Here is a 126,929-nt window from a genome sequence, read left to right as displayed (position 1 = left end):
GCAGCGTTTCCACATAATAAATTCGGCTGTGGAGCTTCTTGTGATTGTTCTTCCTTTCGTCGTCCTCCCTCCTCATTCATTTCAACTGGAAACTTCCCTTGTTGTGAAGGCGATGGAGAAACTGCAATCTTCTTCAATGATCCTAACTTCAGCCACTGATCTATGTTAGAAGTAATAAACTAGTCAAAAATCGACTTATGACATACGTAGTGCACTGACAAAGCAGGTTTAACATTTAATGATGCCTGGGGCCGCATACATGCCAGCAAGCGCTGTGACTGGTCGACAAAGCTCACTCCACGCATGCATAAAAGGTTTCAGCGCGTCTAGAGCCATGAGCAGGAGCACAAACGACCCCCGTATTGTTGCGAAACAGGCAATCAGAGAAGCCACATTCTCCAGCACTAAACTGTGCATGTGTCCTCACTTAGGAACTGCAAAGGCTGCTTGGGAATACAACCTTAAGTAAAAGTACTCGCGTTTTTCATATGAAAAAATAATAGTGATGAATTTGATTTTCACATTTTTATTCAATGATTTTATACAACTTGGTTAAAGGTGGCCGTAGACCCCCCAGAAAAAGCCGGTGGACCCCACGTTGGGAAGCCCTGCCCCAAATCATCAGATCATCTGCGAACACCATAGCTTTCATCTTCCTTTCACCAGTTACTTGTGCTACTGTACTCATTACATCATTCATCACTACAATGAAAAGTATTGGTGAATGTGCACTTCCCTGCCTCAAGCCATTCTTCTGTTCAATTCAAGCTGATCTCTCTCCTCCCACTTTCACACAGCTCACGCTCCCAGGGTACATTTCCCTTATCCTCCAAATAATCTGTTTTGCTACTCCTCTGTTCTCCGGGACTTTCCACACTTAGCTTCTACTCACCATATCATATGTTTTTTCAATGTCCAGGAAGGTCATCAGTAGATCTATTCCATTTTCATAGTGCTGTTCCTGCAGTTGTCTTACAGCAAAAATTAGATCCACCATGGACCTTCCTGTTCTGAAGCCATGTTGCTCTTCTCTCATGCTTCCCTCTAATTTTGCCCGAATTCTTGCTTCCAAAATTTTCTCAAAAATCTTTCCACAATGACCCATCCATGTTATACCCTGATAGTTCTTGCACTCTTTTCTATTTGCCTTCTTAAAGATCGGGACAATTATTCCCTTCTTCCAGTCTTCTGGGATCATCATCTGTCTCCACACAATTTTCATTACTCGATATAGCCATTGTACCCCCACCTCTCCTGCTGCTCTCACCATCTCTAAGCTTAGCTCATCGAATCCTGGTGACTTCCATCCCTTCATCTTGCCTGATGCCTCTTCCACTTCTCCCCATGTAAGGTCTTTTTCTATTTGTTATTTCTCCTCTTTTTTCTCTCCTTGGCTTGTTCCTCCTCATCCAGGTCTCCATTCAGGTTCAGGTGTTCTTCAGAATACGCCTTCCACATATTCTTGAGTTCCTCCTTATTCTCTATATTTTGTCCACTTTTGTTCACCATTCGACCATAATCTGTCATATCGTTCTTCCCCTTACTTTTAATCATCCCATATAACACCTTTTTTTGAATCTTCACTATCCTCCTCCATCATTCTGGTCCACTGTTCCAGCCACTTTCTTCTTTCATGGGCCACCACTCGTTTTGCTTCTTTCTTGCTTGCCTGATACTCTTCTCTTGTCTCTACTGTTCTCTTCTGGAACCATACCCTAAAGGCTCTATTCTTCTTCTGTACTATATCCTTTGTTTTATCATTCCACCAAGGTGTTTCTTTCCATCTCTTTTCGTTGCTTGTCCTCCCACATATTGCCTCCGCCCCACCTAACGAATGTTCCCTTGAATCTACCCCACTCCTCTTCTACTATTTTTGGTTCACCCTTTAGGATGCTTTCCTTTACTACTTGTAGGTACTGTAGCCGGCTTTCTTCCTCCTTCAACTTCCTACCCTTATATGTCTTTCCTGGTTTTCTGTCCCTTTATTATGCTTAGTCCCTCTCAGGTTCATTGCCAGCAAACAGTGGTCACTATCCAAGGCCTCTGAGGGTATTACCTTAATGTCAGTGATGTTCCTGTTCATCTCACTATTGTACAGGAAGTAGTCAACTATTTAAGTCTTGACTGTACCAGGTAATCTTATGGCTCTCTCATTTCAGTCCCAACACTCTGGTCCAAGCACACTTTCGCAGCCTTGTCTTTCTCTTCCAACATGTGCGTTAAAATCTCCCATTACTATGATACTCTTCCTTCCCATCTGCTTCTGCATTTCCTCTTCAAACTCTTGCTTCTCCTCAGAAGTGTAACCCACCTGCGGTGCATATATTTGTATTACCTCTATGGTGGTCCCCTTAAGTGATATTTTGGTCTTCATCATCCTATCACTTATTCTCTTAACTTCCTCTTTTAATCCATCTCTTACTACTATTCCGACTCCATTTCTCCTTCCCTCGTCATTTCTACTCCAGTAGTCGGTAGCCTTTCCTCAGTTCTCTCCTTCCTTCTCCTTTCCACCTAGTTTCAACTAACCCCAATAGATCTAACTTACTTCCTTCCATCATGTCTACCATCTCCTCCACCTTTCCAGTCATTTGTATATTTAATGTTCCAAATCTTAGTCCTTGTTTATAGCCAGTTCGCTGTTGATTAAATCTGTCCTTTCCGAGGCCCATTCTATTTTATAAAGCAGAAATCATAATCCACTACTTGCTTGCCGTCACTTTTCAGGGTTCCTGTAGGCCCTTCACAGCTACTGCAGCGGTCCTGGGGCATACATAGTCCCCACTGTACCTCACTCCTACAGGTAATCCCCTACTTCATGCCACTGCCCGTCTACCACAACTTGGGCGTGCCACAGCTCGTATTATCTACTAATGATGTCCTGTACATGTTTACTTGAAGTAAACACTTTTTCGTAACTTCCTTTTCTGTGTAATTCCCTGAAACTGTCTAAGCAGGTTGAAAAAGCCTGGAAATCAGTGTCGTTCATCTCAATTGCAATTCAGATCAAAGTCTCGTAAATCTCCTTCTGTAATGGTGCACCAACTTCTGAGCACTTCTAAATCCTTCAAATAGTTTTTCTTTCCCCACTTTTGCAGGTTTCATTTTGACACATCTTTTAATTTGTGTAAATCTTTCTTCCATTTATACAATTCATGATCAGATTTTATGAAATGATCCAGCTTTGCACACTGCTAAGGCATAAGCATTTTCTCTCTCCTTTGTTTAACTAAAAAAGTGATGGCCTTTTCTTTCCCATTGAAGGCCATTACTGCACATCTTTTTTGGGGTTGGAAGGTAATTGTTTTTTCTGGATTTTAATTATCACAACAGTCCTCATTCAAACCACATTTCAGGGAATTTTCTGAGTTGTTTCCAGATCGCTCATAATGTTTCCACGATTTCTAACTAAATGTCAACATAATTCAAATGAATGCCCAAGAAATTAACTAATAAATAACACATATGCAGGACTTCAGGAGAAGTATGTGATTTTGACTGTACACCACATTCTTCAAATTTCGTCTGTGAAAGATGGGAAACATTAACTGGATTTCACATTACTGTGAAACTCTGGAAACTGCACAAAGACAGATGCTATGGCAGCATATACAAAGATATCATAATGTAAATAATTCAGTTTTATCTCCACCGTTAAAACTTAAGTAATACCACAAAGGCAACTGCTAATTATTATGAATATTAAATGAGTCCCCCCCATGAACTGTGGGCCATGCCATTGGTGGAGAGGCTTCTATGCCTCAGCGACACAGACAGCCGTGCTGCAGGTGCAACCACAATGGAGGGGTATCTGCTGAGAGGCCATACAACGTTTGGTTCCTGAAGAAGGGCAGCAGCCTTTTCAGTAGTTGCAGGGGCAACAATCTGGATGATTGACTGATCTGGCCTTGTAACATCAACCAAAATGGCCTCGCTGTGCTGGTACTACGAATGGCTGAAAGCAAGGGGAAACTACAGCCACAATTTTTCCCAAGGGCATGCCGCTTTATTGTATGGTTAAATGATGATGGCATTCTCTTGGGTAAAATATTCTGGAAGTAAAATTGTCCCCAATTCAGATGGCCGGGCGGGGACTATTCCGGAAGAAATCGCAGAAACACAACTGGCGTTCTAGGGATTGGAGCATGGAATGTCAGATCTCTTAATTGGGAAGGTTATGTAGGTTAGAAAATTTAAAAAGGGAAATGGATAGGTTAAAGTTAGATATAGTGTGAATTAGTGAAGCTCGGAGGTAGGAGGCATGAGACTTCTGGTCAGGTGAGTACAGGGTTATAAATACAAAATCAAGTAACAGAATAATGCAGGAATAAGCTTTATAGTGAATAAAAGAAAATAGAAACACGGATAAGCTGCTATGAACAGCATAGTGAATGCATTATTGTAGCCAAGATAGACATGAAGCCCACGCCTACCACAGTAGTACAAGTTTACATACCAACTAGCGGCGCAGATGAAGAAGAAATTGAAGAATTGTACGACGTGATAAAAGAAATTATTCCGATAGTTAAGAGAGACGAAAATTTAATAGTCATGGGGGACTGGAATTCAATTGTGGGATTTCCCACAAAGCACAACTTAATCATAGCTAACACTTGGTGTAGGAATCATGACAGAGGGTTCAATACGTGGAAGAGGCCTGGAGACACTGAAAGGTTTCAGATCGATTATATACTGGTAAGACAGAGATTTAGGAACCAGGTTTCAAATTGTAAGACATCTCCATGGGCAGATGTGAACTCTGATCGCAATTTGTTGGTTATGAACTGTAGACTAAAACTGAAGAAACTGCAAAAAGGTAGGAATTTAAGGAGATGGGACCTGGATAAACTGAAAGAACAAGAGTTTCAAAGAGCATCAGGGAACTGCTGACAAGAACAGGGGAAAGAAATCAGTAGAAGAAGAATGGGTAGCTTTGAGAGATGAAATAGTGAAGGCAGCAGAGGATCAAGTCGGTAAAAAGATGAAGGCAGTAGAAATCCTTGGGTAACAGGAGAGATACTGAATTTAAGAAGAAAATATAAAAATGCAGTAAATGAAGCTGGTGAAAAGGAATACAAACTTCTCAAAAATGAGATCGACAGGAAGTACAAAATGGCTAAGCAGGGATGGCTAGTGGACAAATGTAAGGATGTAGAAGCATATATCACTAGGGGTAAGATAATGCCGCCCACAGGAAAATTAAGGAGACCTTTGGAGAAAAGAGAACCAACTGTATGAATATCAAATGCTCAGATGGGAAACCAGTCATAAACGAAGAAGGAAAGGTGGCAGTAGTACATGGAGGGTCTATACAAGGGCGATGTACTTGAGGCCAATATTATGGAAATGGAAGAGGACGTGGATGAAGATGAAATGGGAGATGTGATACTGCGTGGAGAATTTGACAGAGCACTGAAAGACCCAAGTCGAAACAAGGCCCTGGGAGTACACAACATTCCATTAGAACTACTGATAGCTTTGGCAGAGCCAGCCATTACAAAACTCTTCCATCTGGTGAGCAAGATATATGAGACAGGTGAAATACATTCAGAATTGAAGAAGAATATAATAATCTCAAAGAACGCAGGTGTTGACAGGTGTGAAAATTACCGAACTGTCAGTTTAATAAGTCATGGTTGCAAGATACTAACATGATTTTTTACAAATAAAAGGAAAAACTGATAGAAGCTGACCTCGTGGAACATCAGCTTGGATTCCGTAGAAATATAGGAACATTCGGGCAATACTGACCTTATGATTTATCTTAGAAGCTAGGATAGGGAAAGGCAATCCTACGCATCTGGAATTTGTAGACTTAGAGAAAGCTTTTGACAATGTCAACTGGAATACTCTCTTTCAAATTCTGAAGGTGGCAGGTGTACAATACAGGGAGCAGAAGGCTATTTAAAATTTGTACAGAAACAAGATGGCGGTTATAAGAGTCGAGGAGCATGAAAGGGGAGCAGTGGTTGAGAATGGAGTGAGACAGGCTTGTAGCCTATCCCTGATCTTATTCAATCTGTATATTGAGCAAGCAATAAAGGAAACAAAAGAAAATTTTGGAGTGGGAATTAAAATCCAGGGAAAACAAATAAAAAGCTTGAAGTTTCCTGATGAGTTTGTAATTCTGTCAGAGACAGCAAAGACCTGGAAGAGAGCTGAATGGAATGGACAGTGTCTTGAAAGGAGGGTATAAGATGAACATCAACAAAAGCAAAACAAGGATAATGGAATATAGTCTAATTAAATCAGGAGATGCTGAGGGAATTAGATGAGGAAATGAGACACTGAAAGTAGCAGATGAGTTTTGCTATTTGGGGAGCTAAATAACTGATGATGGTCAAGTTGAGAGGATATAAAATGTAGACTGGCTATAGCAAGGAAAGCGTTTCTGAAGAAGAGAAATTTGTTAACATTGAGTATAGATTTAAGTGTCAGGAAGACTCTTCTGAAAGTATTTGTATGGAGTGTAGCCATGTATGGATATGAAACCTGGACGATAACTTGTCTAGACAAGAAGAGAATAGAAGATTTCGAAATGTGGTGCTACAGAAGAATGCTGAAGATTAGATGGGTAGATCATGTAAGTAAAGATGCAGTACTGAATAAAATTGGAGAGAAGAGGATTCTGTTGCACAACTAGACTAGGAGGGAGGATTGGTTGGTAGGACACATTGTGAGGCATCAAGAGACCACCAATTTAGTATTGGAGGGAAGCGTGGAGGGTAAAAATCGTAGAGGCAGACCAAGAGATGAATACACTCAGCAGATTCAGAAGGATGTAGACTGCAGTACTTCTTCAGAGACGAAGAAGCTTGCACATGATAGAGTAGCATGGAGAGCTGCATCAAACCAGTTTCTGGACTGAAGACCACAACATTATTAAATTAGTAGCAAATTCCAGTAATAGCAAGTCTGGACAATTGCGTCAGAGAAACTGTCAATGGAAACTGAAATTTGCTTTACAAGTTGCGATAGCTTTGTGCCTCGTTATCTGTTTCCTGATGTACTGTCAACCAAGGATTTGTGCCCACCATGTTGCACATGCACTGTCAGCTACAGCAGGGGTGTGCTTTCTCCAGCTCCCTGATGGGCTGCAAATTTCTACCCTTTTTTTAAAAAAATACTTGCAGTGTATCTTAGCAGCTAGAATTCTGATATTGTATTTCTCTAGATTTATTCTTCCTGTACAAAAATTTTAAGAGCAGGTTTTGACATGCTGGATTCGATAGCTCCCTTGTTACTTTTTCTGAATTTGGTAGGTAGCTGGTACCTCTTTACATCAATGGGCAACAGTTACGTTTTCGGGAGCGCTTCATCCAGGGCATGGTGTGGGCTTCTTCCCATAGTGTCCTTTCAGTCTTCTGCAGTGACACATTTCAATAAAATCTTCTCGGTTTACGCGCCACATCACTTTGAAACACATACGAGGTGTGATTGGAAAGTTTGAAGAATGGATCCGCTACTACTTACTGGTTCGGCGGGCAGGTACACGGGTGGTGGGTAGTGAGTCAATGTCTTGTCCTTGAACGCCCTTTGACAGGGAACTGTGTTTACTTTATTCAGTTCGTTGTGGCAGCTGGTTGAGTGCGCGTCTTTTAGGGCTTGTTGCTGGATTCTGCCTGCATGAAAACTGACATAAGAACGGAGCAACAAGTTTGTGTGAAATTTTGTTTTAAAACCAGAAAATCAGCTTCTGAGACTTATGAACTATTAAAAACAGCTATTGAAGATAATTGTATGACCCAGTCATATGTTTTTGTCTGGTTCAACAGATTTAAAAATGTCCCCGAATCATTTGAAGATGAACCATAGTCCAGCTGTCCTTCCACGTCAAAAACGAAAGAAAATATTGTGAAAGTTCGTATCTTAGTGTGCTCTTATCATAGACTTAACAACCGGGGAGATGGCTGATGAACTAAATTTAAGCTTCTATGAAGTTCAGTCAATTTTAAATGAAGATCTGAACATGCGTCAAGTGTCTGCAAAATTCATTCCAGAAGTGTTGTCAAGTGACCAGAGACAATACTGACTTGAAGTGTGCCAAGAACTGATTAAGCAGACTAAAAATGACCCAGATTTGTTAAATAGGGTAATTAGAGGTGACAAATCATGAGTACATGGATATGATCCTGAAACCAAAGTGCAATCTTCGCAACGGAAGACTCCAGGATCACCATGACTGAAAAAAGCACGGCAAAGTCGGTCGAAGGAGAAGACAATGTTGGGGATTTTTTTCAATTCTACCGTTATTGTACATCATGAATTTACCCCTGGGGGACAAACAATCAACCAAGAATACTACAAATGTGTCCTTGAGCGTTTGTGCTAAAGGGTGTGGAAGAAAAGGCCTGGATTGCGGAAAGACAGGAGTTGGGTGCTACACCATGAAAATGCTCCAGCTCATCGTGCCTTCTCCATTGTTGAATTTTTGACCAAATTAAAATTCCTGTTCTTCTACAACTGCCATATTCCCCACATTTGGCCCCTGCGGACTTCTACCAGTTTCCTAAACACAAATTTTCACTGAAAGGGAAACGATTTGACTCAATTGAAGGCATCCAGGCAAATACGGAAAGCGTCCTTAACACACTTCAGGGTGTCCCAAGTTGACTCCATATTTCTAAATATCCAGAAGGCTTTTTATGCTGTTTTTCACAAGCAGCTTCTAAGCAAATTGCTCACCTATGGAGTCTCATCTCAGTTATGCAACTTTATTCGTAATTTCTAGTCTGCGAGGTTTATAGTAACTGACATGAAGTCATCAAACAGAAATGATATCTCTGTTTTCAAAGAAGTGTTACAGGCCCTCTACTGTTTATAATCTACACAAATTATGTATTACATGTATTATACAAAAGTGGCAATTGCTCTTAAGGAATGGGAAGTGTGAGGTCATCCATATGACAAGCACCAAAAGGAATCCCTTAAATTTCAGTTACATGACAAATTAGCAATCTAAAGTCTGTCAATTCAACTAAGTACCTAGGGATAAAATTTATGAGCAATCTAAACTGCAACCATGACATAGATAATGTTGTGGGAAAGGCGAACTCAAGACTGCATTTTGGTTGCAGAACTCTTATAAAATGCAACAAATCCATTAAAGAGACAGCCAACACTATGCTCGACCTTGCTCTGCTAGAGTATTGCAGTGATGTATGGGATATTTGCCAGATAGGCTTGATGGAGGTTACTGAAAAAGTTCAGAGAAGGCCAGCCCATTTTGTATCATCTCGAAATAGGGAAGAGAAGGCTTCATTTCTGTACTGCCGCTCCCAATGTATCACATAATCGCTGTCACCATGTGCAAGGATTTCACTTTGTTGAGGCACGCTTTTACCTTCAGCTAGCAGAAGTCCCCACTTCTTCCAGAAGTTATTCCTGAAAATTGCTTTCTACAACAAAGAGACAGGTGCTTTACGAACTCCCAAATTAATTGTTGCTCATTTCATGATAAGAAAGTTGGGCTTTGTTTTAAAACCAAACGTATCGAGCTCCCTCACTTTATGGTATCCACTCATGTGAAAATTTTTCTGAGTCCTCATCTACAGTTTTTACAAATTATTCTATTTTACTCCTATTTTTTTCCTATTTCGTAAATGATACGTTGCTGATATCAAAAGCTTTAGAGATGGAAGTTGAAGGTTCAACATGGTCATAGCTTTTAATAAGTTCCTATTTATCAGTAAGAGTTAACGTTTTATGCTTATGTTTAGCATTTCCACTTGTGCTTGTAATCACACAACTCTTTTCAACACAAAAATTAAAACAGGACAATTAAGCCACATAGCAGAATTTAAATTCACTAACAACATGAAAGGAGCACTCTCAATAGCACATTTGTATTGGTGTGAGGCATGAGGCAGATGGGAGGAGCTGACTGTCGTGATAAATGTGTGCCTGTCTGTGTTTGGAGCAAGCGCAGTGCCCAGCTCCAACGTAGCATTGGACTACCGAGCACATCAAACTGTCAAATGTCAGATTATTGCAAGCCTACTGTATTTTGTTTTGTCCTGACTTAAAATATCAGTCATTATGTAATTTATAATCAATATATATGATGATGATAATTTTAATAACAATAATAATAATAATAATAATAATGCAGCTGGTAGGTACTTCATTATTTTGCACCATGTGAAAGTTTTATTTATCAAATGAAAATGTGTCAAGTGATATAAAACAGAGTTAAAAACATTGCATGTAATAAATAATTATTACTTTCTACTTGAAAACATTTTGTAAACTAAGATAAGAAAGAAATAACAAACAGTATGTATATAATATGAAAATGATTGCACATTAGTTTTGCAAATAAATTTTGTAAAATAATTATAAGTCAGTGAATTTAATAAACATAATTGAATCTCTAGTCTTATATAATGACTGTAAATTTAAAATTTACAACAGCATAAGATTCATTGTCATTAAACTCATATTTAAAGATTATAAATAGGATGGCAGCTGTAACCACACAGCTTATTATCTCTGTCTCAGTTTTGACTCAGTCATGATATATTACTATCGCAGGGGGTTCGGTGGTTGTATAGCAAAATATATTCAGTTTTCAGTATTTTTACGTGACTTTCTAATAAACTCCAGAATTCACGTGAAGCAGGAATGTTTTTATTTGCATCTTTACTCATGTACAAAAAGCCCTACACAAGTGCTCAAGCTTAATATGAAAATTTAATTAGGGCAGAGAATCATTGTATATCTTTTGACTGAGCCAAGTGTAGGATCATAGACATCTGTGTGTGTGTGTGTGTGTGTGTGTGTGTGTGTGTGTGTCTGGGCACGCACGTGCACATATACATATGTATATATTTCTGTAAGATATAATAAAAAATATATTTTAATAGCCTTTAAATGTAAGTCTCCTTTGTGTCACCTACAATGGTTTAACTAGAAAATTGCTTCACTAGCATTTGGCATTTTTCTTAGTGTTTCTTATCTCTGTGACGTTTGAATTGATTTCGGACACACACCAAGAATCCTTGTATATCATTTGACTGAGCCAAATGTTCTTGTAATTTCTTTTCTATTGGCAGATGTGTGTTCATAGAAACCACTGTGGACAAAAAAAATACATAACATTTAAAAATCACAAACTGATGTGTATATATTTACGTAAAGTATAATATAAATTTTATGTATTGCACGAACATATTTTAATAGCATTTAACTAATTAAGTTTCATTTGTGTTAACTATAATGGTTTAACCACAAAATAATTTTCACACAACATTTTCCATTTTTACATGTCAAAAGTTAATACAAAGTAGTGAAACTCTGCACCATTAAATTCTGTTGTACGTAAATAATAGTTGCATTACAGGACAACAACCTTCAAGTATAATCTCCCTCTGTTTTAGTATGACAGTATGATCTTGAGATGGAGTCCATGTTCCAAACCTGAAAGGGTGAGTGCTCATAGGAGCAATTATCCATTTTGGATTTTAACTGGGGCAATAATTACATGCTTATCTGAGTCTGATCTGATTAACATAGCTATCAGAGAAACAAAAGATAACATCTGTCAGAGTTACCAGGAGGAATGTTTTTGGGCCCTATAAATTACCTGTTCAATTTTACTGGAAACCAAGAAATGATAGGTTGGATTTCCATAATCCACAAGCTTTCGAGCTTTATAGCATCTAATATGAGCACTGATGATGTACAAGGGTTGCCCAGACAGTAATGCACCACATTTTTTTTCCTTCAACAATTCTTTATTGAACATAACGGGAATTACGCACATCAAAGAATGGTGTTTTATCTACACATAAATCATTTTTCCACATAATCTCAATCCCATTCTACGGCCTTCCTCCAGTGCGAAAAAGGGCCGTGTACGCCCTGTCGGTACCAATCCTTGTCTTGGTGGTGGAGCCAGTGCTTCACTGTGTGAATCGCCTCCTCAGCGTCCTGAAAATGTCTTCCATGAATTGTATCCTTTAATGGCCCACACGTGTGGAAGTCCGAGGGGGCTGGGTCAGGTGTGACAGCTGTGGACGGTCTCCCCGACAGCTGCAAATCGGGCAGCTCCGCCGAACCGCCTTCTGATGACCTCACCCTAGATGCCCAGCAACTAACTGTACTTCTGTCAACGGCAGATGCTCCAATAGACTTTGCACAAGGGTTTGTGGAGGGAGAGAGAGAGAGAGAGAGAGAGAGAGAGAGAGAGAGAGAGAGAGAGAGAGAGAGAGAGAGAGAGAGAGTGTGTGTGTGTGTGTGTGTGTGTGTGTGTGTGTGTGTGTGTGTGTGTGTGTGGGCGCGCGCGCGTAGATCTGTCCAATGGCGAGGTCATTACGAAAAACAAATGTGGAGATGAACTAAAAGATTTGTACATGCATGCACTCGAAATGACCACACAGTCACTCTGTATCACATGCACTAAACCCAATTAGGAGGGAAGAGAGCTAATCAAGAAATTAAAACACAGAAGAACTAAAAGAAAAGTACAGGGACATGCGACTGGCTGACCACTTACAAAAAAAACGAGGGTGAGCCAGCCACCCTTTGACGCATTAAGAACATCTCCCTAAAATCTTGTTTAACACATTGGACATTTCACAAAAGTTAAAAACTCTAACCACATTAGTTTAATCATTACATAAAATAGACAGCAGATCCGCAAGCAAATCCACCGCAGTCCACTTGTCAGTAAATAAAATGCAGTCCAATAAAATGCCATGCACCGTGACCTGCACACCATAAGCACCACACATTGGAGGGTCCTCTCACCGGAGAAAGAATCCACGTGTCATAGGGCTGTAGCCTATGCAAAGACAAGTAAGAAGGACCTTGTCTCACCGGCATGGCTGGAAGGAAGTACTCCACAGCCGAGTTAAGGGCTTGATGACACGGAGCTTGTTATCTATCACTGTCAGCCACTTGTCTTTCCATCAACACACGACTTTGTTCCTCAACAGCAAGGTGATAGCATGAGGGGGATAGCACACTGAAATACCAGAGGATCGGACATGCCTTCTTGGCTGCTCGACCCGCCCTTTCATTCCCCGCAATTCCAATGTGCCCAGGTACCCAGCAGAAAGACACCTTCTCCACTCATCGTAGCTGTAGGAGGACATCCTGTATATTAGGGATTACCGTATCTGCTGGGTACAAACGTTGGAGAGTGTACAGTGCGCTCAGAGAATCTGAGCAGACGAGAAATCTAACACTGGGAGAATGTCTCATCAGCTCCAGTGCTCACGAGATCGCATATAATTCTGCTCGAAGACGGTAAATTCTGGAGGCAGTCTGACCTTGAGGACATGATCCGGGAAAACAACAGAGCAACCACTAGGGTCCCCCTGCTTAGACCCACCCGTAAAAAGAGCTACATGGTCGTGGTACTCAGATAAAACATCAGAGAATATCGCATTAAAAACAGAAGCAGGAATGCTATCTCTCCTACACAATACCAAATCTAAAACCACTCTGCATCTCTCCAGCAACCAGGGCAGCAGATAGTTAAAACCCTGGATTTGGGGTTGTACTGGCTCCACAATGAGTGACTTCAGCACACACACTACGCAGATCCCAAATGGCATCGTGGCTCATGGACAGTTGGAAAAAAGGCATTCCAGAGGTTGACGAGCAACAGCACCAGGTGTACTGGTATGAAATGAGTGTTTTTTGTTTTTGTTTTTTGTTTTTTCTTTTTTTTCTTTTTTTTTTTTTTTTTGTGAAAATGAAACACTAATTTTGAATTGAAAAGTAAAAACATTTTATTCAAAGCACTGACCATGGCTTTCTATACATTTTGACCACCTTTCTGGCAATTTGTGGACACCACGCCAATAGAAATGTTCATCTTTTGAAGCAAACCAATCGGACACCCAATTTTCGACTTCTTCGTAGGAATCAAAGTGTTCCTCAGCCAATACATGTCCCACTGATGAAAACAAATGGTAGCCGGAAGGGGCTAAGTCTGGTGAATACGGTGGGTGGGGTAGCAGCTTTATTGATGAGACAGACAATCTAACATCTCTGCTCTGCCCATTCTTGTATATTCGAAGAATTTGTATGGTGATCTCTGTAGTTGATGATACAAATATGAAATTCTCCATGAAGATACCTCCCCTCATGAACTTCATGCACAGCGTTCCTATACCATTTCATTTTCGTAAGTAAAGCTAATTTTGCTGCCTTACTCTTGGGCTACAGCATTCTGCAGTTTAAGGACACTGTTTTATAGTAACAGCTGGTCAGCTCTAGTGGCCACATTGTAGCTGGAGATTGTCGCTTGCACACAGGGCTCCCAAGCATATTGCCCAAAGCTGCTACTTGCTGCTAGAGTGTCACTTATCTAGATATCATTCACTGTCAGTTGGTTTTGATGCTTCTGTAGAATGCGGCCTTAAAAAAATAGACTCCGATTCCCTCGAACATGTACTACAAACCACAATTTTAATTCACGAGCTGTTCATACAATACATCTTAAATACTGTGAACTGGAGAACACTTTCCAAAATATCACCACAGATGATGAAGATTTGGATGTACAGTCATTAATCAGTGCTTCTGGCTTGCTTAGCATTCTCAATAAAACTCAATTCCTTTTCCTGCTTTGCCTTTACAAAGAAATCTTTACCTATATTAACCATCTCTGTGCACTGCTTCAATACAAAACTGCAAATGTGACATGCGGCAAAGTCTTACACACCCCAGTGCAATGCATGCAGCAACTGGAGTTTCCAAGGATGCAACACTGGATAGATGACCACTCAACAACTTTGCTCGTCTGTGGCAAGCATGAGGACCTCCTGGACAACTAGGAAGCAATCCCCTAGCAGAAAAGATGTACACCACACAGAATCTGCTACCGAAGGAGTGCACTCGGGCCAACATGTCTGGACAGTGGAAATGGTTTTCTGAAAAAGTGAGTCGGCAGCAGTGGCAGCTACAACCTCCAGCACAATCAAAGGAAAAACCAAGCAATGTTTGCTGAAAGGTACCATCCAAACCAAGAACTAGAGCCCTCTGTCAATTTAACTCCGAATGGGGGCAACCCACAACTGTAGTAGTGCATTTGCATTAGCATGCTGGGCAGTGGACAGGCAACAAATGTCCTAACAGTAATTGCAACCTACCTCTGCGACCAGTGGGCAGTCCAATCCAGTAACCCACAGCGATAGCTGAATAAGGAAACTAGGGTATTGTGGTCGTTGATGAATAACAACTACACTCCATGCTAGCACCTCCTTTTCCATTTGTGAGTAGTTATGTTCCACCGCAAGAAGTATCTCAAATGCTTGAGTGATGGGCTGCTTGGTGCCACCTGACTTCCGAAGGGACAGAACCACATCAACACCAGACTGTGATTCATCAACAGTTTATCTGGCATAAAGGAAGCCAAACAGAAAGCAGAACACAAACAGCTTGAGAGAGTGAAATTCCTGTTGCCAATCCAGACCACACGAACTTTGTGGAAGGGCATCAAGCACATGATCCAAACAATGCACCAGCTTGCAACAAAGGCCATTTTCCAGAAGGTATTGGAAAACTGCCTGAAGATTTCGTAAATGCTCCTCTCGTGTATAGACTGATGCTCAGATGATGTGGTAGTTTACACAACAGGGATCGTCCTGAATCAACTCCTCGAAGTATTGTTGATAAATTCCCAGCACAGATGAGATTCCGAAAGACAAGAATTTGAGTGGTAAAGCTCAAAGCAAGTGTTGTGCACAAAGAAATTCCAAGAAGATGCTTCAAACAGCAGCCACAGATATGCATCGCGCAAGTTGATGTGTGAACAATACTGACCTCCTTACAACTTTGCTAGCAACTCCTCTGGCCACAGAACTTGATATGAATCTGCAACACAATGTGAGCTCGCTGGCTGACTGTTTAAAATCATCAAAAAATTGCACGATGCTGTCTGGTTTCTGGATCACCATTAAACGGGTGGCCCACCAATTCGACAAAATAGGAGAAGCCCACTGACTCGATAAAATAGGAGAAACAACGCTGAGGGCCTGCCAATGTTGAGACTCAGTCTTGACTGTCATACACGGCAAAGGGTATAGGGTAGGGACTACAAAAGTTAGGTATCAACAATTACTTAAAAGTGAGATGTCTGTCTCGAAATTTTCTGCCCGAGCCACGGCATTCACAAATAGCAGGTCTTATGACAATACCATGGAACCCAAATCTGGAAAGGGGACCACGGAGACTTTTATCAACTACCCTGAAGCCAAAATGGAAAAAGAGTCTAACTGAAAAACATTTTGCACAAACTGTGAATTTACTGCTAACAATATAAGTTGCCATTCCACATTTTTATAACAAGCAAGGATGCAGAACCGCTACCTCAAAGGAATTCACTGTTCACTGTAAGACACAACTTGATGTAGTGGCTGTCGCAGCACAGGGCAGCCCAAGAGTGTGTAGGTATCTACGTTAATAAGGCTGACCTTTGCTGCTGTGTTAACCTGCCAAACAGTCGACTATCCTCTACCAATGACAGCATAATATGCTGGAGCGATGCTTAGGGGGATCTGAGACGGCCTCCGAGTCCAGGGGAAACACTGGAGACTTTGACATCTGTCCCACAGCTTGCTGTCACAAAATGACATATTTTGCAGCAGACCTCAGAAAAAGTCGGCATTCCTGGCGAAAATGCGCTAAATGACAATCAGGACACAAACACCGGTGTGCCCATTGAGTGGGAATAGGTACAAAAGGAAAGTGGCAAAGAACCTGACAAATGTTCTCAGTGCGAATCATGACATTTTGATTAACAGGTACTCACCAAGCTTGGCATAGGCAACGACAGGCAGTGCTGTGAAACCTCTGCACTCTAATCGTCAATGGCATCAACACACAGCATTCAAGTGGAAGGCAAGGACACTGAGCTCACCAAATGGTGCACTATTAGATCACTACAAAGCACATCTAACTTTGCCATCTGCCAACTGCAAAAAGTATGTCCCACACCACACCCATAAGTTCATGTGATTCAGCACTCTTAGTGACTTTGGCTATAGAAGGATCGAAAAAGGCAATCTCAGGGGGAGGAGAGGGACTGGTCTGAGATAGCTGAAATCAGCATAAGAACTGCCGGGAAAGACTTATCACCGCCAACAACTAAACACCTAAGTCAGTGCCTCTCCCCATGCCATGCTTCACGTGCTCCCTCTGTAACAGCATTCTGTACTGTTCCGTTTTGACAACTACGCCTGCTGATCTGAATGCATCTCTACATCCACTGACAGGCATACTAAAAGAAGCCCATACGCTACCCAGTGAGGAATCTGTTTGGAAAGTATAAGAATTTTTTGAAGTTCAGATTCATGCAGCTGTTGTATGTTTCAAACTTTTTGAAACACATCGTCATAGTAATCAGTCTTACAAAGAAATGGATCGCTGAACCCCAGGGCATGACTAGAAACAGTACATTCAACTGCACTTGTGGAGCTTCTTTTCAAGATGAAATGCTTCATGATGCCGTTATTCAGAATCTTGTAGACCACAGAATACGTGTTGAGATTCTAAAGTGTCACAATCCTTGTCCCAATGATGTAACCAAAGGTAGGAAGTACAATAGGCTGCAGAATTTGTGCCTGTTGGCAAAACACTCACTGCAACTAGTTCTACACAGTCACCCCCCACATAGCTCATGCTGACGACAGCTGCAAGCCAATTAACCAAGTCTCCTCGCATGCACAAAAAGCGAAAGGCTCTGTCTCTCACACAATAGATTCTTCTGAAAGTCATGAATGACAGCCATATTCACAGAACAAACCATAAACTATTCATATCTTTACAGATCTGCAATCAAACTGTACCATTTCAGTTATATAGTGGTGCTTCAATCACACTGATTAATCACACTGCTTACAGGCAACTGGAACACACTCAGCTCATGTGTGCACCTCACAGCCTACAACAGACACAGTAATTTTTCTTGGAACATGCATTTTGCAAGGAAAACAATGAGATAATAAAACTACATCAGTGCCATTCACAGTAGTTCAATCATGCTCGAGTCCCAATATTTCAGGCAGGGATGCAGTTGATTTGTTTGGATTAGATATTCAGTACTACATGCACGCTATTGATGTACACGTTTCCCATGCAAGCATTCATTAATGTGGACATTTGTTCAGTGGCACATTGGGGCATGCAAAGGATAATTTTCAAGCAGACATTGCACTCAAATACTTGACCCAAGTTCTACCAGCACATCTGGTGCCTCCCGCCATTTACAATCAAGCTGCTTCCGAACTCAAAAGGTTGGAACAAATTTGTGTGTTTGAACATATTCCTGCTCGTCAATGGGCACCTCATCTGGTTATCACCAAAACACCTCTGGTGTAAAAATCCCCCTTTCTAATCGACAGGAGAATGCAAACAATCATTTCATAAGTTGAAAAATGCATTGCCTAGTCACCCATGGATTATTCGTTTCAACCTGCAACAGCCACTAGTGCTTGCAGTTGATGCAATAGGGGTGGTTTTATCTCAAAAGATTGGAAACAGTGAATGATCCACAAAATTTGCATCGAAGTTGTTGACCATGGCCCAAGTCAACTACAGTCAGCTGGAAAAGGAAATCTTAGCATGGTGCGGACGTCTGGTGGAGACATGGGGCTGTTTCACATCACCTCCATGTTAACAAATTAAGCAAATCGCATAGTGGTGGCATGGCAGGAATGCACCTCATCGTGGTCTGCGCCATGTCTGTTTGTCACCACATGTAGTATACCAAAGGGACATGTGGCGGAGATGTTCAAGTGGTGCACTGCTGTTCTCATTATCCCTCTCATGCACGAATTATCAACCCAACATTGAAAATAATTTCTAATACATTATTTGGTTCCTTAAGATCCACCTTACACAGACTTCATCATAATTTATCTAATAAATAAATAAATAAATAATAATAATGCCATAGACCAACAGCAAGGCGTCCTCAAATGAGGACAAAGAGCACAAAAACTACAATGTTTTACACAGAACATTTATTAGTAATATCAAAGAATACATGAACAGTGTGCACTATTTTGTATTTTGTCGATAATGAAATTGTTTGATGCTCCCAGGGCACACAGCAACTTTACACTTTTCACAAATGTAATGGGTTTTCCAACGGCAGTCCCGATCGTGACACCTGTTGGTATTGAAACCACCTGACTTCGCTGGCCAGTGTGATCCACCATCGAAGCGTAATTCGTTGGGTACTGCATTACAGGCTCTCTATTTTGATTGTACAGACAGCAATGGGCTTTCATCTGAAGGCCTGCCTCTACTCTTTCTTGTAATCTCTGCTTTCACTTTGTATATTAGCCCAGAGGCGACTACTTTTGAATGCTAACAAATCCGTATTTTCTTTTTCACTCATACTTCACAGTATCCATGCATTTAGTACAGTCACATTTAGCATGTGATAGAAAATCCTCACACACCACCTAAGATTTCTGGTGTCATTTCTATAGAGGGCCACCAAAGAATCCATTAGGTCAACTCCTCCAATGCAGTTGGGTCTTTTGATCTCTATAAACTTCTTTTCCTTTCGAGAAAATCGGGTTGCAACACCTTCAGGTTCTCTTCCAGCATATGACGATACAACAGTTACAGGTGAATTGTCAATCCATCTCGTGACAGTAACGCCTTCTGTTGATGTCACTACTGAGGAACTGCCACGTCCCTTCTTCTGTAATTCTTTTGCCAACTTCAGTTTTTTATCTGCTCCCTCCAGTCTGTTATCGCGAATGGTACCAACATACCATATGTTTAGCTCTTTCAGTTTTAGCACCAAGGGAATGCTACTGAAAAGAGTGTCAGGATAGACTGTCGTTCTTTTCATGAATGTCATGACACATGGAGCACAAAATCTCCTGCTGCCCCAAATTCTGAGATATTACTGCGTCCTCCTCCAGTGCACTGAAACAGTTCGAAGCAATAAACATAACCAGACACACCTGCACGCACCCACATTTTGTAGCCCCATTTCTTCAGCTTTTTGGGAAAGTACTGCTTCAATGATGATGTCCCTATGAACAAAATCACCATCTCAACAACACTGTGAAATTCTTCAGGTTTGAGAGCCCTGTGATAGTTATCATGCAGGGCTTCCAAAATTGATTATAATCAGATAGCTTTGTCAGGATTGTCAGGAGGAATTGTAGAAACATCTTTGAAATGTAGGAAACGGCACAGTTCTTCGTATCTCCAGCGCGGCATAGCATCAGCAATCAAGTTCATGCGTAAGCCAGTTTCCTCAGACCAATACTGTCGTATTCTTGGATATCTCAAGTAAGTCATTACGAGTGTTATTCCAAAATATATCTTCAGTTGCGAAATAGAAGTAGAGAAAAATTCTTTTCCTTTCAGATGCACATATAAGTCGGTCTGCTCAACTACTGCAGCTATGAGTTTCTCTGGAAATAGCTCCATAAAGAAATCAAGGGGACTTTCTCCAGTAATGCACACTTTTGCTTTTCCAGTAAATGGAGGCACAATAACTGACTTGTCCAATTCACTGAACCAAATCACATGCCTTTTAGGACATTTTGTTGATATTCCTGGTTCAGAAGGATCTCTTCAAATTTAACTTTCAACCTCAGTATAATTTGTTGCACTTGTTTCATTGTTGGGAAAATTTTCATTGTCAGTGTCACTTGTTTCTGAAGATAAATTACAAGTATCAGTGATGAGGTCCACTTCAAATAATGGGTCGATGTCAGAGTCATCACTACAACCCAAATCATCTTCTGAGTCAGCTTCCAAAACTTGAAGAATTTCCGCATCACTTATAATCTGGCGAAAGTTCTTACTTTGTTCTTTATTTGAACGAATTCTATCGTCCTCAAATAATCTGGCGAAAGTTCTTACTTTCTTCTTTATTTGAACGAATTCTATCGTCCTCAAATATCTTGGCTGATGAATGCAGCCTGTCTGTCATCCTAAAGGAATAATATAGATTTACTCACTTTTTGGAAAATAACTACAAAATCATGTACGCATATCGAACTAATTTTCTGATGTTTGGCTACAGCCACTATCTATGTTAGTATATATCAAAACTGACTACGTGACAGAGAGCTACATACAGTAAAATAAGGTACTACAAAACAGAGGAGAAAAAAGACAATATTCTGTATGTACTGAAGACAGTAGTGTAAAGTCATCTTGGCAGATAAAGTCCTCAAATGCGGACACAAGTAATTTTTATGAAAAACATTTATACGATTCAGATATCTGCAAAAAGTGTCAAATAATTTGTAATAAGTATTGCCAAACTTATTATAACACACAGCTTTCTAGAGAGAGCAGTACTTTTCTCACAGAACAACGTCAAACTTTCACAACACAGCTCCGTGATTATACCAAAAATGGAGTGACAAATCTAAGGTTTCCACGTGCCAACCACCAACACTGCCGTCTAGGAGACATTCTTGCAACTATTGTAAGTCCTCATATGAGGTGCCTGTGCTTTTACGATCACCTCAGATGTGAATGATGACAGAAATGACCCGAACTGTAAGTGTCCTCATTTGAGGACACGACGCACAAGATGGTTAATTTGGAGTCATCCTATGTGCCTCAAAAATAAATAAATAAGAAACTATGTACATGAAGCAAAGCTACGTCGACTTGTGTACATTGTTTCTCAGTAAAATTTTTATCACATAAAAATTTAAAAACCACCGTTTTGGGATTTGTTCATGTTCTCTACAATGCAGTCTCTCTCATTCAATTTTGAAGAAACTATTCAAAAAGTTTTTTTGACATCATAGAGTCTGACATCACAACTTGATAGTGCACTGGATTTATTTTCATTATTGTCAGTCATTATTTTGTAACTTCCCGAATATGTAAACTATTGGGCAGATTTGGAAAAGTTTGCGGTGAAGAACATAGTCGCTGGCCAGTTTATGTTTGGTGGGTCTTAGAACATAGCAATCAACATATTAAAATTGTTTTTAAGTGGAGACGAAGAGTGATACCACTATCCAGTCCTGAGTAAAAAAGTGGCTTTTTGACATTTGGCCGCTACATGGTACAACGTACAACACTTGATGTTATGACCACACACTATGCGGATTTGTGGCTCGTCTACCTTTCATGTTCAGTTTGTGAAGGCACTTACAACCACATTTCAAGTTAACATTGCATTAAGAGTTATTTTCATTTTAAAACTAGAGGTAGACAATCATAAATCCAGCAGCAGAGCTGGCTATATACTGTATACGCAACTTTTTCTTGCCTATGCTACCAGTTTCATCCACGAAACATTCAATAACTATTTTTGCTCACATACTGTCGAAAAAAAGGCATGTGTTCCAGCAAGCAATGAATGAAAAATGGTTTTTGCTACTGATATATCTTATTGACGTATCTAAAGCATTCTGTGTTCTACTATTTCATGCATACCTTTTTGGGCCTTCTTAATGCAGGCAGTGCACACGAGATAAAATGCCATTTTACGTATTTTTGTAACAGTTATTGCACAATTACTTATGTTATCTAAAAAAAAAAAAAAAGCACTATATTTTATTTTCCCGAACAAATGATGCCGAATCTGTGCAGTTACAATATTGTGCAGCTCAAACACTTAAGTTTTTCTGTGCTACTTATCGCAGATATAGAATCCTTATTTCGAGAAAGTACAGCAACACTGGTCAAAATACATAATATTTATTTGAATACACATCTGCACAAACAGCAACAGAAGATAAGGAAAAATTTAAGACTATTCCTGTTGCAGCTGCACTAAATACGTACAGTCAGCATTACTTTTTCTGTCCTCAACCACTGGGTTCCGACAGATGTGCAAATCTACTATTCACTTTTTACTTGCTCATTGAAAATTCATTTTATCAACTGGGGTATGCTGGCACTTCTCAAGTATGGCTTTCTTCTCACGACTTTTTACTGGCAGAATAGGGTATTTTGACTGTTTTCTGGAAATTGTCTTAAATGATTAATTACGTCATTTTATGCTCCTACCACACTTTTTCCCCCTCTCAAATTTGAATATTCTTTTATAAAAATGGAAATGAAATTCAAATAATTTTAAAGCCCACTAAAACACTCCAATCAACTCGTGTCTGTGATGTCACTGGCAAGCTCACTGCTCCTGCTGCCATAATGCTAATTCAGTGATGTCTTGTTTTGTGATTTACGTTTCAGAAAATGGGTTACAAATGGTGTGTGGTACCATACTGTACAAATACATTTTTAAAAACTTCTAAAAAGTTGTTTTTTGAGTGTTCCAGATAATAAGATGCGTAAAATGTGGTTGCACTGTACCAGCAAATTGCCACCACGATGACACACAAGTCCAGTTAGTGAACTAAAAATATGTTGCACAATGAAGTTAACATTAACTTGCCTCCGATATATGCTCTCCCACTGTTACAATGAAAGATTGCGTGATTCAACGAAATGAAACACATAGTGAAAATTGTCATTTTACCCAACTACTTTTAATAACTTTACTTATGCCTTGACCACACTTATTTTTCAACACAAGTTAAGTGTGTTCAAGACACGAGTAAAGTTATTAAAAGTGCATCCAGATGGCCACGTCGTCTCATAGAATTTTCACGCAGATTGCACCTGTTATCCAACGACACGTCAGCTGTTCAGTAGTTCAGTTGTTAGAGGAGTAGACCATCAAATTTTATAGGACATTGTCCATAGATTGCAGGAGTGAATCTAACCTGAAAGAATATTCTTAACTTACTTGTGAAACGACGCGACAGTCCTCTGATATGAAAACCAAATCACACGTACAAAACATCACACTGATCAGAAACAGAACAGTGTTGTGTTTTCTTTGCTGTTTACATGCACTTACATTTGCAATTGCCATTAACGCACATCACTTTCAAAAAGATATTTTCTAGCTAATGTGATCACACACTCTATGCTTTATTAGAAACAACGTTTTTTATCTTCGAACTGTCCAGTTAGGATCCTTATTGTTTAAACTTTTGCAGTGTCATCATCTTACACAACGATGAAGTAAGTCTGCTTCAGATGTTAACATCAGTTTACACTCACTAACATCACACCCCTTATGTTTGTGTCATCTGCATGTTGTATACACTTTACATCTCTCATGTTGTAAACACTTTACATCTCTCATGTTGTAAACACTTTACATCTCTCATGTTGTAAACACTTTATATTTCTCCGTATAACCTCATCGTTCTACATCTATATGTACTCTGGGAGTGTGGTTATATCTTCAGTATTGGAAATGTTTTCCAAAACCATCAACTGTCTGTTTGCAAAGTAAATGCATATATCTTCTTTTGTCCATTTCTCAGACTGAAACTAATGTCAAATTATATATTTAAAAAATCGCACAATCGAAACAATTGCTACATTTGCTTTTGCTAATGCTATTTTCATATTTCATGTAAAACTTTTAAAAATGTATAACGCTTCCAGGATTTGATCATATGACCTATTTAGCTGCAGTCTGATGCACAATTCGTTACACCACCGAACACCTGCTATAGGTTGTCTCGCTGCTGAGTTTCTTCAACATAGGAATTCAGCAATACGTTTTGCTAAGAATAATTTTATTGTGCTTTGGGTCATAGATCATGACTGACAGTTGACAATCTAGTTACAATACACCCATTTGCCAAAGTTCTACAATTCTTTTGTTATGAGCAAGTTTAATGATGCAGGGAGCAGAGAACATAATGTCTGTCACTGCACATTTCGCCACTCAAAATGGGTGGGGCATAAATACACAAAGTTTCGCTAGGCTTCCATTATCAGCGTTCATAGAATTCCTTTCCATTGTTACTTAAAAATTATAATTGCACTTTCCATCACTAAACAGTTAAACTGTTCGCAGAAACATTACGTAAAACCATAGCAACTTCGGCTAACACTCCTTAACAAACGTATAGCTTCGTCTTACTCATAGCCTGTGACGCCACCAGAACATCAGGTAATAACAGAGCATTTTCGATCATGTAACCAGATCTTGATATTTAATGATTTTTGAGCTTTAATAACGCAAAAATAACAAGATATTTTGTGAGAATATTGACTATAAATGCTATTTATATGTTATTATCAATTAGAAGAACAACAATCAGAACCATATTTTTGACACAGGAAAATAGCCTGTTTTATCACATAAGATGTAGAAAACTTAATATTATTTTTGCTGGACATTATGAGTTTCCTATCTCCTTAGTGTAGCAGGTCTATCATATGAAAAGTGTAGCCAGACATACTCTGTTAGTTTGAATGAGGCTGTGTACCACCCTTGGTCTAGTGCACTAAGATACATGAAATTCTCTGGTTCTATCTCGCATGGGAGGGATTTGTTGTCCTTGACACTGACTGGAATCTAGTTGTCTGGCAAAGGGACACTTTGTTACTCACTATAAGGGCTAAATCTCTATAATGTGGTAGGAAACTACACCCTGTAACGAAGATTTCTGGTCTACTGCTGTGAGATATTTATGAGCGATCAGATTTTGGGAAAGACTCCTAATACTCTGAATATCTCACAAAATATTCAAGTGAACATTCAAATGAAAATCACACAAAAAAAACATTCTAATTTCATTACTCTTCTCTGTATGCTGTGATCACTTTTTTCAATACAATACACTTTTGGGACATTCTGTAAAAGTGATGGAAATGTTCAGAATACATGTTCAGTTTTTTCATTATGTTGAATGTGCCATACTTCTTTTCCTTTCTTGAACCATTATCAATGCACCGAAGATGATCTTCGTTGCTCAACATTTACGAGTTACGGAAGATCTCGTGCATCAATAGCTTTGCGTTATGAAGACTGCATATTCTGATCTACTCTTAGCACAATGGTCCCTTCTGTCTGACAGTGTCTCTTCAATGTTGAGTGCTCACGTCCCGTCTGTGTCACATCCCTGACTTACCACTACCAAGCCTCTGTGTCCCACCATTTCTGTGTGAATTGAGGCTTGGCCATCATCTGCGGCGTCAAGAAACTTCGTCAGTATCTGCACGGTAGAAAATTTTTTCTCGTGATGGGTCACAAGCCGCTGGCTGCTCTTTTTCACATGACAAAAGATGTGCCTGACTGTTCAGCACAGAAGCTACATCATATAAATTACCAGTATAAAATTCTGTATCACTCTATGGCACAGATTTCAAATGCAGACAACCTGCCATGCAACAGGCACTGCTGCATCAGGAATTTTTTAATTGGTCTCAAACTAACAGTCCTTGGCAATGCATCCACACCAGTTTTGCTCGTCCCTTCTGGAAGGCATTGTGGCCGATTATCACTGATGCGTGCTGTAGGTACCCATTCATAATTCACTGAATTCGACAACTAGGACTAGCACTATAAAAGCTCTTTCATTTAGAATGTGTTTTGTTTAGAATGTTTGGCACGAACAAGAGTTTCGGGCACTGGTCATCAGTTTTCTTTATAGAAATTTCAACATTTTTGCCAACAAAAAGGGATGGAAAACACTTTGTTGTTGCTGTTTCTCAGCATCTAGTGCACTCTGCCATTTCACAATGCTTCACCGGCAGAATTATCACATGTTCGTTATCTCTGCTGCATCTATTTTGCCCTCAACAGCATGCTTCAGATGCCAACTTCGCAACAAAGTTCCACACAAAGGACTAAGTTTTCTATCATGTCATTATCAAACTTCAAAACTGGGAATCCGTCATAGTCACTTCGTTATACCACTCGTGGCTAAACAGGCACCCACTGATGGCATCAAAATCAACTATGTTTTTGTGATTACTGTGATCCAGTTGTAGATTTTCATTTTCAGACACGCTCTCTGCAACCCAGCCTGCTGTGCCCAAGCAGCTCTCGCCGGTTCTGACATTTGGGTGCATAGGCCATCAGACGATACTGCCATGGAAGTTAATCACTCCCTGCCCACACAGCCACTACTGCAGTATTGGCAATCACAGTTCACAGCGACGACATCAGTGACGAATATTGAGTCTGTATCAGCAATACAAACTTTGGTGTCCACAACAGTAACCCTACTGCACCCACCTGCACCACTGGTTGGACATCCTACCTTCAGCTTCTTGACAGACGTTCTCGGTGGTTCAGGAAGGTTGAAATATGGGTTGGTTGGCACCATCTGCCATCACACCACAACCAACTCCATCAATAGCACCATTGCACAGCCCTCCTCCACACCTTCACCCATACCCACACTATGGAACAATGGTACATTATTCTGGGAGGGAACCAGGGTAGGGGGCGAGTGGGTGGTAATGATATTTACGATGTCCTTGTCGACTGAAATATGTCTTGATGAGTCTTGATGAAATACACCCCTTTTTTGAAGTTTTTTTGAGTTATTCAGACTTTATCTCACTTCCTAGTCATCAAGACTTTTGATATCTTCCCAAAGGAATAATGAACAATTGTAAAACATAATAAACTGTGTCAGATTTGAGTACCAGCATAATATGGGCCCCATTTTCAATGCACATCCATCTTGTCAATCTTTTTTTAGGGCCCTATAGGCTCGCATTGCAAAACCAAAACTAGTTTTTAGGTGGTTTGGAACATGGTTTTTCTAATGTAAAAAGTTTAAAAGAATTTGCAGAAGACTTGTAAAAGTCAGTGAAATAGCCAGTTCTGGTGTTTTTATACTAATCGCCAACTTTTCCCTCAATTACTGGAAAGTAATAAGGAAATAAATTATTGATCATGAAAGCATACCAATGTTCTTTGAAAACATGTGCAATTGTTCATACAAAATTACATCAAAATCCATGATGCCCATTTGGGGACTTCCACAACCTTGTTGTGGTGCAATATGTCACCAGCCAATAAGAAGTCACCAGACAGAAATGGCCGATGTTTCCTTGATTCTGACCGAACATTTTCTTTGAGACTCAGTGTCTGAAATAAAAATGTTGACAGTTGGTATTGTTGCTGAAATACATCAGAAATATATGCAAAAAGATGAGACTGAGTTATAAGTTGGACATGAAAAGGTGGCTTAGTCCAGAAAACTTCGGATTGACTGTCCTATTTTTTTCCATTGCTGCCACAACCCAGCTGCAGCTGTATCAAAACTTTGCAGTGAAGCTAAATCTTGCAAGTTTTGTTGGCATCACCGATCGTGGATTACGTCAGTATTTCTCTCACGTCTCCCCTCTCTCCACAATGGCCTGAAATATTCCCTTAATTCTGCCACCACCCTTGATGCAAACTGACTGTCTTTTGTGCCACTTACAACTTGTTCAGACACATCAAATGTCAATAGGAAGAAAACGGGCTGAAGTCAAGCGAGATTTCGAGTAAAAATGTAGAATCGAAGTAAACGTTACTAGCAAGAAACAAAAGCTGGGAAACTTTTAGCACCGATTGTATGTGTATCTCACAAGGGGCTACGAATTTACAGTGTAGAATCACAAAAAACGTAAAATCAAAGTTCCTCTGTAATGATATAGGCTTCAGAGAAGTATCTGTCCGAACTCACTTTTCAAAGGGATCACCGCATAAGAGTATCAGTGGATTTTAAATGCGGTATTGATGGGTAACTGTCACTAAGGACAAGCCAATGTATCATAGGTGTGAGAGTAGAACTGCAGAGCATTGAGTTGATTGCAGGAAAGATGGCACGAGTAGCACTAAAAGGAAACGGGGATTCATGTATTCCTCAGGTGCTGAAATCTGGGAGAAGTCATTCGAGTCATTGACCTTTAGAATTTGTAATCTTGTGTCCAATAGATGACTGCGAGTGCTGAAAACACTCGGCAATGTAAAGGGGAGGAGTGATAAATGAAATAGTTCTCCCATCTCCTGAAAAAATATGCCTCTACTGGAGGAAGGTATAAGCTGCAAACCATTACACAGGCATACTGCTGGATTCTAAAGGCAACTTCCTTGAGTACGGTATCGGGTACTACAAGCTCGCTAAAAGTGGACGACTGTACTAACACCTACATCTATATCCATACTCCGCAAGCCACCCAACATTGCGTGGCGGAGAGTACCCTGAGTACCTCAATTGGTTCTCCCTTCTATTCCAGTCTTGTATTGTTCGTGGAAAGTGTGGTGTCACCGCCAGACACCACACTTGCTAGGTGGTAGCCTTTAAATCGGCCGCGGTCCGGTAGTATACGTCGGACCCGCGTGTCGCCACTATCAGTGATTGCAGACCGAGCGCCGCCACACGGCAGGTCTAGACAAACGTCCTAGCACTCGCCCCAGTTGGACAGCCGACTCTGCTAGCGATGGTTCACTGACAAAATACGCTCTCATTTGCCGAGACGATAGTTAGCATAGCCTTCAGCTACGTCATTTGCTACAACCTAGCAAGGCGCCATTATCAATTGCTACACTCCTGGAAATTGAAATAAGAACACCGTGAATTCATTGTCCCAGGAAGGGGAAACTTTATTGACACATTCCTGGGGTCAGATACATCACATGATCACACTGACAGAACCTCAGGCACAAAGACACAGGCAACAGAGCATGCACAATGTCGGCACTAGTACAGTGTATATCCACCTTTCGCAGCAATGCAGGCTGCTATTCTCCCATGGAGACGATCGTAGAGATGCTGGATGTAGTCCTGTGGAACGGCTTGCCATGCCATTTCCACCTGGCGCCTCAGTTGGACCAGCGTTCGTGCTGGACGTGCAGACCGCGTGAGACGACGCTTCATCCAGTCCCAAACATGCTCAATGGGGGACAGATCCGGAGATCTTGCTGGCCAGGGTAGTTGACTTACACCTTCTAGAGCATGTTGGGTGGCACGGGATACATGCGGACGTGCATTGTCCTGTTGGAACAGCAAGTTCCCTTGCCGGTCTAGGAATGGTAGAACGATGGGTTCGATGACGGTTTGGATGTACCGTGCACTATTCAGTGTCCCCTCGACGATCACCAGTGGTGTACGGCCAGTGTAGGAGATCGCTCCCCACACCATGATGCCGGGTGTTGGCCCTGTGTGCCTCGGTCGTATGCAGTCCTGATTGTGGCGCTCACCTGCACGGCGCCAAACACGCATACGACCATCATTGGCACCAAGGCAGAAGCGACTCTCATCGCTGAAGACGACACGTCTCCATTCGTCCCTCCATTCACGCCTGTCGCGACACCACTGGAAGCGGGCTGCACGATGTTGGGGCGTGAGCGGAAGACGGCCTAACGGTGTGCGGGACCGTAGCCCAGCTTCATGGAGACGGTTGCGAATGGTCCTCGCCGATACCCCAGGAGCAACAGTGTCCCTAATTTGCTGGGAAGTGGCGGTGCGGTCCCCTACGGCACTGCGTAGGATCCTACGGTCTTGACGTGCATCCGTGCGTCGCTGCGGTCCGGTCCCAGGTCGACGGGCACGTGCACCTTCCGCCGACCACTGGCGACAACATCGATGTACTGTGGAGACCTCACGCCCCACGTGTTGAGCAATTCGGCGGTACGTCCACCCGGCCTCCCGCATGCCCACTATACGCCCTCGCTCAAAGTCCGTCAACTGCACATACGGTTCACGTCCACGCTGTCGCGGCATGCTACCAGTGTTAAAGACTGCGATGGAGCTCCGTATGCCACGGCAAACTGGCTGACACTGACGGCGGCGGTGCACAAATGCTGCGCAGCTAGCGCCATTCAACGGCCGACACCGCGGTTCCTGGTGTGTCCGCTGTGCCGTGCGTGTGATCATTGCTTGTACAGCCCTCTCGCAGTGTCCGGAGCAAGTATGGTGGGTCTGACACACCGGTGTCAATGTGTTCTTTTTTCCATTTCCAGGAGTGTATTTATCTTGTGATGCATGTACCGTCAGACCGATGTTCACCAATTATGGATTAAAGTTAAGTATTCCAGAAGCTACGTACTATTTTTGCTACTATAAATTGTTTTTTCTATCCCTCTGTCATCTATTTCAATATCTGCCATTTTGTCACCTGTGCGACAATCTAGGGAAGGAACTACAGTGCAGTTTTCCTCTGTGAAACAGCTTTGGAAAAAGACATTTAGTATTTTGGCCTTTAGTCTGCCATCCTCTGTCTCAGTACCATTTTGGTCACAGAGTGTCTGGACATTTTGTTTTGATCCACCTACCGCTTTGACACAAGACCAAAATTTCTTAGGATTTTCTGCCAAGTCAGTACATAGAAGTTTACTTTCGAATTCACTGAACGCCTCTCGCATAGCCCTCCTCACACTACATTTCGCTTCATGTAATTTTTGTTTGTCTGCAAGGCTTTGGCTATGTTTATGTTTGCTGTAAAGTTCCCTTTGCTTCCGTAGCAGTTTTCCAACTCGGTTGTACCATGGTGACTCTTTTCCTTCTATTACAATCTTGCTTGATACATACTCATCTAATGCATATTGTACCCTGGTTTTGAACTTTGTCCACTGATCCTCAACACTATCTGTACTTGAGATAAAACTTTTGTGTTGAGCCGTCAAGTACTCTGAAATCTGCTTTTTGTCATTTTTGCCAAACAGAAAAATCTTCCTACCTTTTTTAATATTTCTATTTATGGCCGGAATCATCGATGCTGTAACTGCTTTATGATCACTGATTCCCTGTTCTGCGTTAACTGTTTCAAATAGTCCAGGTCTGTTTGTCACCAGAAGGTCTAATATGTTATCGCCACGAGTCGGTTCTCTGTTCAGCTGCTCAAGATAGTTTTCGGATAATGCACTTAAAAAAAAAATTTCACTGGATTCTTTGTCCCTGCCAACCATTATAAACGTTTGAGTCTCCCAGTCTATATCTGGTAAATTAAAATCTCCACCCAGAACTATAACATTTGTTGGGAAATCCACTCAACATATTTTCCAAATTTTCCTTCAGGTGTTCTGCCACAACAGCTGCTGAGCCAGGGGGCCTATAGAGACATCCAATTACCATGTTTGAGCCTGCTTTAACCATGATCTTCACCCAAATTATTTCACATTTCGGATCTCCGTCAATTTCCTTCGATACTATTGCACTTCTTATCGCTATAAACACACCTCCCCCTTCACTGTCCAGCCTGTCTCTGTGGTATACATTCCAATCTGAGTTTAGGATTTCATTACTGTTTATGTCTGGTTTCAGCCAACTTTCCGTCCCTAGTACTATGTGGGTATTGTGACGGTTTATTAATGAAAGCAGTTCTGGAACCTATCTATAGACGCTCCTGCAGTTTACTATTACCACAGTAATATTGTCATTCCCTGTTGTGTTTTGCCTACTGCTACCTTGTCGCGTCTCAGGAGGCGTCTTGTCGGGCCTAGGGAGGGAATTCTCTAACCTAAAAAACCCACATGTGCACTCCACACATACTCTGCTACCCTTGTAGCCGCTTCCTGTGTGTAGTGCACACCTGACCTATGCAGGGGGACCCTACATTTCGCCACCCGATAGCAGAGGTTGAGAAATTTGCACCCCAGATATCCACAGAATCGTCTGAGCCTCTGGTTTAAGCCTTCCACTTGGCTCCAAACCAGAGGACCGCAATTGGTTCTGGGAACAACACTACAAATAGTTAGCTCAAATTCCACCCCACGAGCAAGGCTTTCTGCCTTCACCAACTCCGCTAACTGCCTGTATGAACTAGGGATGACCTCTGAACCCAGACGGGAGGAGTCATTGGTGCTGACATGAGCAACAATTTGCAGTCGGGTGCACCCAGTGCTATCGACACCGGCAGGGCCTCTTCCACATCTCGGATGAGACCCCCGGCAAACATACAGAGTGAACACTGGCCTTCTTCCCCGACCTTTCCACTACTTCCCTAAAGGGCTCCATCACCCGCCTAACATTGGAGCTCCCAATCACTAAAAATTTGTCTTCGTGTAAACTTATCACAGACATGCAAAAGTCACAACGTTGGGATCACGGATTTACTTCAAATGCCGTACACCTGCCATTAAAGCAACATAATGTACAAGTAGTAAGGAACAGTAACCTGGCAATTCCGAGAAAATCACAAGAGAAGTTTTACATGTTTATTATGTAACTGATTTATCTGTACGAAGGTACTGGCCATGAGAAGTCATTGTGGTCAAGTGGTTAGCATTCGCATGTTGCAAGACGGTCATAGCTGAGGCAGTGGTTCGAGTCCTGCTAACGCTTATTTTTAATCTATTTTTTTTTTCATCACTGGTTACATTATTTAATTTATATGACATGTAAGATGTAATAAAGTGGAAAAAAACCACGTGCATTTTCATGAAGTTGTAGTGAATTTCATATGTTGTTTGGCTATTTACTCTTTGTAATTAAATTTTCAAGGACAAGGGACAGGCTTGGGTAGCCCAAGTCAAATCTTGATAAATAATTATGCAAATGATGTTATTCACAATCAGTAAGTCACAATGTGAAAGATCACAAGAGTAATGTACAATTACTCATCACATGTGCTTGCGATATCACATGTGGTAGGATGGTATTTGTCATGCAGACATGGGAAACATAAATTGAAACTCCATGCAAATACGCATGGGCTTTTTTTCATCACATTACCTCTCAAACGTTATATAGATTAAATATGAAAAGTGATGAAAAAATAGATTAATAATTAAATTTGAGCCGGAGTTGAAGCGTCGCCTCATACATGTTTGCCTTATAAAGCTCGACCGCTAATTACCTGATCACAATGAGCTCTAACATAAGGCACCTACACACATACATAAGCCACATAACAGACGCGCCCAACTTCTCTTGCAGTTTTCTCGGAACTGCCATAGTGCATCTTACCACTTGGACATTATGTTGTTTTAATGGCCTACTAAAGATGTACAAAGTAAATCTGTGATCCCAACATCGTGGCCTCCCCTTGTGAGTAAATTGTTTGGATTCTCATTGCCTAGCCTGTTCATCGTCCAAATGGTGGGTGACTATGGAAGGTCCAAAGTCGGAGGGGATTATGGGTTTCTACACAGCTGTCATTGCTGCAAGTTTAATTCTTTTCATTTGCATGGTGCCTAGTCCATTTGAGAGCTGTCCCCATGGATGCCACAAGGGCAAAGTCGTGTCCATCTGGCTTGACAGTCACTGCTCAGAATTCTGATGCTCCAAAAGGGCATGCGTTTACCCTCTGGCGTATGTGGTAAGGTAGCAGCTCATGTATCAACCATGCAAGCTGTGGGCTGTAAATGGGAAACAGTTGAGAGTGTAGGTGGTGATGACCCCTATCACTTTGATTTTTTGGCAATAGTACTAATTCACATTGTGAGAATGTGCAGATGACCATCGACTGCCATAGTTTGCATGTGATCTGAGGAGTCTTTTCTTATATGCTCCAGATAAGTTAAAATTTCAGAAAAAAGGATAAAAAGACAAGTCACATTTGAAAAGAGGGTCAATAGTTTATTTTGCCAAAAGGGTGAAAGAAGAAAGCAAGCAGAGTAGTCCGAGTCAGAACCAAAGGAACAGCCACACTGGCATTGAGGCAACAGTGTCCAAGGAGAATCTGAGAATGGTGGAATTTCAGCATAGGATGGGGAAAGAAATATGCTGCAATGGCATATAGCCTCAAGCCAACCATGCACATACCCACAAAAAAGCCATGGACCCTACTAACAGTAGGAAGGAGGGGCCTTGGGGTGTAACAATAAAAAAATCTTATCATTTTGCCTGTTCTTTCAGACATACATGTTTACTGATATGAACTTAATGAGAGATGTGTAAACATAGCTGGCATAGCAACAACATTTCACAGGATTTACATCACAGTTGCAGTGGAAATGAAATATGGGTAATAAGTATTTTAACTACACGAGGTCTGTGGGATATTCTGCAGTAAGAGCACATTTATTCAAAGAGTCTTATGAAGGAGTATTTGGGCTGTCTAAAGATCAGTTGGATACAGTTGACATTTCTACATTCCAGCAGCAACATGTTAACCTTGTCTGCTACTGACAAATCTTTTACAAATACTATAGTCTGTAGTAAGTAAGGATAAATAATTTATCGTTTTTCAAAAGTGATTAAGTAGAGACACCTTTGACAAGTCAGGGCTTTTTACAACATAGCTCTAAACATCACTTCTGCCAGAGATAGGAGTAAGTGACTATGCTGGTAACGTCCAATTACCGTTAATAGTCATATCTAAGAAATACAACTAAATACTAACAGAGAATTACTGAAACAAAATATCTAATGACAGGACATAAACTGAGCAGATTCAGGTTTGAACCACTACAGTGAAAGAAATCTTATACTTAACTGAACAGCACTAAACTATGTAGGTTTTAGCTGGATAAGAATCAAAAATTGGTAACTATACCAACTAAAGAAGATGCTTTGTTTGACTTGTTTTTGATATGCATTGATTTCTTTTTAATATTTTTGCTTCCCTTTTTGGGCAATGCAGATACAGTAAAAGTAGTATGGTCTCGCCCAAGCAAGCACTACAAATACTGGGTTAAGTAGTCAACTGAACAACCTGCAGAGGTCCTTTCAGACATCTTAAATTTTTTACATTTATCTTAGAATACATTTACTCCTAAATAGTATTTGATTGGTTAAAAAAAAAAAAGTTTAGCTGAATTGTGATTCACACAATTGGAGTACATTATAGGAAAATAATATCTGCACAGAATTTCCGATAAACAGTAACATAAGCCTCTTAAAGCCTATTGCTTTTACTGTATTTGGCATAGGAACAATATACATTTTACATGGGAGCAACAGACTGCACAGTTTTAGGGTCCATATATAGGCTAGTGGAGTTGGAAATGGAGATGAATGCAACTGTCTGGTTGTCAACTCTGGCAAAAAATGAAGACTAAATAGAAGTGAAATCACTATGCTTTTTCATAGAGGAACAGAGCAAGGATATAGTGCAGGTGTACACTCCATAGGAAAAAAGATTGTGAGTATTGAAGACATCTCAGACAAAACAGTAAGATATGTTTGAAAACTAAATAACATAATATTTCATGGATTCATTCAAGGCCAAGAGTCTGATAAATAACAGCATTACAGAGAAATTTTATAGCCAAAGCAGAACAAAAAATCCATCAACAATCCTTCAATAGGAAACTTTGTGTATGATGAGAAATAACAGATCACATATTAGAAGAACTGGCTAAAAGCCAACATGTTCGTGCTAACTATTTTCTAATGGAAAAGAATAGAACAAAATTGATAGAAAGCAAAATCACTTGGCAAGGACCCTTCATCAAAAATAAAATGAACTGTACATGGTATGACAGCCCTAAATCATTAGACTCATGAAGAGCAAAAATATGTTCAAAGCTGGAAAGAAACAGACTTATTTGGCATGATGTCTGACATACAGATTGAGAATTTATGTAAGAGAAGGAAGGTACATCAGATTACATATGACAACAAATTCAGATACTTTGAAACAATATTGAGAATACACTACAACATGAAACAAGGCACTAGCTGTCAAGGCTGGGGATGTGAGATAAGTGGAATAGATGTGGTTTTATAAATACTAAAAATTTCTATTTCAGTAAGATTTCTTCTGAATTATGCTTTGCTTATCTTTATACTCTCCTTATCGGTACAGAAGATGTGTATACTTACTTTCCCAAAGATCCTCTTTTCGTTGTAATTTAACACTGTACTCACTGCCAGATTCTTTGTCAGTTTTAAAAAAGTATACCGTAAAAATTTTGCTGTCCTCATCATTGATGTCAATATATATGTTCAGATTTTTCTTGTAGCGGTGCATAGCCTGGCAATGTGCTTCCCATACTTCTTTCATCTCACTAACTTTTTTGTCCCTTTCTACAAAAAAAGAAATATGTCAGTGTGGGTGTAAATAGATGTATGCAACAGTAGTTTCAAATGTTATATTGTTTCCATTATTTCAGTCAAGTAAGGTTCTTATTCCAGTAAATCATACATGCTATTCAATTCTTGAAGCTCCTATACTGAGAATTCACGTATAGGAACTATTCTCTTTAAAGTTATAAAGATACTTATGACATTTGAAAATGGGACTGGAATTCTCAAGTCTGCTAATGACCTAAACAAATGGTATAATGGTGCTGGGATAAAATTTATTCTATTTTGCAAATCAATAAGAGGCTGGATGTATTTACAAAGTAGTTTATGAAAGAAATAATAAAATTATGAACTTCATTAACATATAACAAAGTTTCATTTACTCCTCTCATTGCTACAAGAAACCTGTATATTTGTACAAACCAGCAGATAATAGAATGTCAGTATCCTCTGAATATATATTTGGTTATTCTATGTGAACTGCCCAATTTTAGAAATCACCCTCACTTCATATTATGTTCATACATGGTATCAAGATGCCTATATATGTTATAAGCAATTCCACAAATTATATTTGCAGTACTTGCCTTCAGGAGCCGTCGAAGTCAAGGCTGCTGAAACTTCATGATGAGGATATAAAAGTTTTAAAATGATCTCTTTCATTGCAGAGTTAAGCTACACCAATCAGCTGGAACGTTATGTCCACCGACGTACTATCAATATAAACCTGTCCAGACGATAGTAGCCTCATATGGCACATGCACGGTGCATGTAGTATCAGTGAGAATGGGGAAGGCTTGCGATCTGAGTTCCACCAAGGGCAGATTGTGATGGCCCAGAGTCTCGGCACGAGCACTTCGGAAACTGTACAACTTGTCAGGCATTCGGCGAGCGTTGTGGTGAGTGTCTTCAACACATGGTGAAACCAAAGTTAAACTATGTCCAGATGTCGTGAGGTTGGGTGGCCACCCCTCATTACAGATGTCAGATATCGTAGGTTAGTCAGACTGGTATAACAGGACAGGCAGCGAACTACGGCAGAATTAACATCAGACTAACACTGGACGGAGTTCACACATGAACACACAGTGTGCCAAACACTCTTAACGAAGGGCCCACAGCCGACGACTCACGTGTGTGTCAATGCCAACATCCTGACATCGGCAACTACGAATGAAATGGGCACATGCCCATCAGCACTGGACATTGGTGCACAGGCAGAGCACTGCATAGTATGAGGAATCCCGATATCTTCTTTATCAAGTTGATGGAAGGGTGCGAATCCATCGTCTTCTAGGGAAGCAGCTCTTTTACACCTGTTCTGCAGGACGAGGACAAGCTGGCAGCGGCTCAAACTATGCTCTGGGTAACATTTACATGGGCATCCATGGGTGCAGAGAAGCTCGTGCAAGGCATCATGATGGCCAAGGAGCATCAAACACTGGTTGCAGACCATGTACAACCCTTCATGAAAATCATGGTTTTTGACAGCAGTGACATTTTTAAACAAGATAATGCCATGCCACAAAGCCACAAATGTGATGAAGGGGTTCAAGGGACACAGTGGCGAGTTCCAATTGATGTGGTGCCCCCCCCCCCCCCCCAACTCTCTTGATCTGAACCAAATCTAACACATCTGGGATATGATTGCATGTGCAAATATCCAGCTCCCTCTAGCAACCTAACAAGGCCTCATTGCCCCCCCCCTTCCCTGAATTTACAGGAATTAGGTGACTTGCAAGTGCAAATATCCAACTCCCTCTAGCAACCTAACAAGGCCTCATTGCTACCATGCCACAATGTGTCACCAGTATTATCCGTGCCAAAGGTGGACATATCGGCTATAAGGCAGGTGGTCATACTGTTCTGGTTGATCAGTGTACATACTGTTATTTGGCACACTAGTTCAATAGTTTGGATAGTATTAGACAAACTTCAGGGAGAAGAAATAAAAACTTTGAGGTTTGTTGCTGACATTGTAATTCTGTCAGAGACAACAAATGATTTTGACAAGCAGCAGAATGTCTTGAAAAGAAATTATATGTTGGACAAAAAAGTAAAGCAATGACAATAAAGTTGATCAAATCATTTGATTAGGAAATGAGGTATTGAAAGTAGTACACGAGTTTCGCTATTTGGCCAGCAAAGTAACGGATGACGGCCGAAGTAGCGAGGATATAAAAAGCAGAGTGGCTATGGTACGAAAAGCATTTCTGAGAAACAGGATTTTTTTTTAACATCTAACACACATTTAGGTTTTAGAATGTGTTTCCTGAAGATATTTGCAGTGTAGCATTGTACTGAAGCAAAACATGGACGATAATCAGTCCAGACCGAAAGAGAATAGAAGCTTTTGAAATGTGATGTTACAGAAGAATGCTGAAGATTAGGTGTATAATTTTCATACCTAATGAGGCGGAACTGCCTTTAATCAGGGAAACTAGAAATTTATGGCACAATTTGAGTAAAAGTAGAGATCACTTGATAAGATACATCCGGAAGCATAAAGGACCCATTAATTTGGTAATGGAGGGAAAATTGGAATTGAACAGAGAATTTAAAAGTCAAATACAGTAAGCAGGATCAAATGGATGTGGTTGTAGCAGTTATTCATAGACAAACAGGCACTTGCAGCACACAGTAGTGTAAATAGCTGCAATAAATCAGTTGTCAGACTAAAGACAACAACAATAAGTTAGACAAGTTTTAAGAGCTTTGACATAGTATTCATCACACCAGGGGCTCTCAAAATTGTAAATAAATATCATAGCAACTAAAAATGTTCAATGTCTAGCATAATTATTTCATGAAAAAGAGAAACCTGTCATAGAAAGCTCTGCTTTTGGGTGTTTGTTATCGTGAGCCACTCCATGGGATCTACAAAATTTAGCTTATGTAAGTGGATGGTTATTGGGGTAAACAGGTAGCAAAATTTAATCCAAACCAATTCTTCTTTGGTATTTGGGCATTTTTAAATCCATTTCGGAAACAGCACCTCCAATGTAATTTGATCAGTATTCATGTGAAACAGCAATTTTTTTTTCCTCTACAAAACACCTTATTTTAATTTTGATATTTTTTAGATATGCCCAAAACTATCCTATTATAGCCTGATGAGCAATAGTTGCAAAGCACTCTTTCCATTACTTATCTTAAAGACTTATTAGCTCATTTTGAATTAACATGTAAATTAATCAAAGTCAATTGTAAGCAAGGGTTAGTTGCTTATCCTAGAGATCCTTATCACCAAGAAATCACACCCGATATTCAGGCAAATGTAGTCACAGGTAATGTACTTTCTCCAGGTTCCCAAGCCTGTAAGCGGATTAATTGAAAGAAGTTGTCAAGACTCACAGTAGGGTGTTTAGCTAATATTCTCTAGCTTGAGGTGGTTGCCTAACAAATTCCAAAGTGGAATCCTGTCAACAAAATCACCTACACACATGCCCAGTCACCTATATGCTGATGTAAGCTAAGGTCCCAGGTATCACACCCTGCAACCATTCACCCTGGTGGACCCTCCTTTCCAAGTAATGGAGGAAAAAAAAAAAAAAAATCAGAATTTCACATTATGCTCTACAGCAATGGTCTCCACACCACAGCCCGTGGACAGACACCGGCCTGAGAACACCAGCAATCCGGACCACAGTAACGGGTAAGACATGCATGGTGTCTATTTTTTTTTTTACTTTTTTTATTTTTTTATTACAGTCAAACCTTGCTCATCGATCACCTCCCATAACGAGTGATTTGCACAACTAGTAGGTGAAAATGCAAGAAACTGTCTCGCTAAACGAACGATGTTTTGCATAAAGAGTGTGGTCATTGTTATTTTTTCAGTCTTTAATAAACAACATTTCAAAAACCACCTCCTGGTGTGGGTCAGTCTGTTTGACCAATAAAGCATGCATTCTCCTATCAACTACAACTCTGTAAAGTAGAAGCTCCGACAATGCTCTCTTCAGTCAGCTGTACTGGTCGCAATGCACCTCGTGCTGCAATTGTTGTCACCCGTACCACTGCTTGGGGCCCTGCAACAATGTTGCTGATTCTCTGTAACAATGACGCAATATCTTTCCCGGTCCCCTGATCTTTTTATACAGCTTGTGACAAGATTTGGATCCACAACCTTCTGCATCTGAGGACCTTATAGATGGTTTCAAGAGTTCAATGCCACTGCTGGGGACCTCTCCCTGTCCCTGTGGAACACATGTTAAGGTTTCTTTCTGTTCCACTGGCTTTTGGAGTACAGGAAGAATGACTACTGAAGTATCTCTGTGCTGTACTTAATGTAATCTTATCTTTGTGGTCAAGATGGGACCAATAAGTACAGAGCTGAAGTATCTCTAGATTCTTAATACTGGTTCTTGAAACTTTAAAAGTATGTTTTCATTGGATAGTTTGCATCTGCCTTCAAGTGTCTGCCAATTTAGGACTTCCACATTTCTTCAACACTCTCTCATTAGCCAAACAGACCCGCAGCCATTCATTTCAACCTTCTTTGTATACAGTCAAAACCCCCATCAGTCCTAATTGATACGGGTCCCACACACTTAAGCAAATTCTAAGCTAGAACAACCAAGTGATTTGTACGCATATTCCTTTGTAGACGTTGCATTTTGCTCAGCATGGTGTCAATGAACCAAAGTCTGCCATCTGTCTTATCCACAACCTTGCGTATGTAATACTTCCACTTCGTATTCCCATCAGTTGTTACAATCAGATATCTGAACAAGAGAACCTTTTCCAATGGTGACTCATTGATGATGTAATCCTAGGATAACACTTGCACTCAGTTTGTGAAGGTCACACTTTCATATTTCTGAACACTTCCAACAAGCTACCAATCTTTGCACCAATTTGGCAGCTAATCGAGGTTAGACCGGCTGTTTGTGCAACTTTATTCAGCTATTATTGCAAATGTTAAAAACGGAAAAACTTCCTAATGTTCTGCAAAATTATACTTATTTGGTCACGAATTGGCTTTCGGCTTCTCGGGCCATCTTCAGATGACAACTGAATGTTGCAAACAGAGATAAACATGGTGTGTGATTTGCACAGATATTATTTGTACACAAGACACAAAAATAATCAAGTGTTTAAACAGCAAAATATTACAATGATTACATTAACTAATAAAGATGTAAACAAAATTTTTATTTAGACATACATATAGCAAATGATGAGAAATAAAATGAATTTACAGTTCGGATCTAGTATTCGTAATGAAAACTTTAGTTAGCAAGGGGGAAAATGAAAACAGTCTGATCATTTAATGCCAATCTGGCATTCTGTACCATGTGTTTGTTGATATCCATTATTTGCAGTAGAAAACCATTCATATGATGTAGAATGTGACAATTTACATTTGGTCAAAAAAAGCAGAAAGATACCACTACTGGAAGTAGCAGAAATCAAGAAACAAACAGCACAGGATGCCAGCCAATGAGACTCAATTTCCATATTCCTCCTTCCTAAATTAAGTTCTCATTACAAATACTAGATGCAAACTGTAAATTCATGTTGTTTCTCATCTTTTGCTGTATTTAACTCCACATAAAAACTCTGTTTACCCCTTTATTAGTTAATGTAATTGAAATATTTTCCTGTGTAAACACTGTCATTTTTGTATCTTTTGTACAAATAATATCTGTAAGTTGCACATCACGCTTATCTCTGTTTGAAACATTCAGTTGTCACCTGAAGATGGCCTGAAAAGCCGAAAGCCTGTTCATGACCACATAAATATAATTTTTCATAATACTAGGAAGCGTTTTCCTTTTTAATATTATTATCATGTTCTGCCAAGCATCAACGGAAAATTCAGTTAATGTTTAGTCTATTATTTCATTACAGGTAACTGCACCTTCTACACAAAGTCTGGTTATTATTGTCAATGCATTACCATACAATCAATAGGTGACCCAACACACTTCCCTGGGGTATGCCTGAAATTACTTTCACTTCACCTGACAAATCTCCATCCACGACAAAATGCTGTGATCTACCTAGCAAGAAATTCTAAATTTAATCACAAATTTCACTTGATATCCCAAGGAATTGTATTTCTGTTAATAGTTGTTGGTGTCTTGCTAAGTCAAATGCTTTTTTGGAGTCAAGAAACATTGCATCTATTTGAGTGCCTTGATCCATGGCTTTCAGGACGTCATGTAACGAAAATGCAATTGGGTTTCACAGGACCAAGGTTTTTTTGGACTTCGTATTGGTTGACCTGGCAAAGGCCTTGGTTCAAGACAGCTCATAATGTGTGAGCTGGGAAAATGTTTTAGGATTCCACAACAGATGGCGTCAGTGAGATCAGGTGGTAGTCTGGCTGATCACTTCTGCTACCCATCTTGTAGACGAGTGGACCCATGCTTTTTCCTGTCAACAGACATAGTTCTTTGTTCATGGAATCTACGGTTATTATGTTTAAAGATCTACCTCAGTTGACAATTCTGTGTATAGTCTGACAAATTCCTCTGTGTCTTTGAGCCTTGTTTAATTTTACTGATTTTAACTATTTCTCAGTCCCAGAAAGTCATATTACTATATACAAAACTAGGTCTACTTGAGTTCTTAGGATCTATTCCAGAATGCCAAGTCTTGTAGGCGATGATATTTCGATCAACGAAGGATTCAAGTCCAGGAAGGGAAGCATTTTCACAGTGGACTACAGCAAGTGAAAACCACCCACTGCCAGCTGCTCCCGTGGCGACGTCCAGTGAGAAATTTATTCGACAACCACGAAAGAACATAGGTCCATTCAGAATAACAGACTGTGCAGTGCCATTGGTGTCAAGTTTATTTTCTAGACTAATTATGTGTTTGTAGACAGGCATGCGATGGCATAGTGCTTCAATGCTGTTGCAGATAGAGCTCACAGTGGAATGGTTCCACTGGTGTGCACTGCCCGCTTGTAAAGAGAACGCGTGACCTTGGTTACATAACGTGACTGATAACGGACTTAGACTCTGCACGCACCAGCGAGAGAGCGTTCTAGCGTATGCGCGCTGTAGTCTCACTGACAGCGCACTACTGCTGGTGCGCAGGCCTGGCGCCGAGCCAGACGGGTTGCATCACCGGCTGGCTAGGCGCTCAGCGGGCAGTGCGGCACTATGTTTTAGACTTTTTTCAAACTTTTGCATCCCCGATTACCAGATGTACATGTAGCGGTTCTCGGCTGACGCCCCCAGTTTCTCAGTCCCACTTTACAGCATTCACTTGTGAAGTGGAGCGAGACGTAAAAGGCTAGTACTTCTCTACCTTCCTTAGTAAAGGAACAGTTGCTAATGAAGTTCAGCATTTGCGTTTTGCTTTGCTACCCTATATTTCAGCATGTGTGTCATCCAGGAGTGTTTGGAAACTAACCTTTATGCCAGTGACAAGCTTTACAGATGATCACAATTTCTTTGGGTTTCGTGAGAGGTAATTTGGTAAGAGTGGTAAATTGGTAAGAGTCTGCTGTGGTAGTTACTGAAGGCTTCATGCAATGCTCTCTTGATAGCCAAACACATTTCATTCAGCAGTCTTAGGCTTTCTTTCCTATCTATTATGCAGTAGTCTGTTTCTTCAGAAGTACCTTTACATTGACTATATACCACACAGCATAATTTCCCTTGATGAACTGTCCTACTAGATATGTGCATCCAGTGAACAAGTTCACGGTCACTGACATCAATTTATCAAATCAAATCAAATTTTTATTGTCATTAAACAACTTAGTGTTGTAATAGACAGTGTCAAAAATTACAAGGAAAGGTATCAAAACACAATACAATACATACAGTTTTCTTTTAAGGTACCAATTAGTTTTTAAAAAATATACAGAAAAGAAAAGTATTTACAGTTATACATTTCCTTGGATCAAATTTGTCACAGAATATGATACCGCCTTTATTTTCACTACATGCTATAACCATCATTCATTCTGCAGGCGTCTCAAGTTTTCTTCGAATTCCAGAATGCTGAAGGTTGTATTCAGAATCAGCCAATTTTTTAGTTTCTTCCCTAGTTGCTGTACAGGCATTTCCCTCAGTGTTATAGGCAGTTTGTTGAATAGCTTAATCCCCATGTAGTTATGGCAGTCTTGGGTTTTCTTTGGCCTTTGGTCTTACCTGGGGCGTGTCAATGTAATGTTTCATTTCTTGTGTTGTGTGAATGTAACTCCCGCTTACTGTGAAGTTACTCTGGTTTTCTTTGATGTGTATCAGACAGTGGTATATGAATATTGCAGAGAGAGTCATTATTTCCAGCTCCCTGAATACTGATCTGCACGATTCATTGTCGGGTAAGCACTTTATACCCCTAACTGCCCTCTTCTGCCACTTAAAAACTTCCTGAGCCCCAGAAGAGTTCCCCCCAACGTATTACGCCACACACCAGGTGCAAGTGGAAAAAGGCATAGTATACCTCTAACTTTTGGCTCCTACTGACACAAGTCCTAAGTTTGTGCAATTAAAAAACTACTCTGGACTGTTTCTTGCATAGTTGTTGCGTATGTTCGCCCCAGTTCAAATTCGGGTCTAAATAAATTCCTAGCAGTTTGACAGATGTGTTTACCGACCCTTCTGGTTTCAACTTACTCAAATGAAAATATATTGTCTCTGTTTTATTGCCATTTAAACCAATTTATTGCTTTGGAACCATGTGGTGGAGTTTTCTACCATGTCTGTATTTTTGTCCTGTAAAGTTTCCAGATTTCTGTCTGATGTTATTAAGGTGGTGATGTCAGCATATAGAGTCTGGCAAGTTATGTGGGAGGTCATTGACATACACTAGAAAGAGAAATGAGCCAATTACTGATCCTTGAATAACTCCGGTTTCAATTTTGAGTATGTCTGATTGTTGGTTCTCAATTACGACCATTTGTTGTCTGTTATCAAGGTATGATTCTATTAGCGATAACTGGGAGCCCTTTATTCCACATATTTTCTAAGTTAAAACTAAGATCTCATGGGAAATAGTGTCGCAAGCCTTACTGAGGTCTAAGAGTGTAATACAAGTAATTAAATGTGGCTCGAAATTGGTAACAATCTCGTTGATGATATTGTCTACGGCTTTAATGGTTGATTTACCTGTCCTAAATCCAAACTGAGCATTGTTAAATAAATTGTTCGTTTCAAAGTACTTCAATAGTTGTGTTTTCATGCAATATTCAATGACTTTTGATAAAATAGGAGCAATCGAAACTGGTCTGTAGTTATTTGGACAGTCTCTGCCCCTTTCTTGTAGACTGGAACCATGATAGTCATTTTTAAACAATCTGGAAAGATTCCCTTCTCAAGGATGCAATTTATGAGATAAATTAACGTTAACAATATTGTGTCTGAGATTTGTTTCAATATTGCATTAGAGAAACAGTAATAATCCTCAGCTTTGGAGTTACTCGATTTTGCAATTATTTTAGACACTTCCCTAGGGGTGAATTGTTTCCAACTAAAATTTAATGGTCTTGTTCTATCTGCAGTATAGTTGCTCACTCTATGTTTACATGTTAACTCGTGACTGTCAGTGGGAGTAATATTTTTAACGCTATTTACAAAGAACTCATTAAGTATGTTTGGTGCAATAGGCACTGATTCCTTTCTTACTTTTCTTCCTAATTCTTTATTTATAACTGTCCAGGCAGCTTTCCACTTATTTTTAGAATTATTGATAAAATTTTCATTGGCTCTTATCTTGGCTGCTTTTATTTCCCTTCTATAGACTTGTTTTGCCCTGGTATACCTACCTTTATCTGTCTGGTGTCCCTGTTTGGCTTCTTTATGAAGGATGATTGTAACCTTCCCAAGGGCTGCAAGTTCTGGAGTGAATCATTTGCACCTCTGTTTCCTTTTCAAGTTATTTTGGTTATTTAGTACCTTTGTTATCTTTGGACAGTATTTATTAATATTAAGTGTTGACAAAAAGTTTGTAAAGGCCTCATTTACATTCTCACAGTTTAAAACTTTATTCTCGCAGTCCATCTCCCTTAAAATGAATCTCAGTTTTTCTATGTTCCTTTCCCCTAAAATTCTGAACGTATTCTGTTCCCTTTTATAATGCTCGGTTCTTGTCATTGGAAATCCAGATCACACTGTGGTCAGAGATGAGTGGATCTTCAACTCTGTAAGAAAATGAATTTCTATCCATGTTGGTGAGAACATTATCTAGGTAAGACTTCTTTCTTGTTGGATGGTCATTAATCAGATAGAAGTTGTATGATCTTAAAATATTACATAATTGGGTCCTAGCATTTGACTGGGTTAAGACATCAATATTAATGTCCCCTAGATAAATTCTATTGAAATTCTTGTATTTCTGTAGATGCTGTGACAGTTGTTGCCAGTGGGTTATAAATATATTTATGTCTGCGTCTGGGGTTCGGTGGAGTGAGATCAGTATCAGCTTAATTCCTGAGAAAAGGACACCTGCTACTTCAAATGACTGTTCTAAGCAGAAAGTTCCTAGATTCAATAGCTGATGATCTAGATGATTATTACTTCTTAGAAAAATTGAGACACCTCCATGACCAAGTCTGTGTCTGTAAAAACCTGTTTTTAATCCAAACCCTGATGGAACATAGCGTGTTCCTTCAACCCCTGAGAGCCAGTGCTCATTAATACATAGAATATCACATGTATTTTGTTTCTCAGACACTGTACATTGATATGAAAAACACGTAAAATATCCTTCTCAATAGAAAAGTTCCCTAATTTTTGCTTGTATTCCTGAGTATTATGTGCTAGGTGCCTTGCTTTACAATTACTTTGTAAGGCATTCTCAGCGCAGTTGTTATGGGTACATATTTCTAACCTAAAAAAGTGTTACTTTCCTGACTGGCTGAGCTTGAATAATATTCTAATGGAAACATATTACTAATACAATAGATAGTGCAATTTTACAAATTTCATCACTCAATAATCTTTTTCCTGGCTGATTTAAATGAAGTCGATGTCTGGTGTGCATTCCCCTTTCAAGATTAGAAATATCTACAACTTGAACATTTTTGAAGTGCTTAATGACCTTTAATATATTGGAGTTTGTTGTTTTCACTGCTGAATTTACGAAAGAATTTTCCATCAAGTCGTGGCGATGTGGTATATTTACGACAATTACATTAGTGTGAGTGAGTGAGTGATGACAATGAATCTTTCAATGAGTTTTTCACTTTTTCCCCTTCGTTTCTATAAACGTCATTTGCACCACCGGTAATAATCACAAAATCGTTTGATGATAGTTGTGCACATTCACGTTTCAAGTCCTTTGTAACTTCAGCTATATGGGCGCCTGGCTTGACCACCGACGAAACTTCTATTTTCGAGTTTCTGCTGTGAATCTCCGCCGCTACCCCTCGTCCAGGACTGTCTGCATAAATAAGCGCTTTCCCTAGTTTGATCTTCTTTCTCCTTTTTTCCACTAACTTCCTTCTGTTGCATGGGTGTACGGTAGTCTGTAGTTTCTACGTTTTCCTCGAGAACTTTGAAGGAATTTGAAAGCGGAATTTCCGCTGTTATGTTTCTCAATGCTACTTTAGGCCTAGTATTTCGCTTACTGGAATCTTTCACAACACTTGCCCCAAGATATTTCTTCTCCTAAATATCAGCATCAAAGAAGTCAGGTCTATTAGCTGCCATTAAGTCATATTCGTACTATAGTCAATGTAACCATCACTGGACAGAAATTTAAGATAATTCTCATTTATTGTTCCATCTCAGTTGCACATTTTTAATTAGATTAAATGTTTTGATCACTCTCGATCATCTTCATATCTAAAACAAAGTAAAACTAAATATCTACCAGCTAATGTTCTGCAATAAGTAGAAAAGAAATGAGTTATACACTAAGCGGCATTTTACCTAAGTAGTTTTGCCAACAGCCTGTCTTGTCTACTCAGAACCGCATACCAGAATTCTTTGTTTTGCAACTGCGGTCAATATTTTAAATCTAGCAGAGATGCTGATTCACATGTGGGTGCAACAAAAATACTGTCAGAAAATGAGGTTTCGGCCAACCAGGCCTTCATTGGAGATACAATAAATACATACATACATACATATACACGGAACTTACATACACGACTGCAGTTTCTGGCTGCCTATCCCACACTGCAAGCAGCTGCACATGATAGGAGATGCAACCAGGTGGTAGGGATAAGGACGAGGCTGCGGCAGCGAGGGGAAGGGATAGCAGGGTATGGGTGGGCGACAGTAAAATGCTGCTTGCAAGAGCATACAGGGATGAGGCTGAGAGAGGGTAGGGCACCTAGGTGTAGTCGGGAGGATACACAGAGGCTGGGGGAGGAGAGGGATTGGCAGAAAAGGAGAGGTAAAAAGATTGTGGGTCAGTTGGTGGAATGAGAACTGTGTAGCACTGGAATGAAAACAGGGAAGAGACTAGAAGGTAATGACAAAAACTAATGAAGGTTGAGGCCAGGAGGGTTATGGAAACGTAGGATACACTGCTGCGAGAGTTCCCACCTGCGCATTTCAGAAAAGCTGGAGTTGGTGGGAAGGATCCAGATGGAACAGGCTGTGAAGCAGTCACTGAAGTGACTGGTCCTACTCAACCCAACAAGTCACATCCCCCGATGTTGACCTCCATCTCAAAGATGGCTAAATCACTACGTCTGTCCATATCAAACCCACCAAATAACAGCAATACTCCACTACTCAACCCAACACCTCACATCCCTCGATGTTGACCTCCATCTCAAAGATGGCTAAATCACTACCCCTGCCCATATCAAACCCACCAAATAAAAGCAATAATCCACTTTGACAGTTACCACAAATTCCATACCAGGAAGACACTTCCATACAACCTAGCCACCTGTGGCCATCCCATCACAGTGAGAAACAGTTCCTCTCAAAATACACCGAGGGTCCCACTGAGGCCTTCACAGACTATAATTACTCTTCAAACCTTGTACAAAAACATATCTGCTAGGCCTTATCTCCCCACCCACCACCTCCGAAGTCCCACCGTCCAGCTACATAGGAGCATTCCCCTTGTGACTCAGTATCACCAAGGACTGGAACAACTGAATCACATTCTCTGACAGGGTTATGACTAGCTTTAGCTATGTCCTGAAATGAGGAATTACCTACCCATTATCCTTCCCACCCTTCCCACAGTAGTATTACGCAGCCCATCAAACCTACACAGCATCCTCGTCCATCCCTACACAACTCCTGTTCCCAACCCCTTGCCTCATACCCTGTAATAGACCTAGACACAAAACCTGTCCCATACATCCTACCACCACCACACCACCACCACCACCACCACCAATCCCATTGAAGGCAGCCTGCCTATGAAACCTGTGATGTGATTTACAATCTTAGCTGCAGCCACTGTGCTGTATCCTACATGAGCATGACAACCAACATGCTGTCTGTCCGCATGAATGGCCACTGACAAACTATGGCCAAAAAACAACTGGACCACCCTGATGCTGAGCACACCACCCAACATGACATTCTTCATTTCAAAGACTGCTTGACAGCTTGTGCCACATGGAACCTTCACACTAACACCAGCTTTTCTAAATTGTGCAGGTGTGAACTCTCCCTGCAGTATCCTAAGTCCCCGTAACCCTCCTGGCCTCAACCTTCATTAGTCATTGTCCTTACCCAGCTAGCCCTTTCTCTGTTCCCATTCCAGTACTACACAGCCCTCTATTCCACCAAATCACACAGAGTCTTTCTACACCTCTCCTTTCCTGCTACCTACTCACCCCCCCCCCCCCCCACCTCCGCCTAACCTCCCGACTGCACCTAGCTGCCCTACCCTCTCTCCACCTCATTCCCATATGCTCCTGCAAGCAGCACTTTACCGTCCCCACACCTACCCTGCTACCCCTCCCTGCCCCAGCCTTCTTACCCCCATCACCCAGTTGCACCTCCCAACACGTGCGGCTCCCGCAGTGTAGCCTCAGCAGCCAGCGACTGTAGTCATGCGCATATGAGTTGTGTTTGCGCGTGTGTGTTCAATCTCCAATGAAGGCCTGGTTGGCCGAAAGCTCATTTCTTTTTGTTGTGCCTATCCGCGACTCAGCATCTACGCAATACGTTCAGTAGCAACTATCCTTTTCATAATACTGTTACATTCCATCCTGCATTTCCCATTATTAACTATTTTAAATAAGTGTACACTGTAGGTATGGCGGCAGCAGTGGTGGTGGTGGTTGTTGGGTGGGTGGAGGGAAGGTGAGAGAGTGAGGCTGATTTACATATTGTAAATAACTAGATGATACATACTTAGTTTTATTTTGTTTCAGACCTGGAGATAATCCAGAGTGATCTAAACATGTAATCTAATTTAAAATTTGCAACAGAGACGAAACAATAAATGAGAATTGTGTCTAATATCTATATTTATCATAAGTTGCCTTCTGAACACTCTGGTTTAGGTAGTTCTCACAGAAGTCATTTAGTAATGTTTGGCAGGATGTTTTGTAATGCCCACTAATTTCAAACCTAATGTTTTCAATTGGTTGTAGGATGATTAAGTCTCATCCAAAGATGACAAATTGATAGGGGATCATTCATACTAACAAATTAAGTTTTCCTCTAAGGTTACATCAGGGACATGTCTGGTGGTCAACAGAAAGGTTTAAATCTCACGTTGACAACTACCTCCGACATTGAGCTATGCCCAAAAAATTTCACAAGCAGCTTCAATTTCCATCTCAATGGAGCTGACTTGTGCACGGCGATGAATACACCACCTCTATTTTCCATTAATCTACGATTTTAATATTAACTCTGATAATTTCATTGGTCTCAATTTCAAGTTTCGGCTACCTTTCTTCATACTCTGGAATCTTGTTGCAAATGCTTTGGAAATTTATCACTGGGATGTCGACCATTTCGTGTGGGGATGCAAACTAGAGCTAAGTATTCCTTCATCAGAAGATGCTAAATCTTAATCAAATGCCAAATTATTAATCAATTCAATTTGACATGACCTGTATACTTTTTGAGCAAGTAAAAAAAAAAGCACCTCTCAGTTTACTTCTTACAAGCTGCACTGTCAGGTGCAAACTTTCCCAATCATCATGATCATTTCTTAAAAAAAGAAAAAGTAGTTTTCCAGCTATTGGCTCCAAAAATCACACCCACAGACATTTACAACAGATCCTTCCCCAACACATTGTCATCTATTTTGTGATAAGGCACATAAACTTACAGCAACATACAATAGCTGTTGATTGGACAAATTTCTTATATCTCTAAATAAACAGGATAGTACTACAGGATTTCCTTACAATAATAATTCATACATAACAGAAAGCTTAATTTTGGTGGGTAAAAAAATTAGTAACATACAACAAATTTACATCAGTGTGCCCGTTAGGACAAAGTTAATTCTAAATTCATTTACACGTACCTCTAATGGAGGAGTATTTAGGTACCATGACAGCTTTCCACACAGACAGCTAAAGCTGTACTGAATAAACAGCTAATTAAACATAAAAGTAGATTGTAAGAGTGCTATTGCAATTCATGAAAACTGGCATGAATATATCTTTGAAAATTTTGGGCGTATCTGATAACATACCAAAACAAATACAAGGTAATTTGTATAAGACAAACCAAATTTCATTTGGGAGGCTTCCTGAGACCCAATAATGCCCAAATATCAGTAAAGAACTTTCTGGATCAAATTTTGCTACCAGTTACCTCAAGAACCATCCAGTCCAGAAAATTAAATTTTACAGATCCCACGGAGTAGCTAAGGGGAACAAACTTCCACCAGCAGAACTTTCTTTGAACATTGTTCATGATAATGAAATTTCCTTGACAACCTCAGAGAAACAAGTTGCAGGGAATGGGCCTAATAAACAAAATTTGTAAACATACTACCCACACTATGTGACATTGACAATTACAATTACTAATCTTACAAACTGTACTCCAAAAGTTCGGGCAGTTTCATCTAAACCTCAACCTGTATGTGTTTCCATGGAAATTCATGCTCTTACTACAATCACTATTACCACATTGTTTTAAATAAGCTTTTTCGTGTATGCAATGATGTCAGCTGTAAAATAATTGAATGCTGGTCACCACACAGCCCTGTAGTATGTTGAACACGCAAATAAAAGAAAAAAATCTTTTCATGACAGCAGTTTGACAATACTGTAGCCAAGCAATAAGCAACACCATGCCCCACTTAAGTCTTCGCTAAGTTAACGAAACTGGCCTGTAGCACAGTGCGAGATCTACGTCTAAGAGAAAGAGTAAACTGCAGTTTAGAACCTGTTATCGAGGCGAGATATATTACGAGACGATCTCACTCCGACGACATAATAAAAATGGAAATTCCTTACCTTCTTGCCACAATTGGTGTTCTGTTGTTAAATCGGCCACTTCACTTTCAAGTTTTTCGATGGCTTCTTTGAGTACGGATATTGTTTTCGTAAAAGCGGCTTTCTGCTTTTGAACAACATTGTTTTTCTTAGATTTTATCTCAAGTAGTGCACTTTCTGCGTCTCTTGCACCACTATCAAACAGCAGTTCCTGAGCACGTAGCTTGTCTAAAATAATAACACACCTTTACACAAAAATAGTCATGCATATAAAAAGACTACTATTTACACACACGAAACTTGTACCTTGAAGTTTCTTCACACCATTTTCCCACTTATTAAAAGCGGAGCATATGTCGTATAAAGCTAAATTCTTGACATTATGTAGTTCATCGAAGATACCCCGAGAAGGGGTAATCGATCTCATAATTGAAAGTTCCTCTTCCCGTTAATATACACAGGGAATCTGCTGTCATAATAAACAGTTGAAAATTAAAATTGGCGGGAAGATTTTTCAGAGACATTACGTTCATTCGTTCGCATCACACGCTAGTATAGTGTAGGAAGATCTGTGGAGTGAGCATTAACCCCGGTCCACACACAACGATCTGTCTGCGCAGACATCGGCACGTACATGCAAAAGATTGCTGCAAATGTGGTGTGTTCACACGACACAAACCCCAATCTACTACTCGCCCGCCATCTGTCGGTGTAGAAAAGAAATATCAGTGGCAAGCGACTACGCTCTCCGTAAACGTCAAAAATTTAATTCAGTTATTTTGAAATATAGAAATGGAGGAAGTTTGGTTGTGGTCTGTGTTCGCAACTTGTGTTGCAAAAAACATTCAGACCAACCGCAGGAAACAGAGAAAGCGGTAAAAATGGTGTAGACAGTGGCTGCTAAAGCGAAAGGAGTTTTCTCACGTAAATTTACTGCGAGAGTTGCAGGGCGAACCTAACGACTGTCGAAATTATTTGCGAATGAATGTCGAAACTTATAATTATCTCTTAAAGCTTGTAACACCTCATATTATGAGAAAAAATACTTCATGAGAATGGCAATTTCTCCTCATGAACGGCTGGCAGTAACGTTAAGATTTCTAGCAACAGGAAGGAGCTACAAGGATTTGGAATTTTCAACTGCAATATCGAAACAAGCGTTTAGTGAAATAATACCCAACACACGTGAAGCTATTTACGCTGTCCTGTAGGATGAGTTCATGAAGGCAAGTCAAGTAAATTAAGTCTGCCAAGTTACAGATAATATTTTTGATGTTGTAGACGTGTTTGAAACACAGTAGGCCTATATTACTAGAGATTATATACCTACATGACTAATGAGCTATGGTTTACTTTGTTTCTGAGTAGGTATTTTCAGTTCGCTACTGTGTAGAAGCAACCTGTTACAAACTTTTGTTACAGGATGCAAAACTTCACTCTGAATTCTAGACAGAGTTCGCAACGAATTTTGTTATTTTTTTATTACTGTTTCTCTGTTTGCTGAGGCGTCAACTGCCGGCAATTTTTCAATTACAGAATTGTATGCTGCTGTCTTTTTGTCTCCGTCACTATATTCTTTACTTTTAATCTTCCACAAACATGGGTGGTTTATATATATTTCAATGAATTCACTTACAAACTCTCGAGAACACTGGCGAGTAACGGCCATTTTAATGCCCTGTGCGCACAAAGACAAACACTAGACTGAGCAAACAGCTGTTTCGCGCCAGATTTGCGGCGATCTGCTGTCCACACACTCCAACTTGTCTGCGCAGATGTGGTTTGAACCCACAGATTTGAGAGGTTTTGCTCAAACCTCCAACTCCAACTTCCAGGTTTGCACACACCTCAGGTTGGTGCAAAACTCCTGTCCACACGCAACGATCTGTCTGCGCAGATGTGATGTGCGAAGACATTTGCGCAGACATATCGTTACGTGTGGACGGGCCTTTAGGATGCGCAGGACATGATCAAGCGATGCCGTAGATTTGCACTACAAGCGCCTTGGACGTTTAGAATGCATTACATCACTAGGACCAACAGATTCTCTTCGTAGGTACCGTGGATTAGATATAGACACTTCATAAATATCATAACAATTTGCACTGAATACCTGGAATAAACTGGTCTCTATGTCTTTCAAAATGAAAATAAAGAGGCATTGCTTGTTTGAGAGAAGTTCAGAGCCCAGATGCAACTAATTTCTTGATATCCTGGACAGCAGCCACTATATTTGGGCTATATATGGAACTTATCGTATTGCCGAATCTGTTGTAAAGTTTTGCTATGATAGCGTTCCAAACAGCTTAATAACAGCAAACCAGTGCCCTTGAAAGTGTCGCCGCGTGGGGTGGTCGCCTGGTTTAAGGCGCCATGCCAAGGATTGCGCGGCCCCTCCCACAGGAGGTTCGAGACCTCCCTCGGGTATGGTCGTGTGTGTTGTTCTTAGCATAAGTTAGTTTAAATTAGTTTAAGTAGTGTAGTAGTCTAGTAAGGTCATCCGGAGACCAGTATCAGTTGCAAAGCGATTTAAAAAAGATTGCTGTATGGTGTGGCAGGTGGCAGTTGACGCTAAATAACGAAAAGTGTGAGGTGATCCACATGAGTTCCAAAAGAAATCCGTTGGAATTCGATTACTCGATAAATAGTACAATTCTCAAGGCTGTCAATTCAACTAAGTACCTGGGTGTAAAAATTACGAACAACTTCAGTTGGAAAGACCACATAGATAATATTGTGGGGAAGGCGAGCCAAAGGTTGCGTTTCATTGGCAGGACACTTAGAAGATGCAACAAGTCCACTAAAGAGACAGCTTACACTACACTCGTTCGTCCTCTGTTAGAATATTGCTGCGCGGTGTGGGATCCTTACCAGGTGGGATTGACGGAGGACATCGAAAAGATGCAAAAAAGGGCAGCGCGTTTTGTATTATCACGTAGTAGGGGAGAGAGTGTGGCAGATATGATACACGAGTTGGGATGGAAGTCATTAAAGCAAAGACGTTTTTCGCCGTGGCGAGATCTATTTACGAAATTTCAGTCACCAACTTTCTCTGCCGAATGCGAAAATATTTTGTTGAGCCCAGCCTACATAGGTAGGAATGATCATCAAAATAAAATAAGAGAAATCAGAGCTCGAACAGAAAGGTTTAGGTGTTCGTTTTTCCCGTGTGCTGTTCGGGATTGGAATGGTAGAGAGATAGTATGATTGTGGTTCGATGGACCCTCTGCCAAGCACTTAAATGTGAATTGCAGAGTAATCATGTAAATGTAAATGTAAGTCTAGAGATCGATGACCTCAGTAGTTTGGTCCATTAGGAATTCACACACATTTGAACATGTAAAAGTGTCACAAAAAGTACTGAATTTGCCGCACATTAGCGGTTATATTGCCTGCATGTTCGTGGTTTTTCTCCAGTTTTCGTGTATTTATTTTTCTCCACAACACAATTTTGCTTAGTGATGCATTGCGAATGATGCATTTATTTAGCGCATTTAATGTACATTCTCGCAACACATTACAAATTAGAAGTGAAAAAAAACCGATCGCTGGCTAAGTGTACTACGAAGCCAAATGTATCCCAAATAGTAAAAATATATATGGCACAGTTCACTCTACTCTCGCTGCCCCCCACCACCGCCACCACCACCGAAGAGGTGTAGACCATGTAACACCCTGAAGGGAAGATGTATAAAAAGGAAAAAAGCCTAACTTTTACCAGTCTTTTTTCAGATTCACCACTGTCTAAAGGAAATACCATTTCTTACACTGGGGTTTCTTACCATTTGTGTGTGCGAATACAAACAAATGACTGCTGCAGATGACTGAAGGCTTTGTTCAACAATCCTATACATGTTGCACATATAATAATAAATTGAAGACATTTATTCGAAATGCAACCAAAAAGCACACTAAGGTGTCGGTAAGTGAAAGTATTCATACTACACCAAGTTTTTCTCCTTTCACATATTTTTCTTTGTAACTGTAGCAAGTACATTAATTCTCTATTGCTATTATGAATAAACAAACGGCGATATAATATTAGATGCTCCGGAAATCAGATGCAAGTCCAAACAAATTGCGTCGTCCCTAGATCACGTAACACTCGTCGTTTTGTGTTGACAATATGTGCAGAATGCAATACTCACACCAGAGATATTTCTACTCTATGCATAACAGTCGCGACAGTGAGCTCAATACGAAACTGGAGAGACTACTCCACGAAGCAAACCCATGAAGAGGCCCACGGAAAAGTCTGGCAGCAGCATGTATGTCACAGCACTTTGACACGAGGCCCACGAGAAAGACAGGCCTCGGCGCGTACGTCACGAAGGTAGTCCTGAACTCGCTCGCTCGCTCAGCTCAGCATACAGAATGCGTTTCTAAACCTGTTAACTCACAGCTGGGTGTGTAAGTACTGACGAGAATTGCATCTTCTACTGGAATCTGCTATTATGAGGCCTACTGATTAACAGTACTACAACAAAATTTAATTTAAGAGCAATACACAATATAAATGGTATAACGACTTGTTTACAGCATTTAGTCTTTTTTACTTAACAGTACTCATTACACGCTGGAAGTGGTGCCTCATGCAACTGATAATCATTTTAGGATTATTTTATTTTATTGTACGCCAGTACTGCCATAACAAATCATAAGTCGACCCATGGACTTCCCATCATTATAGGACTAATGACAATAAGATTCCATAATAGCGGATTCCAGTAGAAGATTTAGTTTTCATTTGTACGGACACACCTAGTTACGAGTTAACAGGTGTAGAAACGTAGTCTGTCTGCTGATTTGAGCGAGCAAGCAAGCGCAGGACTACCTTCGTGACGAACGCGCCTCGGCCTGTCTTTCTCGTAGATCTTGGCTTGACACTGCAGATCTTACGAGTGCCAGCAGCCATCTCTGGAGTGGAGCAAGTAACTACTTCAGTCGAGTTTAAAAATTCTCGATTGCCTATTTAACGGCATGGAAGTTGTCGATATCACATGACAAAACTAAGACCTCCAGTGGATACGGTTTCAATTAAATATTTATCTCCTGTAGGGCTTGCATGAAGGCAAGCATTCATGAAGTGCGGCGGACAGGCCGGCTAGTGTGACGTCACAAGGTCGTTACACGAGGCCCATGAGAAAGACACGCCGCGGTGCGTACGTCGCGAAGGTGGGGCTGCACTCGCTCACTCAGCTCAGCAGAGAAACTATGTTTATACACGTGTTTACTCGAAGCTAGGTGTGTATGTGCAAACGAGAATTGCATCTTCTACTGGAATCCGCTATTATGGAGTCTTACTGTTATTAGTCTTACAATGAGCAGAACTCCATGGGCCTATTTATAATTTCTTATGGCTGTACTGGGGTACAATAAAATTAAAATCATGCCAAAACGATTATCAGTTGCATAAGGCACCACTTCTTGTATGAAAGGAGGACTGTTAAGCAGAAGAAACTTAATGATATAGACAAACCGTTATACCATTTATATCGAGTATTGACCTTAAATTAAATTTTGTTGTGGTACTGTTAATCAGCAAGACTTCATAATAGCAGATACCAGTAGAAGATGCCGTTCTCGTTAGTATGTACACGCACAGCTGCGAGTTAACAGGTTTAGAAACGCATTTTGTCTGCTTAGCTGAGCGAGCGAGAGAGTTCAGGCCTACCTCATGACGTACCCGCCGCGGCCTGTCTTCTCATGGGCCTCAGTCGTTTCAGGTCCCGTATATCTCGTTGTCACCGAGCGACGCTTGACGTCGCAGTCGCCATGTTGAATTTGAGTAAGGTGTGAAATTATTCTGCTACATAGAAAAAATATAACTACCATTTATGTACGCTATATGACGCTGTGTGTGGTTAGTTTCTAGTTCTCTGTTAGCTGTTGCCTTGTACCTTCTAAATCTTCCCTGCAAGATCAGTTTCACAGTTATTCTGCTGTGTTTACATACGTAATTTCCATATAGCTGCTAAGGCTGCTCACAAATTATGCTTCTCAAAAATCTTACCCCTGTGCAACAAATTTTTCTCTTTCACTTTTCGCAATTTATTTCCTGAATAACGAAACGATATAGCGATACAAAATGATCAAAACTTTGACATGAAAAATGTATTAATATAGTTACCTCAACAGATATGTGGCAAAATTACACACCGTAACATATTTGATGCAAAGTGCATCTCTCTCTTCACCTAACGAGAATAGTTCTATACACATTGTTAGGCAATAAAACTGCTGAAGACTTGCTCTGTTCCTAATTTCTGCTGCTAAAAGGAGAAAAATCTTTAATGTTAATATGAATCACTTTACAGGATGCCCTGTTAACAGTTTACAGGTAAGAATTATGGGAAAGGAAGGAGATGGTTAAATTATTAACACATAAACATCCAATTTTTATCTGTTATTTTGCTCCATTCAATATGTATTCACATGTCATACATTGGCAAATTTAAATAGCTTCCCCAACTTTTCCCTCATGACATAATAGTTACCCTATTCAGCAACTGTTGCTTTTTTGTGTGTGCTTTTAATCTAATCTGAAGGTACACAGTAGCAATAAGTAGTATTACTTTGACTCATGCATGTCTTTACAGTCAATGGCAGAGACTAGCATATGCACTTTGCCAAACATATTGGCTGTCACCAAAGAAACAACAAACAGAATTAATATGCCTGTCATAAAAATGGTTTGAGTTTAAACTAAATCTTACTAGAGCAAAACTAAATCATTTTTCTGTACGCTGCACTATAGATATGTGAAACGAACAAGCTCTGTCAACCTTCAAACTATACCGAGCGAGGTGGCGCAGTGGTTAGCACACTGGTCTCACATTTTGGTTGATGACGGTTCAAACCAAATCCTTATTTCAGGTTTCAATGATTTCCCTAAATCGCTTCAGGCAAATGCTGGGATGGTTCCTCTGAAAGGGCATGGCTGATTTCCTTCCCTAATCTGATGGAACCAATGGCCTTGCTGTTTGTTCCCTCCCCCAAATCAACAAACCAGCGAATCTTCATAGTAAAGGCAGTTGGATTTGCTACAGGGGCCATGCTGTGAAGCTGCCCTCACACTTTCAATAATATTGTCAAACTATCAATAGGACACATATTGTCAATACTAGAAATACTGATGAGCAGTATTGATGGATATCGTAATATTCTCAGTATAGTCAATACGTAATGAATGTGTGAGGTCAAGTATTGACAGTTTCACAACATTCTCTGTTCAGATGTTGGCAAAGCTTCAGGAACAAGCCATATAGCGTTAGTGTATATTGCTCTATTTTTCAATACGCTGTCATGTCTTTCAGACCTCAGATTCAATTTTTAAGGAGTATTTTAACCTAAAACAATTTTAATAGGACAATACAAGGATAATCATTGTACATACAACTTTAGTGTGGTTAACAGAGAATTCCCTATGATCCTGCTTACTTCATTAATTTGAAAATATAGTATAGATTGGAGTATTATATAGCAGTCTAGAAAAACGCTCCCATTTCGGAAAAAGTGTGTCATATATCCACAGTGGCTAGTAAGAGATCTGTAGAATATACGCCAGTTTCACCAAATTATCGCAAAGCTTAAAAAACCGTTTTGCGTTAGTTGTCTAACCAGGTCCTTGCCAGGCAGATATAATTGCTGCAAAGGTTTCCACAAAATTTTACTAATTGTGCTAGCTGATATTACAGGACTAAACTTCGAGCATTAGATTGACCTGCAGGTCGCCAGAAATCTCTTTAAGTTACTTTTAATCTCTTGCCGACTGCGAATGCCTTCTAACGTATTCTGATTCTCTATTTTATCTCTTATCAATACTGATAATTTCGTATATGATGCAGGGCTCATGAGAAAATAATTTATGAAATCTTTCAAGTTAACGAGTGACCAGCCGCTCATCGTTTTCAACCATTCTTGGACCCATTTTGTCTTTTCTGCTTTTTTCCATTGCTTGCAAGCTGCAGCTAATACATCTTCAGCACACGCTTTCTTTTGGGTATCTGAAATCTTAACCTTGTAAAATCACATTGTGAACTTACAATTTTATCAATGTTATTGTCAGTGCGAGGTCGCTTCAACATATCGAAGGTTTGAAAAACTAGAATTGTCAATAAATATTGAACGTGTCTGGGTCCCTTATGTATGATCATTTGGGCACATGTAGAGAACAGTAATAAGTTCTTTGCTCTCAGCACATCTTAACATTTTCATGACCTATCTCACAACATATCACAATATTCCTGATATATAATGAATAATATTCTCCTGGTTTTAACTGAGTAACGTTGAATCAAGAGCCTCAAAGTAATTAGTATCTTCACTGTCATCAGTAACCTTATCACTTTGCTTCTTATGACACACGAATTCACATGCACTGAAAGAGCTCATGTACTCAATGTCATCTACATTACTCTTGTCACTTGCAGTAACATTATTCTTGAGCAACATTGTTCTCAGAGTAGATTGAAGCTGTAATGTGGTGGGATTATTGTTCCAACCAAACCCTGACCTGATGCAATAAAAAGAAAAGAGTTCTAGATGATCTTGTGAGAGTTTGTATATTAAAAATACTCTAGAGGATCAGCAACCCAAAACAGAAACTCCTGGGAGAGGCCTGTAACACCATTTATGCACATCAAAAATCCCACTGCAAATGCTTTTCATGGATGAACTAATGCATACACACCATCTATCCTTAATGTCTGAAGGATGTTCTCTGCATGACAAAGAAATTCAGATCAATAATTTACATTTTCAATTCTGCCATTATTTCCACCTTGTTTTTCATGCCACTTCAGTTTCATCTGCAATTGTCTCACTTTTTTGCTAAGGGCCACAATTCTGAGAGACACATCAGTCTGAACACTTGCATCACTTGCTATCAGATTCACCCAATGCACTTGTCGTTTGGATCTCATTCATTTCTTGAAACAAAATTAAAACGATCCATCAGCAACAGTTACTAGCTACTAGAAATTCAGAAATATACATTTACAGCAAAGTGTATTATTGTTGCTAGTTAAATAGAAGGTTTTACCTCGTAAACGTACGGTTTATTCTGAACAAGTTGCCTTCTCCAATTCATTTTCACTCGCAAATGGCTGGGAAAACTGAAGAAACTTGGTATAGCGTCAACCTTCAGCAGCTGTCTATGAGAGCCTAGTCGAAATAAGTAGCAGTCTTTTATAAAATGAGAGCTACAAATGATGCTATATTTCAATAGAGTCCAGTATTCCCTTTGTACTGCATGCAGCCATTTCTTTAAACGTTCTGGGCACAAATGAGGAAAACTGAAAGAATTTTAGGTATCTTTTTACAGTATCTGAATTTCTTGAACACTATTTCCTATACCATATATCAAAGCATATGTAACTTACAGGTGGAATTGAATACCATAGTTGTCCATGGATTAATACATCCGCTTGCAACACAACTCTTGACCATGTTTGTTAAAGAAAGAAACAGAATCTCTTTAAAGTCAAAAGCAGTAGAACGACAAGTAGTACTACCAGTGATCTCTATACTAACTAGTATGGAGATCACTGAGTACTACTGAGCCATTACAATTTGGGGAATCCACCAAAGAGTGTCATAGTTTTATAGGCATAGACACCTTTGAGTAGTCTCTCCAAATTTAGTACTGAGCTCGCTGGTCCCACCACTCAGTGTCGTTTTTGTTACCATAGAAATGGCAGCGCCCCAAGCAGCCAGCAAGCGACACTAATGACTACGATATGAGATGAGCGAGACCACTAAAGTTTACAATGATTTGTAACGTCGTTTCTACAATGAGGAGTGTATGTAGCGCCATAAAAATGGGCAATAACTAAAAATTACACCACATTTGTGATTGTTTAGATCCCTAACGATCCTGGGAGATACGAATAGTACATAACATGACAGATTATTTACGATTTTCTTGTAACGTACATACATATACTGAAAAATGTCGTTTCCCACTAATGACAAAAAATTGCTACCTAACACCAGCAGACCTGACCTTTTATAAAAGACGTCGTATATCTATCCAAGAAAGTGGAGTTTTGTTGGCTACACTTTCAGGTAAATAAGTGAATGTGGAACGTAGGAAACCCATACGGAACGTAATACCTACATTATTTAACGTATCAAATAAGCCATCACAACCGTAGCTTAACGAAAAACCACACAGATGTGATAATAAATCGTCAATAGCAATAAAACTGGTTCCCTACACAGGAAAGCCAATTTGACAATTGGGGCTAAATCCGAGTCACAAGCGGCAAGAATCTTCAACACATTCGCTTTTGAAGCAGAAGTTATTAAATTTATAGAAATATACATGTATTAGAAAGTCGGGTGATGTGTAAGAAATGGCGAATCAATGGTCTTCATAAAATTGTGTAAGTGTCAAGGAAAGTGTGTATGATGATAATAACAACAGACACCAGAAACATATGCTTGTCATGCAAATTCTTTAAGCAGAATAAGCTGCAAATACAGTAATATTTGAAACTATTTCTGCATGAATGAGTTGCAGCTTATGTCACTGAATCAGTACGATAATTTATGTCTCTTGGTAACTTACTACCGCAAGGAAAGCGAAAATATAATTATTTAAATAATTAAGTAGAAAATAATTAAAACCAAACATTGTCCTTACAACGCATGTGACTGACTGCTTTCTCAGCACGTGGAGCGCTAGTGTCTCTCCATCTGTCTAACAACTTTTGCACGAGGGGGTGTCAAGACTGTATTTACGTAATTTGTCTTTGCTGTATTTCGAATACCCAAGAAATGGAGGATGTGATGTGAAAAGGATGCTTTCGTAATGCATTTATTCCACGTTAAGTAAATTTGTGTCGATAGAAAATGAAGTTGGAACTGCGAAACCAATACTTATTTGGTTACTGGCACTACTTTTGTTCGTCACATTTTCAGTTTTCGACTCATTGCACAACATTTTCAGTGTTCAGATTTGCAAAAAACTTACCTACATGTTCTTTGTTAGCTCATAAACCTGTGCAATGAGGAAGAAGCAAGGCATGCTATCGTATCTTGTGTAAGTCAACAAAGTGATCGAGTATTGGAGTATTGGAATATCGAAGCATTAGAACTGCATAGAGGGTATACCTCCGAGTGGTATACGGTTGTTGTTTTATTATGCATTAGACTCACAACAGTTTACATATCTTCTCACTTTAAAATCTTACCTATGATGTGTCATTCATTGTTTGGACAATAATAGCAGTTTACAGGATAAAAAACATAATTTTTCTAATATCTTCAACATTGTAGATTGTCATAAATGTGATCAAAGGAATGGTCTCAAATGCTTAGATTGTAGATAAACGCTATATACTGACTAGCAATCTTTCCTTTTCATTATATTTTCTTTATTATCTGAAGTTTCAAGTGCTTTTATGTCATATGTTATCTGTCCACTTTTTAATGAAATAATAAAAAAAAATATAAAATTAAAATGTGAATTGATTTGAAAATGTTGGGGGAATTGGAAATGTTGCTTTATATACTGTTTTTGTTATTTGCTCTTTCAGTACGAACTTTGTTGTAGAACCCTTTATTTACGTGTGGTAGTAAAAATTCATTTAGACAGAGTTAAGCACATTTAAAATTACGTGAACTTAGTTAACCCTCTCATGCTGATAAATTCATATTAACTGATTAAGAACATTTAGTTGAAAATTGTATAAATTAAATTTGTTAGGTATTTCGGCCTTGGCACACATTTTCTAAATGCAGTGGATTTTTTAAATAGTTACTGAATTCTTTCCTGGCATTAGCTATGGAACACAAGACTGTCTCTGTTAGCAGAAAATGGTTAAATATTGCCAAGCCGACCTGAACGTTTAATTATCATTGATAAAACACACTTCACTATACATTTAAGTTATTTGCTTTAGAAATTGAAAGAACCAACAGATTGTTAAACTTCAACGTTAATTATCCGCCTATGAATGCACAAATGTGAAACCAGCAATAAATTCCGTCAGTCTCAGGATTGCTGTAAAAGAAAAATATTTTCTTAATTCACTGCTAATTTTATCTGCTCCCGATTTACGGGTTTGGTTAATTTTTCTTAGCGGAACAATTTTTTAAATGTGCCGCCGCTGCAAATCGTTCGGTCGCGGCACAGCCCAGCAACACCACCGATAATTGCTAAAAATGCTGAAAATTCTTTAAAGAAATATTATAGATGACATGGGCAAGCTAATTTACATTAGTAATACACAATTTTGATAAATTATAATGTATTTAGACCACAACAATAATTCAACTTACATTAGTTTGTAATTTCTCCTCTAATGGTGGCTAAATATAGATATAGACAAAAGAAGTCTACTCATTCATAAAATGCTACGTCACAGGTTCCTCTCTCTCTCAGCTCTCGAGGAAGACGACAAAGAATGCACATTATGTATTCCTATTTATACTACTGCTGATTGTCAATGTCTCTCTGCAATCTTACAACACTACTTTCCTCTGTGGCTGTATTTTACATTTTTTTATCGCAGACACCAACATATTTCGCAATTACATTATGAGTATTGAAATATTACAATCATAAATACATCGAGAATATTATTACAGAAAATATTACAATAATAACGAATGTCCTTTATACAAAATTAAATAATTTTTTTTGTTAAACAATTACAGTACATACGAATTGCTTCATAGTGGCGTACATAGCACAATTAAATGTCATTTCATTTTATTAATACTGTGTGTGTTGCCAGGGAACGTTACAACTTCTAGAATCAAGAGCAGGCACACTAACTTCCTGAGTACTGTTATTCACATCCATTCCCATTCACTTCATCTCCGACATGTATATATCATCCTCTATGACAACCACATCAGCATCACTTTAATCCTCATTTTCACAAAATTGATTTGCTATCATTATCACTCTTAATATATATCTGCTGAAGCCTGCTCATATATCACCATCCATTGTGAATGAATTATAATAGCATGTGTTACTCCAAGAAAACACAATGTGTAACTCTGAATTTGTTGCGACAATGCATATCAATGTATTTTCCACAAATCGGTTATGACAGAATGTGTATTGTTACAAAGTCTTAATTTTACTAATGAATTTGAAATACAGTGTATATGAAAAATGATCATCAGATAAAAAAAAATACGAGGGTTGTTCTATAAATAATGCCCACATTTATTTTCTCAGAATATATTTACTGTTAAGAGTCACAATTTGGTGACAGTATACATCAACATGTCATGTCCGTGTCATAAATTTGTACGTAGTCTCCATCACGTTCAATGGTTGTATGCAAATGTTGTGAAAGAGAATGTATTCCCTGCTGGTAAGAGCTCTTGTCCTGTAGGCGTAGCCATGTTTTCACTGCATTACTGGCACTCTCGTCATCTTCAAAGTGTGTTCCCCATAGAGAATCTTTAAGTGGTCCAAAGAGATGGAAGCCCGAGTGTGCCAGGTCTGAATTGTAGGGTTGATGGGGCAATGATGTCCAACCCAATTTGGCAATGTCGTCCCAGGTTCCCAGACTTGTGTGTGGGCGTGCATTATCGTGTTAGAGCAACATTTCTTCTGGATTCTTGTCCGATCGAACACGTCGGAAAGGGTTCTTGAGTTTGTTCAGAGTCTTCAAGTTTGCCTCTGAATTGATGGCTGACCCTCTTGGCATCACATCCAAGAGAATGGCGCCATCACAGTTCCAAGAGACTGTCACCATGACTTTTCTGGCAGGGGATTTGTCTTTAATTTATTCTTTTGTAGTGAATGATGATGATGCCAATCCATGGACTGCCCTTTTGCTGTGGGCGCAAAGTGGTGCACCTGGCTTTCGTCCCCCATAATGATCCGTGACTGAAAATTCAGATGAAATGGCCTTTCTTTAAATCTTGTGGTCTGCTGCGAGCTTTCGTGGAATCCATCATGAGCACCTCTTTGAATATCCGAGAATCTCGATAGTTGCAGATGCACTTCCAATGCTGACCGACAGCTGTAGAGGCAATTGTCGAGTTGTGATGCGCCGGTCGGCAGAAATAATGGTATCCGCCCGATTCAGCATTTATTTATTTATTTAGATGTCAAGTTCCGCAGAACCAAATTGAGAAGCAAATCTCCAAAGCCATGGAACATGTCAGTACATGAAATTACAACATAAAAGTAATAACAAATAAAAATAAAATGTTTATGAACCCGAAAAAAGTCAAACCATTAGTTTAAGTAAACGCAGTCAACAATACCACAGCTTAGTTTTTCAAGGAACTCCTCGACAGAGTAGAAGGAGTGACCTATATGGAAACTCTTGAGTTTCGATTTGAAAGCGCGTGGATTACTGCTACGATTTTTAATTCGAGAGGTAGCTCACTGAAAATGAATCCAGCAGCATACTGCACACCTTTCTGCACAAGATTTAAGGAAGTCCGATCCAAATGCATGTGTGATTTCGGTTGAGTATTAACTGGGTGAATACTGCTTATTCTTGGGAATAAGCAAATATTGTTAGAAAGAAATGACTGTAAGGAATATATATATTGAGAGGTCAATGGCAAAATACCGAAACTCGTGAGCAGGGGTCGACAAGAGGTTCGTGAACTTACATCATTTGTTGCCCGAACCGCCCGTTTCTGAGTCAAAAGTAACCTTTTGGAATGGGGAGAGCTACCCCAAAATATAATACCATACGACATACCGTTAAACGAATGAGAATAAGCAAAGTAGACTAATTTTCGTGTCGAATGATCACTGACATCAAATACTGTTCGAATAGTAAAAATGGCAGCATTAAGTTCTTCAACAAGATCCTGAACATGGGCTTTCCACGACAGCTTACTATCTATCTGAACACCTAGAAATTCGAACTGTTCAGTTTCACTAATTATATGATCACTCTGTGAAATTAAAACGTCAGGTTTGGTTGAATTGTGTTTAGAAACTGTAAAAATTGAGTCTTACTAAGATTTAGATTAGATTAGATTAATTATTCATTCCATAGTCCCATAAAAGAGGGAATCCTCCTGGGTGTGGAACATGTCAGATAAACACATTACAAAAATGTAATTAGAAAAACTTGAGTTTCATTAATTTTAATGATCCTCAGTCAATAAACAGTAGAATTATGTAAATGAATTAAATTTAAACTTCTAATATTTACAGGTTTAATACTTACATCTGCTTTCATTAAATCCATCATTCAGGCATTTGCTAGTTTCTTGGCTATTACAACCAGGTATTATCAAAAATTAAAGTAAATTATTCATTTCAGTGATCCTCAGTTAAGAACAGTCAGATTATGTACAAGATTTAAAATTAAACTTCCACTATTTACAGACTTAAGACTTACATCTGCTTTCCATACATCCATCATTCACACAGTAGGTAGTTACTTGGCTGTTACAACCAAGTATTGTCAAAAATTAAAGTATAATGAATTTTCATTAAAATGGTCTACTGCACTTGTTGAGAAACTCACGGATGGAATAGAATGAGTTGGCCACCAAAAATTCTTTTAAATTATGTTTAAATTGTGCATTGTCTGAAACTAAACTCTTAATGGTTGCTGGTAACTTATTGAAAATATGTGTTGCTGAATACTGGACTCCTTTCTGGGCAAGAGTAAGTGATGTTAAATCTTTATGTATATTGTTCTTATTCCTAGTATTGATACTATGTACTAAACAGCTGGAAAAAGAGATGTATTATTTACAACAAACTTCATTAAGGAATAAATATACTGAGAAGTGGTGGTTAATATGCCCAATTCTTCGAATAGGTTTCGACATGATGTTCTTGGATTTACACTACTCATCACTCTTATTATACGCTTCTGTACTCTAAAACGTTTTTCTCTGTTTGTGGAGTTACCTCAAAATATGATACCATATGACAGTATGGAGTGAAAGTAAGCAAAATATGCCAGTTTTTTATATTTATATCTCCTATGTCTGACATCATTCGCATTGCAAACACAGACTTGTTTAGGCGCTTTAGCAGTTCGTTAGTATGTTGCTCCCAACTGAATTTATCATCAAGTTGTAATCCCAAGAATTTTACACTCTCAACTTCTCCTATTTCCATGTCATCATATTTTATACGCACACCAGAAGGAAATCTCTTGGAAGTTCTGAACTGCATATAGTGGGTCTTTCCAAAGTTTAATGACAGAGAACTGGCGATGAACTACTTATTAATGTCAGTAAAAATTTGATTAGCTGCCCTTTCTAAATTTATGTTTGATTTACTATTTATTGCAATGTTTGTATCATCTGCAAATAAGACAAACTTGGCATCTGGTAATGTAACAGATGATAGGTCATTAATATATACAAGAAACAGTAGTGGACCTAGTATGGAACCTTGGGGAACACCACATGTAATTTCTTCCCAGTCAAATGATGTCTGATTGCCTACTGCTGAAGTGTTACATAATAAACTTAACAACTCAGCCCATAATGTGCTCAAAACGTTAAAATCTGTTAATAATGTAACACATAGAGACTGTGAAAAGAAAGAAGATCGTATAATAGACTGCAAAACTTCAGAAGACTTGAGCACAACAAATAATGTTTTTACTGTATATATACTTGCCGACAGTCTCGGAAAAAGACTGGCAGAAACCCTATATAACTCAGGATGCAGTGTTGCTAGCGTAATAAAACCTGATGCTCCACTGAAAGAGATCGTCAACAACTGCAAAAATCTGAGTATCAAGATAAAGAAAGATGATTGTGTTCTAATCCTAGGGGGCGGAGTAGACGTCCGCTGCAATGATGTATTATCAGCACGACGAGCGCTAGGAGAGACGCTCGAAAAGCTCAAAAATGTACATGTGATGGTAACCAGCATTCCATACGATTTTTTTTAAGAAATCTCGTGTTAACGAAGAAATAAAAAAACTAACAGACTGCTTCACAAAATAACAAAGTGCTACCCAAATTTTCAACATTTGTCCAGCTAGATTTCAGAAAACAACATTTCATAAACAGTGGACATCTCCTAAATAGAGCAGGACAACTGCATGTCTGTGCTCAGATTATGAAAACAATAAATAATCTCAATGATCTGGTATTCTCACGATAGCAGTAACTGAGCAAATGGAAATTTGCAAGGAAACGTCTAAGATGAGAGAGATACCTAACATACTTGTACCAGTATCTGAGGGAGTGGTAGAATATGGGGTACCAGCAGAAATGTCAGGAACTTCCAGCAGAGTTGAAGAGGAAACAATTTCTTCAGATGAGTGTTATATCCTAGCCAGTAATGCCACCCGAGCCCGCTGCCAAAAGGTTGGCAGCATCAAAGTCCGGCCGTCCGCATAAGCAGCGCCAGCGAGACAGGAAATCGCCGCAAGTCTGCGCGCGCCACCGCTGGCTTCTGGGTTCTTAAGCGCTGGAGTCGCGAGCGCTAGGACAGTTCTGTATTCGCCGCTCAGTTGTATACTCGCCACCGAATTGTGTACTTGCTAGTCAGTTGTGTGTTCATCGCAGCAGAGTTGTTGTTTGTCGTCAGCCGACGCTGACCTAGCCGCTCCGACTCGAACTCGACAGATTTCTGTAGACACTGAGTTCACTACTGTGTTCCTGTATCTTCGTTAATAAAGATAAGTACCGACTTTTATTTAATCAGAGTGTTTGGGTTTTCATCTTTCTGTTCACTGTTCCAGCGGACCGGTCGGCCCGCTATTAAAAGTGTGGCGGTGACTTCGTAAGCCGTTTCTACAGCGAATTGCTTGTCGCTACGAACACCGCCACAAAACTGGCGGCGAGGACTTCCGAACTCGTGTGCAGGGCTGGTTCACCTTGTTTCTGGTTATACTCATTATAGCGATAAAATTTTGGGAGCTGGTTTAATTTGTGTTCACTATGTCTGCCGACTTACAACAGTTGATCTTGTTACAGAGTCAGCAAATACAAAGTCTGGTGGAAGCAATCGCCAAACAAGCGGCTAATCCTCCAACACAAAAGGAACAAGCACAGGCAGCACCACCTTTCCGTGCTTTTGATGCATCACGAGAAGAATGGCGAGAATATTTCGCGCAGTTGCAGGCGCATATGACAGTCTACAAAATCGCAGGTACTGAGCGGCAGCTTTACTTAATTTCCACTGCAGGCGTGGAAGTCTATCGATTACTTCGTAAGTTGTTCCCGGAATCCAAGCCAGAAGCTTTAGACTATGACGTTGTTGTTAACAAGCTTGCTGAGTATTTCGAGTCGCGAGTTCATGTGGCAGCAGCCAGATTCAAGTTCTTCAGATTAAAGAAACTGCCACATCAATCTAATAAACAGTGGTTAACAGATTTACGGGGCCTCACCCGTCAGTGCCGATTTAATTGTGTGTGTGGAGCTTCCTACAGTGATGTCATGTTACGAGACGCTATTACTCAAAACATTGCAGATTCTCGTATTCGTGCTGCTATCTTAAAGTTGCCTGACCCGTCATTAGAGACTGTGATGAACATCATTGAAGCCCAAGATACTTTTGACTATGCTGAGTGTGAGTTAGATCAGCCATGTATTTCTCAAATTGCCTGTGCTAAGCAAGTTATGTCGCGCCCGCGGCCCCACCGGCAGAGTCGGACTGTAAACACTAGCACATGTTAAACACATTCGTCAGCCGCGTGTGCAAAATGATAGAGTTAAGTCTTGCCCTAAGTGTGTTCTTGCTCATCCTCGTGAACGTTGCCCGTTGAGAAACGCGGTTTGTCACTTTTGTCAAAGGAAAGGACACATCCAGACTGTTTGTTTGCGTAAACGCAAGAACAATTCTAGTGCTGCCCAGCCCATGGATATTCATGTTCTTCAAAGCCAGCCCGCCCAGAAGGTCGCGTTTAAAGACTCTTCCACGGTTCGTGTGGGTAATAAACTTGTTCGCAATAAGCCACCCACCCAGCCCTCTGCTATGCGACCCAAGCGTAATTCCAACGCTGTAAAAAGTGATGTACAGACTGCAAGTGAAGCGGGAGTTGTTGTTCCACCCGCCCAACCCACGAGTTGTCGTAAGCAGCGAACACGCGCTAAACGCGCTGATTTTGTGTCTTCCGCCTCCACTGCACCGATCCAGAGACAGTGTAATAAACTATTTGTGAAGCTACGCATCCAGGATAAGACCTTCAATTTTCAATTAGACACTGGTGCGTCTGTGACTCTCATAAATAGTGCTACGTATGCGGCTATCGGCCGCCCTAAACTTTCAGCGGCAAAACATTCTTTGGCTACCTATAATGGAGAACAAATTCCTGTGTTAGGTGTATGTAGCGTGCCAGCCACATTCCGTGGCAATACAAAAACAGTTTCATTCACAGTGCTCCGCGCTACAGACAGTGTAAACATTTTCGGATTAGACTGTTTTGACTTGTTTGGCCTGTCTATCCAAGACAATGTGTTGCAAATTAATTCTGTTGTTGTTCCTCAAGACAGCATAACCGATTTGTGTAAACGATACAGTGACATATTTAAAGACGAACTAGGTTGTGCTGCGAACTTTGCCGCTCATATTACGTTAAAAGATAATGCTCAGCCTCGATTTTGTCGTGCTCGTCCAGTGCCTCACGCCCTCCGGGCACCTGTAGCAGATGAACTTCGTCGTTGGCAAAACAACGGTGTTATTAAACCCGTTTCAGCGAGCCAGTGGGCTTCTCCCTTAGTTATTATACAGCAACCGTCTGGCAAGTTACGTTTGTGTGCTGATTTTAAGTCGACAGTTAATCCTCAGACTGTCATTGATTCTTTTCCTTTGCCTAGACCGGACGAGCTGATGGATAAGTTAGGGGAAGCTCGTTTCTTTTCCAAAGTTGATCTCCGTGAAGCATATTTGCAATTGCCCCTCGACGAGCAATCACAACAGTATTTTGTCATAAACACGTCGTTGGGGTTGTTCCGTTTTCTGCGTTTGCCTTTTGGTTGTGCGTCAGCTCCAGCTGTTTTTCAGCGTTTTTTTGTCACAACTTCTGGCTAATGTACCATCGTGTTGCAACTATTTAGACGATATTGTTGTGTCCGGTCGGACGCCTGCTGAACATTTCCGTAATTTGGAGTGTTTGTTTACAGTGTTGTCTCAGGCAGGCCTACGTTGCAACATCGATAAATGTTCATTTTTCCTTACGGAGATGGAGTATCTGGGACATGTTATTAATGCTCAAGGCATTCATCCCTCCCAGTCACATTTAGCAGCTATTCGTGATTTGCCCGCCCCTCGCAATCTGCAGGAATTGCAAGCAGTTCTTGGCAAATTGACATATTATATTAGGTTTATACCTAATGCATCACAGATTGCTGCACCGTCGCATCGTCTCCGCCGTAAGAATGTTCCGTTTGTGTGGTCAGCTGATTGCCAATCAGCCTTTCAGCAGCTTAAAGAGGCTTTATTGAATGATCGTCGTCTGGTCCATTACGACCCTAACAAGCCTCTGGTGTTAGCTTGTGATGCCTCTTCTACCGGCCTCGGTGCTGTGTTGTCTCACCGAGTCGGTAACACCAAACGTCCTATTGCGTTCGCATCTAAATTGCTAAACAAAGCTCAGTGTAATTATAGCCAATTGGACAAGGAAGCGTTGGCTATTGTGTTCGGTGTCACAAAATTCCATCACTACCTCTATGGTAGACCATTCTATTTAGTAACAGATCACAAGCCCCTGACGTCACTGTTTCATCCGTCTAAACCAGTTCCTCGGCGGACAGCTCAGAGACTACAACGTTGGGCTCTTTTGTTATCACAATACCAGTATGAGATACTGTATCGCCCTACAGCTCAGCATGCAAACGCTGACGCGCTTTCTAGTTGGCGATTGATGCGGATGATGTCTTCGATTCCTCTGACGACTCTTGCCATCAGATTGACGCCGATGAGCATCAATCCCTCCGGGATTTTCCGATTGATTATCGTCAGGTGGCACGTGAGACAGCTACGGATCCTCATCTGAGTTTACTATTACGTTTTGTTCAACGTGGTTGGCCGTCCAAGGCAAAGGACATATCGGATCCTGTGGTTCGTCGCTATTATCCGCAACGTCATCTGTTGTCCGTTTCGCACGGAGTTTTGCTGTTACGCACCGAGAATGACCAGCTTCGTGTCGTGGTTCCCCAAGTGCTCCAATCCAAGGTCCTCGACTTGTTGCATCAAGGTCATTGGGGAGTGGTCCGCACCAAGCAGCTTGCCCGCCGTCATTGTACATGGATCGGCATTGATAAGCAGATTACGCAGATGTCTACAGATTGTTCGACGTGTGCCGAACACCAAGCTGCTCCGCCTCAACGCTATTTTGAGTGGGCACGCCCTGCCGGTCCCTGGCAGCGAGTACATATTGATTTCGCTGGTCCATATTGGAATTCTCGTTGGCTCATCGTGATAGATGCATTTAGTAATTTTCCGTTTGTTGTGCCCATGCAGTCTACAACGTCTGCACAAACTATACAGGCGTTGACTTCAATTTTTTGTATTGAGGGTCTTCCAGAAGTTTTAGTGTCTGACAATGGTCCACAATTTACCTCTGCTGAATTTGAAAGTTTTTGTTCTGCCAATGGCATTCGCCATGTTCTTACTCCGCCGTTCCACCCTCAATCGAATGGTGCAGCGGAACGTTTTGTACGCACATTCAAGGATCATATGGACCACCTTCGTGCTACGCACTCTCGTCAGCAGGCCCTCATCACGTTCCTGTCGTCGTACCGGACCACGCCACGCGACGGCCCTTCGCCTACGGAGCTTCTCCACGACCGTCGTCATCGCACCCTACTACGGTTGTTGCAACCCCCGGATCGACCCGCCGCTTCTGAGCATCGCACGCGTTTTCAGCGCAACGACGCCGTTTTTTTCAGAGTTTATCACGGTCGCCGTCGTTGGGAACGTGGTACCGTGATAAGTGTCCAGGGTCGTGGTTTTTATACTGTTCAAGGTGCTACTGGGGTGCACAGGAGGCATCAGAACCAGTTGCGCCGCGCTGGTCGCCCGGATTCTGCCACTCGTTCTTTGTCCACAGATTTGGTCCGCGGCGGGTTCCAGCCGCGCCTTCCGACTTCGCTGCCGCCCCCAGGGCAGCAGCAGCAGCCGTCGCCGCTACCACGCCGACAGCCCGTCCCGTTGATGCCTCCCGCGCAGCTTCATCCGGGAGCGCCCCAGGTGGTTGCTCCGGCGCCTGCGGTCCCTCTTCAGTCGCCACCGCCTTCGGAGCTGATGGACGTCGACCCCTCCGCCGGGCCGCCTTCCCAAGTGGTGGCTGTGCAGCCTGTCCTGCAGCCGCTTTCCTTGGGCACCCCCAAGGAGTCTGACACCGCAGCGCCTTGTCCGGCGCCCACTCAGCAGCCGTCGACGCAGCGTCAGGAGACGCTGCCTCTCTTCGTGGGTCCCGATGCCCCGTCGCGTCCAGTACCAGAAGCTGCGCCCGTGGTCACAGGCGTGCACCCTGACCTCGGTTTTCAGTCGGTGTTACACAAGGCCCCGCACGGCCAATGCTGGGGTGCGGACCGGAGACTGCCACCGACAACAGTCTCTGCCCCGGTCTCTTCTGCTACGCCTGCAGCCAGACCCCTCCCCCGCCGTCGACGCTCGCCACGTCATTATTCAACGACGGTGCGGCGATTTGGGGGGGAGGAGTGTTATATCCTAGCCAGTAATGCCACCCGAGCCTGCTGTCAAAAGGTTGGCAGCATCAAAGTCCGGACGCCGTCCGCATAAGCAGCGCCAGCGAGACAGGAAATCGCCGCAAGTCTGCGCGCGCCACCGCTGGCTTCTGGGTTCTTAAGCGCTGGAGTCGCGAGCGCTAGGACAGTTCTGTATTCGCCGCTCAGTTGTATACTCGCCACCGAATTGTGTACTTGCTAGTCAGTTGTGTGTTCATCGCAGCAGAGTTGTTGTTTGTCGTCAGCCGACGCTGACCTAGCCGCTCCGACTCGAACTCGACAGATTTCTGTAGACACTGAGTTCACTACTGTGTTCCTGTATCTTCGTTAATAAAGATAAGTACCGACTTTTATTTAATCAGAGTGTTTGGGTTTTCATCTTTCTGTTCACTGTTCCAGCGGACCGGTCGGCCCGCTATTAAAAGTGTGGCGGTGACTTCGTAAGCCGTTTCTACAGCGAATTGCTTGTCGCTACGAACACCGCCACAAAACTGGCGGCGAGGACTTCCGAACTCGTGTGCAGGGCTGGTTCACCTTGTTTCTGGTTATACTCATTATAGCGATAAAATTTTGGGAGCTGGTTTAATTTGTGTTCACTATGTCTGCCGACTTACAACAGTTGATCTTGTTACAGAGTCAGCAAATACAAAGTCTGGTGGAAGCAATCGCCAAACAAGCGGCTAATCCTCCAACACAAAAGGAACAAGCACAGGCAGCACCACCTTTCCGTGCTTTTGATGCATCACGAGAAGAATGGCGAGAATATTTCGCGCAGTTGCAGGCGCATATGACAGTCTACAAAATCGCAGGTACTGAGCGGCAGCTTTACTTAATTTCCACTGCAGGCGTGGAAGTCTATCGATTACTTCGTAAGTTGTTCCCGGAATCCAAGCCAGAAGCTTTAGACTATGACGTTGTTGTTAACAAGCTTGCTGAGTATTTCGAGTCGCGAGTTCATGTGGCAGCAGCCAGATTCAAGTTCTTCAGATTAAAGAAACTGCCACATCAATCTAATAAACAGTGGTTAACAGATTTACGGGGCCTCACCCGTCAGTGCCGATTTAATTGTGTGTGTGGAGCTTCCTACAGTGATGTCATGTTACGAGACGCTATTACTCAAAACATTGCAGATTCTCGTATTCGTGCTGCTATCTTAAAGTTGCCTGACCCGTCATTAGAGACTGTGATGAACATCATTGAAGCCCAAGATACTTTTGACTATGCTGAGTGTGAGTTAGATCAGCCATGTATTTCTCAAATTGCCTGTGCTAAGCAAGTTATGTCGCGCCCGCGGCCCCACCGGCAGAGTCGGACTGTAAACACTAGCACATGTTAAACACATTCGTCAGCCGCGTGTGCAAAATGATAGAGTTAAGTCTTGCCCTAAGTGTGTTCTTGCTCATCCTCGTGAACGTTGCCCGTTGAGAAACGCGGTTTGTCACTTTTGTCAAAGGAAAGGACACATCCAGACTGTTTGTTTGCGTAAACGCAAGAACAATTCTAGTGCTGCCCAGCCCATGGATATTCATGTTCTTCAAAGCCAGCCCGCCCAGAAGGTCGCGTTTAAAGACTCTTCCACGGTTCGTGTGGGTAATAAACTTGTTCGCAATAAGCCACCCACCCAGCCCTCTGCTATGCGACCCAAGCGTAATTCCAACGCTGTAAAAAGTGATGTACAGACTGCAAGTGAAGCGGGAGTTGTTGTTCCACCCGCCCAACCCACGAGTTGTCGTAAGCAGCGAACACGCGCTAAACGCGCTGATTTTGTGTCTTCCGCCTCCACTGCACCGATCCAGAGACAGTGTAATAAACTATTTGTGAAGCTACGCATCCAGGATAAGACCTTCAATTTTCAATTAGACACTGGTGCGTCTGTGACTCTCATAAATAGTGCTACGTATGCGGCTATCGGCCGCCCTAAACTTTCAGCGGCAAAACATTCTTTGGCTACCTATAATGGAGAACAAATTCCTGTGTTAGGTGTATGTAGCGTGCCAGCCACATTCCGTGGCAATACAAAAACAGTTTCATTCACAGTGCTCCGCGCTACAGACAGTGTAAACATTTTCGGATTAGACTGTTTTGACTTGTTTGGCCTGTCTATCCAAGACAATGTGTTGCAAATTAATTCTGTTGTTGTTCCTCAAGACAGCATAACCGATTTGTGTAAACGATACAGTGACATATTTAAAGACGAACTAGGTTGTGCTGCGAACTTTGCCGCTCATATTACGTTAAAAGATAATGCTCAGCCTCGATTTTGTCGTGCTCGTCCAGTGCCTCACGCCCTCCGGGCACCTGTAGCAGATGAACTTCGTCGTTGGCAAAACAACGGTGTTATTAAACCCGTTTCAGCGAGCCAGTGGGCTTCTCCCTTAGTTATTATACAGCAACCGTCTGGCAAGTTACGTTTGTGTGCTGATTTTAAGTCGACAGTTAATCCTCAGACTGTCATTGATTCTTTTCCTTTGCCTAGACCGGACGAGCTGATGGATAAGTTAGGGGAAGCTCGTTTCTTTTCCAAAGTTGATCTCCGTGAAGCATATTTGCAATTGCCCCTCGACGAGCAATCACAACAGTATTTTGTCATAAACACGTCGTTGGGGTTGTTCCGTTTTCTGCGTTTGCCTTTTGGTTGTGCGTCAGCTCCAGCTGTTTTTCAGCGTTTTTTTGTCACAACTTCTGGCTAATGTACCATCGTGTTGCAACTATTTAGACGATATTGTTGTGTCCGGTCGGACGCCTGCTGAACATTTCCGTAATTTGGAGTGTTTGTTTACAGTGTTGTCTCAGGCAGGCCTACGTTGCAACATCGATAAATGTTCATTTTTCCTTACGGAGATGGAGTATCTGGGACATGTTATTAATGCTCAAGGCATTCATCCCTCCCAGTCACATTTAGCAGCTATTCGTGATTTGCCCGCCCCTCGCAATCTGCAGGAATTGCAAGCAGTTCTTGGCAAATTGACATATTATATTAGGTTTATACCTAATGCATCACAGATTGCTGCACCGTCGCATCGTCTCCGCCGTAAGAATGTTCCGTTTGTGTGGTCAGCTGATTGCCAATCAGCCTTTCAGCAGCTTAAAGAGGCTTTATTGAATGATCGTCGTCTGGTCCATTACGACCCTAACAAGCCTCTGGTGTTAGCTTGTGATGCCTCTTCTACCGGCCTCGGTGCTGTGTTGTCTCACCGAGTCGGTAACACCAAACGTCCTATTGCGTTCGCATCTAAATTGCTAAACAAAGCTCAGTGTAATTATAGCCAATTGGACAAGGAAGCGTTGGCTATTGTGTTCGGTGTCACAAAATTCCATCACTACCTCTATGGTAGACCATTCTATTTAGTAACAGATCACAAGCCCCTGACGTCACTGTTTCATCCGTCTAAACCAGTTCCTCGGCGGACAGCTCAGAGACTACAACGTTGGGCTCTTTTGTTATCACAATACCAGTATGAGATACTGTATCGCCCTACAGCTCAGCATGCAAACGCTGACGCGCTTTCTAGTTGGCGATTGATGCGGATGATGTCTTCGATTCCTCTGACGACTCTTGCCATCAGATTGACGCCGATGAGCATCAATCCCTCCGGGATTTTCCGATTGATTATCGTCAGGTGGCACGTGAGACAGCTACGGATCCTCATCTGAGTTTACTATTACGTTTTGTTCAACGTGGTTGGCCGTCCAAGGCAAAGGACATATCGGATCCTGTGGTTCGTCGCTATTATCCGCAACGTCATCTGTTGTCCGTTTCGCACGGAGTTTTGCTGTTACGCACCGAGAATGACCAGCTTCGTGTCGTGGTTCCCCAAGTGCTCCAATCCAAGGTCCTCGACTTGTTGCATCAAGGTCATTGGGGAGTGGTCCGCACCAAGCAGCTTGCCCGCCGTCATTGTACATGGATCGGCATTGATAAGCAGATTACGCAGATGTCTACAGATTGTTCGACGTGTGCCGAACACCAAGCTGCTCCGCCTCAACGCTATTTTGAGTGGGCACGCCCTGCCGGTCCCTGGCAGCGAGTACATATTGATTTCGCTGGTCCATATTGGAATTCTCGTTGGCTCATCGTGATAGATGCATTTAGTAATTTTCCGTTTGTTGTGCCCATGCAGTCTACAACGTCTGCACAAACTATACAGGCGTTGACTTCAATTTTTTGTATTGAGGGTCTTCCAGAAGTTTTAGTGTCTGACAATGGTCCACAATTTACCTCTGCTGAATTTGAAAGTTTTTGTTCTGCCAATGGCATTCGCCATGTTCTTACTCCGCCGTTCCACCCTCAATCGAATGGTGCAGCGGAACGTTTTGTACGCACATTCAAGGATCATATGGACCACCTTCGTGCTACGCACTCTCGTCAGCAGGCCCTCATCACGTTCCTGTCGTCGTACCGGACCACGCCACGCGACGGCCCTTCGCCTACGGAGCTTCTCCACGACCGTCGTCATCGCACCCTACTACGGTTGTTGCAACCCCCGGATCGACCCGCCGCTTCTGAGCATCGCACGCGTTTTCAGCGCAACGACGCCGTTTTTTTCAGAGTTTATCACGGTCGCCGTCGTTGGGAACGTGGTACCGTGATAAGTGTCCAGGGTCGTGGTTTTTATACTGTTCAAGGTGCTACTGGGGTGCACAGGAGGCATCAGAACCAGTTGCGCCGCGCTGGTCGCCCGGATTCTGCCACTCGTTCTTTGTCCACAGATTTGGTCCGCGGCGGGTTCCAGCCGCGCCTTCCGACTTCGCTGCCGCCCCCAGGGCAGCAGCAGCAGCCGTCGCCGCTACCACGCCGACAGCCCGTCCCGTTGATGCCTCCCGCGCAGCTTCATCCGGGAGCGCCCCAGGTGGTTGCTCCGGCGCCTGCGGTCCCTCTTCAGTCGCCACCGCCTTCGGAGCTGATGGACGTCGACCCCTCCGCCGGGCCGCCTTCCCAAGTGGTGGCTGTGCAGCCTGTCCTGCAGCCGCTTTCCTTGGGCACCCCCAAGGAGTCTGACACCGCAGCGCCTTGTCCGGCGCCCACTCAGCAGCCGTCGACGCAGCGTCAGGAGACGCTGCCTCTCTTCGTGGGTCCCGATGCCCCGTCGCGTCCAGTACCAGAAGCTGCGCCCGTGGTCACAGGCGTGCACCCTGACCTCGGTTTTCAGTCGGTGTTACACAAGGCCCCGCACGGCCAATGCTGGGGTGCGGACCGGAGACTGCCACCGACAACAGTCTCTGCCCCGGTCTCTTCTGCTACGCCTGCAGCCAGACCCCTCCCCCGCCGTCGACGCTCGCCACGTCATTATTCAACGACGGTGCGGCGATTTGGGGGGGAGGAGTGTTATATCCTAGCCAGTAATGCCACCCGAGCCTGCTGTCAAAAGGTTGGCAGCATCAAAGTCCGGACGCCGTCCGCATAAGCAGCGCCAGCGAGACAGGAAATCGCCGCAAGTCTGCGCGCGCCACCGCTGGCTTCTGGGTTCTTAAGCGCTGGAGTCGCGAGCGCTAGGACAGTTCTGTATTCGCCGCTCAGTTGTATACTCGCCACCGAATTGTGTACTTGCTAGTCAGTTGTGTGTTCATCGCAGCAGAGTTGTTGTTTGTCGTCAGCCGACGCTGACCTAGCCGCTCCGACTCGAACTCGACAGATTTCTGTAGACACTGAGTTCACTACTGTGTTCCTGTATCTTCGTTAATAAAGATAAGTACCGACTTTTATTTAATCAGAGTGTTTGGGTTTTCATCTTTCTGTTCACTGTTCCAGCGGACCGGTCGGCCCGCTAATAAACGTGAGGCGGTGACTTCGTAAGCCGTTTCTACAGCGAATTGCTTGTCGCTATGAACACCGCCACAAAAATGAGAAAGCCTACAAACCTAGTGAAACTCATGTGCACCTGAAACATCCAAGGATGAAGCTGTCAGCACATTCTACACACTTAATGCTTCATGCTCACTTGTAACTAGTACTTCAACCACACCAACAGCCAAGAACCATTCAATTAGATCCAGAAACTCATCAGCTGATCTGCAGACATCTCAAAGGAAGAGCCACAGGTAAGAAGAGCTGCTGTGCGTAGTAACTATTTTTTATGGGATCTTCGCAATTTGAAGAAGAAGAAAAGGCAGAATCTTTACAGTGTCAGCAACAAGAAAGTACAAAGGTAAATAGTCCAGCAAATACACTACATGAAACTTTAACAGTTGTATACCAAAATGTGTAGGGACTAGAAAGTAAATTAGCTGAAATAGAAGTTCTATTAATTGACTATCTAAAAGACATTAACATACTATGCATAAGTGAGCACTGGGTAAAAGAAATGCATGTGTCTAGCATAATTATTCCAAATTTTGAAATGATTAGCAAATTTTGTAGAATCAACCATAAAGGGGGTGGTACATGTATTTGTGTTAGGACAGGGGTAGAATCAAAAGAAATTAAATATAAACTAAAATGCATAGAAAAAGATTTTGAATACAGTATGTGTGAGCTAAACAAATTAAAAATTACTATTGTGTGTTTGTACCGATCACCATTGGGCAACTTTGGCATTTTTATGGAAAACCTTGAGGGACTACCAAATGAACTTAACCATAATGTAATTGTTCTTGGTGATTTTAATTTTAACTTTAAGAATGATTGTAGTAAACAACAGCAACTGTGCAATCTGTTTTTGTGTCATAATATGATGGCAACTGTAAATGAAGTTACCAGATGCGGAAATATGTCTGAAACTATAATAGATCAAGTATTTATAAACAAGGTCAAGTGTGAATATAATACTGAAGTAATTGACACTGGTTTCTCAGATCACAAGGGTATCAAATTGAGTTTAAATGTCACATCTTACAAGGACCCTGCTATCAATAACAATTACAGAGAAAGGAGATTTATAAATGATGACAGCATAAGAATTTTTAATTACATTCTGGAAAATAACAACTGGGGTAGCGAATCAAGTGGTGATGTCAACACAAAGTTTGACTCATTCCTTGAAAGCTACAAACACTGCTTCGATGTTAGCTTTCCTATAAAAAGAGTCAAAACTAAACATAACACCAAAACATGGGCTACACAGGGGATTAGAAAGTCATCAGACACTCTCAGGAAGTTAAATAAATCAGCCAGGAAGAATGTAGCACTGAAAGAACATGTGAAATGTTATAGAAGACTGTACAAGAAAGTAATAATTGAGAAAGGTAACAACAAAATGAAGTCAACTTGGGAGTTAATAAATAAAAATATAGGTAGACACAAATGTAAAGATAACAGCTTTGTCATTAAAAGTGGGGGTAAAACTGTTAAGGACCCACTTCAGATTGCCAACATATTTAACGACCATTTCATAAATATAGCCATAAATTTAATTAAAACTAAATGCAGTTCCAATAGCAAGATAAACATCCCCATGAATGACATGACAATGTTCATTTATCCAGTAACTGAATCAGAGGTACTAAATGCTATAAATAAGTTAAAAAATAAAATGTCATGTGGGTGTGATGGGATTCCTGACAGTCATTAAGCAAAGTGCAAGAAACATAGCCTCACATCTCACTGAAATTATAAATGACTCTTTTAAGACAGGGGTGTTTCCATCAAAACTTAAAATGTCAACTATAAAGCCACTTTACAAGAACGGTGATAAATATGATGTTAGTAACTTTAGGCCTTTATCAATGTTGTCACGTTTCTCAAAAATAATAAAAAGGATAATGTATCAGAGGCTATACAAATTTCTTATTAAGAATAGAATATTGGTTAATGCGCAAAATGGTTTCCGTAAAAATAAATCGACTGAAACAGCTATCTTCAATTTTTTGAAACTTGTTCTAAATTCCATAAATAGAAAGGAATTAAATTGTGGATTGTTTTTAGACTTATCAAGGGCCTTTGATGTCATCGACCATAAGTTACTGCTTAGGAAGTTATATGCCTATGGGATACGTGGAGTTGCCCACAAATGATTTGAATCATATCTGTCGGACAGGTATAAGAAGGTGGAGATAAGCTATGCAGATAGGACATAGTCATCAAGATTCGACAGAGTTTAGCGTGGAGTACCCCAGGGATCTGTATTAGGGCCATTACTGTTTTTAATATTTATCAATGACCTACCAAGTCAACTATCTGAAGCAGAGGCAGTACTGTTTGCTGATGATACAAGTTTGTTTGTTAAAGCAAATAGTGAAGCTGACTTACAGGAAAAGTCACATTAGCAACAGGCGAGGCAGACAGATGGTTTAATGAAAACAGACTCATTGTGAATGCCAAAAAAACAACGTGGATCAACTTCAGACATATTGCAAATAAAATAAAAACTAACCTTACAGTAGAACTGGGTAAGTGTAAGATTGAACCAGAATCATACACTAAATTCTTGGGAGTATGGTTTGATGAACACTTAAGATGGGAAAAGCATGTAATATCATTGAACAAAAAATTAAGTCAAACATGTTATATACTTAGAATGCTTAAAAGCTCATGTAATATTAAAACAGTGTTATATGTTTATTTCTCATTCATGCACAGTTTATTAAGATACGGTGTACAGTTTTGGGGGAACATCAGTCTAACAAAACACTCATTTAGACTACAAAAGAAGGCAGTCAGAATAATAAAAGGTATAGGATATAGAGACTCTTGTAGGCATGCTTTCAAAGAATTAAAAAACATGACACTACCATCCTTATACATGTATGAAACCATATGTTTCTTAAAAGAACACGAGGAATTTTCTACATTAAACAGAGAATTTCACAACTACGAAACAAGGAATAGGAACGATTTCCACAGAGAAATTCATAAAACAGCTATGTATCACAAAAGTGTACCATACCAACCCAAAATCCTCTACAGTGCTCTCCCCAAAGAACTAAAAATAATACCAAAACTGCACATATTTGAAAGAGAATTAAAAACCATGTTATTGAGCAATAGTTTTTACAGTATTGAAGAGTTTATGAGTAGTTGGCAATAAAAGCACAGTTAATATTTCCCTGGCATAATAAATATGTGTAATTGCTCACATTTAAATACTTGCTGTTTCTAGGAAAGTGTGAAACAGTGTTACTGTAAGAATGTAAATAATCTTTGATGTGAGAATCACTAACTTTTTTTTTTTGTACGTTGTTATCCTACTTGTATATTTTTATGTTAATGTTGTTATAGTTCTATTAAAATTGTAATGTCTAAGTGACAAGTAAATTCAATTATAAATTTTCATGTACATGTATTTTAAATTGTAATGTTTATTGACAAGTCTTATGTTATTTTGATGATGTACTACAAGGACGCTAATAAATTGAATTGAATTGAATTTTGTTTTCTATTAGTAAGATATGACTGAAACCACTTTGCAGCACTACCAGTACGCAATAATATTTTAATTTACTTAAAAGAATGCTGTGATTCAAACAGACAAACGCCCCTGACAGGTCACAGAATATGCCAGTTGTCTCTAATTTGTTGTCCAATGAATTAAGGACATTTCCGCTGTAAGTATAAATAGCTTTCTAAATATCAGAACCCTTAAGAAATCCAAACTGTGACTTTGACAGTATGTTATTTTCACTAAGGTGCTTAAGTAAACGCTTGAACATAACCTTTTCAAAGATTTTTGAAAAGCTGGCAAAAGTGAGATCGGTTGGTAATTTGACAGCATTTCTTTGTCCCCTTTCTTGTGGAGAGGTATAACGTCAGCATATTTAAGCCAGTCCAGGAATGTTCCTGTGAGGAGTAATTGATTACACAAATAACTTACGATGTGACTTAAGCTCACATGAGCACTCATTTATTAACTTTGTTGATATGTTATCATAACCACTAGAATGCTTTGATTTCAAGGACTTTATGATGGATTCTATGTCTTTGTGTGAAGTAAGTGTCCATTCCATTTTACTGAGATTGCTTGTGTCCACTGATCTCAGATATTCCATTGCATTATTTACTGAACCATACAACCCCATGCTATCAGTAACAGAGACAAAATACTTGTTTAAATGGTTTGCAACACAACATGCGTTTGTTACCAGGGTTTCATTTGTTTTTAGAGCTATTTGTACCTCCTCATTTCTGGTCCTACCTGTCTCTGACTTAACTATATCCCATATTGTTTTTTTTATTTTATTGCTGGATGTATTTATCTTCTTCTCATAATGCAGGTGTTTAGATTTCTGGATAACCTTCTTCAATATTTTGCAGTAATTTTTGTAATGAGCTATAATGCTAGTATCAAAGGTGTCCCTACTTATCAGGTAGAGTTTCCTTTTTGTGTCACATGATATCTTTATCCCTTTGTCTTATTAGACTTCTGCTTAATTTGAGTTACCTTCAGGGGAAAACAATTTTCAAATAAGGTGCTAAATTTATTAACGAATTTTTTGTATTTTCCATTTGTGTCTTGGATGCTGAAAACATCCATCCAATTAATTTCTTTGAGCAATCTCCTCAATGTCACAGTTTTTGACTGTTTTATTGGCCTTCTGATAGATGTTTTACCCTGACAATTTTCAAAATTTAATGTTAGGTGTTGCATGTCATGGTCAGATAGCCCATTTACTACTGGTTTTGTAATGTGGCTTAGTTGCCTAGAATTGTCTATAAATATATTGTCAATGGCAGTCTTAGAACATTTGTATACCCTAGTTGGGAAATTTACAGTAGAAATTAAATCGAATGACAATGTAACTGATTTCAGTAACTGTTCACTAACAGTGTTTTTCAGGACATCTATATTAAAATCACCAGCAACCTCTAGTCTTTGTTTTTTAATTTTAGATGAGATAATAAATCTTCAAGACCATTTATAAACAGGTTGAAATTTCCTGAAGGTGCTCTGTATGTGGCAACTATTATAAAGGACATATTTTGAAATTCTATCTCTGTTGCACATGCTTCTGAGTGCTGCTCTAAGCAAAATTTATTAATGTCAATATTCTTAAATTTTAAACTGTTTTTAACAAATGTGGCAACTCCTCCTTTCTCTATCTTTTGTCTACAGAAATAGGAGGCTAACTTAGATTCTTCCTTAAGGTTTAACATATCTACACCAGTGATCACATGATGTTCAGAGAGGCAGATTATATCAACTGGGTTCGATGACTCTAATTCATCAATGCACATAAGTAGTTCATTAATTTTACTTCTAAGACCTCGAATATTTTGATGCACTAAAGATAGTTGGCATTTCACAGCTACCAACATGAAATCGGATGGAAATAAAATTTCTGCTAATTGCTGTAAATTTTTAACCAACAGCTGTGTTCACTGATCCAATGTACCAGGATTATGCTGTTTGATTTCTTTATCAAACTGAAGATTTGTTTCAATCTTTACTTCTCTCAGAACTTGACTTCGTTCTGTCCTACCTATCCTAAAAAAGGTGCTGCTCCAATACCTATGACCGCTGGTATATTACCACTCATGGCAGTGCCTCCCCCCCCCCCCCCCCCTTACATTTCCTGCTATTAGCCCAACCAGTTTACCCTTCCCTTTCCTGTTGAGGTGTAGGCCATGTCTAGTATAACCCCACCTACTGAGAGAATCAACAGGAACCAAACCAATATGTGACCCTACACCCGACCCGAGCAGCTGTTCCAACTCCAAATTAACTCTCCCAACAGAAGAGTTTAAATGTGGTCAGTCATGGCGTCTCAGAACAGACACAAACTCAACACTGGTATGTCTTGTTGCTGATGCAATGTCTGCCAGGTCACACTCTGTATTGTACCCAGGATCTCTGTCGGTACTATTGCCTGGCCCACCCAGAACAACCACGGTGTCTTCCTTGGTAAAATCTTTACAGAGTGAACCTAAATCCTCTGTCACCTGACCCAGACCAGCACTTGGCTTAAAAAAATTGTGACCTGGTATTCTGAGTTTATTTTATTTTCTACAAGCCATGAACTGCACTATTTGAAACTGGGCCAGTGTTTCACAAAACATCCTTTAATAACAAGCTAGTGTCATCAGCAAACAGAAATATTTTAGAGTTGCCTATAATACTAGAGGGCATATCATTTATATATCCCTGGGGCACTCCCACTTGACTGTACCCAACTCAGATGCCACATCACAGCCATTCTCAACATTGTGAATAATGACCTTTTGCTGCCTGTTGCTATAGTAAGAGGTTAACGAATTGTGAGCTACTCCCCGTATTCCGTAATGGTCCAATTTCTGGAGAAATATTTTGTGATCAACACAATAAAAAAATATGCACAGCATTTGAAACATTTCTTTTAATCTATCCAGTACCTAACAGAGAAAATAGAATATAGCATTTCAGTTGTTAAGCGACTTCTAAAGTCGAACTGTACATTTGATAGCAAATCGTGTGATATAAAATGATCAATTATCCCTACACACACAGCCTTTTCAATTAAATTACATTACATTTACTGTTTTACATGGATCCCTTGGAGAGGAGTCTCTGGGATGTGTAAAGAGTGAAAGTTTGTTTTTCTTTCTTTTTTTTTTTTTTTTTTTTTAATACTCAGATACATGAATATTTTACAGTTCTAGTGCAGAGAGAGTTATCAGCTATAATCCTTGTGAAGATATTAAGATATTCATCGATGGCATAGAAGGAGTTGACCAACAAGAAATTCTTTAATTCACTCTGAAACCAATCTTTATCACTTACAAGACCTTTGACATGCTCTGGTAGGTTATTGAATATATGAGTTCCCATGTATTTGACACCTTTTTGTACTAATGTTAAGCTTTTGTAGTCCTTATAAAGATTGTTTTTGGTTCTGGTATAATAATCATGTTTTGCACTATTTTGTGTAAAAAGAGATGTTGGAAATGACAAAGGACATCAGTGAGTATATGTACTGAGAAGCAGTAGGTATCATATCAAGTTTCTTAAAGAGGTCTCTGCATGATGATCGAGGACTGATACCAGATATAATTCTAATGACTCATTTCTCATTTTTGAAAATGTTTTCTTTGTGAGAGGAGTTTCCCCAAAAGATGATTCCTTAACTAATTATTGAATGGAATTAGGCCAAATAAACCAACTTCTTCATTTTTAAATCACCTATTTGTACTATCATGCATACTGCAAATGTAGCTGAAGTAAGGCATTTCAATTCATTCCATTTGATTCATAACATACTTAAATAGCACATTGAATATAGGACAAGTCAAAATTGCGAAAGGAGCAGAAACACACACACACACACACACACACACACACACACACACGCACACACACAGTGAGAGACAGAGAGAGAGAGAGAGAGAGAGAGAGAGAGAGAGAGAGAGAGAGAGAGCATGACAAAATTAATTACAGATAACAATCATAAATTACAAGTGACAAATATAGCAATTTGAATTTAACCATTATTACATAATCATTGGTTACAAGGCTATGTTTTGTAACTTAAAAATTCTTTTACAGCGTGAAAACATTTTTCCACTAGAAAGATTATGTTTAAAATAATTTTTATGTTGCTGTGATTTTAAATTACTGGGTAGGCTCTTATATAGCTGAACTGTTATCTGTGATACACTTTTTTGGTACAGTGCTGTTCTATGTCTAGAGTGTGAGTTTTCCAATTTAGGTAGTGGTCAATTTGTAGCCCTAAAAATTAGACACTTTCTACAGCTTTAATTTCATTGATTGATACATTATTCTTATAGGGTCAGGTATTCTTAGTGAGGTACTGAACTGTATGTACTGGGTTTTGTCGAAATTCAGTAACAATCCATTTGCTGTGAACCACCCATTGATACTTGAAAATATTTCATTAGCTGATTGCTCAGTGATATCGCAGGTACTGTTTTTTATACCAATATTTGTACTATCTGCAAATAAGACAAAATTTGCATTTTGTAACATTGCATATGGAAGGTCATTAATATATAATAGAAACAACAAGGGACCTAAAATAGAGCCCTGGGGCACCCCTTGTCTGATAGTTTCATATTTTGAATAACTATTGTTATGTGGTAAGCCTGATATAGACACACACTGGTTTTCTATTAAAAAGATAGGATGAGAACCATGAGCCTGCTGCGCCCATTATCCCATAATATTTTAACTTTTGTATGAGGATATCATGCTGAACACAATCAAAAGCTTTAGCCAGATCGCAGAATATTCTAAGTGGTAATAACTTTTGATTTATTGATTCTAATATATCATCTGTAAAAGTGAATATAGCTTGACCAGTTGACAATCCTTTCTGAAATCCAAACTGATCGCGAATGAGAATATTTTTCTGTACTAAGTGTTTATAAAGTCTATTGTAAATAACCCTTTCAGACACTTTTGAAACTATTGTCAATAATGAAATGGGACAGATGTTTTCCACTGATGATTTGTCTCCTTTTTTGTGTAATGGTTTGACAGTAGAATATTTAAGCCTATCTGGAAAAGTACCACAGTGGAGGGATTCGTTACATAAGTAACTCAGTATGTCACAAAGTTCTGAGGAGTAATATTTAATAATGGTAGTGCGCCTTTCACCATAACCACTGAAACATTTGTTTTTAAGAGAGCTAATAATATTAGAAATCTCTTTCAGTGAGGTAGGATATAGTTGAATTTTGTCAAATTTCTGCAGGAATGCATTTTTTAAATATTTTCAGCTATCTTCTGAGGAACTATGCAAACCTAAGTCGTCTGCTACTGAAAGCAAAAAGTTGTTGAAAGTGTCTGCAATTTTGGAGGTATCTCTAATCAACTCATTATTTACATTTGACGTAATTTCCTCATTTGCCTGATTAGTTTTTCCTGTTTCACTTTTTACTGTGTTCCATATAGTTTTTATCTTGTTATTAGAGGCATTTATTTTTTCTTGAAACTAAATACATTTTGAGGTTGTGATTACTTTGTTTAGAATTTCACAAATAATTTGTAATGTAATCAAAATATCCATGGGTGTAGTGCCAGTCTACAGTGTCCAACAGGCACAATATTTCAGCGATCATACATGTCGCCATCATCAGGCGACATGTATGATCGCTGAAATATTGTGCCCGTTGGACACTGTTGACCGGCAGTACACCCGTGGATATTTTGATTATCAAATACGCTGGGAGAAACTCAAGAATCACAATTTGTAATGTGATTTATCTCTGTAATCATTGTTTTCCCTTGACATTAATTACAGTCTACAATAACTTTAGCAAATACTGATGGCATAGAAATAGGTCTAAAATTCCATATGGTTTTAATTTTATCCTGTGAATTAGCTATTCCATTTGCATGCCACATACTCTTTGCCTTCCCAATAACATTTTTAAGCACCTTATAATACTATTTGTAATGGAATACTGTAGCTTGATTGTGACTACTTCTAACTTCCCAGTTTGTTCAACATGGTATCCTTGTCTCACTGGTCAGCCACCCGGGCTGCCTATTACTGCTACTACCTCGATTAGAACATTCTAATGGAAAGCAGCTCTCAAAGACCACTTATCATCTATGTTATAGGCATGAGGGGGAAGTTCGGGTTGGTTACACCAAACAACACCCATTTAGCAGTAGTTCATTTATTCAACTAAACACATGCAAGGCTCACAAAGAACTGAACATGCAGGAACAGCCCAGAGACAATGCTCAGAGTCCAAAGACAATGCTCAGAGTCCAAAGACGAGCCGGGTGTCGTACTGGGCGTGCTGGGCATACTGGTCGTGCGGCAACAGGTAGGCCGGCGGTTCTCGAGTGCAACGGAGCAACGATGGTGATGTCTCTGGTGGGTGTGGCGGACACACGAAGCACGTCCAGGTCGACATCGGGTGGGAGGGGAGCACATTTCACCAGGTGGCAGGGAATGGTGGAGGTTGTGTCATGAGCACTGGATGAAGAGAAACACACAACGAACAGTGTATAATCATGCAGTATTATTGAGATGTCATGGATTACGTCCAGGGGGACAGGCACAAACACCTTGAGCGAGGGCATGTTCAAGATAGGGGTGGGGGGGGGGGGGCCGTGAGAACCCTTGACAGGGCGAGGCAGGCGATGGAGGAGAGGTTGAAGGGACCGGCAAAGGGCCCGGCGGCGAGGGCGTGATCGTAGGTAAGCTCAATGTGGGGAGCATGTGGTCACTCGACAGAGTGCATGAGACAAGATTAGAGGGCTAGGTCGGAGGAGAGCTTGACGATTGGAACTGGAAGTCACTCGACGGAGTGTGTGAGACTTACGTAGAGGGCGAGGTTGGAGGAGAGCTCGACAATTGGAGCTGGAAGTCACTCGATTGAGTGTGTAAGTCCAACGTGGAGGGAGTGGTCGGAGTGTTGTGAGCCATGACAGTGAGTGGTGTGGTCATAGCCTGAAGGGGGGTAGAAGAAGGCTCGACATGAGCAGGCTTAAGTCTGTTGAGAGAGACTGTAAGAGCTGAATCTTTCATCTGGATGTCATAGGTGTTGGCTGAGCGGCAGGGAACTCGGTACGGGCCCTCTATATGGAGGTTGGAGTGGAGCACAGACAGTGTCATCTCGGAGCATGACATACTCGCAGTTGTCCAGAGATTTCAGGATGTGAACCTTAGGGTGGGAATGGCTGGCAGGCGGAGGGACATGGAGGTTGATGAAATGGCGCCTGACATGGTCAATGAAGGAAGGCAAGTCAGACTGAGGGAGAGAAGCGGAAAGGCTCACAAGTTCGCCAGGGAGAACAATGTTCTGGCCGTATACGAACCCAGCTATCATGCCTTTGCGGTCTTCCTTATGAATCGTACGAATGCCGAGTAGCACAAGGGGAAGGGCCTCCATCCATAGAGAGTCGTGGCATTGAAGAGCCGCCTTGAGAGTGCGGTGCCAGTGCTCAACTAGCCTGTTACTTTGCGAATGATATGCTGTGGTATGGATGCACCGGATGCCACAAATGTTACAAAGCCCATTGAACAGGGCCGACTCAAATTGTCAGTTGTGATGATAGCTGGACATCCAAAACGCGATACCCATGACTCGATGAAAGTTTGAGCAACAGTTTCTGCCGTAATATTTGGGAGGGGGACAGCCTCGGCCCAGTGAGTTGTTTGGTCGATAGACGAGAGAACTTAACGAAAGCCGTTAGAGGGGAAGAGAGGGCCGACAATGTCAATATGAATATGCTGGAAACGCCCAGGAGGGATAAGGAGCTAAGAGGGGGTTGAAGTGTGCTTGTGTACTTTGCAGCATTGGCACCCGACGCAGGAGCGTGCCCATTGCTGGTGGTCCTTGTTGATATTTCTCCACACAAAGAGCTCCGCTACTAGGCGGGCGGTCACACGAACACCGGGGTGGGCTAAATTATGCAATGTGTTGAAGACAGCTCGATGGAGCGTGGTTGGGATGAGGGGGCGTAACGTGCCCATACTGTCGTTGCACCAAATCTCACCAGAAATGCCTGGGAAGGTGGTGCGGACAAAGTGTAGTAAAGAAGTAGAGTCTGAAATCAGGTTTTGTGTTTCCTCGTCGGTGGGTTGGAGGTTAGGCAGTTCAGAGAGGTCTAACAGTGAATGGACAGCGTCGACTTGTGAAAGGGAATCAGCAACTATATTGTCAGCACCCTTTATGTGTCTAACATCGGTGGTGAACTGAGATATGAAGCCCATGTATCGGAAGCGGCGAGGAGGCGGGTCAGCTGGCGAGTTTGTAATGGCCGCAGCCAGAAGTTTGTGGTCCGTTAACACATAGAAAGGACGTCCCTCAATGTCAGTATTAAAATGCTTGATCACTTCGTAGACCACGAGCAACTCCATGTCAAACGCGGAATATTTCCATTGTGCATTGGTGAGCTTGCGTGAGAAGAACTGCAGAGGCGAAGTATGGCTGCCGATTGTCTGGCTAAGGACAGCGCTGATGGCAGTATCGCTCACGTCTGTGGTGATGAAAAGCTGTGCATTGGGATGAGGATGCACGATGGTGCAGGCCTTGGCAAGAAGATTTTTCAGGGCAGTGAAAGAGTCAGTCATAGCAGGGGTCCATGGAATGGACCGAGATCCAGAAGTGTTGGTGCCTGCCAAGGCATCCGTCAGTGGAGCCTGAATCTCTGGAGCCCGATGTAGATGTCAAAGATAATAATTAACTGTCCCCAGAAAGCGCCAGAGCTCTTTGAATGATGAAGGTCTGGGTAGGTTTAGTATAGTTTGTACTTTCTCTGGGGGTGGTGAAATGCCATTGGCAGAGACCCGAAAACCAAGAAAAGTGACAGCGGGTAGATGTAGCTGCAATTTGTCCTGGTTGGTCTCAATGCCTGCTGCCACGAGAGTGTTCATAACAGTTTGCACATGTCGAACGTTGTCCTCGATGGAGGAGCTGAACACAAGAACGTCATCAAGATATGCAAAGCAGAATTTTAGGTCGAATAGCACTTCGTTGATGAAGCGTTGCCAGATCTGGGTTGCGTTTTTCACACCGAAGAGCATGAATCGAAACTGAAATAACCCGATCGGGGTGGTGATTGCTGTCTTCTCAATGTCTTCAGGTGCCATGGGGCTCTGGTGGTAGGCCCGTTTGCAATCAATGACAGAGAACGTGGTCGCACCTGCGAGAGAACTGGTAATGTCGGCAATGTTGGGTATGGGGTAGTTGTCCACAATTGTTCATGCGTTTAGTCGACGGTAGTCTCCGCACATGCACCAGGACCCATTTTTCTTGGGTGTCATATTTATGGGCGTAGACCAGATACTGGCAGAGGGATCAATGACGCCGGAGCTTAGTAGTTCAGAAATCTGATTTTTAAGGTCAGAGAGCCACTCGAGACAAAGTCGACGTGGTTTACTGGAGATCAGGGGACCTGGCATGAGGTGCAGCTTGTGAACTGTGCCGTTGGTGACGACGGAAATGTTGCCGGCGTGGGAGGCAGTTTGTTTACAATGTGTGGTGGGCGGGGCAGGGGAGGCGTGGTCATGGTGTTCGGAGCCACTCGGCGGATCTGATGGGAGCCGAGATGGCAAAGTGTCCCAGGAGTCAACGGAACAAGATGGCCGCCGGCCCGAAGCAGTGGCACCACGGTCGGGTGAGCTCAGTAGATCTTGTGAGCCATTAGTGAGTCCATTGTCCGAGGGCACAGCCTGTGGCAGCGCGGTCGCGGGTGAAGCGCTGGGCGCGAGTGGACTGTATGTGTTGTAAGTGGCAGTCGCACGGCGCCACACAGAAGCCAAAGTTGCATAGTTTGAAGTGCTGTTCGCCAGGGGCGGGGTACGAGCTATCAGTTCAGGAAGACGTGACGCTCTTTGCACATGCGCACTTGTGTCCTGCCGAGTGTTAAACGCTGCCATGTTAGGAGGGTGTGGCCCTGCTGAACCATCAGTACATGTTATGGCAGTCTTGATAGCACAGTTGCGAGAGGTAGTGGGAGGTAAACACACGGAGGCTCGATTGCTGGGACTGCAAGCAGATTCATCGCTCTTACTGACCTTACTTTGCCCTTGATGTAGTGTCTGTAATTCCTCTGTTGCATCGTAGAGCTGGAGCTGTGTTTCGTGGAGCCAGAGGGAGAGCTCGAAGTTTTCCTTGCATGGGCGAGTGAGGTGTTCAAGCTCAACAAGTCACTTGTGTGTGGTTTCCTCTAATGTCGTCGACAGAGACAAGCATGTACGTATAAGATGAGCCCGGACCAATGTGTCATGGGGGGGAGGGGGGGGGGGTTTGCTCTACGGAGCACAGGGGAAGTGAGTCTTGGACGGATGATGAAACACGGTGTTTCGCACTAAGTCTGGTGAAAGTTTGTGGTGTCACAAGAAGTCAATGCCTAGTATAGGTTTGTCAATTTCACACTCTAAAAAAGTCCACTCAAGTTTGCAGTTTGCGGAGAGTGAGACAACGTGGGAAGTTGAACCCGACATTGTAGTTTAGTTGAATTCATGGGTTACAGTGCAGTATAATGCAGGTGGATGTTCGATGACGCTAAGGATGTCGGCAGCAGCAAAACATCGGCGCCTGTGTCCACTAGGAAAAGGTATCCCGACAAAATGTCTTTAATGTAAAGTCGTCCACAATTATTCGGTCGTTCCTGGACAGAATGGAGCACTGGTGGGTGCCTGTCATGTTGTGCGCAGGAGGTGGCACCCGGACCTACCTGCGATTGGCGTTTGGGAAGTAGCAGGGTGGTCTGCAGTTCCGTGCCGCCTCACCAAACCGTGTGTGGAAGTAGCAGTACGGGTAGTTGCATTACCTGCGGAAAGTTCGTTGCCAGTGGTGGTGGCCGAAGTTCAGTGGCTGCAGCAGGTTCGTTTGCAGGAGAGGGCGTGACCGTGGGCGGAGCCGGTGGCGTCCCAGTTGCTTGTTTACTGCTTCCCGGAGCGAGCGGAACGGTCAGCACAGTACGGCCCCACCCGCATCCGGCCACAGGGTGATGAGCTTGAACCTGAGACTTGTCAGGTAGGCAGTGGCTGGCGAAATAAAGTAGTGATGCATCGTGTAGCTTGTCAGCAATTCTCATTCTTTGCTCGACAGGTTCAGGAGACCTTCGAGCCAGAGCAAAGCAGATGTGAGGAGATAGTTTATCTGACTAGATGGCGAGGAGAGCTGTGTCAGGTCGACGCTGACCAGGGCACATAGCCATCTCCAGAGCTGGGAAGGTTTGTCGTTGCCTAGTTGCTCGACATGGAGCACTTGCCGTATTGCTGCCTCAGTTGAGTGTGCAAGCCGACGTAGAACTGTGTTTTTGGCTAGAGTGTACCGGGTAGATGAGTCTGGGGTATCGACCAGGTCAGCAATCAAGTCCTCCTGGTCGTGCAGGTGGATGATGAGGCACAGAAGCCTGGTTGACTCATTGAGTTTGTAATGGTCAAACACTTCATCCACAATTTTGAAGCAGGTTGTTGCTCTGTCGGGATTAAATGGCAGCAGCATCAGTAAGCGTTGTAGAATGTTCAGAAGAACAGGTTGAATTGAGTTTGTCGGGGCACTGCCTGAATTGAGCTATTGTTGCTGTAGTATTCCAGGAGAGTGTGCCTCCAGGGGATGAGGCAATGATGGCTGTTCGGGTGGCAGTGTGAAGGTGACACTTTGTGGTTGAGCGTGATCCATCGCGACGTAGAAGGACGACGTGGGTGAGACACCATTATGTGTCAATTGCAGTTGCGGAAGCTCAACACATTGCAGGTGTGTTCGGATTGATGTGTTGCAGAAGACTGCGGATGAGGCACCGAGATGTGCCGAGAATGGTAGCGGAAGCTCGACTGGAGCCGGCGCGGGGGCGACAGGTGCGAGAAAGTTCAAAGTTTGAGAACGCGTGTTAGTTCGTGGAAAGCTCGACATATGATCAGAGCCAGGGCCACCCGTGTTGCAGGGAGGCTGTCGAGGTGTGGGCTGTCCAGAAGCACAGTGTGGGAAATGATGTCAGACGTGGGACAGAATGTGTGAATGTTCACTGGTCATAATCACTTCACTCAAAATGGTGTGCGGATAAGGTGAATATCACGGCACAAAACAGTGAGGCATAGCAGTGTGATGGAGGTGGAGGTCAGGCACAAATAACAAGTTATTGTTCCTGTTGTTGGCCAAGGCATCGAAGTAGGAAGGCATGTGCTGATGCTGAACCGAGGCACATGCGGGCATGTTCGGATGATGAGGAAGTAGACGTGTGAACGAATCAGTTCTGGCCATGTGCCAGGTATCTGCATTGTACTGCATGGATTGCGGTGCGGCAAATCATTATCCTGGTGGTAGTAGGTTGACCGACAAAGCACTTGCAGAAGTCGGCATTGGTCCCGCACTGCATGGACATCCGTAAGAGATAACTGCACAGTCGATGAGGGAGGGCAAATGTGGCGGGAACAAAGGCATTTGATAGCCAGAGTCATGCGCACTCCTAACCTCACTTATTGTTGCAGGCTCGAAAACGTCCGGTGAAATCGGCGGAATCATCGAGTGAGAGGCATCGTGTTGCAGTCCTGGTGGGTGTACATCTCCCGCAACATGATGCATGTCGATCACAAAATCCAGCGTTAGGTGCTGGGATGAAGTCATTGTTCGAATACTGTGTCAATGTAATACATGCGAAAATAACCAATGTGGAGGTCACAGACACAGTAAAACGGCAAAAACGGATGAGGTTACAACTCGGGGTCACCAGTGAGGGGGAAGTTGGGGTTGGTTACACCAAACAACACCCATTTAGCAGTAGTTCATTTATTCACCTAAACACATGCTAGGCTCACAAAGAACTAAACACGGCGGAACACCCCAAAGACAATGCTCAGAGTCCAAAGACAATGCTCAGAGTCCAAAGACGAACGCATATCGATGCTGGTGTCGACCTCATTGGTGCCACAGGCATATAAACAGCCTGCCATTCTCGTTCCTTGACAAGGTTTAAAAAACTCTCTCTTGCTTTTGGATTAAGTTTCCTACATAAATTGTAATTATGTGTGATATTTGTTTGAGTACAAAAACCTTTTACTGTTAACATTTGTGCAACATGGTCTGAAAGGCCATTCACCCTTTTATTAACAGAATGCCCATCTAGTAATGAATAATGAATAAAAATATTGTCTATGGCTGTGCTACTGTTCCCCTGCACCCTAGTTGGAAAAAACACAGTCTGCATCATATGAATTTAGGAGATCTACCAACATCCTTTTTGTTGCACCATCAAATACAAAATTTATATTGAAGTCACCAGATATAATTAATTTCTGGTACTTCCTACAAAGTGAATCAAGAACCCTCTCTAGCTCTGAAGTCAGAGTAAGGGGACCTATAAACAACAGCAATTAGAAGTTTCACTAAATTCAACTGTCCCTGCACAATATTCAAATATCTGTTCAGTGCAGTGCCGTGATATATCTTTGGACACAAACGGAATACTGTTTTTTATGTAGATAGCCACTCCCCCACACCACAAGGAACTCCTTTAAAAACAGCCAGCTAATCTGTATCCTGGTAAAGGAAGCCTCTGAACTGTCAAATTATTTAAGTGGTGCTCTGATATACCAATAATTTCAGAGTCAACAACTATAAGCAGTTCACTAAATTTATCTCTAATACCTCTTATATTTTGATGAAATATGCTAATTCCTTCTCTTCTTGGAAACATGATGTCCTCTGAAGGCGAGCCCTTAGTTAGAGGGACTTCCTTTAAGCAGATATTCCTATCAGCTGACTTCAATCTAAAAAAGGTGCAGCACTAACACCAACTACTACAGGAATTTTTCCATGAATGATCCTACCACCATCCACTACACTGTCACTTATAGGCTTTGCCAGCCTCCACTTCCCATACCTATTGAGGTGCAGGGCATGCCTAGTGAAACCCGATCTACTGATAGACCCAACTGGCACCACTGAAATGTGACCCACGCCCTCTGCCATCAGCGCCCTCTCCAGTCCCATGTTAACGTGCATAACAGCCACATTAAGATGAGGCTGATCATGATGCTGAAACAGTTGCATGAAATGCACATTAGTGCCATCAGTATGTCTGGCGCAGTGGCTGTGACCAGACATCCTGAGTGTGGCTAATCATGGAGCTCTGTTTCTGCATTTCCTGAGGCTGTAACTTTCTTTATCATTCACCCAACTGTTCTCCTGTCAACTGCAGCATCGCCATACACTGCACACAAACGTATACGGATGTCCACACAGTTTCTTTTCCTGCACACAAGAATTCAATAACAGCATGCTGCTTGTAATGCGAGTCATGTATAGATGCCATTCTGATGGTGTACTTCAGGTCTGCCATTTGCTGGAACAATTCGAAACTTCACACAGAACAAACATTAAATGTGAAGCACCAACAAAGACAATTGACTGTGTATACTAATGGCTTTTTAAAAAATTGTGGGGCATTACTTATTGAACAACCCTCATGTTATGTTATTTTAGATATGTGCGTGAACAACGTACTGTTGGAAAGAGCAAACTGTCAAGTTTCACATGGTTCCCACTAGATAGCAGCAGTATGTGCCCACTCCAGTTCTAGTGAAAATGGTGTCGGGACAACAGAAAGCATTTTGTGTTCTATGTTTTACGCAGTGCAGGTCAGTAATAACTGTTCGGTGTGACTTTCGTACTAGGTATGGTGCATATCCTCCTACAGCATGGAGCATTACATTATGGCAGGAACAATTCTCAGAAACAGGTTGTTTATATAAAGGCAAATTGCCAGGCTGTCCTCGACTGTCTGACACAGATATCGAATGCATTCACCATAGTTTCAAAAGGAGTCTACAGAAATCTGTTCGCTGTGAAGCTTGACAGCTCAACATGTTCCGTGTACATCTGTCATATGTTGGATCGACGTTTATACATGAAACCACACAAAATTCAGCTACTGCAAGCTCTTCATGAAGGTGACAAACAACAGTGTGTGGAGTTCTGTAATTTTGTTCTTGGCAAGATGGAGGATTACAGTTTTCTTCCACACTTAGTGTTTAGTGATGAGGCAACATTCCAATTAAATGGAAAGAGGAACCATCATAAGGTGATAATATGGGGAATAGAGCAACCACATGAAGTTGTACAACATGAGAGGGACTCCAAAATTTAATGTGTTTTGTGCAGTTTCACAGGAAAAGTTGTATGGTCCATTTTTCTTTGCCAAGAACACTGTTACGGGAAGCAGATATCTTAATATGCTTGAGAACTTTCCTTTTCCACAGTTGGAGACTGATTTGAATGACTTCATTTACCAACAGGATGGGGCACCACCACACTGGCATTTGGAAGTGCAGGAACTTTTAAATCAAAGGATTACTGAATGATGGCTCAGTCGCACCTGACCAAATGATTCAGCCTTACATTACTGGCCTCCAAGGTCACTGGACCTGACTGTATCTGATTATTTCTTGCGAGGGGCTTATAAAAGACTGTTTATGAGCCTCCATTACCGACAATGAATGATCTGAGACATCGCATAACAGCAGCTGTGGAAGCTGTAACTCAAGATATTCTTGCTGCTGTGTGGGAACAATTAAAATGCCACATTGACATAGGCCACGCATCTCAATGGGGGCATATTGAACACCTAAGAAAAAGTATGAAAAAAAAACTTTTTGAGTTTCCCGTCTGTCAGAACACAAAATTCATTGTATATGATTATTGGTTTCAGAAATATAGATGTGCCAGATTAGATTATTCTTTTTGATACATCCTGTATAATGTTAAAAATAACATACTGTGTATCTGGGCAATTTTCTGACCCAATTGCAAAAGTTTCAAATTATTTTTCTACACACTAAATATTTTGCCTAGTTATAATTAAAAGTCCATAAAAAGAAAATCTGGAGGATGAGAAGCCTAGGTCCTTGTTAAAACTGTTTATTTTATTTTATTTTTTTGTGGTAAAAAGAGCCATAGTGCCTAAAAAGATACCAGACACCAAGCAAGGGTTAAGCAGCCACTATCTAGACCATTTTGATCAGTAATTCTGTTTCTTCAATTTTGTTTGCAATTTATTTTTTGTGGTGGGGTTAGGGGAACACAAGTTGAGGACACAGACCATAGTAGAATTTCCTCCATTATGAATTTCTAAATAAATTAAATAAGCTTTGAAGTTGCGAGAGCATAGCCACTTGCTTCTGAAATGTCTATTCTCAACTTACAGGTAGCATGCAAACCATAGACTGGAACATGTGTCATGTGGACATACCATATCTTCAGCAATATATTACATGTGCTTCACTTCAGAGTATAGATATTGATGTAGACTAATGCGAGTGGATGTGAAGTGACATTCGTTCCAACCATTCTGGATTGTTACTTTGGAAAGACCAACCATAGCCATATGTGGCAGGTAAAGTTAAGAAGTGCCCCAAGGCTCACTGACATAGAATTCCCCCCCATGTTGTTGTTGTGATCTTCAGTCCTGAGACTGGTTTGATGGAGCTCTCCATGCTACTCTATCCTGTGCAAGCTTCTTCATCTCCCAGTACCTACTGCAATCTACATCCTTCTGAATCTGCTTAGTGTATTCATCTCTTGGTCTCCCTCTACGATTTTTACCCTCCACACTGCCCTTCAGTACTAAATTGGTGATCTCTTGATGTCCTACCAACCGATCCCTTCTTCTAGTCAAGTTGTGCCACAAACTCCTCTTCTCCCCAATTCTATTCATTACCTCCTCATTAGTTATGTGATCTACCCATCTAATGTTCAGCATTCTTCTGTAGCACCACATTTCGAAAGCTTCTATTCTCTTCTTGTCTGAACTATTTATCGTCCATGTTTCACTTCCATACATGGCTACACTCCATACAAATACATTCAGAAACGACTTCCTGACACTTAAATCTATACTCGATGTTAACAAATTTCTCTTCTTCAGAAATGCTTTCCTTGCCATTGCCAGTCTACATTTTACATCCTCTCTACTTCGACCATCATCAGTTATTTTGCTCCCCAAACAGCAAAACTCCTTTACTGCTTTAAGTGTCTCATTTCCTAATCTAATTCCCTCAGCATTACCCGACTTAATTCGACTACATTCCACTATCCTCGTTTTGCTTTTGTCGATGTTCATCTTATACCCTCCTTTCAAGACACTGTCCATTCTGTTCAACTGCTCTCCCAAGTTCTTTGCTGTCTCTGACAGAATTGCAATGTCATCGGCAAACCTCAAAGTTTTTATTTCTTCTCCATGGATTTTAATACCTACTCTGAACTTTTCTTTTGTTTCCTTTACTTCTTGCTCAATATACAGATTGAATAGCATCGGGGAGAGGCTACAACCCTGTCTCACTCCCTTCCAAACCATTGCTTCCCTTTCATGCCCCTCGACTCTTATAACTGCCATCTGATTTCGGTAAAAATTGTAAATAGCCTTTCGCTCCCTGTATTTTACCCCCGCCACCTTCAGAATTTGAAAGAGAGTATTCCAGTCAACATTGGCAAAAGCTTTCTCTAAGTCTACAAATGCTAGAAATGTAGGTTAGCCTTTCCTTAATCTTTCTTCTAAGATAAGTCGTAGGGTCAGTATTGCCTCATGTGTTCCAACAGTTCAACGGAATCCAAACTGATCTTCCCCAAGGTCAGCTTCTACCAGTTTTTCCATTTGTCTGTAAAGAATTCACATTAGTATTTCGCAGCTGTGACTTATTAAACTGGTAGTTTGGTAATTTTCACATCTGTCAGCACCTGCTTTCTTTGGGATTGGAATTATTATATTCTTCTTGAAGTCTGGGGGTATTTCGCCTGTCTCATACATCTTGCTCACCAGATGGTAGAGTTTTGTCAGGACTGGCTCTCCCAAGGCTGTCAGTAGTTCTAATGGAATGTTGTCTACTCCAAGGGCCTTGTTTCGACTTAGGCCTTTCAGTGCGCTTTCAAACTCTTCACGCAGTATCATATCTCCCATTTCATCATCATCTATCTCTTCTTCCATTTCCATAATATTGTCCCCAAGAACATTGCCACTGTATGGACCCTCTATATACTCCTTCCACCTTTCTGCTTTCCCTTCTTTGCTTACAACTGGGTTTCCATCTGAGCTCTTGATATTCATCCAAGTGGTTCTCTTTTCTCCAAAGGTCTCTTTAATTTTCCTGTAGGCAGTATCTATCTTACCCCTCATGAGATAAGCCTCTACATCCTTACATTTGTCCTCTAGCCATCCCTGCTTTGCCATTTTGCTGCCTTCACTATTTCATTCCTCAAAGCTACCCATTCTTCTTCTACTGTATTTCTTTCCCCCATTCCTGTCAATTGTTCCCTTATGCTCTCCCTGAAACTCTGTACAACCTCTGGTTCTTTCAGTTTATCCAGCTCCCATCTCCTTAAATTCCCATCTTTTTGCAGTTTCTTCAGTTTTAATCTACAGTTCGAACCAATAGATTGTGGTCAGAGTCCACATCTGCCCCTGAAAATGTCTTACAATTTAAAATCTGGTTTCTAAATCTCTGTCTTACCATTATATAATCTATCTGAAACCTTCTAGTATCTCCAGGGTTCTTCCATGTACACAACCTTCTTTCATGATTCTTGGACCAAGTGTTAGCTATGGTTAAGTTATGCTCTGTGCAAAATTCTACCAGGCGGCTTCCTCTTTCATTTCTTAGCCCCAATCAATATACACCTACTACATTTCCTTCTCTTCCTTTTCCTACTGTCGAATTCCAGTCACCCATGACTATTAAATTTTCGTCTCCCTTCACTACCTGAATAATTTCTTTTATCTCATCATACATTTCATCAATTTCTTCATCATCTGCAGAGCTAGTAGGCATATAAACTTGTACTACTGCAGTAGGTTTGGGCTTCGTATCTATCTTGGCCACAATAATGCGTTCACTATGCTGTTTGTAGTAGCTTACCTGCACTCCTATTTTTTTTATTCATTATTAAACCTACTCCTGCATTACCCATATTTGATTTTGTATTTATAATCCTGTATTCACCTGACCAAAAGTCTTGTTCCTCTTGCCACCGAACTTCACTAATTCCCACTATATCTAACTTTAACCTATCCATTTCCCTTTTTAAATTTTCTAACCCACTTGCCCGATTAAGGGATCTGACATTCCACGCTCTGACCCGTAGGACGCAACGCCAGTTTTCTTTCTCCTGATAACGGCATCCTCTTGAGTAGTCCCCGCCCGGAGATCCGAATGGGGGACTATTTTACCTCCAGAATATTTTACCCAAGAGGACGCCATCATCATTTAATCATCCAGTAAATATGCATGCCCTTGGGAAAAATTACGGCTGTAGTTTTCCCTTGCTTTCAGCCGTTCACAGAACCACAACAGCAAGGCCGGTTTGGTTAGTGTTACAGGGCCAGATCAGTCAATCATCCAGACTGTTGCCCCTGCAACTACTGAATAGGCTGCTGCCCCTCTTCAGGAACCACACGTTTGTCTGGCCTCTCAACAGATACCCCTCCGTTGTGGTTGCACCTACGGTACGGCTATCTGTATCGTTGAGGCCCACAAGCCTCTTCACCAACGGCAAGGTCCATGGTTCATGTAACCCCCCCCCCCCCCCCCCCCATATGAATCATATTATTTATGTGTATCATACATAAATTATGAAACATGCAAGATGATCCACTGACTTTTAACAGGAGTACTGCAGATTTTCATGCAATTTCTTGACTAAATTGAGGTTACACATGCAGGTGAATCACGTGTTAGCAATGGTCAAAGAAACTATTGTATTCTGGTTGTGGCTCAGTAAGCAGATTCAGGATCCTTTGTGGCCTAGTATTCTGATGCAATATTAAATTGGAAATTTATTTGAATGCCTGTATAAAAATGTAGCTTTGTGTTAATGGTCTTCACTCTGAGGAATTGGCTTTGTTTCTACACTGAAGTCACATTATCCTAATCCATGGTGGTGATTAGTATGTTTAGTCTATTTGTGTCAGTTACAAACTGTACTCACTGAATTCTAAACTTAGTGTAGCTCAAATATCTGCTTTCAGAAACATGCTCCCATGCCGCTAAAGCTTTTGAATGTTTTAAATTATAACTGTAACTACTTGCCGCAAATTTACTGAATTACAGTGCGAGACATGTGACTTCTCTAGTAGCACTTTCAGGCTTCATGTGGAAGTCCAAAGAAGAAAAGACAAGGCGAGTTGTAGTTTCAAACTGTGCTGTGTTACTGGGTGTGTGAAGGATGGATGTGAAAAAGACATATTTGTCACAGGTCTGGGAAAGTCACATTGAAGTCAAAACGCTAAAGGTCGCAGAGTCACAGAGCAGCGGGGATTTGGGAAGCCATGAAATGCTGCAAGAAAGGTCAACTGAGAAAAAAATGCGGAACTTACACTGTAATTTGAGAACATACTTCGGCCATGAACAGCGTATTAGTTTCTGCACCTTGGTAGATCTGGCAGGGAGGCCACTGTTGGTGAATGTTGGTTCAACTTTGGAAGTGAAATATCTACTTGCTGCTGTAGTATTTAGACAAATGACTCACACTTATGATCAAAATCTCATGGTAAAAGTTTTATAATTTAAGACTGTCAGGGCAAGAAGAACTAAAAGTAATATGGTTGACCCACTGGGCTACCAGCTAGACATGCAACACCAGCTATTGTCACGTGAGTGCCTCATACTTACAACAGCCACTCCACATCCACTGCTGTGAAGAGTGATCACCAGGGGGACACACCACAGCTGAGTAATCATGCATGAAGGCTGTGCAGGCACCTCCCAGTGCCACTTGTGATACTGTAGTGATTCTAGAATTTTTGTGTAAATTCTAGAACCATTCAGTCTTCTACCGTCTCGAACACACAATATTTTGGATATGAATGTGAGATGGTAGAATCCTACCTACTGCACATCACATGTTTGTGTGTGGAGGTTTAAAATCGGCCACGGGAAGAACATAGATGTGGCAGTCAGATGGCACCGACAAGTACCTGTCGGGCAATCTATAGATGGTTTAGTGAGTGTGCAAGGAAGAACTGTGGAGTTTATATGCAGCTCTGTGCTTATTGTGTTATTGGCTATTGTTATTAAAACAAGAGCAGTTGAAAAAGTACTCTTGTAGACTCTTTATGCAACCCTGTTAGAGGCAAGACTCAGTTTATGATTCATGCTAAGAAAGGTCATGGTATCCAAGCCAACTTTCTTTTAACTGTAGCTCAATTTGTTTCTGATGTTCGACTGTACAAGAGATTTACAGGAAGTTACATATTCATGTGTAAAGTGAGATTTTTATTGTGTATGGAGGTCAAATACATTGTTAGTTGACGAAAAGTAAAGTTTGTATGTCTACTTATTTCATAAATAGAAGAGTCTAAAAATTCCTAGCATTATTCGTCAGAGAAGAAGTCAAGAGGGTTTCCAGCAGCTGGCTATTCAGTAAAGAAGAGTGGCTGCAAATTCCAAATAAGTCATCTCGTAAAGAAGTGGAAGGTGGGTTGGGGGAATAAGCCGATATAATCCAGATCCACACTCACACTTTGAGTCATCAGAATGTTAGAATACATCATCTACATATGAGATTGCCACCCAGTGGTCACCCTCAGGCTGCTTTCACTCATTTTGCTATTTACTATGCTAGCTAGAAGTGTACTGTACCTGTCTTGCCATGTGGGTATGCCATACATTGTATCCATTGTAAAGTATTGTCCTGGGAGCTTGTTAAATACACTTGTTCTGGACGTGTCGTCTCACGCTTTTTATGTTGTTAATTACAGCATAATTGGTGATGATTGTGGGAATTTTTTCACATTCATTATGTAGCAATGGACCCTCTGCATAGGCTAACTGATCAGCTGTGTCAACAGAAATTGTGCTACAGCAATTTCTGCAACAGCAGTTAGGACGACAGAAACATCAGGAAGCCTTGTTGTCCATGTTGTTTTCCTGGTAGTCAGCTAAAAATCCAACAACAAGATGGCAGGAAGAGTGGGAAGCATACAAGAAGTCTGGAGCATTATGTGTGTAGTAAGTGGGTAAAGGATGGAAAAGACCCACCATGCTTTAATAACAAAATTCTGTGGATGCTGAGGAAGCAGAGTCTGTTGCACACTCAGTTCAGAAAGGTATGCATAAATGACAACAAGCGAAGGTTTGTAGAGATTCATGCACCTGTGAAAAGATCTGTGCGCGAAACATACAACAACTACCAGTGTCACACCTTAATAAAAGGTCTGACACAGAACCTGAGAAAATTCTGGTTATATGTAAAATCGCTAAGTGCATCTAAGGCTTGCATTCAATTCTTTGTTGACCAGTCTGGTGTGGCAGTTGAAGATACCAAAACAAAAGCTAAAGTTTTAAATTTCGTGTTCAAGAAATCCTTCACACAGAAGAATCCTACAAACATACCAGCATTTGACTATCAGACATACTCCCATATGGACGACATAGTGATAAGCATACCTGGCATAGAAAAACAACTGGGGGCTTTGAAAGCAAATAAATCACCAGATCTGAATGGAACCCCAGTTCGATTTTACAAGCAATACTCTATGGCATTGACCCCTTACCTAACTCGCATTTATCGTGTATCTCTTGCCCAACACAAAGTCTCAAGAGACTTGAAAAAAGTTCAGGTGATCCAGTATATAAGAAAGATAAAAGAACAGACCAATATCCCTAACTTCTGTTTGCTGTAGTATCCTTGAACATATTCTCAGTTGGAATAGAATAAACTTTCTTGAGACTGAGAAGCTTATGTGCATGAGTCAGCATGGTTTTAGAAAGCATCGTTCATGCAAAACTCAGCTTGCCCTTTTCTTACATGATATACTAAGAATTATGAATGAAGGGCAACAGGCAGATTCCACATTTCTACATTTCCAGAAAGTGTTTGACATGGTTCCCAATGGCAGGCTGTTAACAAAGGTATGAGCATAAGGCATAAGTTCACAGATATGCGAGTGGCTCAAAGACTTCTTAAATAATAGAACTCACTATGTTGTCCTTGACAGCGAGTGTTCATTAGAGACAAATGATATCATCAGAAGTGCCCCAGTGAAGTGTGATAGGCCCGTTGTTGTTCTCTACATACATAAATGATTTGGCTAACAGGGTTGGCAGCAACCTGCAGTTGTTTGCTGATGATGCCATGGTGTACAGTAAGCTGTCAAAGTTGAGTGACTGTAGGAAGACATAAAATGACTTACACAAAATTTCTAATTGGTGTGATGAATGGCAGCTAACCCTAAATGTGGAAAAATACAAGTTAATGTGGATGAGTAGGACAATCAAACCTGTAATGTTCATATACAGTATTACTAGTGTCCTGCTTGTCACAGTCAAGTCTTTCAAATGTCTGGGCATAACTTTGCAAAGAGATATGAGGTGGAACGAGCATGTGGGAACTGTGGTAGCGAAGGTGAAAGGTCAACTTAACTTTATTGGGAGAATTATGGGAAAGAGTGGTTCACTTGTGAAGGAGACCGCTTCCTGAGTACTGCTCAAGTATTTGGTATCTGTACCACGTCGGACTGAAAGAAGACATCAAAGCAATTCAGAGGCAGGCTGCTAGATTTGTTACCAGTAGGTTTGAGCAACAAGTAAGTGTTACACAGAGATGCTTTGGGAACTCAAGTGCGAATCCCTGGAGAGAACAATTCTACTGCCACCAACATACATTGCATTTAAGGATCATGAAAGTAAGATACAAAAAATTAGGGCTCATATGGAGGCATACAGACAGTCACTTTTCCCTCGCTCCATTTGCAAGAGAAACCGGAAAGGAAATGATAAAGTAGTGGTACAGGGTACCATCAGCCATGCACCATATGGTGGCAGCGGAGTATCTATGTAGATGTAGGTGTAGAAGTGCCGACTGCAGCACTTGCTGCATTCCAGGTAAGAGATCCAGCAATTGTAAAATCACTTTTTCTGTCACAGGTCTCAACCTGTATGAGCCAGCTTCTGTGCAAACAGGCCCCTCACGGAACCAGCACTCTTGACCTTTGACAAAATATGTGCTCTATTAACACTTCCATGTTATTGCATCCAATGAATAATTCTATTAGTGTTATAAACAGCCTAGTCAGTCATAATACGCACGAGTGGTTGAACTGCATGGTCTCTGACAAAAATTCTGTTTCGTGACTTCAATAAATAAGGAATCATATTCAGAAGTAATGATTAGATAAGAAGATGGATCAGAAAGCTCTATAACTGGAGGGCCCTGCTTTGGAGGATGTTTCAAAATGGGCTCAATCCTTCGAAATTTCCAAGGCCACAAGCCATTGATTAGAATTCTGGGGTGAGGTGGCAATCATCACATCAGGCATGGTAGAGGGATCCAACTTTGCTGACACAACAAATACAGCAACAGTAGAGCATGAACACCACCACACTGCAGCTCCAGCACATAAACAAGGAAAGAAGTTTTGGCCCCCCCTAACCACTGCTCGTTTCCATTAGGCCTGGACTGTATTTGAACACGTGTCAGAGACGACTGCCCTAACAGGTTTACACAGTGTAAAGCATGCCAGAAAGAAGGACATCTCACATCTGTCTGCTACACTTTGGATAGAAACACTCACATCAATAGGATGTAATGGAGACGAATGTGATTTTGTCGGAATGGCATACAAAAATGTCATACGACACCTGACCTTCCTTGTGATTCACAGCACGCATATGGAAAATCTACTTGGACTTGATGCGGACTTTACAGCACATCTTACATTAAAGAAATTGGCAGACCCTCACTGCTTCTGTGAATGACCTGTCTCCTCACAGTGTGAGATTCTGTCAAGGATGAGTTAGATAGATTGAAGCTTGCTTACAACTTCCCTGGATGAGGAATTGGAGAAAGTCGTGGTGGTCAAAATGCCACATGGATTATATAATTTCAGATCCCTAGTTTGTGCAGTGCTCAGTGCCCCAGCGATCTTTTAGAGGTTCCTCAAGCATTTACTGCTGTATGTTCCAGGCTGCATTAATCATCTAGATGAGATTGTGGTGACAGGGGAAACCTCGGAAGAACATTTAGGAAACTTGTGTTGGCTATTCCACATCCTCCAGTCTGCAGGTCTCAAATGTAATCTCAAAAAATCTCTCTCTCTTTTTTTTTTTTTTTTTTTTTCCCAACTGTAGGTAGAACACCTAGGACGTATCATCTCCTGTGAAGGTATTAAACCCTCACAGAAGCTGGTCAAAGCTGTCACTGTGCTTGCTGGCCCCACAAATTTAAAGGATCTCCAGACCTTCTTTGGAAAAGTAACATGTTATAGAAAAATTATTCTAGAGGTGGTGTCATTTGTGCATCTGCACAAACATACAGAATAAGGGCATGTCTCCTGTATGGTCAGAGGTTTGCGAACAGGCATATAAGACCCTGAAGCTGGCCCCTCCTATTGGTACAATGTCTTGCCACATTTCAACTGGACAAAAGTTAGCAGTGGCTGTGGACACCTTTGAATGGAGACTGGGGGCCGTCCTGGCACCTAGAGGGGCAGGTGGTTCTGAACATACAATCAAATTTGAGTCAAAGGTGCTAAATGCCGCACATAAGAGATACTCACAAATCGAAAAAGAGGTCCTCACAAACATTTTTGCACTGAAGAAATTCCATGTATTCCTATACGGAATAAAGTTTCACCTCATTGTGGATCATAAGCCATTGATCTATGTCTTCAGTCCTACAGCAAAGCTACCCAAGAGGACTGCCCGTGAATTCAGCACTGGGCACTCTTTTTCAGTAGGTACAATATCAAAATTCAATTTTGCAGTACCACTCAATATGCCAAACAGATGCCCTGTGCCATCTCCCAGTGGGCCCCAACCCAGAGTTCGACCCAGTCGACATCTTGTGCTTGTTGGAAGCACTGCCTGTCCAGGCAGTCGATGGTTTTCCCATCTGCTACAGCCGTGGCCAAGGACATCATCTTACACAGTCATGTAAGAGGGCCGGCTGGATCACAGTCCTGGTTGGGACTCCAATCCATTGTGGAATTACTTCCAACTCCACCACCAGCTAATTCTGATGGACAGAGTTATACTACTAACCACAGATCAGTGGTCACCCTAGGTAGTCCCACTGGAACCTCAGTGGCCAACAATCTTATGGCTCTTGCACCAAGGTCAATGGGGTGTCTCACGAACTGAACTGCTCTTCCAGTTCCATGTGTACTGGGCAGGTATACACTGGCAGGCTGAGCATCTTGTCTGCAACTGTCATCAGTGTGAACACAGGAAGTGGCTCCCCACCAAAATATTCTCATCCTGGTCGATGCCCTCATGCCGCTGGGAGCATGTTCATGTTGACTTCATGGGCTCTTGCCTGTATACTACCTGGCTGATTGTCCTCAATGTGTACTCCAACTTTCTGTACATGGTCAGCTGCCCACCCATGAGTGCAGAGGATGGTTGCAGCAATCAACTGTATTTTCTTGATTGAAGGACTTCCTCTCACCCTGGTGTCAGGCAATGTACCACGATTTGCTCCCAGGTTTTTGACAAGTCTGACTGCAGTAATGACATTCAACACCTACTATCTCTGCCTTTCCATGTTCTATCTCTGGTGAGGCTAAAAGACTTGGGTGAACTTTCAAAACACAGATGAAGAAATATATGACTGATGCTCTTACGCTGAGGCAATAACACTTTTTTTGAGTTCCTGCAGGTAAACACCTACAGGGGTGAAGGCTCCGGTGGAAGTCCTCCATGGCCATCAGCTCAGCATGCTCCTCCATCTCATGTTGCCAATGTCTGTTGGGCAATCCCCAGTGCTGTTTCCATGCTTCCATCTGGTCACACATGTGTGTGTGTGTGTGTGTGTGTGTGTGTGTGTGTGTGTGTGTGTACGAACGTACACAGAGTTTCAGACAGGAAGACAAGTGGATTCTGGTGGTTGTCTGGCTACAGTGAGGAAGCCAAATATTCACTCAAGCTGCAGGGGACATGCCATCAAAATCAGCTGTGCCTATGTTGGGGGACCCAGTTGCCGCCTGCGGTCTTTCTAGTGGACACCCATCACAGCAACACCACCTTTTATTTCTCGTCTGCCAGATCCTCTACTATCTCCCTTCCTGCTTCAAAGCTGTTCCTGCCTCCTGGTTTTCAGCCCTGTTCACCAGTCCTGACTGTGTCCTCATCTCCCTCTGTTTATAGGCTGCCTAAGAAGAACCAGATGTTGGAAGGAGGTTAGACTGCTGTACTGGCCCCACCGGCAGTGTTTCCACCACTGCAGCTCCCTTCCATGCTGGGATCCAACACCACTGCAGTTCTCTTCCATTCTGGGATCCAATGTGGACACGGAGTGGCCTCCACTACCAGCATTGACGCTACAATGACTGCAATTGCAATGTCGGGCAGAGCCCTTCTGGCTGCACATTCCAGTCTGCATTGACCGGCAGCTGGTTAAACCGGAGGGGGCATCCAGCATTTCCAAAGACATCAGCCTGGTTTGGAGCACTGTGCTGGTGCCTGGCTGAGAGGATGTCAGCTAGCTGAGTCACTGCTCACCACTTCCACAAGGAAGAAGAGATGTGATAATTCACTGGGCTATCACCTAGATGTTGGACTCAAGCCAGTGTTGGATGTTGTCATACGACTGGCCCATCTAACATGACAGTCACTTCTTGTCACTACAATAAAGCATGGTCAATTGATGGGATACGCTGCAGCCAAATGGTCATTCATGAAGGCTTTGCAAGTGCCTCTCAGTGCCACCTGTAATATGCTGTCTACGTATGCGGTCACCACCCACAAATTACCCTCCCTCTGTGCTCTCATCATGCTATTTACTATGCTAGCTAGAACCATACTGTACCCATTTTATCATATGGGTATGCCATACATTGTATCCATTGTGAATTATTGTCCGGTGAGACAGTGAGATTATTAAATATACTTGTTCCAGAGGTGTTGTCTCATGGTGTTTTTTTTAGTTGTGTGTTACAAAAAGTATGAACACAAATATTATATACATGATGAAGCATATACTCAGTATTTGTTTAAATAACTAAAATATGTATTTGATGTTGCTGCTATTGTTTCATACTTTGTGGCAATAGTTCTCTGATGCAGTGTTAAACTTTAAATTTATTTTGATGCATTGATTTATATTAATGGCCTATTCTCTGCAGAACTGGGTTAGACTACATTCAAGTCTGCCTTCTTAATCCATAATGGTTAATACAATGTTCAGTATATTCTTGTTAGTCACAAACTGTACTCAATTACAAATTTAATTTAGCTCAAATATTTGCTTTCAGAAGCTGTATTGTACAATAAATATTTACTACAAATGGAGTGATCTACTGTGCCAGGAACAAAATCTAAATTAATGTAATGTTTCTCTATTAGGTGCTCCTGCAGTCTACATGCCATGTACAGAGATTATTTTCAGGTAACCTTAGAACCCAAGACAATGTTCAATGGAAAGTGTTTGTATCATTGGACATAAATGCATAGTCATTTCTAACTCCTTCCATATCTCTGACAGCAGTGAAAAAATACATTATTGCACTATTCTCACCAGTCAAAAAACAGATCGCCACTAGTATACCCGAACCAAAATCATCTGATGCTAGCATTATTGTCACTACTAACTGACAAACATTTACGCCATGTGTTGATTTGATACAATCTATGTTTTGTCTACTATTTTTCAGCAGATCACATTGTAAATCCTACGTAAACATTATCATCATGTCCTTACTATGTTGTCCCCATTTTTTTATGAATCTGAACAGTCTTTCATTTTATCTAGCTGTGCACTAATGTCAATACTGTGGTACTGATTACTGTTGATGCCAAAATGAGTAGTAAGTTGTAGCCTTGCAAGTTCTTCAGAATGTACTGAGTCATATAACATCCAGAATTTTATGTAAAGATACACTTTCCACAATTTTATCTGTAACACTTCACATGTTAGCCCCACAATAAATATACCATTAAACTAAGAAATGACTGAAGTTTGCGGTACTGAAGTTTTGATCTGTGGCATCAAGATGATAGACATCCCTATTTCAAACTTATACAACATGGCAACCATGTTGCCACTCATTACACATGCAAACAGACACAAATAATATGAAAAATGTTTAATTGCTGAAATAACATGAAACTGTTGTGGGTGAAATAATGAATGAAGACACAGCAAAATGAATACTAACATAAAAGTCAAGCAAACAAAATCTTCAATAATCAACAAAGCCACAATTAAAAATACTTAAAAGAAAAATTGGTATCAGAAATTTCACTTGACCTGTTTAGTTGTTTTTGAGTATGTGATACCACACAGTTAAAAAGAACACTGGGGAGGGGGAGGGGGGGGGGGGGGGAGGGGGTTACCGGGAATTCCACTTCGCCTATATGGCTCAAACAAAATCCATGACACCACAGAACTACATACAACTTCACAGATTTAGTGTTAAATGCTTCATTTGACCTATATAGCTAAAACAAAGTCCATGGTATCACAAAACAAAACTTGCTTACATAACTAATTTCTAAGGCCTAACTTCACCAATGTAGATAAAAACATTCCATGATACCAACCAACCACAATCCAACATAACTGACAGCCACTAACAATGACACAAGAATTCATAAAAACATTGCATTAACACAGATTTCAGTATACAAGAAAGAAATGTGCATATATACAATTACCACACATATTCCAATATTCTCTCTCTCTCTCAAATCCCTACAAGAAGAAAATGAATCCAACACATTAGTAATCCCCTCCTCAAATAATTTTCTTATTTAAACCCACTAATACCCATTGTGTACATCTCCCCACCTGCCCCTGAAACAACAGCCGACCACATCCATGTTCTGACAACATGAATATCTCTCCCAATCTTTACCTTCCCAAATGCAGACTAAATTTTGACTAAAGCATTCCCCCTTTCTCCTCCCCCCCCCCCCCCTACCCAACTGTCCCTATACTTAATAAAATATGTACATACCTCCCTGAAAAACAAAAACCAGTCTAACACAATCTGGTTACTAAGCCCATCTCATGAGCACACAATTCAATCAACAAGCGATAGCAAAAATAATGTCAGCACCATCTCCCAAATGGCCTGCCTAGAATTTTCAAACTAGGAACCCTTTTGGAGATAATGTCATTCATTGTCCAACCAACAAAGCCACAGATACTGGCCCCTGGTCTGAGATGCAGCAACTTTGGTCAGTCTCATATCTTCTCACAAACATAACACCTCACATACTGTGCAAGTCAACTGAACACCAGTGGGAATGACCAGCCTCTGTGTCAACCTCAGCCCTGAAGTATCACTGGATGCGGATACAGAGGGGCATGTGGTCAGCACACCGCTCTCCCGGCTGTTGTCAGTTTTCACAACTGGTGTCACTACTTCTCAATCAAGTAGCTCCTCAATTGGCCTCACAATGGCTGAGTGCACTCCACTTCCGAACAGCACTCACCAGACCTGGATGGTGACCCATCCAAGTGCTAGCCAAGCCTGACAGTGCTTAACTTTAGTGATATGATGGGAACCAGTGTTATACCACTACAGCAAGGCCGTTGGCATAAGTTAACTGAATAACTACAGGAATTTAATCAAAGTCAACTTATCATGCCCCATTGTGGCTTTCAGGAACCTACTGGTGAACTTCACTGTCATATTCATAACCAGCTAACAAAAAACCAAAGAATAAAATTACATCTCCAGTCATAAACAACACATTGCACTAAAAACCCAAAAATGAATATATTTCCCATAATGGCCAACATCAAAATAACTCACTAACAAACTGCTGCAAACTCTTCCTGTATTACTCTCACAAACAGCACACAGGGAATCCAATCAATCACAATTTAAAAACACAAACGCCCCACACTAGTGAGTGTCATCACATACTACAACACTTGCTCTGTAAACACAATACATTTCAGATATGCTGTTCCACTATGTCATCGCACAGTACAACAGTTATGTCACAGGTCAAAGCAGCCAGGTTTCACTTTTTGCTGGAATTAGTTTGATTCATTGTGACTATCCCCCTTATAAAGTTTGATCATTGGATCAAAAGATTTTATATGCACTGATTTCATCAGGAAAACCAACAGTTTTTCTAACCTGTAGTTTGTCTTCTCGTCCAGATAACAATATTCGACAAAACAGAAGACTGGGGTACCACCAATCAGCTTTGATCCATCACGACATCTAGAGGGCAGGCACCCATATTTCAAGTGTGTACAGTATGGTGACCATGACTTTACTCATTACACATGCTGACACAAAAAGTATGAGAAATATTTAACTGCAGAAGTACAATGAAACTAATAGGATAACTGTGGGAGTTAATAGATTTTAGCTGGGAATAAACTAAATATACAACAATTGCAATAATGAAGCCGTACTAAAAAAAAAAAAAAAATTAAATAAATAAAAATGAGTGTGTGTGTGTGTGTGTGTGTGTGTGTGTGTGTGCGGAGCTCGTATTGGAAACTTCACTTGACATATATAGCTCAGCAAAGTACACAATACCTCAACCCCTGCACAACTCCAAAACCCAGAACCGTAAATGTCACTTGACCCCTACAGTATGGTCAGGAACAGTTTGACAGGCTTGTAAGTGTGTTTCAGGGTAGGTTGCGCTGAGAAATAGTTGTGAAAAAAAATCTGATATGTTGCATCATTTACGAGTTAGCCACTCAGGTCGTTACACACCCAAATACAAGCAGCTCACCAGGGATGGTGTCACAAAATGTGTTCTTAATTTGGTTTCCTGAAAGTGAACAAAAGAGCAATCAAAAACTGGCTAAGGAACAGAAGTAAGAATCAAACCTAAGCCAAAAGCTGAGCAGCCTTGTGCACTGTCATCTATGCGTGAGAGCAAGTGGTGCTAATAGTGTCTGGTGGGCCACTTGAATTTGTGTGTGCAGTGGCCTGATTGGCAAACTTCAATGGTAATTAGCTCAGAAATGGTGCAACATATTGGCTTTTTTCTTAACAATTATTTCTTGGCACACTGTACTGAATTTTTTTCTACATCTACATCTACACCCATACTCCGCAATCCACCTGACGGTGTGTGGGGAAGGGTACCCTGAGTACCTCAATTGGTTCTCCCTTCTATTCCAGTCTCGTATTGTTCGTGGAAAGAAGGATTGTCGGTATGCTTCTGTGTGGGCTCTAATCTCTCTGATTTTATCCTCATGGTCTCTTCACGAGATACACGTAGGAGGGAGCAATATAATGCTTGACTCTTCGGTGAAGGTATGTTCTCGAAACTTCAACAAAAGCCTGTACCGAGCTACTGAGCGTCTCTCTTGCAGAGTCTTCCACTGGAGTTTATCTATCATCTCCATACCGCTTTTGCGATTACTAAATGATCCTGTAACGAAGCACGCTGCTCTCCGTCGGATCTTCTCTATCTCTTCTATCAACCCTATCCGGTATGGATCCGACACCGTTGAGCAGTATTCAAGCAGTGGGCGAACTAGTGTACTGTAACCTACTTCCTTTGTTTTCGAATTGCATTTCCTTAGGATTCTTCCAATGAATCTCAGTCTGGCATCTGCTTTACCGACGATTAATTTTATATCGTCATTCCATTTAAAATCATTCCTAATGCCTACTCCCAGATAAGTTATGGAATTAACTGCTTCCAGTTGCCTACCTGCTATATTGTAGCTAAATGATAAAGGATCTTTCTTTCTGTGTATTCGCAGCACATTACACTTGTCTACATTGAGATTCAATTGCCATTCCCTGCACCATGCATCAATTCGCTGCAGATCCTCCGGCATTTCAGCACAATTTTCCATTGTTACAACTTCACAATACACTACAGCATCATTCGCAAAAAGCCTCAGTGAACTTCCAATGTTGTCCACAACGTCATTTATATATATTGTGAATAGCAACGGTCCTACGGCACTCCCCTGCGGCACACCTGAAATCACTCTAACTTCGGAAGACCTCTCCATTGAGAGTTACCTGCTGCGTTCTGTCATCTAGGAACTCTTCAATCCAATCACACAATTGGTCTGATAGTCCATATGCTCTTACTTTCTTCATTAAATGACTGTGGGGAACTGTATCAAATGCCTTGCGGAAGTCAAGAAACACGGCATCTACCTGGGAACCCGTGTCTCTGGCCCTCCGAGTCTCGTGGACGAATAGCGCGAGCTGGGTTTCACACGATCGTCTCATGCTGATTCCTACAGAGTAGATTTCTAGGCTCCAGAAAAGTCATTATACTCGAACATAATACGTGTTCCAAAATTCTACAACTGATCGACGTTAGAGATATAGGTCTATAGTTCTGTTCGACTTCCCTTCTTGAAAACTGGGATGACCTGTGCCCTTTTCCAATCTTTTGGAACGCTACGCTCTTCTAGAGACCCACGGTACACCGCTGCAAGAAGGGGGGCAAGTTCCTTCCCGTACTCTGTGTAAAATCGAACTGGTACCCCATCAGGTCCAGCGGCCTTTCCTCTTTTGAGCGATTTTAATTGTTTTTCTATCCCTCGGTCATCTATTTCGATATGTACCATTTTGTCATCTGTGCGACAGTCTAGAGAAGGAACTACAGTGCAGTCTTCCTCTGTGAAACAGCTTTGTAACAAGACATTTAGTATTTCGGCCTTTAGTCTGTCATCCTCTGTTTCAGTACTATTTTGGTCACAGAGTGTCTGGATATTTTGTTTTGATCCACCTACCGCTTTGACATAAGACCAAAATTTTTAGGATTTTCAGCCAAGTCAGTACATAGAACTTTACTTTCGAATTCATTGAACGCCTCTCGCATAGCCCTCCTCACACTACATTTCGCTTCGTGTAATTTTTGTTTGTCTGCAAGGCTGTGGCTATGTTTATGTTTGCTGTGAAGTTTTCTCTGCTTCCGTAGCAGTTTTCTAACTCGGTTGTTTTACCACGGTAGCTATTTTCCATCTCTTACGATCTTGCTTGGCACATACTCATCTAATACATATTGTACGACGGTTTTGAACGTTGTCCACTGATCCTCAACACTATATGCACTAGAGACAAAACTTTTGTGTTGAGGCGTCAAGTACTCTGAAATCTGCTTTTTGTCACTTTTGCTAAAATGAAAAAATTTCCTACCTCTTTTAATATTTCTATTTACGGCTGAAATCATCGATGCAGTAACCGCTTTATGATCGCTGATCCCTGTTCTGCGTTAACTGTTTCAAATAGTTCGGGTCCGTTTGTCACCAGGAGGTCTAATATGTTATCGCCATGAGTCGGTTCTCCGTTTAACTGCTCAAGGTAGTTTTCAGATAAAGTACTTAAAAAAATTTCACTGGATTCTTTGTCCCTGCCACCCGTTATGAACGTTTGAGTCTCCCAGTCTATATCCGGCAAATTAAAATCTCCGCCCAGAACTATAACATGGTGGGGAAATCTACCCAAAATATTATCCAAATTATCCATCAGGTGCTCAGCCACAACAGCTGCTGAGCCAGGGGGCCTATAGAGACATCCAATTACCATGTCTGAGCCTGCTTTAAGCATGACCTTCACCCAAATTATTTCACATTTCGGATCTCCGTCAATTTCCTTCGATACTATTGCACTTCTTATCGCTATAAACACACCTCCCCCTTCACTGTCCAGCCTGTCTCTGTGGTATACATTCCAATCTGAGTTTAGGATTTCATTACTGTTTATGTCTGGTTTCAGCTAACTTTCTGTCCCTAGTACTATATGGGCGTTGTGACCGTTTATTAATGAGAGCAGTTCTGGGACCTTTCTATAGACGCTACTGCAGTTTACTATTAGCACATTAATATTGTTATTCCCTGTTGCATTTTGCCTACTCCTACCTTGCCGCATCTCAGGAGGTGTATTGTCGGGCCTAGGGAGGGAATTCTCTAAGCTAAAAAACCCACATGTGCACTCCACACGTACTCCGCTACCCTTGTAGCCGCTTCCTGCATGTAGTGCACACCTGACCTATTCAGGGGGACCCTACATTTCTCCACCCGACAGCGGAGGTCGAGAAATTTGCATCCCAGATCTCCGCAGAATCGTCTGAGCCTCTGGTTTAAGCCTTCCACTCGGCCCAAAACCAGAGGTTCGCGATCGGTTCTGGGAACGATACTACAAATAGTTAGCTCTGATTCCATCCTGCGAGCGATGCTTTCCGCCTTCACCAATTCTGCCAACCGCCTGTACGAACTGAGGATGACCTCTGAACCCAGACGGCAGGAGTCATTGGTGCTGACATGAGCAACAATTTGCAGTCGGGTGCACCCAGTGCTCTCTATCGCCGCCGGCAGGACCTCCTCCACATCTCGGATGAGACCCCCCGGCAAGCAGACAGAGTGAACACTGGTCTTCTTCCCCGACCTTTCCACTATTTCCCTAAGGGGCTCCATCACCCGCCTAATGTTGGAGCTCCCAATAACTAATAAACCCCTCCCCCCATGTGCCTGCTTGGACCTTGCTGAAGGAGCGGCCACATGTCCACTCACAGGCAGAGTGGGCGATGCCACATGGCCAGCCTCCACATTGACCCTCCGCCTCATGCGCCGTGAATGCTGCTGAACCTGCCACTCCCCTTGGGGAGAGGGCGGCCCAACTGCGCCCGGTACCCGTGAAGATGTCTCAACAGCAGGGACAGTGGGTGAAGCATGTAACACCTGGGTTGCACCATGCGACGCTCCAGACTCCCCACTGCCGCTACACTCTGAGGCAGCAGCCTGAAGACGGCTGACTGCGGCCATCAACACGTTCAGCTGTTCACGAACAGTGGCCAGCTCCTCCTGCTTCCATACACAGCAGTCACACATCCTATCCATCCTAAGAAATCAATTTACTGTAGAGAGTTAATCAACTTTTAACTAGACTGCTAATTCACTAAAGGCGGCTGATTGTTGACTAAACTATGGTTGCTAGCCACTTCTTGTAGAAAACAATGAAAATAGCACTAACTGTCTCTGGACTGTATTGAAAACAAACACTAGCACTACTGGCACTATGGTTGACTAAAGGGACTCTCTCTGACTGTATTTAAAACAAAGACAAAATCTATGGAACACTATTACTAGCACTCAACAATTAAAGCTTCCTAACAGCAAAAACACACAGAAGAAGAAGTGACAAGAAAGAAAAATACAGTTAATACTCAAATTAACGTAGCTCGCTGCACCGCAGATGTGAAGCAGACGGCAGTTACGAAGACACTGAGTTATTTCTCAGTGCAACCTACACTGCAACACCCTTACCAGCTTTTCATATTGTTTCTGTCCACCAAGTACAGCTCAAAGGAAATCCAGAATACCATAAAACCAAACACACAGTTCATCAAATCTGGTATCAAACACTTCATTTGATCTATATAGCTTAAACAAAGTCTGCAGTACCACAAAACCAAAACTCGCTTACACAACTAATATCAAAAACGTAAACTCACCAACACTGGTAAACCAATATCCACAATAAGCACTGACCACAACATAACATAATTACCAAACACTAACAACACAAACCAAAAATTCATACAAACCAGTTTTGATTCATAAGTGCCATCCAGAAATTAACAACTGTTTAGTGCAAAAAATGAAAAACACAATATTTATTGAAAAAACAGTTGTGTTACATTCATCAAGCTTCCTTCACTTCTCTATATATTATCACCCTACATTTAAATATGTGTCATATCTGGCCATGGGCTTCAGAATTCCCAAGTTATACCCTTCAGCTGCCAAATCATTAAGCCCAGCTATTCCAACCAGATTAAAATGTAACCACTTTGTTGGGCTACATGAGTCAACACTTAACATAGATTCTTGAAGTTTGAAGAAATCGGGGTACCTGTTCGCTTAAGCTTGCTCCATTTGAAAATTAGAGCCTGGATTTATGGTCAGGCAAATTATGTTTTCATCTTACTCTGTTGAAATAATGTGGCTGAAATAGTTCATTTGGCTTACAGTTTATTTATTGCACCACAAATGATGTCATGCACATGTCACAAGAGTTGATACAAGATTGCATCAGAACCAGTTATAAAACTGTGCCTCACAAAAATTGTAACTAAAACTGCCCACCATCAGTTGTTGGCACTGAGGATTACATAGATTATAACAATCAGAAAATCACTGTTTACATTGTTTAATGTAGTTATTTTAATGATTTCAAATACAAGTTGAATTGCAGAATTTAGATGTATAAATAGTTAATAATATTCCAAAATAGCAAACAAGTTGAAATAATATTGTTTACATCACCAAAAAGAAGTGGTTTTACAATAATACATAGTTTACAAAGCTGAATATCCTTTTAATTACTGCATGGATTCCACTGACAATCTGCTTCCTAAGACTTTTCATTAATCTGAATCGAAATAACATTCAGGTTTTGTAGTTATGAATATGATTTTTAGTATTTGTTTATGTTTGTTGACTTTTTTAAAGCTGTACCACAGACGCAAATGATGGAGCTGTGGTCACAGCCAACACAAGCAAATAGTGCTCAGCACATACTGAACCACGCATGCATATTCACCGTTACTCCAAATTTTGGCAATGGTGCAATGGGTACCAACTCACACAAGACAAAGCAGGCAGTCAGTGCGAGCTGGACAACACAACGTGACACACATTTCCAGTCTTTCTCGCTGTGTACCACATGAGGAAAGTTACCACAACTCCCCACAAATGCTTGAGTTTTGATTCTTTTGTCCCACCATGAAAGACATGATGCTCTTCGAGTTGTGCCAGAAACTGACCATTGAGATGCGACCTATGGTTCACATGGTCACATAATGTGCTTATTACTGGAGCATGCGTCCTCCAGGATCAGTGATCGAGCCATACCATAAGTGCAGTGTATACAGGCATTAAAGATAACAGTCTGTTTGTAACATCTAGCAAGGTATGGCCAAATAAATGTACATCACTGACTAAACAACTCTCATCAGTTCCTTTCACCAAGCCTCATACTTTGACATAGTGCATGGGTGTAGCAGTAAAGCCAGTTCACTACATGTCTTGAACTGTAAAAAGCAATAACAAACGTCCACCCTTCATTGGTGACCCTGATGTGATCTGAGACTAACATATGGCGATGAATGTTCGTCAGTATGAGTAATGTGGAACCACAGGTGGACTGGTTCTTACCCTCCCGTGTCTCAACAGTGCTTTATAGAGACAAATTATCAACTTTTTTGGGTGAAAACACACACACACACACACACACACACACACACACACACACATTCTTTTTTTGTGGGTATGCTTTGCTCTTTTTTCATATACTGTCTTATTTCCATTGTGTGCCTTCCCCTAGCACACGAACTTGGCTCTTGGCCAAGATGGCGACTTTAGAAAAACTACAAAAGAATATACAAGACCTGCTCATGCACAACCAGAGGCTAGAGAGTAAGTTACAGGTGCGCTCTGCACAACCATGAACTCTGCAGACCCGCAGACAGCTCCGGAAAATCTCGGTGCACAAAGCCCTGCTACACTGATGGTGCCTGCTGGAGCGGTGGCAAGCACTGGAAGGGTGTTGGTTAGGCTGCCAACCTTTTGGTTCTGTGACCTGGTCATGTGGTTCAGCCAAGTGGAGGCAGTCTCCATGAGTAAAAACATAACCTGTGACCTCGCAAAATTTGGGCACATAGTAAGCCAGCTTGACCAAAACTACACTGCTGAAGTATGGGACATAATCACCACCGCGCCAACATAGTCCTCTTACAGATGTCTCAAGAAAGAAGTATTCTGTTGGATCTTGTCATCTGAGGAACAATGAGTGCACCAATTGCTGCACCAAAAGGTATGTGGCAACCGGAGACCTTCACAGTCCCTGCAACACTTGCGGAGCCTCACGCTATCTGACATGGTAATGAAATTAATGTTATTCACTATCTCGGTGTGCAGCTTTCCTGTTCAGGTACAGGTGGTAACAGCAGTGTAGAAAGAGATGCAGAGCTGGAGGCTGTTGCAAACTTGCCCGACCGGGTGCATGATGCAATGCTTACAGTGCCTGGTACAGTGGCTGTGGCAGCTTATGACACCATCCCCCCATCTCAGCAGCAGCTAATGCCTCCTGCAGCCTCCACCAAGGATGGCAACCTGCACCAGTTAGTTCACAACTTGGCCACACAAGTGGCAGCTCTCACCACACAGGTTGACCAGTTGGCACTTTCATGGGCAGAGGGCAGCAGGCACCATAGCAGCAGCTGATCCAGCAACCACCAGACTGGCTCGCGCAACAGGCAGTGCAGCTCCAGCCATTTTGACAGTACTCTGCTGACAGCAGAGCAGCTGCTGAGCAACTTCAGCTGCTACCACACATGCTTCAGCAACAAAGCATATGTTGTGGATCCAGATCTGTCAATATTCCACTGTTCTATGCTAAGAGACAACAGGCTAGATGAGGCACTCTCTTTCACTGCAGCAAACAGTTCAGCCATTAAAATGCATGGCAAACACAACTGTAATTTTGATCTCGGACTATGCACATTCTCATGGGCATTTACTGTGTCTGACATCAAGGAGCCAATCCTGGGAGCAAACTTTCTCAGCCACTACAGGCTGCTAGCTGATGTTGTTCACAGTCGGCTCACTGATGCAGAAACAAATTTAAAGATAGTGGGAGAGTGCTGGAGACCACATTCTACAGCATAAAACCTGTGAAATGCCCTGGACCTTATGCTGACAGTTTCTAAATATTTCCGGAACTCATCCACTTGGCTAGTGCACCAAATAACATCAAGCATTCAACAGTGCAGCACATAATAACTACATGTGGCCCACCCACATTGTGCCAACCACATCGACTCGCACCCGATAGACTCGAGGTAGCAAAGACCAAGTTTGAGGCCACGCTGCAGCAAGGCATCTTTGGCCATCTAGTAGCCCATGGTCATCTATGATGCATTTAATTCCAAAGAAGGCAATTTGTGGTGTCCTCTGGAGAATACTGCACCCTTAATTCACGAACAGTGCCAGATCAATATCTGGTACTGCACCTTCATAATTTTAGCCACGCCTTGGTGGGCTGTGACATGTTTAGTAAGATTGATTGCATAAAGTGTACACACAGATTCCAGTGGCACCCAAAGACATTCAGAAAACAGCTATTGTCACATCCTTTGGGCTTTTTGAAAGTCTGTTTACAACGTTCAGTCTTTGGAATGGAAAGCTGCCCAGCCCTTGTAGTGGTTCCTGGATAGCATCCTGCGATGCTTCCCATGTTATTTCATGTACTTCAGCGACGTCCAGGTGTTCTCAAAGTCACCCAAGCTCCACTGCCACCATCTAATGACCACCTTTCAGTACCTGAGTGAAGTCAGAATCATTATCAACCCAGTGAAGTGCACATTCAGTCCTTGGCCATTAATCACCCCTTTGGAATCAACGACACTATCAGAGAAAGTACAAGTGGTTCTGAAAATGCCGCATCCACAGATGCACAAAGAGTTATGCTGTTACCTCAGCATGTTGAACTTTTACTGCTACCATCTGCCCAACACTGCCAACCTGCAAGAACCTATGACTAAGGCATAGAGCTTTGCTGAGTCAAAACAGAATTTCGCGCAAGCAATGCTGCTCACGCATCATGTACAAAACATGGACGTATCCGTAATGGTGGATGGCAGCCAGACTGCCATTGCTGCAGTGTTACAGCTGCACAATCCCGGGAGCTGGCAGCCGCTTGGTTTTTTCTCAAATAAGTTATCGAAATTTAAACGCATTTGGAGTGCTTATGACCGGGAGCTGCTTGATGTGCGGCAGTGAAATACACTACTGGCCATTAACATTGCTACACCATGAAGATGATGTGCTACAGATGCGAAATTTAACAGACAGGAAGAAGATGCTGTGATACACAAATGATTAGCTTTTCAGAGCATTCACACAAGGTTGGCACTGGTGGCGACACCTACAACATGCTGACATGAGGAAAGTTTCCAACTGATTTCACATACACAAACAGAAGTTGACCGGTGTTGCCTGGTGAAATGTTGTTGTGATGCCTCGTGTAAGGAGGAGAAATGTGTACCATCACGTTTCCGACTTTGATAAAAGTCGGATTGTAGCCTATCGTGATTGCGGTTTACCGTATCACGACATTGCTGCTTGCGTTGGTCGAGATCCAATGACTGTTAGCAGAATATGGAATCGGTGGGTTCAGGAGGGTAATACGGAACGCTGTGCTGAATCCCAACAGCCTCGTATTACTAGCAGTCGAGATGACAGGTATCTTATCCACATGGCTGTAACGGATCGTACAGTCACGTCTCGATCCCTGAGTCAACAGATGGGGACGTTTGCAAGACAACAACCATCTGCACTAACAGTTCGACGACGTTTGCAGCAGCATGGACTACAGCTCGGAGACCATGGCTGCGGTTACCCTTGACGCTGCATCACAGACAGGAGCGCCTGCGATGGTGTACTCAACGATGAACCTGGGTGCAGGAATGGCAAAACATCATTTTTTTGGGTGAATCCAGGTTGTGTTTACAGCATCATGATGGTCACATCCATGTGTGGTGACATCGCAGTGAATGCACATTGGAAGCGTGTATTCGTCACTGCCATACTGGCGTATCACCTGGCCTGATGGTATGGGGTGCCATTGGTTATATGTATCGGTCACCTCTTGTTTGTATTGACGGCACTTTGAACAGTGGATGTTACATTTCAGATTTGTTAAGACCCGTGGGTCTACCCTTCATTCGATCCCTGTGAAACCCTACATTTCAGCAGGATAATGCACGACTGCATGTTGCAGGCCTTTCTGGATACAGAAAATGTTCGACTGCTGCCCTGGCCAGCACATTCTCCAGATCTCTCACCAATTGAAAACGTCTGGTCAATGGTGGCCAAGCAACTGGCTCATCACAATACACCAGTCACTACTCGTGATGAACTGTGGTATCATGTTGAAGCAGCATGGGCAGCTGTACCTGTACATGCCATCCAAGTTCTGTTTGACTCGATGCCCAGGCGTATCAAGACCGTTATTACGGCCAGAGGTGGTTGTTCTGGGTACTGATTTCTCAGGATCTATGCACCCGAATTGCGTGAAAATGTAATCACATGTCAGTTCTAGTATAATATATTTGTCCAA

General features: G+C 41.5%; 2 protein-coding genes across 2 annotated transcripts; one reads left to right on the top strand and one right to left on the bottom strand.

Moving 5' to 3' along the window:
• Positions 1-10,168: 10,168 nt before the first annotated feature.
• LOC124615769 lies at positions 10,169-53,500 on the bottom strand. Its single transcript, XM_047143867.1, has 4 exons — positions 53,287-53,500; positions 53,002-53,208; positions 36,480-36,683; positions 10,169-11,074 (listed from the first exon to the last, which is right to left on the bottom strand). The coding sequence occupies exons 1-4, from the start codon at positions 53,405-53,407 to the stop codon at positions 10,944-10,946; spliced, it is 663 nt and encodes a 220-aa protein (XP_046999823.1). The 5' UTR covers positions 53,408-53,500; the 3' UTR covers positions 10,169-10,943.
• Positions 53,501-71,761: 18,261 nt separating this feature from the next.
• Positions 71,762-122,478, top strand: LOC124616425 (vegetative cell wall protein gp1-like). Its single transcript, XM_047144732.1, has 4 exons — positions 71,762-71,975; positions 74,955-75,290; positions 80,305-80,640; positions 122,261-122,478. The coding sequence occupies exons 1-4, from the start codon at positions 71,762-71,764 to the stop codon at positions 122,476-122,478; spliced, it is 1,104 nt and encodes a 367-aa protein (XP_047000688.1).
• Positions 122,479-126,929: the final 4,451 nt, after the last annotated feature.

This window comes from Schistocerca americana, chromosome 5, assembly GCF_021461395.2.
Source record: "Schistocerca americana isolate TAMUIC-IGC-003095 chromosome 5, iqSchAmer2.1, whole genome shotgun sequence".
NCBI classification, from domain to species: Eukaryota; Metazoa; Arthropoda; class Insecta; order Orthoptera; family Acrididae; genus Schistocerca; species Schistocerca americana.
This window is presented reverse-complemented; position numbering and strand designations above follow the sequence as displayed.

Coding starts and splice junctions, on each gene's coding strand:
- LOC124615769 (XM_047143867.1), bottom strand. CDS start 53,407: ATGAGATCGATTACCCCTTCTCGGGGTATCTTCGATGAACTACATAAT. Junction 36,684..53,001: donor ACACCAATTGTGGCAAGAAG/GTAAGGAATTTC, acceptor CTTTTTTTGTAG/AAAGGGACAAAAAAGTTAGT. Junction 11,075..36,479: donor AAAAGAGGATCTTTGGGAAA/GTAAGTATACAC, acceptor TTTTGTCCACAG/TGGTTTCTATGAACACACAT.
- LOC124616425 (XM_047144732.1), top strand. CDS start 71,762: ATGGATATTCATGTTCTTCAAAGCCAGCCCGCCCAGAAGGTCGCGTTT. Junction 75,291..80,304: donor TCAGCAGCCGTCGACGCAGC/GTCAGGAGACGC, acceptor CTTTGTCCACAG/ATTTGGTCCGCGGCGGGTTC. Junction 80,641..122,260: donor TCAGCAGCCGTCGACGCAGC/GTCAGGAGACGC, acceptor ACTTTTTTAAAG/CTGTACCACAGACGCAAATG.